The 107,692-nt window shown below is 39.3% G+C and overlaps 2 protein-coding genes across 18 annotated transcripts in view; both read left to right on the top strand.

The window, feature by feature from the left end:
• Window positions 1-318: 318 nt before the first annotated feature.
• Window positions 319-70,908, top strand: C2CD5 (C2 calcium dependent domain containing 5; the record flags this gene model as incomplete). Of its 16 annotated transcripts, XM_082044943.1 has the most annotated exons (29): window positions 319-448; window positions 620-730; window positions 4,866-4,952; window positions 13,825-13,996; window positions 16,276-16,371; window positions 16,933-17,088; window positions 18,357-18,555; window positions 20,044-20,253; window positions 21,144-21,295; window positions 24,125-24,319; window positions 26,728-26,813; window positions 32,487-32,595; window positions 44,686-44,800; window positions 47,292-47,480; window positions 49,067-49,258; window positions 50,397-50,583; window positions 51,610-51,774; window positions 52,090-52,230; window positions 55,230-55,293; window positions 58,610-58,671; window positions 59,813-59,911; window positions 60,313-60,402; window positions 61,172-61,259; window positions 62,322-62,408; window positions 63,801-63,851; window positions 64,868-64,969; window positions 65,809-65,999; window positions 68,657-68,803; window positions 69,468-69,599. In XM_082044943.1, the coding sequence occupies exons 2-29, from the start codon at window positions 641-643 to the stop codon at window positions 69,597-69,599; spliced, it is 3,654 nt and encodes a 1,217-aa protein (XP_081901069.1). In that variant the 5' UTR covers window positions 319-448; window positions 620-640. The 16 variants fall into 16 exon arrangements, with proteins under 16 accessions (XP_081901069.1, XP_081901074.1, XP_081901072.1 ...); XM_082044948.1 differs by lacking the exon at window positions 20,044-20,253 and having other exon boundaries at window positions 47,292-47,387; window positions 64,898-64,969; window positions 69,468-70,908; XM_082044946.1 differs by lacking the exon at window positions 20,044-20,253 and having other exon boundaries at window positions 47,292-47,387; window positions 69,468-70,908.
• Window positions 70,909-96,462: 25,554 nt separating this feature from the next.
• Window positions 96,463-107,692, top strand: part of ST8SIA1 (ST8 alpha-N-acetyl-neuraminide alpha-2,8-sialyltransferase 1) — a 147,826-nt gene continuing 136,596 nt past the window's right edge. The window contains exon 1 of one of the 2 annotated variants that reach the window (XM_082054867.1): window positions 96,463-96,984. In XM_082054867.1, the coding sequence (XP_081910993.1) occupies window positions 96,746-96,984 (239 nt within the window). In that variant the 5' untranslated portion in view covers window positions 96,463-96,745. Of the gene's footprint in view, window positions 96,988-107,692 lie in introns of both variants that reach the window. The other variant, XM_082054869.1, reaches the window with a different exon arrangement.

Raw genomic sequence — 107,692 nt, 5'->3', positions numbered from 1 at the left:
TGGCCAGCTGCCCCAGAACAGACACTCCGCAGCGGCCAGGGACGCTGAGCAGTCCAGCCTAACGACACCCAACTCCGTTCCCCGCAGACACAAGGCTGGATGGCGGCAGAGATGCGGTCGCGGTGCCGGCCCGGCTGCGAGGGGGCTGGAGACGGCTCCGCGCCGCTGCCCCGCACATCGATGACTCGGCGCTCAGGCACCTTGACATGTCCTGGAAGCGCTGCCGCAGCGCCAGCGCGGAACGCATCGAGGAGTCGGCGCTCGACTTCCAGCGCACTTTCCGTGCCCGCAGCGCCATCTTGGCGTAGGGGCGGGGCGATCCTGGCAAGAGGAAAGCTGCGCGGCCGGGCGCCCCGGGGCCTTGCCGCCGGCGGGAGGGGGCGGAAGCCGGAGCGAAGGCCTGCCCGCTCCCATCCTCGCTTCGTCAGCCGCGTGCGGTGGTGACCCGGTAAGTAACGCATGCGCCCAACTGCCGTTCCCTCCCCGCTGCGTTGCGGCGCCGGGCACGGGCAGGCAGCTGCGGACCGTTGCTTGCCGCGGCGCATGCGCGCTCGCTACCCCGCCACGCCCCTCCGCCGTGCCGCTCCATGGGACACGCGCTGTTGTTTTTTTCCTGCAGCCGGGGGGCAGCCGGGGTAAGATGCCGGGGAAGCTGAAGGTCAAGATTGTGGCAGGGCGCCATTTGCCGGTGATGGACCGCGCCAGTGACCTGACCGACGCCTTTGTGGAGGTTTGTGGGAAGGGAGGAGGAAGAGGAGGGCGAGGGTGGCCGCGCTGGCTCACGCGTGGGGCCCGCGCACCTGCCGCCGGGCCGGCGCGGCCGAGCCACCTGCCGGTCCCCGCCGCGGCGCCCCCGGGTGGGCGGGGCTGTGGGGGGCGCAGCTCCCGCGGGCGCGCAGGTCGCCCCCTGCTGGCCGGCGGCGCTGCGGTGGCAGGTGCCGCCGCGGAGGCTGCTCGGGGCGCTGCCGGCCTGTGTCCCCGCGGCAGCCCCGACCTGGCCGCCTCCGGGCTCGGCTTGAGCGCTGCCCTGTTGGCTGGAGGATGGGCCGGCCCCGGCCAGAGGGGGCTGCGGAAGCGGCAGGGAGCGCCTTGAGCCCGTGTCCGCGGGGCTGTGTCTAAAGCGGCTTCTGGTTTACACCTCGGTGTGATTTTTAGCCGACAGCCGTGTAGAATTTGAATGGTATTTTAGAAATATTCTGTGGGGTTGTTTTTTTTTCAGCCTTTCTTGGCTGAAGGTTGTTGATGAATGGTTCTTGGTGATACGGCAGCCGAATGGAATCCATTTCAGGGTTCCGTTTGACATGTTGTGAGTAGGATGGAGAAGCAGTAAAAGTACATTTAAGTCATTTGTATCTCTGAAGTGCAGAATTGTACAGGCTTTTCTTTTAAGGCAAATATTCATATTTCTACTTCACGTATTTGAAATAATAAAATATTTTCGAAGGGGATTTTTCTTGGACAAAAATATTGTTTACATGTTTAAATTAGTTTATTGCACCGAAAGTATGTAACCCCAACCTTCTTTACAATCGTATATTTAACAGGCAATATACAGGGCGTTTCCCAGGAAGACGTAGTAAAAAAAAGTCAACATGATCCTTCTGTTTTATGATTCATTATTTCTAGTAGGAATAAATAGGAAATTTCAGTAATGTTCTGTAGATTCAGAAATCATACTCTCAGAAAAAGCAAAGAGCTGTTTAAAAATGGAATGCTATGTGAATAAATGCTTACACCACAAATGGTAATTGAGGTTGGTGCAATACTGGAATTAAGGTAGGACGACATAGTGTCTTTCTAAGACTGTATAAATTGAAAAGTCTGGTGATATCAATATCAAAATAGATTTGGGGTAAATTTGATTTACGTTAGACACTAAGCATTGTCTAGTGGGTCAGTAAATTGGCAATAAAATGAAAACATATTTCTCACGTGCTTTTCAATGAAGCTGAAATAGGACACAGTTCTGTTTTATTCATGAGTGATAATCATTTAACTTAACATTTCAATGTTTGGTTTCACATGTTTCATCAGTCAGTTTTTAATTTACAAACATTTCTATTGTAATTTTAAATTTGACTAATAGGCAGCCTACAGCAATGTGATGTGTGCTACTAGGAGACACGGAAAACTGAAACAGGAAATATAGTTCTCTGAGTTTCGTTTGGCCTGTTTTTATGCTGCCTTGATGAGAAACAGCTCTCCTCTACTGGTGGTCACTTGTTCTCAGCCCTGCTCCATCTGTGCCAGCCCTACTGTCTGAATAGCTGTGTAGCAAAATAGATTTGGAAGTACATCTGGTTAAACACTAGCTTAGCTAAAAAGGAAAAGAAAGTTTTTCAGAAAGATCAATTTGCTTAGCTGGGTTAATGTGCAGTTTCATGAATGTCTTGTCACAAATAAGGTTAAAGAAATACATAGATGGGGCATTGGTGTTAGGATTGTTACTTAGACTGTGGGAACTACCCTTTCCACATGTGGAGTAGGCAAATCAGCAGCAGGTGAGATTTATGTTAAAATAAGATTCAAACAATTGTATTATTTTTCAGTGTAAGGTTGCTGAAAACCTTTACAAAACATTTTCACTTAAATAAAAATGAAAGGCTGAAGTAATGTTAAGGTACTAGCTGATTACAACCCTTTAATTTCCTTTTTAAATTTTCTAATATAAATCTAAAATTAGAAAAGAAAATGAGTAATACTTTAGGAGTAGTTATATTTATACAGTCCTAAAATTGCATTTGGGCCTTTGCAGGCAACCATGAGGCTGATGTCACCCCTGGTGAAAGTGAGTTTGACACCCTTGCTTTAGAGCTTCCACTTGACTCAGATTATGCATAACTTGGGTTTTGCCAGCATGTGCAATCTGATGCAAATCAGCACAGTTTCTTCTGTAATGGTGCTTCTACATTTCTACAGTGGACAGCAGTGTAGTGCTTGATTATCTCTACTAGCTTTAATGAACTAGCTTGACTACTGGAGAAGTTCAGTTATAGCTGCCTGGGGCTCCAAGGGAACTAATTTACTCCCTAGATAACATATAAAAATAGATTGGGTGGAGCTCTGCACTGCTGCTTCTTGGCAGCTTCTGGCATTTAATGTAGCTCAGTTGAAACAATTGTCAGTATCACCTTGTTATACTGCTTTGTGTGGTGAATACACATTCTAAGAGGCAGTGCTGTTAGTTTTCTGTATGCACATAGACCGCATCCGCGAGGTGATATTTTTTTTACACTAAGGTTGCTTAGTCCTGTGTTTTCATACCACTCTGGCTTTTATCTTTAAAGCTTACTTTGAAGTTATTTCTTTTCAAAAATAATTCAAGGAAATTCTGAATTAAAAAAAAAAAAAGAATTCAAAGAAATTTAGAAATTCAATAATTTCAAAAAGAATTGTTTATTGAATCAAATAGCTGGCCCCACTGTTCTTTAATTTGTTTCTTTGGTCATGTATGTTGTATAGAGTTCTGCTGACTGAGGCATGTACTTTTATATACACAGGGCTCAGTGTCAACTCATAGTCCAGTTCCACAGTGTTTTAGGCTTTTTACATTAACTGAGTTGAGTATACTTAAGTGAGTGCATAATTTATTTAGAGCTGGAGTATGCACCTATGCAAAATAATTGCCCTGTTACTGAAACGTATAAAGCATTTATTCAATGCTTTCTGGAGCGAAAGTGTTTCAAAAATTGCTATATAGTTTCAAAGGCAAAGTCTAAATTTAGTCTCCAAATCCATTTAGACTTTTAAAAAGAAAATTACTTCAAAATCCACAACTGTCTTTGCTTGCTGCATTTCCTTTATATCAGCACACTCATTATTTTCTTAAGAGTCTTGGATGAATTAAAAAACATAAGTCTGGGTATTTAGTAAGTATCTGATACTTGGTATGAGTTCAAGTACTAAGTATTTTGAGAGGCAACATTCAGAGAAATACAAGTGTTTGTAAATGGTTTGGAATGAAAGCTGCAGTGAAATAAAGGCTCTTGCATTGTGCAGCATAGTTTCTTGATGTCTGTGGCATCACAGAAATTCAGTTTCACTTTTTTAAAAAAACAAAAACACACCAACAAAGGGGTGTCCTGAAATAGACTCCTATGGAGATCAAATGGAGATTCCTGAAATAGGCTATTATGTGGTTGAAGGTTCATTAATCGGTAGAAATGTGGAGAATATTTAATCTTCAGTAACTGGAGGTTACAGGGGTATCTAGATGTACGTATATAGATATGTAGTCCCTCCAGCTTTTTTGCCTATAAGCTTTCTGGAATTTTCTATATTTTAAGAAAGGAATAGAAACTGATAGGTGCTTCCCCCTTGATGCTCTGAATTTACAGATATCTATCCAGCATATTAAGATTGCAGTTGATGGAGATGGTTTCATTTATTTTCTGGTGTGTATCTGGGGAGATTTCTTAAATTTAACAAATAAATTTACCAATGTTATAATTTTATTTCTATGTTTCTTTTATAAATTGTCATTAAGCTTATTTGGAAACCCTAGGGAGAACAGTAATAGGACATAAACTATCAGTATTTAGACAGAATATTTTTGCTTACGGTATTTCTAAACAGAAGGCAAAAAGAGTATACCAAGTAACTTTAAATAGCCAATATAAGTGATTTTTTTAACCTCTCAAGTGATTGAGGAGGAAAATAAACAATTTTAATAGTGGGAGAGATCTAATAGAAGTGTTGATACATTGAAAGTTACTGATATGTGTATATTCATTAAAAAGTCACTCTCACTGAAAAGTTGTTGATATTATTGAAATATGTACTTGAAATTATTTGCATGTGTAGATTTAATGATTTTCTAAATTTATTTATATTTATTATTAATAATTGAATGCTTATACTTTTAGGTAAAATTTGGAAATACAACATTTAAGACAGATGTGTATCCCAAATCACTTAATCCTCAGTGGAATTCCGAGTGGTTCAAATTTGAAGTAAGTACTAAGAGTTTGCCTGTATTCATATAGACACTCTGATTTAGATGCCCTTAATTAAATAATTTCATTTTAGGCAGAAAATGAGTTCTGCAGAGAGAAGAGTATTTTTGTTTAAATACACATGAAGCTTTTTGAGCAAACCTATCTACAGTTAGACCTCGTTTGCTAAAGGTGTCTCATTGGCTTTTTAGGACTGCTTGTAAAGTTAAAATCTTGCCAGAGTAGATCCAATTCAAATGTTACTCTTGGTAATACTAAAAAAGATGAGAGAGGTGAAAGTGGGGGGAAAATAGCATTATGGGTCAGGCTTTCAGATATCACTGTGGGTATGCTTGTATTTTTTTAAAGCGATAATTTTCAGTAAGGAAAGTTAATTGATATTTGAAATGTGACTTTGAGTTGCAAAAATAATGCACTTGACAAAAAAGAAAATGGGGAATTCCTATTGGAAAATTACAAAAGAAAGAGCACAGACAACAATTAGCGGACACTTGCTTTTGCCATTTCCTTATGTAATAATGAGGGCACTCAGCATTTTCCTGTAATTGCTTGTTGCTTTCCAGTATCTGATTCATTGATGTCCTTTGACATATAGACTAATTATTAAAACATTTGCATATATAGTACTGGTTCCTTTATAATGTTTTAAGATAATATCACAGTATAAACATGGTTGTAAACATACGTGCATATAGTGAGTGATGTAATAGCTGATGATGTTAGAAATATTTTAGAGCAAATATAAAATAGTAACGTTAGGTAGATTATTAATCAGCATGGAATGCTTGAGTCAGTCCATGTTGATTAAGAAAGTCATACTGTCGTGCTGAAATCAGTTTTGTTTTGTTTTATCTTTCAGTTCCTGGAGTAGTTTTTTTGAGGGAGGGGAAAGAGTTGATCTTTGTGGAAGGTTAATTCTGTTCATAGAGAAAGAGGTTTATTAACAATAACAGAAATCTCAAGATTTTATCTTTTTGCACGGAAAAAGAGATTTGGGAACGAAAAGAGCTAAACAGCAACACTGTGGGGAAAAAAAAAATCCACATTTTAAAGAGTGAGAAAACACTATTTGCTTAAGACATCATAATTATGTGTGTGTATGTGTAGTTCAGTCTTTCTGGAAGACTGCATGTTATAATTCTGCAAATGCTTAGATGAGTCATCCAGTTGCATTTAGCATACCTGTTTCTTGGTTTGTGATGTTCAACACAAAAAGTTGTGGAATGTCTGTCTATGTGTATGCTAAAAAATAGTTGCTGTATCTGCAGGTGGCTTATTGTGTTTACTTAGGAAAGCGCATGTCTGAAACTACTGGATTTTTAAGCGGGTTGTATAAAGTCTTGTAAGCCACTGACCAGTTTGGACGGGTGAGAGCACTGATAATCCTAAAATGCATTAGCAACAAGAGGAGGGCTAAGGAGAATCTCCATCCCCTGATGGATGTAGAGGGAAACATAGTGAAAGAGGATGAGGGAAAGGCTGAGGTACTAAATGCCTTCTTTGCCTCAGTCTTTAATAGTCTGAACAGTTGTGCTTCAGGTACCTACCCAGCCCCCTGAGCCAGAAGACAGGGATGGGGAGCAGAATGAAGCCCAAATGATTAAAGGGGAAATGGTTAGTGACCTGCTATACCACTTGGACACCCACAAGTCTGGGGGGCCAGATGGGATACACCCAAGGGTGCTGAGGGAGTTGATGGAGGTGATCACTGAGCCACTTTCCATTATCTACCAGCAATCTTGGCTAACTGGGAAGGTCCCGGTTGACTGGAAGTTGGCTAACATGATGCCCATCTACAGGAAGGGCCAGAAGGATGATCTGGGGAACTGCAGACCTGTCAATCTAACCTTGGTGCTGGGCAAGGTCACGGAGCAAATGATCTTGAATAACATCACACAGCACTTACAAGAGAACCATATGATCAGGCCCAGTCAACCTGGGTTTGTGAAAGGTAGATGCTGTTTGACCAGCCTGATTTCCTTCTATGACAAGGTGACCCAACTAGTAGATGAACCTCAGTAAGGCCTTTTACACCGTACCCCACAGCATTCTCCTGGAGAAGCTGTCAGCTCGTGGCCCGGGTGGGTGTACTCTGCAATGGATAAAGACCTGGCTGGATGGCCGGGCCCAAAGAGTTGTGGTGAACGGAACAAAATCCAGTTGGTGGCTGGTCACAAGTTTTGTTCCCCAGAGCTCAGTGTTGGGACCCTTTCTGTTTAATCTCTTCATCAGTGATCTGGATGAGGGGATTGAGTGCACCCTTAGTCAGTTTGCAGATGACACCAAATTGGCTGGGAGTGTTGATCTGCTGGGGGCTAGGAAGGCCATACAGAGGGATCTGGACTGGCTGCATCATTGGGCTGAGGCCAATTGTATGTGGTTTAACAAGACCAAGTGCCGGGTCCTGCACTTGAGTTGTAACAACAGGGAAGAGTGGCTGGAAAGCTGCCTGGTAGAAAGGAATCTGTGGGTGCTGATTGACAGCCAGCTGAACATGAGCCAGCAGTGTATCCAGACGCCTTGTATTGAGAATAGTGTGGCCAGCAGGACTAGGGAAGCGACTGTCCCCCTGTACTTGGTGCTGGTGAGGCCCCACCTTGAATCCTGTGTTCAGTTTTGGGCCCCTCACTACAGGAAAGACCTTGAAGTGCTGGAGAGAGTTGAGAGAAGGGCAACGAAGCTGGTGAGGCGCCTGGAACACAAGTCTGATGGGGAGCGGCTGAGGGAATTGGGGTTGTTTAGCCCAGAGAAAAGGAGGCTGAGGGGAGACCTTATGGCTGTCTACAACTACCTGAAAGGAGGTTGTAGCACGGAGGGTGTTGGTCTCTTCTCCCAAGTAGCAAGTGATAGGACAAGAGAAAATGGACTCAGGTTGTGCCAGGGGAGGTTTAGATTGGGTATTAGGAACAAAATCTAGACGGAAAGGGTTCTCAGGCACTGGGAAAAGCTGCCCAGGGAGGTGGTAGACTCACCATCCCTGGAGGTGTTTCAAAGGCATTTGGATGAGGTTCTTAGGGACATGGTTTAGTGCCAGAGTTAGGTTATGGTTGCACTCAATGACCTTGAGGGTCTCTTCCAACCAAAACAATTCTACGATTCTGTGATTCCATGACCTCTCTTGGTGGCCTCCCACAGGCTCCTCGTGTCGGGCTGGCGCAACAGCCCAAAGGACACCAGGCCCTCTGCTCCCCTCTCCCCTGGGGCTCGGAGCACAAGAGGTGGCACGTGGCCACGCTCTGGGGGCAGGGCCAAGGGATCCCCAGGGAAAAAGAGTCCACGCAACACTTGGCAGTCAGCAATTCCTTTATGGAGCGCCGGGAGACCGTGTGCAGGCGGCTGGGCCTCCTGTTCCCACCGGCGGGATCTCTGGATGCTTTGCTCCCTCTCAGCCACTGGTGAGCGCAGGGGGCTGTGGCTCTTGCAGGGTGTGAGGTCACTGGGGGGTCCCTGAGGAACCCCAACCCTCCTGGAACGTTCTTGCCACCGTCTCGTCAAGACCATCCCAGGCAAGGGATGAGAAGGGGCTAGAGCCCAGGGCTCATGAGGCGAGGTGGCGGGCAGTCCCTGTGCCCAAGGAGCAGCCTTTCTCTTGGGCAAGAACCGTGACAGGCGGGAGCGAGCCCCAGGAGAGGGGCCCTCAGAGCCAACCACCCTCCTCCTTCTCCCACATTCAGGCATCTTTCAGGACACAGGCCCCCGCACCCACACCTGCCACCTCTGACGTCACAATCACCACCATGGTGACCTCCTGCCTGTCACCAGCCACCTCACCGCCCTTTGTTCCAGCCCTATAAAAGCGGGGGCCCCTGCAGCTGGCCCACAGTGCGAGGCCCTCGGTCGCCAAGCATGCTTGGACGGAAGCGGAGGCTGAGCAACCAGGCGGCTGGCTGCCCACCTCAGGGTGGGGCGCCACACAGCCACATCCCCACACCACAGGGGAGCACGGCACCTCCCACCGGGAGCAGTGTCAGCCCTCGTGCCGCGAGCGCCATTGATCTTGATTCTCTGATCGATGGCATGCGGCGCTTGACCGTGGGCCCACCAGCGAACGGTGTGGAGCCCAAACGCGTCTGCCTGCCAGGCAGCAGCGGGAGCCCCCAGGCGGGTGGCTGCCCAGCATGGCGTGGGAAGCCACCGAGCCGCTCCCCGCTCCCGTGGAAGAGCAAGAAACGACCCCGGAGGAGGAAGCCGAGGCAGCAGAGGAGGAAGCAGAGGGGGAGGAACATCAGTGCGCATGCCACGACCGTGACAGACATTACCTCACTGATCTCCGGCATGCGGCGCATGGCTGTGGGACCACCGGTGACCGGCGGCGTGGAGCCCAAGCGTGTCTGCCTGCCAGGCAGCAGCCGGAGCAGCAAGGTGGATGGCTGCCCACCCTGGCGGAGGACACGCGAGAGACGGATTGTGCGATTGGGACCTCCCGGGAGCCTGAGGAAGGCAAAGCAGCAGAGGAGGCAGAGGAACATTCCCCCTCGCTCCATGAGAGCCATTGCCCACGCTCACATCAACGCCGCCGCGCAGCGAGCAGCCGTGGGCAGGCAGGGGAACAGCATGGGGCCGTGGTGTGTCTATCTGCTGCGACCCAGGTGTGACATCCCACCGAAGGACGACGTGGAGCCCATGGAGGTGGATCCGCCAGACTATGGCATGGGGCCACCGGCTGTTCAGCCACCACAAGACGCCGAGGAGCCCATGGAGGTGGATCCGCCTCAATAACCATCATCCATGGCGCTGGCTCCACCTGCCACAGGCATCGTCTGGCAGTTCCCCAGCCATCCCGCCTCCCGTGCATGACATGGCGGCAAACAGCACCGCAGGAGTTCCCGGTCGGTTCCCCACTCCCATCTTCCACACCTCCATAACCGGACAATAAAGGACATGAACAGAATAAAAATGCTTTGGTCCAAGCTTACTTGACACCTTGGTGACTGCATCTGTACTCCTGTGGCACCTCCTGGTCCCTGTCTTTGACTAGGAGGCCCTTTTTGGAAACTTTCCATTCCCAGGCCCACCTTCCTGCTCTGGTGCTGCCTTACATTCTGGGGGGCTTTTGAAGGCTGCAACATCAAGAATTGGATAACAGTTTTTTAAAGGGAGTCAAATGCTCCTAGAAATAGCGTTGAACCCTAGGAATTTCTGCATTCCAAGTTATCCATCTTACCTCCGTGCCAGTAGCTATCACTGTACCCTGGAGACCTAACTAGGTAGTGAGATGGTCCCACTCTTGCTTTTGCAGGGAGGTGTATTCGTACTGGTAGGACAGGTGATCATGCCCACATGATCAGGCTGCTGGACTCCCAGGGAATTTCAGGGCTTCTGGTTCCTGACAGATACCAGGGCACCATCCTGGAACTTTCTCTGGCACCTCAGGCTTTCTTCATGAAGCTTTTTGCTGCCTGACTGGATAGAGGCCACTTGAAAGACAGCAAACCCAATCTACATTTTCTTGGCGTTTGAGTGGTTCATGCCATTTCTACTGGTCACGACTTTCTAGAACACCATTTTGGTCAATGCCGGACTGAATACCGAGCCTCAGAGTTTGACCACTGCATGACGGAGGATCAAATACGTTGGAAGGTGCACAGTTCATCATTTGTAAATACCTTCCAAAGCCAGCGTGCTCAGAATGACTGTCCACCCTCCCCTACCCACACAAGTAGACACCCCTTCACTCTCCCATACTGTGAATTGACTTTGCTAAAACTCAGATGCCAGTTCTAGCAGATACTTGTGGATATGCCCAGCCAGAGAAGTCTGAGGAACTCTACCCACGTGAGTGGAAGTGCCATGGACTCGGGTTCAACAGGAGTATGACTTAGCTCCTTTGCTTGAGGACAAGCCATGAGAAGCTTTTGTCCTTCACCACCATACTAGCCAACAGAGCCAGGGTGCACCTCTGACTGAACCCACTCCCACCTGCAGGCCCCAAGGACCTGGAGCTGGGAGCAACAAGGCAGACATCCTGGTGGGGGTCTGTTACAGACCACCCAACCCGCATGAAGAGGCAGATGAAATATTTTGCGGATAGCTAGGACAAGTCTCCCGATCACTAGCCCTTGTGCTTATGGGCGAATTCAACCTACCAGGTGTCTGCTGAAAATACAAGACAGCAGAAAGGAAGCAGTCTAGGAGGCTCCTGCAGCACGTGGAAGACAACTTCCTGACACAGCCGGTGAGTGAGGCTACCAGGGAAGCAGCCCCGTTGGATCTGTGCTTTGTAACCGGAGAAGGACGCGTGGGCAGCATGTCGACTGGAAATCCCCCAGGGTATAGTGATCATGAAATGATTGAGTTTTGTGTCCTTGGAGAAGGCAGAAGGGTGGTCAGCAGAAGTGCCGCTTTGGACTTGCAAAGGGCAGCCTTTGACCTGTGTAGAAGGCCGGTTGGCAGAATCCCTTGGGAGGCAGTTCTGAGGGATAAAGGAGTCCAGGAAGGCTGGTCTCTCTTCAAGGTCATCTTAGGGGCATGGGAGCAGGCTGTCCCCATGTGCCAGAAGGCGGGCCAGCGGGGAAGAAGGCCGGCCTGGCTGAATAGAGAGCTGCAGCTGGAGTTTAGGAATAAAAGAGAATGTATAAACTTTGGAAGGAGGGGCAGGCTACTCAAGAGGAACACAAGAATTCTGTGAGGTTATGGATAGAGAAATTAGGAGGGCCAAAGACCAAGTAGAGCTGCACCTGGCCACCGCTGTGGAAGGCAACAAGAAATGTTTCTAGAAATAGATTCTCAAGAAGAGGAGGGCTAAGGAGAACCTCCATCCCCTGATGAATGTGTGGGGCAAAGGTAGTGACAGAAGTTGAGGAAAAGGCTGAGCTACTAAATGCCTTCTTTGCTTCAGCCTTTCATAGTCAGAAGAGTAGTATTGCAGATACTCAGCCCCCTGAGCCAGAAGACAGGCGTGGCGAGCAGAATGAAGCCTCACTTGGACACCCGCTAGTCTATGGGACCAGACGGGATACACCTAAGAGTGCTGAGGGAGCTGGCGGAAGGGATCACTTGGCCACTTTCCATTATCTCTCAGCAATCCTGGCTAACTGGGGAGGTCCTGGTTGACTGGAAGTTGGCAAACTTCACACCCGTCTCCAAGAAGGGCTGGAAGGAGGATCCAGGGAACTACAGACGTGTCAGTCTAACCTCAGTGCTGGGGAGGGTCACGGAGCAGATCATCCTGAGTGACATCAGACGGCACATACGAGAAAACCCAGTGATCAGGCCCAGTCAACACGGCTTTATGAAAGGCAGGTCCTGTTTGACCCACTTAATCTCACTGTCTGACAAGGTGACCCACCTAGTAGGTGAGGCAAAAGCTGTGGATCTTGTGTACTTAAGACTTCAGTAAGGCCTTTGACACCGTACCCCACAGCATTCTCCTGGAGAAGCTGTCAGCTCATGGCCTGGGTGGGTGTACTCTGCGATGGATAAAGACCTGGCTGGATGGCCGGGCCCAAAGAGTTGCGGTGAGTGGAGCCAAATCCAGTTGGCAGCCGGTCATGAGTGGTGTTTCCCAGGGCTCAGTATTGGGACCAGTTCTGTTTAATGTCTTTATCAATGACCTGGATGAGGGGGTTGAGTTCAGCCTCAGTAAGTTTGCAGATCATACCAACTTGGGTGGGAGTGTTGATCTGCTGGAGAATAGGAAGGCCATACAGAAGGATTTGGATCGTTGGGCTGAGGCCAATTATATGATGTTCCACAAGGTCAAGTGCCAGTTTCTGCACTTAGGTCACAACAACCCCAGGCAGCGCTACAGGCTCGGGGAAGAGTGGCTGGAAAGCTGCCTGGGGGAAAAGGATCTGAGGTTGTTGATTGACAGCCGGCTGTATATGAGCCAGCAGTGTGCCCAGGTCACCAAAAGGCCAACAGCGTCCTGGCTGATATCAGGAACAGTGTGGCCAGCAGGACTAGAGAAGCGATTGTGCCACTGTACTCAACACTGGTGAGGCCGCACCTCAAATTCTGTGTTCAGTTTTGGGCCCCTCATCATAAGAAGGACATTGAGGTACCAGAGAGAGTTCAGAGAAGGGCAACAAAGCTGGTGAGGAGCCTGGAGCACAAGTCTGATGAGGAGCAGCTGAGGGAACTGGGGCTGTTTAGCCTGGAGAAAAGGAGGCTGAGGGGAGACCTCATTGCTGTCTACAACTCCCTGAAATGAGGTTGTAGCATGGAGGACGTTGGTCTCTTCTCCCAAGCAGCAAGTGATAGTACAAGAGGAAATGGCCTCAGTTTGCACCAAGGGAGGTTCACATTGGATATTAGGAAAAAATTCTTCATGGGAAGGGTTGTCAGGCATTGGAACAGGCTGCCCAGGGAAGTGGTGGAGTCACCATCCGTGGAGGTGTTTGAAAGGCGTTTAGACAGGGTTCTTAGGAACCTGGTTTAGTGCTAGAGTTAGCTTAGGTTATGGTTGGACTCGATGATCCTGAGGGTCTTTTCCAGCTGAAATTATTCTATGACAATTGCAAAGTATAATAGTCTTCTGAGATGTTTTATCTTAAATTTTCTTTTTTTTTTTTTTTTTCTTTTCCTGGCAAGTATGTATTGTGGAGATGGGCAGATAATCTAGGGAATGTGACTTAAATCATGTGGAATTTTAAAATGCGTACTCACTGTAATCTTGCTTTTCTGGTTTTCTCCCAGTGATAACACTGGTTCCGTGATCCCACCAGTATGTGAAGGGTAAAATAAAAGCAAGTGAATGTGTTGTTTAGATACAAGAAATCAAAATTACTGATTTATCTGTGTCAGGTCACTGTATATAACTAAATCTCCTCTTTTTTGCATTTGTTTCCTAGCAGTGTTTCTCTGTGTTTCTTTTTTTTTGTTTTGTTTTGTTTAAATACTCAGATTCCACGTTAATATTTGTTTCTAGGTAGATGATGAAGAGCTACAAGATGAGCCTCTCCAGATCACAGTTCTTGATCATGATACCTACAGCGCTAATGATGCCATTGGCAAAGTGTACATAGATATTGATCCTTTGCTCTATAGCGAAGCAGCTACAGTCATTTCAGGATGGTTTCCAATTTATGATACCATTCATGGTAAGATTTGCTAATTCTTAAGTGAAAGAATTTGTTAGAAATGTAATCTGCTTCCTACAATCTTCATTTCTGTAATCTGTCTTCAGAAATTTGTAATAAGTTTAGCCTTGGGAGCTGGAAGGCTACTTTTCTGGCAGTTTTTTTCCTTATTCCTGGCATGAGAAACTTTCTGGTGTAGTAGCTCAGTATAGTGCAGCCCATAGAACTTGTGACAAGTGGAAAAAAATCTATGCATGGCATTTAAAGTAGTTACTGCAAAATTAAGATTAAAAAAAAAAAAAAAAGATCCAGACATGGTTTTCCAGTTACCACGTGTTTACTAAAAGAATATACTTCTCCTGAAGTCATTTGGGCTGTGCCTTGCTGGGATGTTGGATAAACTTCACTTGAGATGGAAGGACAGGACATGATATGTCTTCAAAATAAAGTACAGGATGAAATTCCTTTTCCCTGCAGGAAGTACCTTAATTGTTAGGTAGATTTCATCAGAATATCTTGAAGGTATGAGAAAATGAAGTTAATGGTATTTTTACCTTTGATTTTAATGAGACACAACTTTTGCCCCAGAAAGTCAAGGTCAGTTTACAGCAATTAGCTTGCTGCTTGAATACCTTATTGCAGAACATCTATGTGGTTGTCATTACCATGCTTGTTCATAATCCAGTATGAATTAAATAACCAAACTATGTTATTATAAAACCTAATTATAAATAATTGGAAATAATTAATGATATTTACTCGATCATCATCATAACTGATGCAACATATTTTTTTTACTTTTACTTTGAAGAGGTTTTTTTTAAAAACATTGCATGTAGTTTTCTTACTTATCCTTTTATTCTATTCATGTTTTCCTATCTTATATTTTCTTTTGAAGTTAAATTAGGTGAACACTTGTGTCATGATATGTACAAATTCTGCATCAGATAGAATTATATTTCTCTATAGTTTTCTAGATGTTAGTATTTCAAAGCTTGTTTTTCTAGTTAAGTAAAAATAGAATTGTGATATTTTCATACTTAAAGTGGTAGATTCTAATTATCTTGATCCTTGGCAAACAATAACCGATGCTTCCTTGAAAAAAATACAATATAATATTTGTAGTATTTTATTACAATTTTTTTTTGCATGTCAGCATGATTATTTGTGAAAGTACATGAACCTGAGGCCCTTCTTGTTATAGTAACTGAAGGCTTCTTTCTATTGGCATTTTGGAAGATAGATATAGGTGACTTTATTGCAGTAGTGTCAGAGTCGATCTACAAATCTAATGCTTTTTTTGTGTCATATACTTATGTAATAAAGGGTTCTGAAGACACTAGAGATCAGACTCATCAAGAAGTTTAGTCCTCAATATGTCAGAACCTATAATATGTGAAATGATTTCGCAGCTGGCTGGGGAAAAAGAAGAAAAAGCTCAGAAGAGGAAAGTAGAAAAATCAAAAAGGAATGGCTGTGTGTGGGGGAAATAGTCCATTATTAGTAAGGTTTAACTGTGTACAAAACCAAAGCTTTGTCTAAGAAGTCTGTAATACCTTACTTTTTGTATATTTCTTCTCATAGTCAAAGTATTGTACAAACATTTATGTACCACTTAGTGGTTATAGTGGTTATACATTTTCTCATTTCATTGGACTTCAGAGAGTAGCTCTACTGTGATTTGGAAACCATTTCAGGGAGAAAATGTAAAAGCTTTTTGGTGTTGGTCAGAGCTTTTTGATGTGGACAGAACTCCAGTTGGAAGGCATCTATACTGAAAGTTAGTGCTTCTGACCTTTTGTGCGAAGGGTATCTTGGGACAGTCATGGTACTTATATACTGATTCTATACCCTCCGTGCATCGATGGAGCGGGGCAAAGGATCAGAGAGAGCACTTGCTCACTGCAGCGGAGGTCACTTGCAGTATCATGAGGTTGACGACTTCTGTTTTCCCAATCCCGTCTTCTAAAGTCCTGTTCTGTGCAGCAGGTATTTGAGGACTGTTGCTTGCTTCAGCCTCAGAGGCGGTGCAGAACTAGAAACCTCCTCTGAGATGGTGCCTCTGCAGCAGACCTGAGAGGCCAGGAAATGTCTTCCTGCTCCTCTGGCCCAGGCTAGAACTGACATGTGAACTGCCTGTTGGATCAAATGGTTCTAGTAGGGTTATAGTACTTTCTTTGCAGAAAAACTAACTCATTGGTAATAGTGCATTAATTACTATTAACAGGCAATAATTAACAGGGCTAGTTTTGTATTCATTTCTCATAAAGCTTCTCATTTTTCATGTTTTTTATTGATAGGTATACGTGGGGAGATCAATGTGGTGGTGAAAGTAGATCTCTTCAATGATTTAAACAGATTTAGGCAGTCATCTTGTGGAGTCAAGTTTTTTTGCAGTAAGTAGAGGAAAAAAGTTTATTTGAACAGAAGACTTTTTCCTCCCTTCTTTTCTTTCTTTGCCTATTCTTTCAGTTTCCCTTCTTTTACCAGCTCATGGCATAAGCCCAGTGGAGATTACAGTAACACAGAAAATTGTTTAGCTTATTTTTCTTTTTTCATTTTTAATAGATTTTTATTGTTTGTATTTCAGAACAATGTAAATAACTGGTTTTTCTTCCCTTTTTCTTAAGTTGCATTTCAGTGCATGTGCATATGCACATTGTGCTAATTTGGGTGCATATCCTGTTAAAAAGGCACAAAGTGGAAAGTTTTTGTAACAGTACATGCTGTAACTGATACACTGTGTAGTTATCAATGTTCCAGGATCTCCCTGAACAAAACTGTTTGGGTATGTCGACATTTTAGTAGAAAATCGTGAGGATTTCTTTCTGGAATCATTCACATAATTTTCTCTGTGTAATTTTATGTTTTTCTTGAAATTCTTGGCTCATAGATTGATGCCTTACATATTTTATATAGATATATAGTGTTTTGTTTTGTTTTGTTTTTTTTAACAGCTACATCTATTCCTAAGTGTTACAGAGCAGTAATAATCCATGGGTTTGTGGAAGAACTTGTAGTTAATGAAGACCCAGAATACCAGTGGATAGACCGAATTCGTACACCAAGGGCATCGAATGAGGCTAGACAAAGACTTATTTCACTCATGTCAGGTATTAAACATGTAGGCTGTAATGCTTATTGCTGGTTTTAGAAATATTCATGATTTAAATAAGCAACTTGCTTAAAACAAGATTGTCTATGATTTTGGGTATTATGCTTATTTTTTCACTTCACAGTGTCTTCTGTTTCTGAAGGTTCTATTGTCCTGACTGATGGCCAGTTGGCCAGTATGACTGACTTTAAAAAGAAAAAAAAACATTCCTTCTTGGTGAGGCCATGCTGCTGTTGAATTTGTTGGTTGTTTTTAGCAAGATCAAAGAAACCTGTGGAACGTTCTTGAAGATGTTCTTAACTTATATGAGCAGTATTACTAGAATTTTGACACAAACAGTTAAAATAATGAACTACTCTGCCCTCTTTGAACTACTGTGAAATATGTGAACAAATATACACTGTCTTAGATACAACGTGTACTAATACTTATCTTACTCATCCCATCTTTTTAAAGTCAAGATTGGTTTGTTTGTTCTCAAGCATACTTCTCTATTGCCTTGCATGGATTCTGCAGGACACTTGCAGTTCCTTAAGAGATTTTCCACCTAGTATTACCAAGGCTATCTAGCTACATAGATCATAGATGTGTTGTTTTTTTTTTTTTTAAAACATGCTGCTAAGTATGCATCTATAGCAGACCATTGTCTTATAGCTACAGTCTTCCAGTCTTTGTATGCAGCTAATAGAGAAGAGGCAGTCTTTCGTTTGCACCAAGTAGCATATTTGTTATCTTGTTTTATTTGGTGTTACAGTTTGTAGATGAGGCTGCTGTATTAAGCACTATTAAAAAGAGCAAAAAGTATGAATTAGGTTGAATAAGTTTGTAAGTAAAAAAATTACAGATGCCTATCCACATGGATTTCAAAGGTGTTGCTTTGTTCAGAACTGTATGAAGGAGCATTTAGCAACTTATGTGTGTTCCAGCACATGTTTATCCATCTCTTTCTGTCTAAATAAGTAAAAAAAGGGGAAAAAAACCTAATGAAAATAAAACTCAGAGAAAAACATTTCTGAAATAACATGTTGTTTTGGCAATCAGAATAGATTTAGACAAAGAGGAAAAAAGCTGTGCAAATCACAAATATCACAGTATGTTATAGGAGGCAAGAGATTGTGACCGGTTGCTTGGCATAATTCTGTAAGATTGGATCTGTTACCTGTTTTACTGACTTGGGTGGCAATTCCAAAAGCAGAGGCCAAAGACCACGAAAGAGAATATGGAAAGTTCACTGCAATTATGAGCTCTTTGCATTTTGTTTTGTAGGTGAATTGCAAAGGAAGATTGGCTTGAAGGTACTTGAAATGAGAGGAAATGCTGTTGTTGGTTATTTGCAGTGCTTTGATTTGGAGGGAGAGTCTGGACTAGTAGTGCGAGCCATAGGAACAGTCTGCACGTTGGATAAATTAAGTAACACATCGGCATTTTTACCTGCATGTAACTCCCCATCCAAAGAAATGAAGGAGTAAGTATGAATTAATAGTGTGTAGGGAAACAAGTTTCATCTCTCTTCTTTTCATATTCATTCAGTTTTACATAACTAGTGTGATTTCTTTTTTTTCCCCAGATTTTTTTTTTTGATAGTTTTTTTTGTGTGCAAGTCAGTTTATATTCCACAATTTTGAAATGGTTTAGCTTGGATTACTTACATTATTTCTTTTGAAGCTGGAGTAGTAAACCTTAATATGACTTTTTTGAGTTTATACAGAAATAGTATGTGTTATTCTTGGGTTGTGATCCACCAGTTTTCTAACTAATAATTAGTTCTGTCTTGACTGTGTTTGTACACTGAGCATTTTTTTGAGGGCTTCTTATGATATACCTTCTGTTCAAGATATTTCAAGTTCAATACAATCAGGTTTGAGCATTTATGCTGAGCATATAAGAAAAGGTACATTTTGAATTCACACAGTACTGTCAGTGGTTTAGAGAATGACCCTGAAGAAGTCTCGTCTTTTCTTGTGTGCTTTGCTTTTTACTGTTGCAAAACAAGTAGTGCTATTGCAAAACAGGTACAGCTAAACAGAGTACTTGCAGAGAAACTTTTTATGATGAGAGATAGAATTTATTGATCTTTGTTATATCTACTGAAGCACCGAACTCAGTTTAAATGTATTTTTTTTATTGTGTGTACAGATTAATATAAAAATACTTGCAGTCTTCAAATTGTTACTACTTTGTTGCTTGAATAAATTTGCTGTTTTCTGTTTGGTAGAGTGATCTAATTTCTGGAAGAAAAAAAGCAGCATCAAAAAGTATACTGCTTATGCTATGTTTCTAGAGGTATCAATTTAATTAGCCTTTTTCATTAACTTGCACTGTTGTGTCATTAATAGCAATTAGGCTTTTTTGTCATGCAGGCATCAGTGTGCTTTGACTTCTCAAAATTACTTGTTTCTAGTTCAAATCATAACTTGTTTAACTTGTTTGAATTTTAAAAATTTTCCATCAAAAGAGCTTCTGGATACAATGCAGCATAAAATAACAGTGGTGATTAAAAAAAAAAAAAGGTGGACCTAGTAACTACCAACTTAAAAAGCATTCATAAATAAATCAGTAGCTTTCACTCTGGAGCAAAATGTGGAAATTCCATCCCTCAGTTAACCCATGTTTAGCTTGGGGGTGTATATTGCCAGAATCATTGTTTCTCAGTCCAAAATATAGGAATGTTTCTCAAAGCCAGCAAAATCAACTAATACTTCTTGTTCTTGGCTTTACTAACTTGATGCCCTGTTGCCAAAGAATCAATTAGGCATTCACAAGCTAGTGCTTAAGCTGTTCCTTTCTCTCTTTTTATTTCATCTGGACTCTTGCATGCTAGGAATTTCTGAGTCTGCTTAAAGTAAGAGATCTCCTCTAGCTAAACTTCCCTGAAATCATTTATAACATAACTTTGCAACCTGTTTGTATGTATTGTTTTCTTTTCTTCCACCTTGGCTGCAAATTCTCTCAGGTCTCCGCTGGTTCATCCGCCAAGCCATGGATGCCGCTCGACTCACAACAGCCCAATTCACACTGCTACTGGCTCACGACTTACTCAGAACTTCTCTGTGTCTGTTCCCACTCTCATCTACACTGGTACGAGACTGCTCAGACTCAAGAGCTGGGGAGAGGCAGGCCACAGGCACAGTGGTCACAAAGTGCAGGCAGGCAGGCAGTGTAGGCAGGTACCACCCATCTTTTCTCCCTCATTTTCTCATGGAGACACCTTCTGTTGTCAGTAAAGAACTCCTTTATGTGCAGCTGCTGAAACAAAGGCGATAGTTTCTTGAAAATGCATCGGAGTCTCTTCCACAAAGCCACACTCTTCATTTCTTTTGATGTGTACTTCCTAAGAAATTAAGTAAAAATAAGTTGGTGTATCTGGGGAACATTCACTATTTTACAATAATTGGAGGAAATAACATTTTGATTTGAGTTCATGATTGCTTTCAAGCACAACTCAGATATGGTATTTAGGTTTTAAAATGGTTATAGGAAGGGTATGTGCAATTTGTGGAAGAGATGGTTTTAGAGAGCAGGTAAGTCAATCTGTGCATAAGTGAACTGTTTGTCAATATAGATGTTCCCTTAAGATTCTCCTCTTTGCTCTGTTTTTAGCTGTGGCATGCTGCTGATGCTATAGGATAAGGAAACATTTTTTTTTTCCTTAAAATGCATATGTGTGTACATACATAAATGTATGAATATGTATAAACACAAATATAATTTGAAATCATTTTTTCTTTATTAAACTAACTCAAGGCATTGTGTTTTTGATCAGATTTTTAAGCCATAAACTCTTTTTCAGTTTTTTCTTTTGCATATTTTTTTTGGTGACATCTCATGCCTTTCATTTGGCTTAATTGTTTCATTGTAGATTATCAGCATCTATCTGCAGAATGCTGAATGGGTAAAACAGAATTTCTTTGCCTCTGGCCTCATCCCCAGTCTTGCACCTAAAGAATAGCTGCTGGCCCTGCCCCAATCCCATCCTGGTGTTTGGATCATGCTGCTGTCAGCCAGGTCCTTTGGCACAGGATTACTGAACATGTTTCCACCTTCTTCTGGCAGGATTCCCTTCAATGAAGATCCCAATCCCAATACTCATTCATCAGGACCCTCCACCCCTCTGAAAAACCAAACCTATTCCTTTTCACCTTTCAAGTCCTACAGTCGACAGTCCTCTTCTTCTGACACAGATTTGAGTTTGACACCCAAAACTGGTAAGGCGCTTCCACCCACTTTTCGTTTAATTTGTGTTTCTCTTTTTATATTTTCATTCAACCCCTTTTTGCTTTTTGGCATTGAGTTATCAAAATGATGTGGAATTGGAGACTTCAGGTAGCACACTTCGAGTTTGAAAGAGTTTCTGTAAGGTGAAAATTTAAATCCTGCCTATATTTCCACTATTCTGGATAACATTAAAATGACATTTGTAACGCAACTCTATTCAAGTCAAAATAGAACATCTCAGAGTGTTAAGGGAGTTCTAAGTAATTGCCTTTTTCTTATTTCCTCCATTTCATATTACAAATCATGGGAGAACATTTCCAACCACAGTGTATTAATGGCAGTATTACTAAAGCTGTGTAGTCTTCAGGCCTAACATGTTGTGCCACAAGTATATTGTACACATATCTCTGTGATTTTTAACTCCTTTTTGCAAGTGTGATACTAGAAATGTAGCAGCTGCTGTCTTTTTATTCTCCTTGGTATATGGAAATGGCTTTACATATGCAGTATGCATTCTGAAAGTAACTTACACTCCAGCCATCTTCAAAAAGCATTTTTCTTTCTCCATTGGTCTATCATAATTTCTTCAACTTCTTGTTTCCTCCCTCCTTATTTTTTAGTCTGTGGTTAGAATCATGTCAGTAACAATGTCAGCACAACTCAAAGAATTATTGCCTGTTTATTCTCAGTTATGTGACCAATGCACTGAGTTTTGCTACTGTAGGGCAAAATATTTTGCAGAATTGTTTATTATAAAAGTTTGATTGCTTTTTAAATGGTGTTTTAAATTGTGGTATTTGAAGCTCAGAACATTATTGTCTCCATCTAATCTAGACAATTTTTAAGCATATTAAAGTATTTGATTCAGCTTTACTGGGTAGCACACCTTTCAATAATTTTTGCAGGCAGATAAGCTAAATGTTGCATCCAAATGCAATTATATTAAGTATTTTACCCAGTTTATTCCCTTGGTATCTGTTAAAAAATGTTCCCAGTGAGGAGCTATCTTTCTTAGTACTATCTTCTCTGTCCTGTTTTTAGTCAAAGAAAAGCACACTTTTTTTGTTAGTCCTTTTGTGTACATAATGACTTTTGTTGATAACCTGTAGTGGTCTCCTGTTTAAAGGACCTACAAGTATAACTGGGTACTTATTATGTAGGAGAACCACAAATTCATGTGTTTGGCATTCCTGAATATTTGAAAACCTGTGGTAAGGATTTAAATGTAACATAGATGATCGTCTTTATCAAGGTTCTGGATTTATGAAGGTGGCAACTGACTGTGAATTTGTCAAGTTTTTAAAGCCACAACCTTGTTACCATTCCTGGCAACGTTATGTGGATGGATGGACCCTCTTGTCTTTAGTCAGTTCATTCAGAACTGAAAGTAGTTGGTACCTCTTAGGGATTTTTCAAATATATAAAGATACCTTTTAGCTATCTTTTTAGTATCAAAACCAACAGTGGGCATACTTTTGCTTGCTAGCACTGTCTTTGTAGCAGCTGTAACTCTACTGAAACTTGTTTTAAGAGGATTTGGTGGCTGCATTAAAAAATTTCCTATCTTGATGTCACATACTAGATTTGAATCTTATTAGCTTAAGAGCAAATGAGCTGTTTGTTTTATATTTTACCAAAAATTTGATGATGTGCAGAAGATACTTCCATAACATATTAAATTCAGTATGTTGTCATTAAACACTTCACTGTATATGTTTAGGCATCTGTTGTCATTTCCTAAGACTGTTATTAAGTTGGAATATTTCAATGTGAAAGTTGGTGGTGGTAGTTGAAAAAGAAAAAAAAGGCAAACGTCATGTGGCATATTAAACATTATCAAATTTGCTGTACACATTACTCAGATTGGCTGATAGGAAAAATGAAGTATTTGGTGATGTTTCCGCAGTATGTTATATTACCTCTATTTCTCAGTCAGGTAGCTAGTGTGTTCATTCACGTGTTTGAGGTGGAGACTAAACTGGAAAAAGAGTGCAGATACCACAATTTCACAATATGAATAACTAAATAGAAGAGATTGAAGCTTGGATATGCTTAAGTATCTAGTTTTCAATAGCTCCAAATCAGAATAATATTACCATAATGCCTTTTGTAAAGTACAGTTGTGATTGTGTTATCTATTCTAGTCTATATCTGGTCTAAATATGAAGAGAAATCATTCTGTGATGAAAAAGCTTGTTTTGGTTTGAAGTTAGACTTCTGTGAATAGTGATGTGTTTTATGCCACTGCAAACTAACAAAATATCAACTTGACAAAAAGCATGACATATTGCAATCAGGTAGTACATTTTGATGTGATATAGTATATGTTTGGAGGAAATTGAGAAGGTAGGAACTCCTTTTCTTTGTGGGAACTTAAAATTCTGCAAGATTTACAACTCTAAAATCATAAAAAAAATCCATGACTTCTCTGGAAAATATCTTTTTATACCTATATACCTATATATAACATATGTATATAAAACATAGATTAAGTATGTGAGAAGACTGTGTTATTTGGCCTTTACTCCATAGTATTTATTATCAAATTTTGTATAAAATTTAAAATACATATTAGATTAGCATGGCTTAAAAAAAAAAATTCAAAATAAAGTTAATCAGGTCATGATTTTGGAGAACATGTTTCTCATTGACATTGTGGAGTTGTGTTGTCATTCCATTTCTTTGTATGTTGAGAAATAATTTAGCAGTAAGGGCTGGTTCATTTGGAGAAAAAAATGCTTCATTTTGATTTCTTCCGTCTGTTTCTTTAGTCATCTTCTGAATCTACATCTCTTTGTCTCTATTACTTTCCTCCACAGCACCTTCCCCACAGGGACCTAGGATTTTCCTGTTTCCCAGCTCCCCTACACTCTCTTGTGATTCCCCACATCTTAAAAAGTCCTGTCTCCTCCTCTCGGGGTCTGCCCTTAACCCTCTACACTCTAGCCATGTCAGCCCAGTTGTTCTGAGGAAAAGTGTTTCTTTCACTGAAGAGCTGCTTCTGGCTGCTTCTGGTAGGATCAATCTATTATGGCCTTTTAAGCAAACTTTTAAGAAAATGTTGTTGTTATTTGATATGGGGGCATTTAACACACAGCCTTCTATAACCCTATGTTTTTGTTCAGTTAGCCTCTGAAAACTGCTGGCTACATGACTATTCATATCATCTCGTGCCTCTGCCCCAAAAGCTCAAAACAGCTTCAGAGCTTCTTATAGGATTTGAAACGTATGTAGTTCATGCTACAGAACTTTCTCCTTTTCCCTTGCAAAATTTTCTTTGGTAATTTAACTAAAATAATTTATTTTTTTTAATCCCTCTCATTCCCTTCACTTTGTTGTTCCTGTATTTTGCATGGAACAAGCACTTGCTCATTAATTCATTCATAATTTATTGAAATAATGGCTATCAAAAGGCTAGCAACTCTGCTCTTAAAATTAAGCTTTTAAAAAATTTTTAAAGCCCATACAAACTTTATTTTTACTGCCTCCTTTTCCATTTCACTGACATGCATTATTTTCATAGTGTAAATAGTTGATACTACTACTTTTTTCTGTAGAAACTATTTTTGATCAGTTTGTATTTTTTTTTAGTTTGTTTTATGTCCTGTATTTATGCTATGTTTGTCTGTATTAAATATTGTATAGTCCCTGACAATGATGTCTAGAATCAATGTCAAATAGTAAAAGCAATTTAATCTTGTTTAATGGGACTATATACATACTAATATTTTTGTTTCCTTATCCAAGAACAGCTAAAAATATTTGTTAAAAATATAGTATTTTATATATAATTATATGGTAATGATAGCTTAGTAATGTTTTGAAAATGTTAGGAATGAATTAACATACATTATTAAGTCTGGTATTATTTCCACATCTCCTAGTCTTCAGCTAAAACAAAAACCAGTACTTTGATATATATGTACAATCTCATTCATGTTTATTAGATGCTTGATCAGAGGAAGAATGAAACTAGCAAGGAGATCTTATATTAAAGTAGTTACAAATTCTGTAAAAGAAAACCTTGGCTTCATTCATAACTGTTTGCACTGTGGTATTTGTATTTCATGCTCTTGACACATTTTTTTGTTCTTTATCCCGTGATTTTCTATACAACTTAGGTGTTTATTTTTGCTTTGTCAAGTTAGCACTGATGGTTTTAGATACAAGAAATACCAATTATAGTATGTTTTTAGGCATGAAATATTACCAAGAAAATCTGATTCACCAGCATTGTGTTTACTTTAGGAAAAACACAATCTTGGTATGTGTTTATTTTTTACTTTTGTGATTTATAACCGTAGAGCAAATAACTTACTGTCATACATATAACCTGCATCTTGACACACTCAGTTAAGAGTACAGTTCCTTTAAAACAGAGAATTCAATAGCAAATATATTTTTGTATCTAATAAACTTTCCATCTCTTCAGAAAAGCTCCTGTACTGGGAGGTAGGAGTGGGAGCAAGATATATGAAAGAAGGAAAGAGATAATTACCCATATTATGCAAAATTGGAATTTATTTCTTTTCATTTACAAATAATCTGCAGGTTATGTGTGTGGAAATAGAGTAATCAAGTAAGTCTGGCAATTTTAAATGCTGAGCAGTAGTCCTTAGCTTATTTGAATGAATCAGATGAGTGAATATTTCATTGCATAGATATTAAAGAAAATAAAAACAATTGGTCTTTGTTTTCAGAGTTTATATTTCCAGTCAGAGGATGTGCCTTGCCTATGCAATTTTGGGTTTGGTCCCAATTATGCATTATATAGCCACTGCTGTGGTTATGTGTACCATCTCCTCCTAGTGGTTAGGAAAGCTGATTTAATCACTCTGAAACTCTCAGAAAGCCAGATTTTTATTACTTTAAAAAAATGATAGTAGACAGAGATATTTGACTGTAGAGCCATCTAGCAGAGAGGCATCATTCAACAGGATGGAATTAATGATGACTTTGCAGCCCTTTTTGATAAGGGGCGAAAATGTGATTATGTAGAAACTTCCTGTGAACAGCAGAAAAGGTAGATCTATCTTGAAATCATCAGCAAAACTCCCAATAGTAACAGGAAAACAAAAATGGGAGTTGGAAGTTATAGGCAATAATTGCAAGCCCAGATCTTTGTCTTTGTATTTTGACTTTTTTTTTTAATTCAGGTTAACAGCAGAAAAAGATCTCGGATCGGGAGGTTTTGTCCAAATGCTAAAAAAAACACTGCTAGTCATGTGAAAACCAAACCCCAAAACACCATGTGTGTGTCCCCCAAATTAAACTGTGATGCTCAGCATTTTCTTCTGAAAATTAAAATGATGGGGATAATTTGACAGTTTTCAATCATTATTTTATATAAGTTTAAATCAAAGTTTGATTACAAATTATAATATATGTTTCTTTGAATGTCATTTGTACTGATACTCTTCAGGAATGGGCAGTGGGAGTGCTGGAAAAGAAGGGGGGCCATTTAAAACTCTTTTAAGACAACAGACTCAGTCAGCTCTGGAACAAAGGGTAAGGCATTTTATATCTATATTTCTGATCTACTAAAGTGAAAATTTAGCTTGTAATAAGTTAAATGTTTCCTGTTACTGTCTGTTTAAAAATATGCGTAATTTTAAGATCTGAAAACTTATGGCAAATGTTGAATGTTTAATAACCCGTTTATACACAAATTATTTAAATTTTAATATATTACTAAATCATTAAGAAAAGTGGAGCAACAACCGCAATGTGCACAGCACTCAAGTGATTACAGTTGGTGTTATAAGAAACATATAGTAAAAATTGCTGCTATTTAGTCTCTCTAAGTCACAGATGCATGTAGAAGTTTAATACTTTACCATCATGTATTTAGTTAAGTTTTTACGGAAGCCACACACAGAAACATTGGAATAGCTTTAAAAAGGTGAAAATCCCATTTATCATTGCAAAAACTTTCGGTTTTGAAAAAGTGTTGGTGCATAATTTAGGCTTCATTCTACTACATGAAATGGTGTGCATGTAGCCTTGAAAAATAGTGACTGAAACCTAAACCACTTCCCAAGCAATAAAAGGGTTTCATGAATTTACAGCTTTTTGAAGAACCTCTGTAGGACTAAAAATGCCATCTGTTGTTATGCTGAATAGACTGTATAATAAAAATGGTGGTTTTAATTATTTGTTTAAATTTTGGAAATGAGCCTTTGCAACTTTTTTTTTCAATAGATCATATACTGTTTTTGTGAAAATGTTGTTAGGGAGATGTCTTGAAGGAACAAATGTGAATGTTTCCTATTCAGAAATAAATTCCAGTTTAATTATAATATCTGAATCTGAAGTACTCACATAGAACCATATATGTTTATTGAAAATAAAATCAGCTACATCTGTGAAATATAAGTGAATAGCTCCTATTTTGAGTAAGTGGATGATTCTCTTCTCATTTTTTGTGTTATCCATTGCTAAGGGAGGATCGCCTCATAGGTTCTGTAGAAGGCGGGTATGTTCCAAAACATTGTGTGACTCTTTTTTCAGCCCATTTTTCTTGTGTTGAGGATTTCTAAACAATTATTTGAATTTTTTTTTTTTTGTGAGGTTTTGCACATTTCTTTGTAAACTTGTTTATGCAGGTTTTTAACAATATTTGTTGTTATTCTTAAGAACATTTATCAGAGTGACCTATTTTTGCTTAATATTTTGCATGTTGGTACATTTCAGTTAAAATTTTAATTTCTCTTTAAGTACAAATTCACGGCTTTTTGCTTTTAATGTTTTAGTTTGAAAAAAATGCTTTAAAATGAGCCTTTTCTCTGTTTATGTTTGGTTTTGCTAGCATTTCAGACATTTCATGGCTGATCTGTCATTTCCTTAGGAAGGTTTTTAAAACAATTAAAAATTTAAATTAAGAGCACTTATATATGTAGAGCTTGAATTATTTGCACGTTGTTTTGATAAGGCCTGTATATTGTCTAGTGGAAAAAATATGTAAAATGGGAGACATGTTGAGGCTGTTATTGATGATGTAGAAAAGCATGCAGACTGTTAATTGATACAAAAATTATGTTCCTACTGTCTTTTTGAAAATCTATTGTTGGATGTGTTTTGGTATGGTTACCTCTTATGTTTACCTTAAGGTTGAGTTACTTAACTAGAATGAATAACACAGGTTATTTTGTCTGTTTTAGTGTTTCACACAGAAATAGTGCACTCTAGTTACTTTTCTGGATTAGTTAGGGTAGCACTTATTTGGGAAAACAAAGAATAAATTCAAACATGTATTTCCACATGTATTAGATATATCATAAGTTCTTTTGAGTCTTAGTTCAGTTTATTTGGGTATATGGTAAATTACCTAAGATATAAAGATATAAAGCCAGTTAATTTAACTGGATGTCTCCACAGCTGCTTTTTTTTTAATTAAATGTGGTTTTAATGTGTTACTTATATACCCTAAATGCAAACCAGAACAGATATTGTTGGAAGGGTAATATTACTCCATTTCTTCCAGGGAAAATACACCAGCTGTGGAAAACTCACATACGTGTTATGTTGTATATTAATATATTTTTAGCAATTCCCAGGATGCCTGTTGATAACAAGTGTAGCTATAGCACAGCTATGTTTGTCTATATTTTTATCTATAAATGTATACACTATATTTCCATCAGTGGGAAAATTTGAGCTTACTTTACTCATAAAAACTTAGCCTATGTTTTGTAGCAATGGCCAAATGCTGCTCTGGATGGTATTTTGTATCTCTGTTGACCTCAACTTGGACATATGCTGTCTTATTCGTCCACATTTGCATTCTGCAAGTGCTTGAGAGATCTTTACTGCTGCCTTTTCAAAATGGAGATCTGTTGATCTTCATCTCTGAAGAGCACTGCTAGATACCTGTTGTGTTAGAGTGCAGTTCTCTCTGATTCTTTTGGCTGAAATGCTGATTTCAGCAGCTTTTTTTTTTCCCAGCAACTTCTTGTTACTATCCAGCCCATCCCCTCAGTTCAGTCGAAGAAAAATTCTAAGATTGTTTGGCCATTTCGTGAGATGGCACAGTAAATGTGCTTAGAGTACAAATAATTCAACCAAGAAATTAACAGTATGTTAACACGGACCAGTTTCCCACTGTGGTTCAGCCCCAAAAGCTCTATGAACATACCTGAGTATTGTGAGCATTGTCTGAAGGAGTGGTACAACGATGGGAATGAGTGAATGGCTGGAAGAGAATCTTGAGAACTGCTTCAGCTGGCACTAACACCAAATGATATGTGTGTGTAGCCTTGTTCCATGTGCTTTTGCATTCTTTTGTGTGTCTTTGTATGAAATGTAGTTAAAAAAGAGGAATACTAGCAATACATGTATGCATAGACAAAATAATTTTAAAGCATTGTATTAAATGAATATTTATGAGGATTTTATTGTAACCTTATCAGACTTCCCCAAATGCCAACTGTAAAATCTCTGTAGTTGCAGGGCTTTAAACCAGTGACAGTTCTTTCATGGTCTCTGCAGTCAGTGACTGTGAGTTGGTATTTGTAAAATGATTGACCATTTTCAGTTGTAGCTTAGAAACTTAAAGATTATTAGAAACTTTAAGATCGTCGTGGCTTCTAACACATGGGAATATTCTCTCCTTGCATCACCTTGATGTAAGGATAGTCCTTTGCAAATTACAGTAGCAGAGGAGGTGTATAATGTGGAAACACTCCCATCTGTTTTCCATGGAGTAAGTATCGCTTTATGGTTTTGAAGTATGAGAGCATACCACATGTAATTGAGGCTGGAACTTGTATTTGAGTAACATAATATTTAAAACTCCAAAACATCTAAATGAGCTTAAAAAATAGAAAGGCGGGGAGGGGGTGTCGAACATCATAGAAACTGATGGAATTCCATCTGCGTGAGAGTGAATGAGGTGTTGCTAATGGAGTAAAAGCACGTCAGAAAGGTTCAGTGAGTCAGCCAGATGTGTCTGTGGCTGAAATTAACTGATAGGACATAGTGTGTATGGTATGGTAGTATAGACTTACGAGTGTCAATATATTGTTTGAGATAAAACCATGTTATTACTGCAAAGTTTTATTCCTGGTTTGAAGTGCAGGCCATCAGGTAAGCTGGAAGTCTGAACATGTTAAAATTACTTGCAATACTTAGCCTTATGAAAATGAACAAAAAATGAAAGCAATTTCTGAATCTCCATATAGATTAAAAAGCATCAGATTTGCTTATGTTTTAGAGCACGGAGTATCATTCACTTTGTTCACTACATACTGCTTTAGCACAATGTAAGTGTTGAGTATATATGTATGTATAAAATATAAATGTAGTATAGGCTTAATGGAATGTAATGTAGATAGACTTTCATTGATTTTGATAGTTCTGGGAAAGCTAATTATTTTTAATATTATCAATGTGGGTAACTATATTCAAGGGACAGAGCAAGCATGTATGTTATATATTTAGGTACAAGTTATGCAGAATGAGTATTATGGAATTATACAGGGACAAATATTAGTATACTTGTGAATCACTAAACAGTTGACATAACAGAGCCACAGTGAAAGAGGTTTCTAACAAAGTGTTGATGTACTGCATTTTTTCCATTTTGCAGCTTGAAAGACGTACAGAAAAGGCATTCAGACCGTATTGTAGTCAGAGGTTTCTGACTTCGGATAAATTGCAAAGCACTTTGTGATCTTTTAGATCTTTTAGAACCTTCTAGGGGAATCTTTCCTGTAGTCCTCTCTAGAGATCCATCAGTGTTCCTGCACACAGATTAGCCAAGCAGGTTTGCAGAGTCCTATGGTGAAATCTTCCTACTTTTTAATTGCATGTGCATAAGGCACAACTTCTGGACTTTTGTGGGTTTTGGGGCTTTTTTTTTTTTCAGTCCTGTTTGTTGATCCTATAATTGCTGATTTCGAAGTTTTTCTCTTAATTTCGAAAGTCTAAGCCAAATGAAAATTTAGAAAACTTGAAGTTTGTAGGACCTTTAAAAGTTGTACAAGTTCTAATGACTAGAGCAGGAAGAAGTCTGAAGTATTAATTTTAAAATCAACATTGGGCTTTAGTTTAAGAGGACTTTTCATGCCATGTATTGCTGGAAGAACTGTGATCCTCATTTAATCTGCATCATATATACTGTTAAGATAGAAGCTCAGTTGAACTGTACTGTTGCAAGTGCTTTAAATATGTGAGAAAGGAATCTATACTATACTTTCTCTCATATAAAATTATGGTGTTTATTTTAAACATTTAGCCAGTCATCATGACTATACAAACCATTATTGCATGATTTTTCTTTTTTTTCTCTATGCATTTACTATTGATGAACATAAATCTATTACCTTTCCCCCATAAATGTGCTGTTACATGTTTATTAGACATTCCATGGAACGTCTGTAGAAAATAAAAACTTTCAGTTTTGGGCTCACCTCCTTTAAATATGACTGTTTTGCTTTATCACTTGTGTAATGAAAAATACTGTTACCTTGCCTCTTGTATGGACTGCATTTTTGAGTAGCTGCTGAAACTTAATAATTCTTCATTTTGATTATGAATTGGTAAAAACTAATTTATGCAAATGATTTGGAAGTAAATTTCCCTAGTTTAAGAACTTAAAGTTGTATATTGAAGACTGATGCTTTATCCTAGAAGATGGATATTTACTTGTTACATTTAGAGCTTGTGACACTAGCAGAACAGTCTGATAATATTTTTTAGGTATGTTTTCCTGTTATAAGACATTTGTCATTCTTGCAAGACTGCAGTTTGTTTTACCCTGTGCTTGAGGATCAAACTGCAGTCAGTTGTAATAATAAGAACTAAAAAATGGAGAAAAATGTTACTTTATTTGTATTAGCTAATGAAAGTAGAATTATGTTGTTTAGCTGCCATCCTAAAAGTGGACCAGTAGAGGCTTTGTTAAAACAAATATGTCAGGTTTTGATTATTTATTAATATTGTGCTGAGATACAACTCTATGGGGGAAAAGTATTCTTACATTGTATAATACTTCTGCTTATATTATACGGTGGGTATATGAAGACGTATGGTTATGAGTGCTTAGTAAGCCTGCAGGATGCGTTTGGCCTAATGTAGTTGCTTTGCTTGTATTTCAGGGAAGTTATCAATTCACTGCATGTTTGTTGGCAATCAGCAGTGGTTGGTAAGCAGTCATTTGATGTTTGTTTTTAATCATAACAGGAATTTCCATTTTTTACCTTGACGACCTTTCCACCAGGCTTTCTTGTCCACGTTGGTGGTGTTGTCAGTGCACGGTCCGTGAAGCTCCTGGATCGCATTCACAATCCTGGTATGTTAACACAAGAACAACTTCCTTGCCCAAGTCCTGTTGTAATGATCATGTACTTCTAATCTTTATGACTTGATAACGTATCAGTATTTGAATAGGTAAAAATCTATTCTAACAGTGTATATTAAAAGCAATATTTTTTCAGACAATCATTTAAGCTTGACAAGTAGTAGTCATTCAGTGGGTATGTTTTTAGTGAGAAACTTTTCAGCAAGTTAATGAAATAAAGTACTGTGAATGCAGTAACTCTGCACTAAAAGCTCTCTTTGAATTTTGAGGGGTTAATTATTTTTTTACTACTTTTTAATATTAAAACGTGATGCAAGTTTTCCATTCAAACAAAAATGAGATGAAATACTTGAACCTAACTATGAATGTTTTTTAATTTTCAGCTCATTGAAATCCTTAAAGACTAATGACTACAATTTAGCTCAGTACATATTCTTAACCTCTACCTTTGCAGCTTGCTTTGTCTTCTTAAAAACATGTACTCAGCTGGACCTTAAGAATTTGATTTGGTATTTACCTGGGAACCCCAGTACTGGAACATGTGTATTTTGCATGTCCTAGTTCTGACATCACAATTAGGTGACCTTTGACTCTTAAGACTTTGTTGTTAATATTCACTGAGAGAAGCGGAAGAATACTCTGTAAAAAGTTGGCGTTAACAGCCCACTTAAAAATGCAGACAGAGGAGAATAAAAAATAGCACCTGTAGTGGTTTTATGTGCACTAGTCAGGAGTAATAAAACAAAGTTTGTGCAAATGCATCTTTAAAAGCAATTAAAAATATATATATATTTTTACTTTTTTCTTTCTTCTTCCTGTGGGCCAAGGCAAGTAATTCTGCAAGCAGATAGATTGTTGTTGATCTAAAGATTCAGTAAACTAACAACATAAGGTAACATCCGAGACTTAATTTGAATTAAAAAAATCCCTTAAAGTAGGGGGTTTTAAAGCATATGAGTATACGGTATCATTTTTTTTTTTTTCATATTTCTAAAATTTATTTACGCAGTGGAGAAAAGATTTCAGAGAAATGTTGAAGTATAATTTATATGTGAGTCCTCCTTTTCTTTGCCACAAAGTTGTCTTAGGCTTCTCTATTTTCAATGGATTTCTGATACAGGTCACGTATGTATAAAATATGTGTGATAAATTTATTTAAGAAAAAGAAAAAATCAATTTTGCTCAGAAGGTCTAAAAACTAATTTCTTGCATTATGCACTCCTTTATTTTTACCAACTGACTGAAAGCAGTATAAGAAATAAGAGAAGATAGAGACGCGTATTTGCACAACTAAATTGGCCTTTGCAGTCTTTTTGTGGGACATATAGATTGCTCCTGACAAGTGACTGTAAGATGCATGAGACTTTGAACTCAGTATATTGCAAAACAATGAGGAAAAAAATGGGGGGGGGGGGGGGAACTGAAGGCACATAGATATGGGAGGGAAAGTGAAAAAGTAGAAAAAGAATTTCTGATATAGTGATGATCATACTAAGCATTTGAGTCAAATAAGTCTGTAAAATACTAAAGGAAAGAAAGAAACTGTCCAACGAGTAAACAGGAATGTGAAAGAGGAAAGAACATTTGAAGGTGGATTGAGAACTTGAGAATAAGATGATAATTGCTATATACTGTACACTTTGATCACGCCTAGTGCTAGATTGCTATAGCATGCTCCTTTTTTCCCTTTCTATTTCAGCCTCTTATTAACTCTGCTGTCTGTGTCTTTCCAGTTCCTGTGGAGTGGTGTTGTCAATTGTGTTCTTGTTGGTAGTTTTTTTTTCACTATTCTGCTCCTATAACTGATCTACTAATTTGCTGTTTTGAACTCAGCCTTTGTCGGAATTATGGGTAACACAAGATCATACAAACTGCTAGACTGGAATAGTTTCAATTCAGGTATTTTACTAGTCATTCAGTACTACATATGCTGACAGAAATTATGGCAGCTCAGTGAAGTTATTAGAAATGCTGTAGGATATTTAGGTTAATGCCACAAATTGAAATCTGTTTAATCATCAAAAATGCCTAAATGTCTTGTTTTAATGTTGTTAAAGGCTTTCTTTAAAATTGCAAAATGTTGTTTCAGTATAAAATAGTATTGCTAAGAATAATTTAATATCAATCTGGAAAGAGGAATGTTCAGATGATTATTTTGTAGTAGTTTTCAGCTCAGTGTCCATGAAGCAAGTAATTTAGGGAAAGATAATGGATTCTTATTTATACAGTTGGAATCATATCAGGTGTGAATTTTTTTTGTTGTTGGTTGGTTTGATTTGGGGAGGGCCGTCGCTTAGTTTTGGTTTGGCTTTGCATGAGCTTGCACTTTTTTCAAAGGTGACTGTACTTCTGTTAATTTCAGGAAATTGATGAATGTGTATGTTCTAAATAATAGATACAAAAATTGTCCGAGAGAACGGAATATAGATGAAGAGGACTATCTCTTTAAAGAGAAGAATAGCATTTAGTCTGGGATTTGTTTTATAAATCTTGTATTGTAAGGTGCAATCAACTTGCAGGACTTACAGCATAATTACTTGAACTTTTTAATCACTTTAACACCTAACTTGAAAAAAGCCCCAATATTCTATTTTTAATGCAGTTTTAGGGATCAAAGTGTGTAACTTCTTTGTGTAGCTGCAGAGAGAATGGATGAGTTGATGATGCAGTCTACATAAAAGCCGTATAGGGGAAGAGATAAAGCTTGAATATGTCTTGGTTCTGTAACGGAATTCTTTTCTTTCACAGAAATATAAACATACAGTGAATGTGCAAATTACATTTCATACTGTTGTCTGGGTGTAGTGTGGGGTACTTGTAAGAACACAGTAGAAAATGTCAATGTTTTTGCTAGTATCTGATGTGGCTATCATTCAGAATTAGTTGGAAAACGTTTAAGCTTGACCTTTTGCCTTTTTTGGGAGAATTTCCAAGTTGACTTCTTGTACGTCAGTGTGTGTTGATAATGGGAGATTAAGGCAGTTGTCAGAGGCTTTTCTGAACAGAGTGAGGGTGTCATGTTTTTCAGTAATATTTTACTGTACTTTGCTGCAACGTTTCCAGAGGACTGAATATTCCTAAGTGTTTTTATGGTTAATATGAATAGTGTTTGAATATTCTTTTTTGGAGCAGATGCACCCTTGTATTAATGAAATAATTTTCTTTGGGACTGTGCATTATTTTTCTGTTGGAGAGTTCTGTGTAGCTATTTATGTAACTGACCAAAGGGTGGTCACTGTGAGGTAGTATAGAATAGTATTGGTATGTTCTGTTAAAGATTCATTAATTAACAAACTTGGTATTTAAAATCTTTGTTTTAGAATTCTTTGCCTAATAGTAAGTAGTGCCGTTCAATTTATTCATGTTGATATAAGCCTCCCTGAAGTTGGGCTTACGGTTTGACAGCCATCATAGACTTTTCTGTGCACAAATGCTCCAGTAAAGCTGTTGCTTGCTTATTGCACGACTACAGTTTGGTTTCTAATTCATAGTACGTAAGAGAGAGGACCTTGGTCGTATGGAAAATTGTTGTTATTGCACTTAACTCTTCCTAATTTCAAAATAAGGGGCTTGCCGAAAACTATTACCTTAAAACAATATCTTTAATGGGTTACAAAGAGTTTTCTCAGACTTGTGATGTGTCACACTGTGGTTGCAAAGATGTAGTCATAGCACTTCTTGCCTGGCTCAAAATAACTTATGGTTAGAAGAAAACTAGAAGTTTCTGTTTGAAAGGACATTGTCCTAACTACTGCATAATTACAGGTAAACATGTTCACCTAAAGAAGGTACGGACAAAAATGTAGGAAGATGGGAGATAACACAAGTTCTAACTGACCGTAACAGGATTTTAGAAATAACTCTGGTTACGTGTTAATGGTTAAGATTGTTATCTGAGCTGAATTAGGTGCAAGAGATTTTTCTTCTAAGTCCTGACTGAAGTTCCTCAGTATGCCATGTTTCTTATAAAGAAATACCATTGTTATTTTTTTTCTCTGATGCAGTTTGCACTTTGGATTCTGTTAAACTGTGCATTTTGTACTAATACTTTCAGTGTTTTTGTAAGTTTTGAGTTTTGGTCTCTATTAATGTGGTCTCATTGAGATCCTGAATTCACTCTGGAAGACACTGTAGGAAGGGCTCATTGGATCTAGAAGTTCAGAGAGGTTTCTCTGACTAGTTTGTCTTAAACCAAAATAAACAGTTGTGAGTGTACAAAAATAATGAATGCAGAGGTTCTGTGGATGTAATAAGTAAAAGCCTGAGGAGCGCAAACAATGACTAGGAAATAGAAGGGCCAGTATAATTTTGTGCCAAATAATGCCATCCCGTTTCTGCAATTGTGCAGTGAGGTAGGGAGTCTGTGTGACAGCAAGAAAGCAGCAGTCTTGTCTGTGAACATCCATGTTTGTTGAGAGAAGAATTTTTTTGTTTAAAATTCTGTATGTTTTTCTTTCAAGGACTGTGTTAGATAAATTAGTAGTATCATTGCTGGTTTTAAGGTCCCAGCCAGTTTTTCTTGTTTAAAGCTTTAAATAGTACTTCTAGTTCGTTTTGTGATACTAGTTATAAAATAGATAAAATGTGGTTTAAGAAGACCTGTCTTGTTACAGCATAGTGTCTCCAGGCTTGGGTAATAGCCCCTTTGTAACTGTCATTTAAAGATGTCCTTTGAAGATTGCTCATGTTTTAAAATAAGTTGCATTTATTGCGCCAAGATGACAAAGCAACAGAGAGATACAAGGTAGAATAAGTAGTTTCTTTATTACCCAGCAGCTCTTCAAAGTGTCAGACCTTGCCCTTGTTACTGTAATAGGATCAATTAAACCAGATTCCTGGATCTTCTTTAGTGTCCCATTCATCTTATGATCAGAGGAACCTTATGCGCAGCTGGGAGGACTTCACTGTTATTGGGTGAATGACTGATTGAAATAATAACTAAAAGCTGGAGTAACAGTTACATATTTAGGCCTGGCACACTTATTTTCCAGAGACAAAATAATTTTTTATATTTAATATTTTGTTATGGCTGGGCAGTACTTTTGAGCTTTTATAATTCTAAGGAAGTTGGTGAAGTGTAAATCTTTATTTTAAGTGTTATCTTAATAGTTTAATTTTAGGTTTAATTTTTAATATATAAATACTCTGAACATTTTTTTGTCTTCAAATGCTGTATTTTTTGATTTTATTACAGTTTTTAAAAATTTTGTTTAAGTCGTATCACATAGTGGTTCCTTTAGCTAGAAATTAAATTGTTACTGCAGTTGTGGTATTATTGCAGGATTATTTTTTTTTTTAGATGAAACTGTTTTGCAGCTTGTGGTGTTCCTATGAGATCTTCAGCTACAATTAAAAGCAAAAATTCTAGGATGTATTACTGTTACAGCTGTGTAGTTAATGCTTGGTGGTATTTGCAGCAGATTTTGTTGAACTAGTTTATCAAAAGTTATTGCCTCAAAGATCACTTTTAATATTTAGAAAAGGATAAATTATACTGTAGCCCGTCAAAGTGATTCTTGCATGTTTATTCCTGAGATCAATTACATATATAACTTGCAATGTGTGACTGAATTATTTTATGTCACAGATGTTATGTCATAGTTGACTGTGAAATACTTGTGTTCAGAAATGTCAGTCATAGGGCTTACAAGATGCTAATCTTTAGGTATCTGAACATTTAAACTGTTCAAGGAATATTTACTTGAGGAACAAATGCAGGGAGACCTCTCAGGGCTTGCTGTCAGTGATGTTGAGAATATCATGTTGTTCAGGAATATATGGCTGAGATGACTCATTGTGAGTTAAGGTAGGAGTCCAAAAGCCCAACTTTGAAGTAGGATTTTTATAATTTCCTTTTAGGGGTGATATAGGTAAAAAACATGTCCAGATCCACTGTAGAATTCCTTAATGGAAGTATAATTCCATGTGTTTCTGTCTAAATTACAAATACATGCACCCATATCAGAGATACAGAAGCTATGGAGATTCTGTTAATTCTGTTTCATACTTAAAGTAACTTATTTTTTTTTTTCTTTTTTTCTTTTGCAAGAAAAAAAACAGAGTATTCTCTAGCCTCCTAGGAGTGATAGAGGTTTGTTAGGTTGCTTTTTTGTGTGTGTTTGTTTGTTTTCCATGGAATTCAGAATATAAGAAAGAATACAGGAGTTTTGATGGGAGTGTTATGAATAGGAACACTTTGCTGCTTCTCCATCTTGGGCTATATCTTGATATTAAAGCTAATGCTCCTCAATAGTGAGCTGCCACTAAGAGGAATGATGCCGCTTTTCTGTATGATTTCTGCTGTGTGCTCTTGCAGTCATCTGGTGGTCATATAGTGATTTGGCCTGACTGAGCCAATAGAAAACTAGCCCTGCAAATGAATGGGTTTGTGTTCAGTCAGTCAGCTGAAATAGCTCATCCTGTACGTGAATGAAAGCTGGATACAGTTTTAATCCTAAATGTTCTTAAAAGTGTTTCTTCTGTAATTGAAGAATTTCTTCAACATCCAAACTTAAACCTGCCTTGTTGCACATTCAGCAGTTTGGGCTTGAGGAGTGAGGTACATGCTCTGACCTCGTCCAGCAGAAAAGCACAAATTCAATATTATTCTCCAGGCTGAATGTTTTGTTTAAGCTTTTTAGGAGTAAGTGTACCTGTTCTATTCGGTGATGTGGTTGCACTGTTTTCTGCTGGTTTAGTGTATCTTAGTTTTCATTTGATAAATCCCAGTAATTTACTTCATTTCATTTTCATATATTTTAGTCTTTAAGATGAATGTAGGGAGTAATTTTTTAAAAGGATGGAGTGGCTTTGGAAATTTTTTGAGAGTTTTAGGTTAGTCTGTTCTAGATTTACTTACTTGCTACCCAAGTTTTGTATTTAAACTTTATAGACAAGATGATTTGGCTTTTTGTGCACTTATTTAATTGTTAAATATTTTAGAAACATGATAGGAAATTTCAATGTTGATGGGATAGCCAGAGCAGATTAAATTAAGGTCCAGGGAAGGGTGCTTGTAAACCTAAGAAAGGTGTCTCTTTAAAAGAAAAAAAAAACAAACCACACCCCACACATGAAAAAAGCAACAACAAAACCAACTACCAAAAATCCCTCACTTTTATCTGTAGAAGCTGTTGAATAGGTTGCAATGAAGAAGACAGAAGAATAAGGAGATAAGGAAGGTGTGGATAATGGCTCTGCCTAGTGACAGCCTCAAAGATAGCATTTGAAAGAATATTATTGGTGTCTCCATTGCCCTTTTTGAGACAACGGAACAATGAGTCACTTGGAGACTGTGAAAACTTTATAGGATGATTGTCCTCCTCATTTCAGAATGTTACATTATAAATGTAAATATTTCCTGAATTATACAATATTAAAATAGCTTGGACCATATAGTTCCTACTTAAAAGTAGTTGTCTCAGGGTGTCTAGGGATTCAGCTTAAAAAAAGTACCTCTTGAGTATGATCTGTGTAATCAAGAGACCATTTGTCTTTTTCTCCTGTTTTTAAAAATCTATATAGACCTATAATAATGCAGATTCTGGCTAAATCTTGAAAGGCCGTGCACAGGTGAACCTCTATAAATAACTTTGGAAAGGTGTTGCTTCTTATGAATCAGAAAGTATTGATAGTGTCTAGGATTCTTTTCAGATGGAAGATTTGGACAGGGCATTTTCCTATCAATAATAATACAGCCTCAGGGAAGCCAGCCTCTCATTTTGAAGGAAAGAGATAGGTGAACTAATGGTGGATAGCACTGACTCAAATACGTTTAGGACACAAAATAAATGCAGTGCTGTTTGTATTTTCTAAAGCTGTTTAATAATTTTGGAAATTTTTGGTTGGAGGAGGTTTAAGTTGGCACAATTTTTACAGAATACTGTACTGTTGACAACTTCTGTTTCTCAAGTCTTCAGCTCTAGAAAGAGTGTCCTTTGCTTCCACTTTGTTATAAATATCGTGCCAGTTTTGAAACATTTATAAAAGTAGGTTTAATATTCAGTCTTTGGTTTCCAGTAAAGACACACAAATATAGTAGCAGTATAATTTTTGCAGACTTCTTTGCTTAAAATTGTAGATAAACCTTGCTATAAACTACTTGGTAGATTTGCTAGAAAAGCTTGTGACTGAGTGCTCTGTATGCTTGCCTTTTTGCTTCCACCTAGAATCCAGGGCCATTACTTTCTGTAACCATTTCAGTGAGCTGCCATAGTTTTCAGTCTGTACTGTCACCTGATCCAAGCATGCGCCAAAATACCCACTGTTTCTGGCTACTGTCTGCTGAATCTGCTTTGCAAACCCTTAGTTCTTAAGCTTTTGCCTTAGCAAAAAACCAACAACAGACACTCTTATGGAGTGTACTGGACACATGCCATCCTGCTTCCTTAACTCCTCTGATTGTTTATGTAAATCCTTAGCTTTACTAAACTTGTAAATGCTACAATGGCATCCCCATGTGAAATTGTGTGGCTCATGTGTCAAAAAAGGCTGCTTGTGAAAATATTTGTCAGAAGAATACGAATGCTACACATTGCACTGCATTCAGTGTTTTGTATCAATTTATTATTGCAATGTCATGGTGTTTGATTTTAATTGTAGACAATCATTTTGTGTTTTAGTATGCAAAGGTAAGTTCATGTAAACTGTGAATGTACAGTATTTTTATATAAACATACTGATTTGTACTTTTGGCCTCTCTCTGGAAGAAAAAATACTTGATTAAATGTCTTAAACAGAGGACACAATCTTCTTTACAGACACTTGTTTATGCATGGCTCGTATAGAAATTTTTGAACTTGTGCAATAAGATTTTGTTGGATTTTTTTTAAGATATTGGGCCTGATCCTGTTAACACTGAAAATGATGGCTGGAAAATTGTTCTTATCTCTAATAAGAATGAAAATGATCCATTATATTACTGTAGTTAATAGCTTTGTTAATTCTGATGTTGAACAGAGCAAAGGGTTGATTGTTGCTTTAGCAAGACATAGTGCTGAGTAACCTCACGATAATATGTTCTTTCCATTATGATAAAGCGTTCTCATAGATAAGTTAGGTAAGAAAGTTGTGTTAACTCTCTTAGGAACTTGTTCCTAAACTTCAGTTTAAACTATACATTTTCATGGAGGAAAGGTTTGCACAGAGTTTGGGACCCGTCACTATTTCTACCTTTTCTGTTCCCCTTATGCATATCTCTTCCTTTTCAGCATTTCATTCTGTTTCAGTTTTCACTGTGACAACATACCTTTTCAGTGTCATATTCTTGTTTGTAATCTTACTCTTTATTCCCCAGAGCTTTCCCTGTTCACCCTCAGTCACTTCACCTGTTGCTCACTTTCAACTCTGTTATGATTTCTCATTTTCTTGCACTTTTAGTCGTAGAAAGGTCATTGATGAAAAGTAGGAGTTTTTGCCCAAATGATCCCTAAAGGTGTGAAAAATGATGATTTAGTAAAACTGGCTTTTTTTTGTCCTTGTTTATGCCTAGGAAAAGGTTACTTCTCCTTTGCAGGTGTTAACTTGTGTGGCTGTTCAGTCAGAGTTTATAGCTAGCTGCCTGCGATCAAGTCGAATTGAGCAAGAATTGTTCTGTGTAGTCAGTGAACCACTTTTCCTACTACTTAAACTTTTTTGTTTGAGAGAGAAACACACATTGATAAGCAATCTTGTCTGTGAGTGGATGGGCAAAGAGGAATTGCTCCCAGGATCCACGTCTCTTCCACCACGAAGAGTTAGTGATAACATTTACGGAATGTGCTTGTGGTCTCACATCTCCCGTACAGCCCTCCATTTTGCCTTAAAATGGATTTCCAAAGTTGCTCTGTTCCCCTAACACTACTGCCATTAACTGGTGGCAGCAACCGCAGCCTCTGCTCAGACGTGTACACGCAAAAGAGAAGACATTTTACTTCCCAGTTTCCTTTGTGTACCACTGATGGTTCTCATAGCTGAGCTTGGAATCTCCAACCCTATGGTGTGATGGGTTATTTCTGCATGATTCATAGCTTTTGAAAGCTGAAAAGTGTGAGACCATGCTAGCAGGTGCTCCAGTCTTCTGAGTCAGGGTCACCATATATCATCTTGAGCATTTGATTTTCCCGGTCAGTGCAAGTGTTTCAGCAGTGCTTTTACATTAAGAGACAGTGAAGTGCAGCGCCATGAGATTCTACTAGTAATGCATTGAAACATGCTGAAGCTGAAGTCGGATATAATGCAACATGATTGATAATAGTTCATTAAAATCCTTAGTCTCTTTTGCTTCTTAATGTGTATATTTTTGTCTTGATTTTGGAGAACTTCCCTAAGAACTATCACTGTAGGGTTTTGTTTTTTTTTCCTGTTCAGAGGTTGGGTAAACTTTAGTCTGGACACCCAAGGCTGTTAGTCAGCAACAATGCTATGAGTTACAAAAGCATTAACATCTAGAGTTAGGTACAGTTGAATGTACATACCTCTGTGCTCTTTTTTTTTTATATTTAGAAAATGATCGTTACTTTATTTCAGAAAGGAAAAAGCCTAGTTCTAAATTAAAAGTTGAGGTAAATTCATAAATGAATGCATCTTGTTGTACAATATTTTTGTTTCAGTAAATTTCAAAATATGTGTATATCTGCATCTTTCATTTTTGTTTGTCATGTTATCAGAGAACCTAGTGTATGATACGGGGCTATCATACACTACATTTATAAATATTCCTGATAGTACAAAATTGATTCCCAGTGAATCTCAAGTTTTGACATGGTTATTTTAAATTATGATTCAGCAAGGAGATCTCAGTGGCTAGAAGTATCTGTGCAAAGTTCAAAGGGTGAAGGTTCTTCACGCAGAGGGTGGTGGAGCACTGGAACAGGCTCCCTGGGGAGGTGTCACGGCCCCAAGCCTGACAGTGTTCAAGAGGAGGCTGGCCAAGGCCCTCAGACACATGGTATGAACTGTGGGGTTGTCACATGCAGGGACAGGAGTTGGACTCGGTGATCCTTGTTGGGTCCCTTCCAACTCAGGACATCCTGTGATAACAGGCACTCACACAATTTTGCTGAAAATAATTATTTGTTTTTTCCCCTTATTTTATGTATCCACAATTAATGTAGTTTTAAATTAAATTCATTGATACAGGTAAGCGATTTTGAAAGGAGAAACAGTTGACAAACTCTAATTGTAAACTATAATACTCATTGACTTCATCTGTAAAAAGCTTGTGAGACAAGAGCTTTAGTTCCGGGAAACTAATTGCTGAACATTTAAAATAAATGGATTGCACAAACTTATTCTAGTAGCATTCTTTTTTGCATTTTTAATGTAGTATTCAAGAAAAGTGGGCAAGGTACATTTTATCATATAACCTCCAAGACTATAAAGGTAATTAGAATCCTTGGGGGGGGGGGGAAGATGGGGAAGCAAAAAGGTGTGGCTGCTGAGGTACTGAAGCAAAAAAGTATCGACAGATATATAGTCAACATAGATCTTCTATGATGTTGTTACTGTAGAAGTAGTTTCGAATACCTATGGTTTCTCAAAGTTAGCAGTGCTGAAGTAAGAACTACAGAGCTGTGTATATGATGAATGATAGAGTCTTGAACAAATATTTTAAAAATCTGGTTACCAGAACTGTTTGCAGTAGGAAAAACTGTTGAGTTTATTTCAAAGATGTCAAGTATATACAAAAGTAAAATATTACTTTATTACTGCAAAAACTGTTTCGTTACTAGGTTTTCAATATTACAGAGTAATTGTGATGCTTTGTTTCAAGTTACACGCTGCTCTTGTGGTGTTGGACACTGACTGTATGGTCTTCAAGTGGGTAGAAACTGGAACATCTACAGTATGTTGGTGTTATTTGTCACATGGACAACAGCAAGAATGCAGTAATTTGTCAGAACCTGTTTGCATGGTGATAAACAAGAAAATTAACCAAAAAGCCCCATAGTGTTTGCCTGAAGTGTGATAGCTAGGAAATAAAAAATGTCTAGATACAGCAAAACACCTGAATATGAAAAATTTGACTTATCAGATTAATTGCATGAAGCTTGATGTTGACATGGTGCAGAATAGTGAACTGATTTATACTTTGTCTTTCAGATGAACCAGAGACACGAGATGCATGGTGGGCAGAAATCAGACAAGAAATAAAATCCCATGCCAAGGCATTGGGTTGTCATGCTGTAGTGGGCTACAGTGAATCAACTAGCATTTGGTAAATCATGATGATGATTTCATTTTCAAAATGACACAGAAAATTTATTTCATCGTCCGTGGATTAAAAATTATGAACTATTTCAACACAGTTGTTGGTACTGTCTAGTATACCTACTTCGGAGGGTTTGTTAAAGTTACTTTCTAATTTCAATATTCTGCTGCTTTTTAAAAAAAAAAATGTTTTGGTTTGGGTTTTGATAGGGTTTTAAGCTTTTTTCTAATTAACAATTTAAAAAAATTCAAACTTACATATTTGCTTTTGTAATAACACTATTAATTTATTTATGAAATTTTCTAAAGCTAATCTACCTAAATAGTTAAGACTGTTCCTAAAAGTATATGTATTGCAGTTTCATTATTGGGTAACAGCTGGCAGACCAGTACTTAAATGGTAAACTTCAAACTTAAAGCACGATTCTTTACTAGAAATGTATTAATTTTCAATTAAAGGAGAATATGTGGCCTGATAGATATAGAATACTTTAGGTGCAAATGTTCTATATTACTTTCTGTAAAATGCATGTAATTATTTTTATCCTTCAGTAGTAGTGTTTAAATTAAATTGGAGCTCTGCACTGGTCTTGAGGTTGAGTTCCCCAGCCCTGCATCCTATTCAGGCCAAAACTCCAGTGTCTTACTGTATTCCATGGGGCTAAGAAAATTCCAATCTATCTTGACTAAGAAAATTTCAGTGTATTTTGGTGGCCTAATAACAAACTTTGTGAAAGCCTCAGAGACTGGGAAAAGTAATTTGGATTAATCTAACTACTTGTCCTTGCCCAGGAAAGGTTCTCTCTTTCTAGCTCCAGAAAGTAATCTATGAAGAGCTCCTCCTGTGACCAAGTGTGTCTGACTGGTAGCGAAGAGAAAAGTACTCTGGCTCCTTACTGTCTTTGTGTAGCTTTAGCAAAGTGACTGAAGCAAACTCAGACATCTAAATTTATTTTCTGTCAAGTTGATTTTGCCCAAATACTTTAAAGAAAAAGCACTAAGGGTTTGCTTTTTTTAAAGAGAGAAGTGAGAAGTGAGAAAAAGAAGTTACATTTTACTTTGCAATTGATTAAGGAGAAGAAAGTAATACAGAGTTATACGGTGCTTTCATGAGTACACTCTACATGTTGGCAAAGTAGTAAGATAACTGGAAGTGATCAGTCTGAAAGCCACAGCACGGATTACTTCACATGTTGCTCCTTGACATTTATTGCTTCACTAAAGGTTAACACCAGATATATTGAACTTTCGCAAAACTTGAAAACAATTTTTGGAAGTCGAGTGCTTGTGCTAGGGGAGTAGGAAAACAAGAACTTACTTTACGGACAAGGCATAGTTTATGTTCCTTAGGCTGTCTTGTCTGATTATGTTTTGTCTTGCTTGGTGTACTAAAGATCATATTTACCTCAGAATTGCAATGTGGAAGTTTGCAGTCCTGAGGGCTTAACTTACACTAAAAATGGAAAATTTATTCTTTTGACTGTTAGTCTCCTTGTAAAAAGCATGAATATTTGGGGTTTTTTTTCCTGCCTTAACTGTGTGGAAAGATTGTACAGATTGTAGAAAGGCAGTCAGTTATTGGGTTATTTCACACTTTCATTTTTCTTTGGGAATTTAATGTGGTAGTATTTGATCACTGATAAAATAGTTTATTAGAGTTGCCATGCTTACTTATCAGTTCAGCTGTATTCCATGCAAAACTCTTAAGTACTGGTCTACCAGACGGGTTATATATGAAAAAATTATTCTGGAGACGTAGCATATTAAAAAGGCATGTGTGTCATTCTAGAAAATGTGGGAAAGCTTTTCTCTGTATTTTTTTCCAGTTTAGTATTTTAAGTACTGAATGTTAGAGATTTGTTTCTTATTTAACAGTTTCAGAAATATTAAGAGCTCTGTGATCATAGTTTGCACTTCTGGGAGCTTTAACTTCACTAAATCATGAATATGGTCAGTTACTTTACATGTACCATTATTGTAGTTGTTCATAGTAAAATTCTACTGTTCTGCTACTTTTATATCCTCCAAGACGCATCCTTGTCAGTGTTGTGTTGTAACTTCATTTTGAGAGTGAATGTTTATAAGGTGATGAGGCTCTCAACTTCCATTTTTCTTTGGTAAACAATTACACCTTGTTTTTTTTAATGTTTCTTTGCTTGTGTTGGTTGGCTTGATTTCTTTGCATTATTAACCCTAGTGCTGAAAACCATATGTAAACGTGGTTAGCCTTTGTGATGTTATAGCATATTATTTGTAACACGGAGCAGAGCTCTTTAGTCTTTCTATTCAATCCTTCTGCATCTACTTACACAATGGTTTAAAACCAGAAGAAGATTGTTTGTGAGATTTAATGGATAAAATTGCACAAATGCACAAAATCAGTAGTTATATTGAATTAATTAAGACTTTTGTACCAGCCTTTTAATGTAATAGTTTTAAGGAAAAGTAGCACCAAGTAGCAGGAATTCACTTTGTTGTAATTCTTTTCTCTCTTATAGTGAAGAGGTCTGTATTTTGTCCGCGTCTGGCACAGCAGCTGTACTGAACCCTAGGTTTCTTCAGGATGGCACCGTGGAAGGCTGTTTGGAACAAAGGTTGTCTTGGCAGCCTGGCTTCTTTTCCATAGGGTCAGAGAAGGGAGAGGTTGATTTTTTTCCTCAGAGCCAAGATAGTTCTTCTCTATTAGGGTAGGTTACAGTGTTACAGTGCAGGATGCGGGACCAACCACTTTACTGCTTTTCACTAACAACAACAACAACAGAAGTAATGGAACTCTGCACCAAATTAGATATTCTGTTTTTATTTCTAACAGTCTGAATAAGGTAACACATTTGACTACTAACCACAGATCATAACTCAGTTTTTTTCTTTGCCACTCTTCAGGTATCTTTCTGAACTTTATATCGTGCTATAAAAACGATAGGTGTATGATAAATTACGTAAGCCAAAAACTGCTGTGGCTGTAATGTGTGTATAAGAGCTGCATGGTAGATGAAATAGCTTGGTTGTAAAAAAAAGATTGTGCCAGGTATTTACTAAAGATGTATGTTTTAGTTGAAGATTGTAAACAAAATCATGAAACTGAAGGAAAAACATGAAGTTTCCCTTTCTTTCTGCTCTTGCAAATGAAATTTGAAGAATCACTATTCCCAAACAATTATTCTTGGGAAAAAATAATTAGCTTAACTAACGTATATTGGTAATTTATTATGTGTTCACCAGGATACTCAAAATATTTCAAGGGATTATTGTAGTTGTAACTAAGGCTATTTATTACACCTTGGCACTTGAGTTACTTTTTCCATAATAACCCTGCCAACATAGTATTATTTATTATTATTTTACTTGGTTAGCAGGAGACAATTATCTTCTTGTGTAGATAGACTTTTGAAAACTGTAGCTAGAACAAAAATATTTGTTTCCATATTCACTATATGATGGAGAGAAAGAAATGTTCATAATGTGAAGAAAATTGCACTTTATGAAGGTGTGTATTTTAATGCTACTAAGAGTCTTGGCATAGATAAACAGACAAAGCCCATGTTTGAGACAAAATATATTTGCCAAAGTCTATGCTAACTAATGTTCCAAGTCTGTCAGATTTGCTTAAGCATTTCTTCAAAATTCACTGAGAAGAATTGTTTATGTGAAACAGAATAAATTTGCAGTGATGCAGTTTGCCTATGCTCTCCTTGTTCATATCTTTATAGTGGGCATTCCAGGGTATTAGTGTGACTAAGTGTTCTAAGTAAATAACAAGTTTTACCTAATGCCTTATCTTAGGAAATAATCTTCTTACAATGTTTATATATATTTTGCTGCTTCTCAGTAGGATGGTTGGTGTGTTGCTTACATTGATTAGTATACATTTTTGGACACAATCCATGTAAAAGAGTCTTTTCATTGTGTTTGGTACAGCAAATTCTCCATACAACTGTTGTACCATGGACTAGTTAAGAAATCGTAGTTCCTAAAGCAAGATGTTTTAGGTTTATATAAGCTGTTAGTCATTGTATGTACTTTTTCTTAATCCCTGCATAACAAGTTTAAATGAAAGTTTTATTTATAGTATTTTAGCTACTAGTGTGCAGCCTGACTTTATTCTTCTAATGCATAAAATGTAATACTTGTCACATTGGTGTAATGGAGCAGAGTATAGCTGCAGTGTATGATTTAAGTAGGTCTCTGTAGCTGTTTATACACATGTGCACATATTGATCATTGTTAATAAGATGCAGATGTTTTAAGTATGTTCTCCATCATGTATTTTTAGGATTGAAGAAGCTTCACCACCAGGTTGTGGATTTTGCCATATACCATATGATGAATTGAACATGCCATTCCCTGCTCACCTCACTTATTGTTACAACTGCAGGAAGCAAAAAGTTCCTGATGTCCTTTTCACCACAATTGATCTTCCTGTAGAGGCAATAGTTATTGGGAAGGGATGTCTTATTCAAGCCAGGTATCTATCAAAATGTTTTCTTAGTAAAGTTTTGGAGATCTTTGAAAAAATTCCTGTTGCTATTAAAATCCAGTATGTCATTAAACCTTAAATTTTTATGTTTAAATGCTAGGAGTTAATGACAAGTGTATTGGGGTACAGGAGGAGAAGGACATGCTATTCCTCCACCTGTGTTATGTGTCGTATCAGTTGATGTAATTTATTGTGCTTGTACATTAAGTGTTTAAGAGGGTTGTTGCAGCAGAAATAGATGTTTGCATTTGATGTCTTACTAGAAGAAAAGCTGAAAATACAAATTTTTGGATGAGATAGTCTCAAGGAGTTCTTTTAAAGAACTGGCGTTTTATTTTACAGTTGCAGCAATCTAGAAGAATACACCTCATGAGTTCTGAGGCTCAACCGAAAAGGGCTGCAGTAACTGTCCCTTGAAATAATCTGTTTTTACGGAGGAGTGTTTAACAAATGCCAGACAATCTGCAGTAGCAAAGTTGTGTTTGTCTTCAGCATTTGCTTTGACAAAAGTGAGCAGGGCAAGTTTTTAGCAGTTGCTGCTGTATGACAGGAGTGTTAATACTTTTAGCCAAACATCTAATAGATGGTTATCTGGGATCTGTAGAAAATGTGTTTATATTGCATAGTTATTCAGTGCTGTCAGGCTATTATGACAGAAAACCCCATGTGATGCATGTTGTTTCTGTCTGGTAACAGTGCTGAAGCATGTTTTAAGAAAGGAGACATGATTTCATTCAGTGGTTTACAAAAATACAGTATTTGTAATTTTGTATTCTTCTTTGATAGGGAATATTATTGAATGTTGCTGAAGGCTATGTATTGTTCTGGTTTATAATTTTACTTTTTATGTTATCTGTTTTTATTGTTAATATAAATATACAGTTTCCAATTAAAAATGAAAATCTAATCTTATTTATTGAGACTCAATACCTCAGTCTGCGTTGATCTTCCTGATGAGAATTTAGTATTTCACAGGATTTTAAAATACGTTAAAAAGAAACTGATTATATTAGCTTATGCAGTGTGTGTGGGGGGGAAATCAAAATACCCTGTGATCTATCTTGACGTTCAACAGTCCATTAAAACTGTTTATCAGCTGATGTCATGTGCTGTTTCATATTGTCAGGTTATGCCGTCTAAAAAAGAAAGCTCAAGCTGAAGCAAATGCGACATCTATCAGTAATCTTTTGCCATTTATGGAATATGAAGTGCACACTCAACTGATGAATAAACTTAAGCTGAGAGGAATGAATGCTCTGTTTGGGTTGAGAATTCAGATCACTGTGGGTGAAAATATGCTAATGGGGTTGGCAGTAAGTACAGTTTTAATCTTGCGGTTCTTTTGCTTTCTTACAGTATTTTCTCAGGACACAAAGATGTATGAGTGTTGTGGAATTCAGAGTAACTAGAGACACTAAAATGTCATTTTAAGAATTAAGTGAAGTGTAGGAAGGGAATGAGATGTCTAATTCTTTGGCAAATCAGGGCAGACTGTCTGTCAGCACCAGAAAAAGAAGACTCAAATCTCTTGAAATTCTGTTAGAGGACAAGATTATTAAAAAGGGAATGAGAGGAAAATAAACATCAAATGGTTTAATGGCATAAGTTTTAGAAAAGTGACTGTGTTCTTTAAAGGTCTTGCCAAAGATATCCCTGTTCCTTAAGTTGCAATACCTTTCTATTACAATAATGTCAATTAAGTCCTCAATAAACCTTTTGGTTAGTTGCCAATGAAAGGACATTCTGTTGCCTCTTCGATGGCACTGAAGAAATAAATGATAGATTGGAAGTGTCTTAGAGATAGGCAAGAAGTATCCATTACCAATATTTTCTAACCTAATTCTGTCATATGGGGTTAGAATAGTGAAGTATGCTGCTTCTTTCTGCTTCGGTGTAAGAGGATGCTTGTGTAATGTTGACTGACTTGCGTGTTCTTTTGTCTGAAATGATGATCTGTTTTCTGTAAATAGAAATGGGATTGTCACAACTTCAGTGATACTGTAAATGGTTTGGCCGCATTTTAAATGCTTGAAACCATCACTTGCCTAGGCAAAATATACTAAGGTAGAGGTTTTAATTCATACTTTGGAACTGTTAGGTAAGTTAAGAGCTCCACCATGGAAAAGACCCCGGAGAGAGAGAGTGTTTATTAAAAAGAGTAGTGGGTTTTTTTCATAAGTGAAAGGAGAGAGATCCATTTATTATGGAAAGAGATCATGCTGTCATGTGCATGGTACAATGCTGTCTGTTAGAGCATAAGCATTGTGGAAAATTTCATATGAAAATATTGGATGTACGTGCTTATGTAATTATCATTTTTCTTAATGCCTTTTTTAAAGTCTGCAACAGGTGTGTATCTGGCAGCTTTGCCAACACCTGGTGGTATTCAGATTGCTGGGAAGACTCCGAATGATGGCACTTATGAGCAACATATATCTCATATGCAAAAGAAAATAAATGATACGATTGCAAAAAACAAGGAGCTTTATGAGATTAATCCTCCAGTAAGTAAACTTCTATATTCTTAAAAATGAAGCATTCTGAGTCAGGCAGATATACACCATGTTTTATTGACTGAATAATTCAGAACATAAGTTGGTTTTTAATAGATAGATTCTTTTCATTGTTTTTTGGGAACCTACTGGAGTTTTCAGATCTCTTAAGCCACATATCCAAATCAGTTTGTACTTATTTAGATTTATTTCTCATTAAAATCATTTTGAGAATGTTAACAAGTCTAACATTTGGAACAAATTGCTTATAATTGAAATTATTTCTAAGTTACCTAGAAAAACTGTTATTTTTTGTATCCTTCTTAGGAGCTACCTGAAGAAATCATTGGGTCTCCCATTCCAGAGCCAAGACAACGTTCCAGGTTGTTAAGATCTCAGTCAGAAAGCTCTGATGAAGTTACAGAGCTAGATCTTTCACATGGGAAGAAGGATGCTTTTGTCTTGGAGGTGATGTTTTCTGTACTCATTTTCATACTTTTTCTGAAATATATGTAAAAAAATTGAGAAAAGTTTTCTTACTCATGCCCAAAGACAGTTCTTGAATTGTATATAAATGTTTCCACTTTGTATCAATAGAAAATGTTAAGTATCGGATTTTGCATTGTCTCTCTCTTATTCTCTTTGCTTCAAGCATAGCTGTATTATGCTAGGGACAATATCTGAAAAGATCACTGTGCTATTTGTCGAGCATGTAGCAATATCTAGAATAACAATTGAGGACTGTAGGAAATGCCCGTCTGCCTATTTCAAGCAGCAGTTCCAAAACTTAGATATATTTTTTTATTAACATTGAGGTTCTGTGTTGTCACACTTTACACTTAGGAAAGAAAAATCTAGTATACTCTTCCCATTTCAAGACTCCTATAGTTGAATAATTAGTTACCAGTTTCCAGAACTGGTAGTAGTCCAAGCATTCAAAAAAACCTGTGTCAAGAGAGCATGTGAAAGCCTTGCTTTCCTCAGTTCAGCTGCTACTTTTTAGAGTTAAAGAATTTAAAACTTCAGAGAATACCTTCAAATTCTTTCTACAGCTACAACTAGAGACAACACCTATAGATAAAGAAAATAGATTTCTTTAACCTCTCTATTCACTAAAATTCAAAGATGTGATTTTAACATTGTACAATTTTGAAGGAGCCAAGTACTAACGAAGGCTAGAGTTTTGATCATCTTCTTGTAGATACAGGTATCTACAAGATTCTAATCTAAGAAAAAGAAAACAATTGAATTAAATTACAGCCTGTAGTTGCAGGCTAAGGTACATTAAAGGCTTTCCTTTATGTTAATCTTCACAAATCACTATCTTCATAAAAAATAATCTGCAAGAAGGGGTCATAGATAGGGAGAATGAGAGAGGGCTGTAACAGCAGTTAATTTGAAAACAGAGATAAAGACAGTGAAAAAATAACATGTTGGGAGAGGCTGGTATAATAAATTGAGATTGGTTGATGCTTCTGTGCTTCAAGTAAATTTTTGCTCTCCAGTGCATTATAGGCATACCAGGATCAGCTTTCACAGTAAAAAGAAATGAGGACAGTTTTCATCAAGTATTTTTTGTAAGCTGGTCTTAACAGGCTTATGGTTTTGTTTTAGTATCATCATCTCTGTACGCTGACAGGATTGGAATTGTACCCTCAAAACAAAAGTTAGGATAGATGTTCTCTGAGGCACTGTATTGAAATGAATGAGCCAATCAGAAAATACTTGGATAAATGCAAAAAGGGTCGAATGCTTTTGCGAAAAACAGAAGAATGTGTAAGGCAGAAAAACCCTGAAGCTGAACAAAAAATGCAAGAAAAACCCCCAAAAACACTTAAAAAACCCAAAACAGACCAGTCCTCCCCCCAGCAACAAAACAAACACACAGACCCCAAAAAAACCCACCAAGCAACAACAAAGACACAAACCAAAACACACAATCCAAAGACTGTTAAATGGCAGGACACCCTTTGGACAAATTATGAAAAACACTGGAAAAACATAAGCCCAGTTTCTATTTCACTTCTAAAGGCTGTCTAATAGAAGAGAGAAAGCAATCATAAAAGCTTGGCATACTTCTTCTGTCCAGTTGCCTCATAAAGAGGCTTGATGTGTTATAAGCGAAGCTCAGCTGTTTAAAGACTGCATTGTATATTGCAAACAGAGTTCAGCTATTTTTTTTTTACAGTTTTGAAGTATTCTTCTACTTTATTTATTAACTGCAGTATATGCACTTGGGAGGATAGGAGGAGATCTCCATGTGGAAGGGAAAAATATAAGTACACTGTAGTGTATTATAGAGTACATTATAAATGGTGCTAAAGAGAAAAATAAGATCTGATGTTTTAAGGACCATCATTTACTAGCTTACATTATGTGAATATGTTGGCCCTAAAATATGCTCCCCTGTGTTTCAGTAGTTCGGCCTTTATTTATAGAAAAAAGGACCTTTCATACGTGAAACTGCTTACTACTGTCTTTGTTAAGAAACTGAATATCAGAAACAGTATTCCAGGAGTTTTAGTGAAGCTCCTGACTCTGACTTTTTGAGAGTAAAATCATTGCTCACTGCAAATATGTAAGAAAAAGTGGTAGAAAATTCTTTGTGATGAGGAAATGCTAGGAGATGCTGAGAAGGCAATTATGAGAGGTAAGGCTGGCTGTATTTTTTGGAAGGGAAAAAAAAAAAGACTCCTCTTACTAGGAGAAGGAGAAACAATACCTATCAGAGAACACTTGAATACTGGAGTTAAAATATAAACAATTTCCAAAATACTTGTTAAGAAAATGTTGGAAGTGAGAGGTAAACTTGGATCTCTTGCAGATCAATAAGGTAGAATAAACCTAAAGACACATGACACACAAATATTTACAGAAAGTAGTATGGCAGACATGTTCTCAGACTGATCTAAAATAAAAAATGCCTTTAAAGATTGGACGGAGTAGAGGTTATTTGGATAGGAAAACTAATAATCCAGGAATTTACCTTGTCCTATTTGATTTTTTCTGTTGTTCCTACTAAGTGAGGTTTTTAAAATCCAGAAAAGATTTTTGTGTGCCATTGGAATAGGCAGAGAATGATCACATGAGTGTAATACAGACCTTATGAGAGCTCTAGTAACCAAAGGTCCTTAGCTGGAAGAAGTTGTAAGTTGTGGGGAACCTCGTTCAGCATTTTAAACTGTTCTAAAAATTCTCTGTCTATCATTCTTAATCTACCGTAGTTTCTGTGCACTCTGTGCTTATTGGATCATTTTTAATACAATTTAATTAAGGGAACTATTTTTCAAGTGTTAAGCATGTCATAGGCTGCTAGTTAGGATTCAGATGTCTAGTTGATGGAATCCTTTTTTAAAATTGTAACTTACCTGCCAGATGTAGATCTCTTGATGACAAAGTTTTTACCTCTTTCTGAGACTTCTGACTGGAACAGCAACATGATTTTTATCAATTATTCCTTTCTCCAGATTGATGATACAGATGCAATGGAAGATGTACATTCTTTACTGACAGATGCTCCCCCACCTTCTGGTATAGTTAAAAATGTATTTTTTCTTATTTACAAAATGACAAAATAGAACTGGTTTTATTAAAAGGAAAAAAAAGTTCAAGAGTAACCGTGAAAATATACCTGAAATGTTTAGCTTGTTAGATATACTTGTGAAAAGTCACTAAGCCTTTTACAGGGATTGTTGCTTATTGAAAACTGAAGTAAACACAGTATTTGAGTGGCGTTTGGTTCACTGATGTGTGCTCTTGTTGCAAATTTGTTGTTACTTCATGTGGGTATAACAATTGGATCTTTTCTACTAGTGTACCAGCTTCTGAAGCTTTTTAGACTGAATGGCTAATTTGTAGGTTTCAGGACAATGAAAGTAGATATATAGAGAACAGAATGACCTTTAAGTATTTGTACCCATATAATGTGACATATTGGTGTTGTAATCCAAGAATGTTATTTAAAGTGGGCAATTTGCCCTTCCAGCACTCTTGCTTATGAAGTGCGTTTGTATTTTCTTTGCTTTGTGATTATACCATACTGTCACTTAAAACCTTTGTGTTCACTGAATTTGTAGTCTTTGCTGTTTAAAAAAAAAGCAAAGTCTGAAATGATTTGGAATTCTTAAATCACTCACAATATTTTTACCCAAGTCAGTATTGGTCATTTTCTGTAGAAGGCAGTAAAGTCAAATAATAGAAATAGAGTAGTTTCTGATTTCTTAGGAGTTTTTTATAGATGTATTTTTTAAAATGTTGCAACTTGAGAACTAAAACTGCTTAAAGTGAATAATGTTCAAAATTCAGTCGTGCGACTTGAAATCAATCTCTTTTTACTTCACAGTGTGAATATGAATGCTGGGGTTGCATTGCTGGCAATAGAACTTTGTGAGGTGTCTATTTAGTTGTCTGTATTTAAAAATCATTTAGGAATCCAATAGAGGAGGAGGTGTACCAAATCACTCAACGTTTGCTTGCTGATAGGGATCAGGCAAGATTGCATGTTCCATTAATGTAAGAATGAGGCAGGGGGAAATCCCACAGAATAACATGCCAACAGTTATTATATTAATAGTTCAACAACATCCAGAAAGAAAAGTACTGTCTTTGTAAACAACAGCCTTTGACGGACTTTCCTGTGCATTTGGCTGTTGTTTTTTTGAGCCCATGTGCGTCTTCAGTGTTCATAGAATTTTGCATCAGCATCTGTACCCACGTAAGAGTCACTTTCTTATGCTTGGTTGGTATCAGCACTTTTTCCTTTTTCTTATATTGGGAAGAACAGTGAATCATTGCTTCGTATCAGTCTTCTTTAGGATACTGGTGATTGTATAGGTATCTGTCATATCCTCCTTCATAGAACTCGTGGATGTGGATAAGAGGCTAACGTAGTTGTCCATTATGTGGATGTTGCTCTGTACATTTGATTGTCCTTGTTCTCCCTCTGTTACCTTTGAGTTTCCCTGTGTTCCTTCTGAGCACGTATCTGCTCCCTTCCCTACAATTGGTATCAATGTTTATCATTCTGAGTACTGTTGAGCTCAGAACTGTCCTTGTAATAATTATCTATTATTACCACTGAATTGTTTATACCTCATCGATTAACAATTGCTAGGACCTGCTGCAGTTAATTTACTACCCTAAAATAAGGCCATCAGCAGTGACCTTCTTTCATCCTCTTTTGCAGATAAGTTATGCAAATGCTTGAAGCATACAATCCTGAGTTACGGATGTCTCCACTTTGAAAATTTTGCATTTATTTTGACTCTCTCTTTCCAGTCTTACAATAATTGTATTTCCTGCAGTGGTATTCCATTCTGCCCTTCAGCATATTAGTTTCTTAAAGAGTCCTTTTGATGTCTGAAGTAGACTTATCAGCCTTTTGTCTACATGCTTGTTGGCAGCTTGTGAGCCATGACTGTTATTTAGAAAGGTGGTATCAGCTCCTTTGCAGTGTCTTCTTCTTCCATCTGCCCGTGAACCACATACAACCCATTAATATAGATATCTGTACTAGGCAAATCAGTAGGTCTCAGTCCCTAAAAGCACCTCACTATCTGAAGATTAAAAAATCCTCTCCTCTGATAGTGGGGCAATTTTAAATTAAGAGTTCAATGTTGATTAGGCAGCTATTTAATCTTTTACCTTTCCTGTTGTTTACAGGAATGCTTATTTTTCAGTTGCCTATTTGTTCAATATCTCCTTCAAACGCTTTTGTTTAAGACAGGTTCTCTGATGGAAAACAAGGGTTTTTTCACTATTGTGGAAAGCTCCACTATCATGGTCAACACTCATGTAAAAAAAAAAAAAAGCATGTTTTTCACTCTTGTGTTGTCATGTCTGTGTATTCTTTCTGTATCTTATTTGACTCTTCAATGAGATTTCTGCTTTTGGTGTTCCAAAAGAAAAACCTATTAATATTTATACCTTCCACAAGCTGCTACACAATTTATTTTCTAGCTTATTTCGTGTATTTACATAGGCCCTACCAGATTTTTCATTTTTGTGCTCATTTAGCTATATCTTTACATTTTCAACATTGCCTATTTGCTGCTTATAACTTTTCTTACCCTGCTGTTTAGTCTTTATACTTTTTTTAGTATTTTCAGGTCTCTGTTAGTAATTGCTACATATTTGCACTCAGTCTCTAGGTAGTAACTTTAAAGCATCTGTATGCTGTCTGTCAAAGGTTAGCTTTTTAGCTTTTCCCATATCACCTTTTTAATAGGTTTCCTCATTCGTATGTAGTTTGTCTGTTAGAAGCTAGACAGAGCAGTAGTGGATTTTGGGTGTTTGCCCTTCCTACAATTTCTTTGAATGCTTCTTCATGCTCAGGACCAACTAGTCAGGAGTTTTTTGGTTTGTGGGGTTCCACAAGGAGAGGTTCCGTGGAGCAGTCAGGGAGCCTCTTATCAATCAGTTTTGGCATCAGATGACATGAGTTACCCTGTCTCCATGGGGAGCAACTGTCACTGTTGCATTTCATGCCATTGTAGCCTCTCTGATGTTCCACAACATTATACCATTTCTGGCCTTGCTTTTCGGCGGTTCAAGAAATATTCAGCATAAGAATTCTGTACTGAATTAGTGGTTTAGAAGTGGTGAGTTCCATCTTTTCTATCAATTTTTTCACTGCAGTATGGATAACAGAAAGCATGCACTGCTTTTGTATGTTATATTGTATTCTTCAAATACTACATTTGGTTTTTGAATGTTGGTCTTATTCAATATTCAAAAACACAGGAGGGAGAATACTTGCAAAACATCAAGTAAAGTCACTTCAGTTCATTTAAAAGTATTTTTATATTTCAGTGTGCAACATAAATTTCCCCAAATATTTTCTTTGCAGGTTTTTACAGTTGCAACACGGAAATTATGCCTGGTATAAATAACTGGACACCAGAAATTCAAGTAAGCTTATTCAGAGTAAATTAAAACTTTTTTTTCCCAAATTGTGTTGAAATATGATGTAGTAATTTAAATATATATTAGAGATCACTAATTTTTAAAGATAAATTAGGAGGATAATCTTGTATTATAAATAAATGTAGTATTTTTGGTAAGAAAAATAGGATATGAGAACATGTTTCTTTGTGGGGCTTTTTTGGTGTGTTTTTTTGTTTTGTTTTAATGTTATTAATGTTACAGAGAACTTGGTACAAAAATACAAATATTAGAAAAACATTACAGTAAATATGAACTTTAAGGTTTGGGTCATTTTTGAGAACTTGGCTAGATTTTACAGCCTCTTAAAAGAAGTAAATTGCTGACTGTTACTTAGTGTGAGATTCTGAATATGATAACATTAATAGGTTAAGATAAATAAGAATTAGATAAAGCCAGTCCAGTGAGTAGAGAAAAATTCCATTTGTAATTAAATTTAAACATTTTGGTCATGTTTATCCAACACAATTCAGTCTCATAGGGTGAGAGATAAAACAGAGGTATTATATTTAAATGAGCTTTCACAGCTAATCAGCACAGTGCAAGACTGTGCTTTGGCAGAGGCACAGCTCAAACCTGAAAACAATATGACTCTACCAGCTGCATGCTCTCAGGTTGGTAGGATTGCATGTGTACCTATATATGACATTCTGTTATTGTCTACATTATTGTGAACAACATATAGTTTTTAACAGCAGTTAACAAAATAAATGTCCCTGCTCATTGCAGGGGGGTTGAACTAGATGACCTTTGAAGGTCCCTTCCAACCCAACCTCTTCTGTGATTATATGAAAATACATAGCAGGTAGAATGACTCCTTTATGAAGCAAGTAAAAAGGACATAGAGTATTTAATATCTCGCTTAATCACTTTTTTCATACATTCATATGCATTAGTTCACAGAAAATTTGCCTTTTGTTTGTAAAATTTCATGAACAATAAGCACTTCATGTACCATTGCTATAGTTTTTTCCTTTCTATCTTTCTCTCTCTTCCTTTCCCACCCTATACCGTATTAGGCATCATTTGCCTTTATGAATTAGTTTTGGTTTTAATATAACATGCAGGCATCTGTTGGAAAATAAATAAGCGTGTGTTTCTATTTCAGATGTTCACAGCAGTAAGAGTATCCAGATTAAGCAACATTAACCTAACAAATCAAACACTTAATAAAAACTTTAATGATCTCTGTGAGAATCTCTTGAAGGTAAGAATCTTATTTCAAACATTTTTTTGAATTGTTCAAAGAGAAGCAAAGTAAAATCAGGCTGTGCTGAAAATAACATTTTCTTCATAATTACTTTTCAGAATGAGACTACAGAGTGTCTGTAATTAGTTCATAAGCTGCTCTAGAGATAGATTCAGCTGCCTTAATGTATTAAGGATTTCCAAAGCTTTTTGAATCTGAATGCATCCTGGTGTACTCGAGAAACAGAAATTAAAAGGCTGCATTCTATCCTGACTTTTCCACACTTCTAATTCTTCTGCAATAAAAAAATTAATATGATTTAGATGTTTTCTACTATGAAAAGTTTTGATCTTTAATTTCTCTGAAATAAACGCTACTTTTTTTTGGAGTTAACACAAATTATGTCTTGTCTTCAACAGAGCTTGTATTTTAAACTACGATCTATGGTTCCCTGCTGCCTTTGTCATGTGAATTTTACAGTTGCTTTACCGGAGGATGAATTAGTCCAGGTAAATGAACTGCTTCTTTTGACTTCCAGCGGATAGGCATGCCACTGTTGGCCTTTAATAAATATTTGCTACTCAAAGTAAACTAGGCTAGGATTTGATTTACTAGTATTTCTGATTAATTTTGAAGTAAAAGTTAAGGCCATAATGTTTGCTCAAGAAAAAAAAATGACCTATTATCAGTTTTGATAATCATGGAACTATGTGGCTTCTCATGAACACAGTGCATCTTAATAGTGTGTATCTTTTTATTTATGTACACGTCCTGACTAAATATCCATTAAAAATTGTTACCACATACACTACAAGAATATGGCACACTAGTTTCCTAAATATGCTGTCATTAAAATAGTCTAATTTTTTTCTTGCCATTTCAAGATGATTCAGTATACTTCATTATTTTTAAAGAAAGTGTTTTATTGAGAAAGCATAGCACCGTTCTTGTGATCAATTAAACATCTCTTTCTTTATCTTAAAAATACAAGGATAGTGAGTTTTTATGTTTCTTTTTTATGTCACTTCACCGATGAAGAAGGAAAGAACTGATGAACAAAATCATAAACCTTGGACAAACACTGTCAGATATATGTTCTAACAGTGGATCTTAGTATTGCCTTTTATGCTGCGCTGTGAAGGGTTTTTAGTATATGTACTTAAATTATTTTTTCCTTATTATTTTTCTATCTAAAAAGCTTGCTTGTTTGCAAAATTATTTTTGCAGATTACATGAGAGATTAGATTACCTAATATGCCATATATTTCTGATTTGCAGATTGCAGTCACAGCTGTTGCAATTACATTTGACAAAAACCAAACATTACAAGCCAACAAAGCCCCTACAGAAAAATCACAGCAAAGAGGTAAATGTTGTGAGGCATGTAAAGATAAGAGATAATATTTTTCTTTCATTTTTTCCACCTAATACCTAATGAGTCACCTTTTTCATTTCAGTTACATATGCAGATTTCTATGGGAAAGTTCTAGAAAATCGTAAAGTCATAACATAGAGGGTTTTAGAGTTAATATATGTGAACTCCAGCAGGATCATTTAACTAGTGTTAGGTATTTTCTTGTAAGTAAAAAACAAACTTACAGTAACATGAAAAAAGTTTGGGTATTTCTTTATTCTATGTATTACCTTTCTTTGAATATTTTTCTCTAAAGAATTCGTGGGACAGCTGACAATATTTCCATTGTATTGTGAAACATGGTGTGTGTCATTAGAGAATACTTGTTCTTTATAAGTAGCAAATTTCATCCTTACTTCAAGAAGGCAGCAAAAAAATTATTCATAATATTTTAAAAATACTCAAAAACCCCTTAAGTAGATCAGTAATATTTTTGGAGGTCAGTAAAGCATATAGCACTGTGGAGGTAATAGAAGAGAATGCTGCAATCTGCGTGTATCATCTTGCTAATGAAGTACCATCTTATGCTAGAAATGTATGTATGCAATCTGGATGTGGGAATGTAGACAGAGCTTTGAAGATACTGCATTCTGAAGAATGGAATTAGGTAGAAGAACAGAGCTATATGTTTCTAAAACATTATTTATACCATCTTAAATAGTAACAGTAAATTGTTTTCTTCTATGTGAAATAAATCGTGTTAGTTTTTACTGTAATGTAAAGCTAACTTGGTTCCAGCTGCAGAATCAAATCTAAAACACATGACTTGAACTTAATATTTTTTCCCTGAAAATACTAAATCAGATCCTGATCGATGGAACACAGGTTCTGTTCAATTTTGGAGCTGGATTTAGTGTCAGACATATAACTGTTCCTGCAGAACTGCATCACTATGTGCATATGCTGAAAAAAATTGTTGCAGTCAGGCCTAAGTTGAATCTGCAGTGTTTCTTACTGCCCGCAAATCTTGTTTTGGGGGTTAATTATCAACTGGGTATTTTCTCTTTGTTGAAGCATCTACAGACAATGAAGAACAGTTACAATTTCCATTGGAACTTTGCCCTGATCCCCTTGCTTCTCAACCATCCTTACCAGCGAAAGGTCAGTTGAATGGAAGAATGCTGAACTATTGTGTTTTACCGATTTTGAGTCCTGCTCTTCCATTGTTGCAGTAGTTTTAAAATATCTGTACTTTCACGTGCTTTAAATATTCTTTGCTACCTAAGCATAATGGCTTTCTTCACTCTTAAAGTCAATTTTTTTGAGAGTCATGTAAAATTGGCTGGCTAATTGTTCTGTATGTATTCTTTTTAAGATTTTTTTGTAGTTCTTCTATCTTTGCATTTAGAGTATTTTAAAATGCTGCAAACCACTAGGTGTTGGGTGTCATTTGACTTAAAGAATTACAAATTACTTCATAATTAGGCTTGCTTCATACTGCTTTGCTTCTGTAAAAGGCCCACATAAAATAACTCCATTTATTGTCAGCCTCAAATAGTTAAGCTAATAGTTTTCATGGTGGGAAATATTTAATTAGCAAATACTGATTGTTCAGCTGAGCAAAACTGCATGCAATTTATTTTTAAGTGAAAGGAGCCTAAACTTGCATAATAAACTATTTGTACAGTGCAGCACTTTTTAGCTGTTAAACAGCTCCTTGATTTTATCCGAGATAGACCTGCATTTCAAGAATCATTGTCATAATTCTTTTATGACTGCAATAAAAATTAGGTCATCATCCATTGAAATCAGCTTCCTTTTTTCCCCATTCCATATGTTGTATAAAGGAGAGTGTCTGCCGCATGTACTTGTATTTTCAGAGGTCAGTTTAATTTCAACAATAATCTTCTTATTGCTTTTTTTTTTTTTTTTGCTTTTTATGCATTTTTGTGTGCTTAACTTCTAATTGGTCACATTATGATACTGTTAAACTTTCATTTCCAAAAAGAGGAGCTATCCAGAAATTTCTGACTGATGTCTTCTTCAGTGTTACTGGAGTGTGCTACTTGTATAATGGGCACTGACCAGTAGAGGGTAGCTTGTTCACGTGTATCGCTTTTCCTGATGTTCTTTACATTCCATATTGTACTGTACATCACTTCGGAGGCTTTCACGTAAATAATTATTTGATCTGTCATTTCTTCACAAGTAGACTCAAGGTTTCATTGTAGTTACATTTACTTAGCAGCTAATTTAATATATTATATTTTTTTAACATACTTTTCTGTAAGGTTGTTATTTTAAAAAATATTTGTATTCAACCTTATACTGTAATGACCTTCAGTAAATGTTATAATTCGCAAGACAGATTTAACAAAGTTAATTATTTATACCTATTTATTATGTGTGCTCAACGTATATAGTATAGTATATATAAAAGATTATTTTTCTCATCTTTAACTCTAAAATTTTTTTAATAAAAGAAAGCTGTTGTCTTGTACTACATGACTCTGCTCATATATTATCTGAATGGAATTCATTTTATCTTATTAGAAGTCCTGGAGGGTGCAACTTCCCACACAGGTATTCCTGCTGCTCAGAGAGGTGAGTTTACTTAATTTAGCCATATGCCAGAACAGAAAGAGCATTCTTGGGATATTGGTATACTCTTTTTGGATGTGTCTTAATCCAGGAAGTGTTTACTAGTTAACTGAGAATGCATGCTCTGGTGTGGCTTAACTATATCATAATATTTTGATGTGGTTTTTTTTTAATTACAGAAATCAGATTCTTAATAATAACAGTGTCTGTCAGATGTATTGATACCTCTTTATCTGACAGAAAATTAGTTCCCTGAGAGAGAGAGCTTTTTTGCTTGTCTTATTTTGAAGTTAGCATGTCTTCCTCCGTTTCTTCAGGGTAATGAAGAAACAATGTTTGCAAAACTTTTTTTTTTTTAAAGATATGCAAACACCCCTGCAACTAATACCAAAAGTCATAGCAGAAACAACTCTACTTGTCATTGTAATGATAATAGGGGAAGGGGGTACTGGAGAGGGGACATTGGGGGAAGGAGGACAGTGTTTTGTAAGGAAAATTCATTTGTGTTTAAAACTGAGGTGTTGTTTCAGCATGTGACTCTTGTCCTCATTACCAAAGCTTTTCTTCAGTCTGTAGGTTAGATATTGATAAAGATAGTTAGGAAGATTAAGTCTAGATCAGCAGTTCATCATGAGGAAAAGAATAGCAATGAAAATTAAAACCAGGTTTAAAGAAACTTAAAGAAACCAGAACTTAATACGTAAAAGGAGATTTTAAAAAAATCTAGCATAAGTCGTTAATGACTGTATATGCATGTTTTTTCATGATGAAGTCCCAGTCAGGCAATTGATTCACAGCTGGGACATGACCAGAAATCGGTACACTGTCCAAAGAAACAAAGTGGACTTGTCCAAACCTATACTGTAACTTTTCTTTTAAATGGACCTGGAAAGGGATGTTTGTTCTCTCTCAGACACAGAGAATTGCTTCCTCAAAAGGAGCATTGAGATGAGCAAGAGACATCATCCATATTTTTTTTCTTTGTTTTTTTTCTTTTGTTTTTCTGTCTGTGTTTTCAGCAACGTCAATTGATTACAGTTCCTTTGCAGACAGATGCAACAGCTGGATAGAGCTCATTAAACTGAAAGCTCAGACCATAAGGCGCGGATCAATTAAGACAAGTAGGCGGCTGTTTCTACCACGTTATGATAATCTGAGACATATCTCTGATTTCCCAGTGGTGAATAGTGGAGTTTCCTGCCCAGCAATAATATTGCAGATCCCATGTAGAATGAATACCTGAGCGTGAAAACTGCCGACATTGTTCATAACTTTGTAAGCTACTTTAGGGTTTATGAACCAGTATCATAAAAAGCAAAATACAGTATTTCTGTTCACTTAGTAAAAATTAGTTGTCCATAAATGTGTACGCCTACTAATTATGTAACATACACTGCATGGATGTAGGTGTATGTATGATCTTGGAAAATTTTTGGTGAGAAACAGGAAGCAATCACCAAGGTGACAGTCAAGGCAATGGTCACTAAATTAGCAAGTGGTGAGTTATTTTTCAGTAGTGCTTTGGCCACAGGTCTGACTATCTTGCTTTAAATAGCAGAGATTAATATCTGTTTTAATGGAAAATGCTGCACTGGGGAAACACAACAACTTTCACACTTTCTGTAATTTGTTCCTCCAGCAGAATACATATTTCAAAATGTTGGCACTTTTTTCTTTACCTTCACTTTATAACTGATTGTCGTATGTGCAACTACTCGCCTCAATGTTTTCCTTTGCAGGAATGCCACTCTTCCAAATAAATTCCATTTCAGCTTTTTGTCTCCTTTTGCATGCATTGCATGATAATTTCCTTTCTCACATGGTATGGCTGAGCATCACAGGCAGCTGAATGTTGTCACCAAGCTATTTGGAAACCATAAAGAAGAGGTTTTGTGTTTTGAGAAACGGTAATCGATCTCACTTGATAGTTACTTTCTCTTCTTTTTTCCCATCTTTTTAGCTGCTTCACTTGATAAAACAAGTCCATTGGCTGAGGGATACTTACGGCACCGTTCTGTTCCATCATGCACCAATTCTACTGTCTCAGTTGTTAAGATGACACCTCTTTCTTTTCTACCTGGGGCAAAAATAACCAAATATCTTGGGATAATCAACATGTTTTTTATACGAGAAACCACTTCTTTGCGTGAGGTGAGCTTTATATCAGGGATTAGCACTTCTTGTTTATTTATTATAATCAGAGGTAAATATCTGAAGAGGTTTGAGTTGAGGTATGGCACAGCAAGTGAATGGAGCTTTTGTAGCTTGAAGGTGGTACTGAATGGAGAGTAAGTCGCGTTGCACTGCTCTTGTTATAGAGCATTTAGAGCTGCCTTGTGTTTTGTGATGTTCGGAAGGGGCTACTTAACCATTGCCATTGTTGTTGGACTTGGATATAACACTAAATCAGTGAGTTCTTAAACAGAACTATTTGGAAGAAATAGGTCTTTGACCAGCAGTGTGAGTTGGGATCCTTTGAGTCCAAAACTGAGATCAATTTAAGTGAAAACAACAACAAAAAAACATCAATTCTTCTTTCTTTTAGCAAGCTCAATGATTAATTTTCACTTTGTATTTGCTGATGGTTAATATTACATTTTGTGCATTCTCAGTAACACAGCTATGTGTGATGAATGTCTAAAAAGAATGTCGTAGGGTATATAATCACACAAGCAGCTTAGAGATTGTAGCTACCGATACTTAAACACTGGTTGCTAGTCTAGATCTGGACAACAGGTACTCTTCTGAGCATGCAAAAAATCCAAGAAATACTCATTATACTTTTCATGTTCTTTTGGGAAGTAGCTGCATCCTTCTGCTACAATTTCTGGCCACAGAAGTGCACCTCTTGCCAGGTTTGTTAATGCTGAGGAGTATGGTGTTTGTTCCTAATTACACATTGGTAAAATTACAGAGCAGATTTTTATAAAAATGATCAGCAACATGAGTTGCGATCTCTCTAGAGAAACTTTGATTGGACAAACTTCTTTTTTGGATCTAGCAAGTTACAGCCCCTTTTAACTTAAGAAACCTATGTAAGAAGGGCAATGTTTTCAACAGGATGTATATGGTAGGATCAGGGAAGTGGTTACGTGAGATTGCTGTACTAACTGCAGCTTCTGTAGATACAAATAGCTGATAAGCAAGCTTTGGTAGTGGTGGTAGCAGATCTCAGGGCAGTGAACTTAAATCTATTTCGGCTGTGTAGGCTGAGTCACAAACTAGTTTTAATCCGAGTTGCACAGTATTGCCCTGACGCACCAACAGTCAAAACAGAATAGTCATTGTATCAAACTCAAGCAATGTGTTCCAGGTTCTACAGAAAAAATAATTAGCAGCATTTTTGTTTGTATTGCTTTATATTTTGCTTATGGTAGTTTACAGAATATCGAGGCCTTACGAATCCTTTCATAAGCTGAAGTTTATATCAGATGCTGTGCTTTAAAACTTAATGATAATTTTAAGTTAAATTTATCCATTGCTCTTAGGTTTTGTTGTTTACAGGTAGATACTTAAAATCTTTTGTTATCTGTTGTGATCAAATTTTGTGTTAGGTTTATAATATTACAGGTTTTTTTCCCCATAAGTTGCTGTGACTGTTAAAACACTTGGACAAAAATCAAAATTTCACAAGGAATTACAAACTTGTATTGAAATTTTGATTTCTGGCTGCAGTTCATTCATGGGTTATGCTTGGAGCAGTGAAATTATACTTGCCCTTTTGTTAATTTTCATCCAAGATATGTTTTCTAATGTCTTTATGAGTGTGTTTAGGGTGTATTATACTTTTTCTGGTAGATATGAGTGCAGTCAGTATTTGCTGAAGTTCACCTTAGCTAGCCTCTTCTTCTACCTGCCTCTCTCATGTTCTCCAGTGGCACACACACATATGGGAAGTCTAGTGGTCCTGCCTTTCACTTTCATTTTGAAATTTTACAGACATTTTGAACCAGTAGTGAGCTCTGTTTCATCAGTTGCTTTCCTCAGTTTCTGTGGATTATTTTTTGTGTAGGTTGCCTGGTTTATGTGTATTTTTTTCCCCTAATGTAGTAGCTCACATTCTTTCTTAAACATTGTGTAGAAAAAAACCCTGTACTTCTTTGTTTCCCTTTTCCTTTCACAGCAATTTAAATGATTCAGTTTGGCACCAAAGAAGTAAAAATCCCCTATAAGCACCATCAAGTCAAAAAACTTAACAAAATGGGATGGCTAGAAGTTCTGGGCTTCAAGGGGAAAAAAAAGCTTGAATAGCTGGTGTCAAGTCTCTGCTCTGTCAAAATATCTTGTATTTTGAGGGATCATTTATTTAGTGAACATTGAGAACTCATGACAGTTGTTAGCATACGTGAACTGCCGGTGACCAAAGGTAACGGCCACTACTTACCAGTAATTTCCAAGAAGACTAAATCTCTTCTGATCCTCAGTAGAAATTATTCTTTATCTGCCTCCCAGTTTTCAAAAAAATGGGTAGTATCCTTCCAGATGAAAGAAAAACCTATTATTCAACTGTCAGTGAAGTATTACATGTTCCTGCAGAGGTCTAGGAATGTCTGAAAAGTATGATTATATGTAATATACTGACTGCAAAGAATACCAGTCACAAATGAATAACTTACTTGTGAAGCTTTTACTCAAACAGTAAGTTCCATTGGTCTGATTTTCAACTGTGACCCATTAAACAGTAAATAGCTTTTAAGTTTTGTACAATATACTATTTAGGATTCACTGAAATATTCAGCTGGTGAAAATGTAAAAAAAGTATTCAGCATCTCCCTAACACAAAATGTATTTTTTAATTTCCATTTTAGGAGGGTGGTGTCAGTGGTTTTCTCCATGCATTTATTGCTGAAGTATTTGCAATGGTGAGAGCTCATGTTGCAGCTTTAGGGGGGAATGCCGTTGTCTCATACATAATGAAGCAGTGTGTTTTCATGGAGAATCCAAACAAAAATCAGGTAAATAATTATATGAAATAGCAATGCTATTGTGACCAGTATGACACAAATACACATGTATTTAAAAAACAAGGAACGCTGTAGAGCCATGTTTGCATAACACTTGTGGATCTCTCATAATCATGTCTGTTTAAAGAAGCCAAGAGTGTTCTTGAACACCTGAGTTAGCACGAAATTAGCTTCCTAAATCCCCAAATGGGTCTAAGTTCACTAGAATGGAGTAAATTGCAGGAAACAGCTGTACTTAGCTTTTCCGATGTTGCAGTGTTAGGATTTTCATCATTTTCACGTGGAGTTGCTGATATAAAATGCTTCATTTTGGACATGAAGCGACAAAACTTCATTAGTAAGGGCAACAACTGAATGTGGTTGTTCTGGTACATTAAATATGTTCAAAACAGTAGTGAAAAAGGAAGTACAGCTACACAGATACTTCATTTGTGATGGTCTTATGAGAATCTGTCTATGTGTTTGATGGCACACAAGTGAGTGGATATAGAAGGAAATGTGGTAGGGATTGCCTCACTAATATATTCTAATAATTTGTCCTTCTCTGATCTCTGACTTTTCTATTGTCTGTGTAGTTACATCTAGCAGATGTCAGTGAACATAGAATACGTAATTCTGTAATGTTTGGTAACTGTGCGTTGGCCTTTTTTTTCAGGCCCAGTGTTTAATAAATGTGAGTGGTGATGCAGTCATCTTTGTACGTGAATCTGAGCTAGAAATGTTACCAGTACAACCTTCCACGGTTGTTTCTCAGCCCACAAGTTCTGGAGGAGATGTCACAACGTGAAGACAAAAAAGCGAAATAATCTCTGCCAAATATGAAGATTGTTTAAAATGTGGGAATGTTCAGGTTTGCATCTTCAAAATCAGTGTCTCTGATAACATTAATAGCCAAAATCCAAGACAATCACTATACTTTGTCCTTCAGTTTTATGTAATATAGTCAGGGCAGCATATTGGCAAGTATGTTCTGATTCTTTTGTTATAATTACAGGCCCCTTTCAAACCTAGACAGAAGGTGAAGCACTGAGACGAAAATGTGGATTAAAATAGTTGGCATCACATGGAACTGTGAAATTAAACAAAAATTCTGTTGCAATTGCAGCTATTTAAGATAACCATCTCTGGGTTTGCATATTGTATTAGCTGATTCTCGGCTCAGTTTAAAAAATAAAAGAGGGATCAGGGTGGGTGGAAGGTAACTGAGAAGCCTGTATTAGCAACATTTGCTAAAAAGGAGCAATGGATTGGTGCTCAGGCTAATAAAATATGAGGTGAAGTCTGAATTTTTCTTGGATCCTGGAGTGTGAAGAGGAAGAAGCAGCATCAAAAAGTCACAATTCTAATTTCTCCGCACTAAAAATATTTTACAACTGTTTGTAAACTGATTATTTTTTTTTAATTATTACCATACAGTATATGTTTTGGGTGGGTGTTTTGTGTTTTTTTTGGTTCATTTTTATTTTTTAAAAGTTGCTAGACCATGATGCTCTCTTCCTAGTCATCCCTGTGGCTCAAAAAAAGAAAAGTTCCAAAGTGTTAGGTGCTATGATACACTGTCACTTCCATATTGACAGAACGTCCCTTTTTTATACAAAATTCTGTGACAGAACTGTCCTGAAGCTTGTTTTCCTAACTTCTGATCTCTTGCAAGGATGACATAAACAGTCCTCCAAGTTAGTTACACAGAGGTTTGCTCCAGCCTCCTTTCCGTTTAACAAGTTGGAAATGCCTGGCAAATTGGAGATTGATGTATGTTTGTGATGCTGATTTCTGCAAGTTAGCTTTTGGTTTTTTTTCCAGTACAGTAGCTGGGAAATGAGGGTACTGCAAAGAAAGGAAATTTGTGATTTCCAGTAAATATCTGAAAGGCAGTGATATTTTAATGTAAAAAATGCAAATTTTGATCTGAAGATGCATTCTGACTTAATTCTGACATTACCATACATGGAACTTGAACAAACATGTAAACTTGAATGTAAATAGTCTGCTTAGTGTTGAAATTAAGCAATGGCATGATTATTTGTTAAAACTAATTATTTTATTGTAAATGAGCATGAAGATCATTCTTGCACAATAAATTTCTGTATAAAATTTATTGCCTTTTTATATGTGTAATAGTTAAATGTGTATGCTGGATGCATATTAAAGATATTCTGCCCCCATTCTCCTCAGAGGACTGTTTTTAATGTAGAATGTTACAACCTGGTTATTTAAAATTTGGAGTTAATTATCTTAAAAGTGTTTGAATTGGGTGCTTACCAGAACACTTTACTCATACAGTTAATTGTACTTCTAAGTTCTGTAGCTGTTGCAACTGAAACTGCCATAAATTAAGTCACCTTGTAAATAGTTGTAGCTTTCTCGGTTGCTTTGCAAGGCAAATCTTGTTCCCTTTAAAGCTGATGGCAGAATATTAATAACTTCAGAAGGTCTTGGATCTGGCACAAGAAGTTGTTTTCAGCATAAGTATTAAGCATGGAAATATTCTCTGAAGTAGGACATTTAAATAGCTGCTCTTGCTTTTTTCTGTGTGTGTAGTGGGGGTTTTTGATAGCTTCTATGGAAGTATCAATGCCATCTTTTCATTTCTAGCTGCTTAAATGGTCACAGTTTCTTCTAGTGTATTTCATTAGACGTAGAGGAAGAACTTTCCTATCTAGACATTCTAGTTCCTCTTTAATTGTTATTCCAGAAATGACAAACATGATTTTTAGCTGTTACTAATTGGGATTTAGCTTTTCGTAATGTGTCTAGCTGTATAAATTTAACCTGTAGGAAGCTGGACACTTAAATTGCTTTGATTGTTATTTTCTTCTTTACAGTGTAAAAAAAAAAAAGGGTTTGTGCAAATCCACTGTCATTTGGAACATCAGACCTCATACATTTCTCAGAGGCAAAAAAGGATTGTACAAATGTAAGACGAACTTCAAGAAATTATTAAAGTATAAAAGGAAAGGAAAAGTAAAACATGAGTTAAAAATTTAAGTAATTAGTGCCCAAAACACCTTTGAGGAGCTGTGTGCCCACAACTTAAGTTGATTGATGTGCCTTGCTGAGTTCAGAGTGGCTGCAAATGGTACAAAGGTACGTCGTGCGTTAATGACTGTTACCCCTTTAGTCATGACATAATAACGTAGTATTGATTGAGGGAGAATCATTGAAGCTTCTGCTGAAATGGGAGCAGTTAATGCAAGATACCCTGTGCTCTGCTCTGTGATGGGTTGACCCTGGTTGGACACCAGGTGCCCACCAAAGCTGCTATATTACTCTCCTCCTCAGCTAGATAGATAGAGGAGAGAAAATATGACCAAAGACTCATGGATCAAGATAAGGACAGGGAGAGATCACTCACTGGTTACCATCATGGGCAAAACAAACTCAACTCGGGGAAATTAATCTATTACCAGTCATATCAGAGTAGGATAATGAGAAATAGAACCATATCCTAAGAATACCTTACCCCCACCCCTCCCTTCTTCCCAGGTTCAGCTTCACTCCCGATTTTCTCTACATCCTTCGCCCCAGCAGCACAGGGGGACATGGAATAGTGGTTGTGGTTAGTTCATCATGTGTTGTCTCTTCTGCTCCTTCCTCCTCTGCTCCAGTGTGGAGTCCCTTCCACAGGAGACAGTCCCCCATGAACTTCTCCAACATGAGTCCTTCCCATGGGCTGCAGTTCTTCATGAACTGCTCCAGCGTGAGTCCCTTCCACAGGGTGCAGTCTTTCAGGAACAGACTGCGCTAGCATGGGGTCCTTTCTAGGCTGCAGGTGGAACACTGCTCCACCATGGACCTCCATGAGCTGCAGGGGTCAGCCGACCTCACCATGATCTGCACCAAAGGCTGCAGGGGAATATTTGCTCCGGCGCCTGGAGTGTCTCTCCCCTCCTCCTTCTCTGACCTTGGTGTCTGCAGAGTTGTTTCACATACTCTTACTCCTCTCTCCTGCTGCAATTGCTGTTGTGCAGTTTTTTCCCCCCATGTTAACTATGTTATTACAGAGGTGCTACCACCATTGCTGACGGGCTCAGCCTTGGCCAGCAGCAGGTCCATCTTGGAGGCAGGTGACACTGGCTCTGTCGGGCATGGGAGAAGCTTCTAGCAGCTTCTCACAGAGAAGCTCTCACTCCTGTAGCCCCGCCCCCACTACCAAAACCTTGCCACACAAACCAAATACATACTCACATGGGACTTATGAATGAAGGGGAGACAAAGAGTACCATTTGAGATACTTGTGGCTCAAACAAACATTGCTTTGCCAGTAATTTACTCTGACAATAGCTGTTTGGGTGTAGGACCTAGTGCAACTTGTTTGTGCTGGTTTTGGCTGGGATAGAGTTAATTTTCTTGGTGCCGTGTTTTGGATTTGGGAGCAAAACAACCTTGTTAACGTAGGGATGTTTTAGCTATTACTGAACAGTGCTCGTACAGTCTCAAGACTTTCTGTTTCTCACACTGCCGCTTCCCCAGGGAGTACGCTGAGGGTGGACAAGAGGCTGGGAGGGGCCGCAGCTGCGACAGCTGACTCAATTTGACCAAACGGATAGCCCACACCATACAATGCCATTCTCAGCATGTGGTTGCTCAGGGAATGGCATTGGTTGGTTGGTGGCGAGGAAACGCTTTTTGCATTGCTTATTTTTCTTTGTTTTGTTGTTTTTCTCTTATTAAGCTGTCTGTCTGAACCTACGAGATTTCTCGCATGATTTTCTGATTCTCTTCCCTGTCCTGCTGGGAGGGAAGGAGTGAGCAAGCAGCTGTGTGATTGATGTCTGGCTGCCCACCAGGATTAACCTATAGTGTTGGTTGCTTTTTCTTGACTTGAGGAGTCCAAATGACAGAGGATGGAGAGAGTGAAAGTAGCCCTGCTCCTGTCTGCAGCCCTCAGAAGAGCCTTTAAGCTTGGGTTTGAAACCTTCACATCAATATTGTGAACCAAATGAGTGGTTATCACCCTTCATTAGAAAGGAGTGGTGGCATCTGCTGTAATAGATCACTTCTCTCTCCTTCAGCAAACAGCAGTATGCCGAGGAAGTGCATCTGCCTGTGATGCTGCTGCTTGTTGATTGTTTCCACAGCTTTCTCTCACCATTGCTATTTTAAGAGATGCATAGTGCTTGCTAAGTCAGACAACTTGAAGGTGAGCAGGAATTAACTTGGAAGGAGATGTTGGCTTCGTGTTGGAGTCCCAGCCAGCTGGATGATCTAGGGATGGATCTCCTGGAATAACATTCCACTTGTTTTTCACTCCTTCCTATCTTTTTTCACCTAGGAGCTTGCTTTCAGAACTGGTTGACAAGTCCTCAGCTTGTGATTTTTTTTTCCTTGTTAACTTTCTAGTTGCTGAAGGCGCTCTGATACGCACATGTGAAAAAGTGCTAAGTGACAGAAGATGTCCTCTTGTGTGAAGATGTGTGGCTTTTTCTTTCCTCCTTCTCCCACCCCCAAAGTGGAATCAAATGTTTTTTCTTGGTGTTTTGTTGAAACTAGATTTTCCTTGGAAATGAAACCTGAGGGGCTGGTTCACTTTTGTCAGACTGAAAGACAGCCCTGCATCTGTCTCACTAGCAACTTACTGAGGGACAGATAGGCAAAAATAGAAGCAAGAAAGATGCAGGGAGTTACAAATGGTTGTGACGAGTGAGATGTCAGTGACTGTGAAGCTTTTGGAGAGCTCTCAGTTCCCTTTTGGTGTTCAGATGAGGATATAGATGAAAACTTTGATGACTGATCTGAGCGAATAACAGAGTTTTTTTGGCAAGCATGTTATGAACAGTTGTTCTGCTGCAGCATCTGCAGATCTTTTGTTGAGCCTTGGGTTGTGTGGCAAGAAAATGTTTCTTGCCTTGCAGTATTTGTAGTTTTGGTAGATAGGAGAAAGCTCAGTTTTGACTACTCTACAAAGCAGAAACAAAGCAAAAAAGGATGAAGTGACTTGCCCTTTCTGCAACAGAATGGCTGGCTTGGTATGAGAGCAAGCCAGGCTGCTGGTCCTCATCAGTACAAAGGACCCCCTCAGGTAACACTTTTAATTGGTATACCTCGAGTGTTTCACAAAATCGGTTGGTATCATTTCTCCACTTCACAGCTGAAGTAACTGTGATGAAGAGGTGTGAAGCAACATAGCAAGGTCATGCTGGGAGCTGGTGAGAGAAGCAGGTCTCGCTCCAGGCATCAAAATGCTTGTGAGTATGGTGTGACACATGAGAATGGGCTGAAGATGGATTTCTGTGGTGTTGGGTCTGTTGTCATTGTAGCTATGTGAGGAACGCATTGCCTGAAAAATGGACCTTAGTTTGCGCCAGCAGAGCTGGAAATTACTGTGTATATCAGTCACTGAGCAAATTGCTGAGTGGAAGCTGGAGTCTTAAATTGTTGATTTCATTTCCGGAAACGGGAGTCACTTTTCAATTGACTTGCAGGTTTTTAGCATAAACATGCACATTGACATTAAATGATGCGTGTTTATTTTTGTTGCAAAAGCATTTCCGTTAATGTGTACAGAAAGATCTCCTTAAATTGTAGGGAGGAGAGAAGCTAGGGTGATTCCAATTTTGGTTTTATTTTCTGAACATCAGATGCCTATAACACTTCAATCAAGGAGAGCCTTTGCCTGGAAACCTGTTGCGGTTGAGACAGAAAACGACATAGACCAGGTTCTTAAGTACAAACAGCAGTCTCCATTTATTGCCACAAATGCTTTTTTACATAGTCTTTACTAGCTCACATGTTTTTTGCTATTGGTTACAGGGTGCAATAGTAACATCTCATTGGCTAATTTTGCTAATATCAGTGTTACTCTTTTACTCCCTTCTCTCTCACGAGTACACCTTAATATCTCCAGATACTCCTTTACTCCAAACATTTTTACAGGTAGACCTTAATATCTTCAAGGCCAATCTCTGTTCCCATACCCTCCATCAGGGAATCCACAGACCCACTGTAGTCCCACACAGAAACCTTCTGAGATTTTGGACATATCAGAGTAATTACAACGTTGTGAGCGGAATATTCACCCCTGAAGAGCTCTTAAATTTTGGGGGAGCACAACTGAGCTTGTTAAGCTTTGAAGAGATGCTGTTATCTCCTGGCATGCACTCTGAAAGCCAGAGGAATAAGTGAAAACATGGGCAGCAACCCTTCCTCTCCCTGCCTTCCCTCTCTGCCCAAGCTGTCTGTGCCCTCTCCCCAGCCAGCACCTTCCCTTCCTGCGACCCTGAGCAGCCCTGGGCTGCTCTTCCCCTTCCTTCTGTCCCTGTCCCATCTCTGGAGGGTTTGGTTAACCACAGGTCACCAGCAGTGCGTGCGCTTACTCTGCTTTCGCCCTGCACAGAGGAGAGGGAGCCACTGTGTTTAAGTTCAGAAACTGGAGAATCTGTTCACACTTCTTGCAGAGCTGCATGGCAGAGCTGTAATTCAGTTTTCAAGCTTTTAATGAAATTGTTCATCTGTTTATACTTTGGCCTCAGTCCAAGGGTTGGTGCTGTTTGTGTGAGTGGAAATGGCTGAGAGAAGGTGAAATGGAAGAGTTGCTTGTTATTAAATTGTTATGATCTCTGTACAGCATACTTCATTACCAAATCAGTCTGTCAATTGAAGCTCTCAGTGCAGGGTGATCAGAGTACACTGGTCCAGAGGGATTTCTTGTTCATGTCAGAAACCTGCAAACAGGCTTTTAAATTGTCACTTTGATTTTATATACATATATATATACCAACTGTTGAACTTACCCAGAGGCCACATGAAGAGAATGAAATTTGGCATTGTCAGAGCACTATTTCCTGAAGGTGAAATGCTTTTGTGTTTCTATTTGCTGGTTGTCACAAGTAGCAGAACACATCTGTGGGTCAGCTAGCAGCCTAGGAAGGGTTTGGTGTCTCCAGGCTATTTCCCTGTTGCCACTGGAGAAGAAGAGGGGCTGAGGTAAAGAAGGGCAAGGCAAAAGATGCAATAGATAAAAGAAGGTTATGTAGGCAGGAGAAACAAGCAAAGAGCACAAAATAAATTTTGGTGTCTACCAACAAAAAATGACAGGAAGGAGAATAACTGATTGGAGAAGCAGATGAATAATAACTCCCCAACCAAGATAAACAAGAAATACTGAAAATAAAATAATGTGTTGTTTCAGTAATCACTATCATAATGTCTTGCTCTCATCTGAAACCTTTAATCAGTAGGGCTTGAACCACTTTGCAAAGACCTAGATCATTGTCCAGACTGACTCACAAGACTCAGACTCTTGTATCCTGCTTTGTAAGTAACTGTGTTTTACTAAACTAAAAGACAGGGCTGATGGCCTGAGGTGTCCCCACTGCACGTCTATGCCTGAGATTCATGGTCTCATCAAGTTAAACATCATTGAGCAGTGTCTAGTTCTTTGCCTTTTTATCTTGGAGATGGTCAATGTCAAATGTAATCACACTTTTATTCCTCTTACTTGAAGGAGAATAGCTGTATATTTGCATTCAGCTGAACAGCTGCGTCTAAAGAAAACGCCTTATCTGATGTAAATTGAGGCATTGTTTCTAGGCCTTGTTTCTGGAAGTCAATGAACAAATCTTTCAGTGTGCTTGTCTGATATGCATATATTTTGTGTGTACATGTACATATGTTTCCACCTTAAAGGCAGAATGTTGTTTACACAGTTTTTCATGCCTCTGTACACACTGGTTTTTGGCTCTACCTGCCATGGCAGTTCTAGCCTCTGCCTAGAAAAGGTGCGATGTGATGAGACAACTGTTCTTCATGTACACATGTATGTAAGATCCAGGTAGGAAAGCTCCTTCTTTCCTTTTACACCTGCAAGATGCAAGAAGTATTCTGACAGGGTGAAACCACACTGTTGGAAGTCAAGGAAGTGAGCCAGGAGACGTGCGTGGTTAAACAGGGAACTGCTGGGTAAGCTCAGGTGGAAGAGCAGAGTTTACAGATCATGGAAGGAGGGGCTGGCCTATTGGGAAGAACATAAGGCTGTTGTCAGAGGGTGTAGGGAGGCAACCAGGAAAGCTAAGGCCTCCTTAGAATTAAACCTGGCGAGAGGGGTCAAGGACCACAGAAAGAGCTTTTTCAAATACATGGCAGGTAAAACTAACACCAGAGGCAATGTGGGCCCCCTAATGAATGAGGTGGGTGCCCTGGTGACAGAAGATACAGAGAAGGCAGAGTTACTGAATGCCTTCTTTGTCTCTGTCTACTCTGCCGGAGGCTCTTCTGAGGAGCCCTGTACCGTTGAGGCCCCAGAGGAAGGCAGGACAATCGAGGAGGTTGCCTCGGTTGATGAGGACTGGGTTAGGGAGCAATTAGGCAATCTGGACATCCCATAAATCCATGGGTCCAGATGGGGTGCACCCATGGGTGCTAAGGAAGCTGGCTGAGGTCATTGCTGGACCACTCTCCATCATCTTTGCTATGTCGTGGGAAACTTGAGAGGTGCCTGAGGACTGGAGGAAAGCAAATGTCACTCCAGTCTTCAAAAAGGGCAAGAAGGAGGACCCAGGTAACTATAGACCGGTCAGCCTCGCCTCTATCCCTGGGAAAGTGATGGAACAACTTATCGTTGATGTCATCTCAAGGCATATCAAGGATAAGAGGGTCATTAGGGGCAGTCAGCATGGCTTCACCAAGGGAAAGTTGTGCCTGACCAACCTCATAGACTTTTACGAAGACATAACGAGGTGGATAGATGACGACAGAGCAGTAGATGTGGTCTACCTTAACTTCAGTAAGGCATTTGGCACAGTCTCCCACAGCATCCTTGATACTAAACCAAGGGAGTGCGATCTGGACAATCGGGTAGTGAGGTGGACTGTGAACTAGCCGAGGAAAAGAAGCCAGAGAGTTGTGGTCAATGGGGCAGAGTCCAGTTGGAGGCCTGTATCTAGTGGAGTCCCTCAAGGGTCAGTACTGGGGCTGGTATTATTCAATATATTCATCAATGACTTGGATGAGGGAATAGAGTGTACTATCAGCAAGTTTGCTGATGACACCAAGCTGGGAGAAGTAGCTGACACGCCGGAAGGCTGTGCTGCCATCCAGCGAGACCTGGACAGGCTGGAGAGTTGGGCAGAGAAAAATTTAATGAAATATAACAAGGGCAAGTGTAGAGTCTTATATCTGGGTAGGAACAACCCCAGGTTCCAGTATAAGTTGGGGAATGACCTATTAGAGGGCAGCGTAAGGGAAAGGGACCTGGGGGTCCTGGTGGACAGCAGGATGACCATGAGCCAGTTCTGTGCCCTTGTAGCCAAAAAGGCCAAAGGCATCCTGGGGCGTATTAGAAGGGGGCTGGTTAGTAGATCGCGAGAGGTTCTTCTTCCCCTCTGCCCTGGTGAGACCTTCCTCTACTCTGCCCTGGTGAGACCACATCTGGAATATTGTGTCCAGTTCTGGGCCCCTCAGTTCAAGAAGAACAGGAAACTGCTGGAGAGAGTCCAGCACAGGGCAACGAAGATGATGAAGGGAGCGGAGCATCTCCCTTATGAGGAAAGGCTGAGGGAGCTGGGTCTCTTTAGCTTGGAAAAGAGGAGACTGAGGGATGACCTTATTGATGTTTACAAATATATAAAGGGTGAGTGTCATGAGGATGGACAACCAATGGTAGGACAGGGGTTAATGGGTTTAAACTGGAACACAAGAGGTTCCACTTAAATTTGAGAAGAAACTTCTTCACAGTGAGGGTGCCAGAGCACTGGAACAGGCTGCCCAGGGGGGTTGTGGAGTCTCCTTCTTTGTATACATTCAAAATCCGCCTGGACACATTCCTCTGTAACCTCCTCTGGGTGTTCCTGCTCCAGCAGGAGGATTGGACTAGATGAGCTTTTGAGGTCCCTTCCAATCCCTAACGTTCTGTAATTCTGTGTTGTTTCCAGCAAGAAATCTCTATTAGAGGCACGACACAACTACATTTAGGTGGTAAGGATACCTATGGAAAATAATCCACACATTACAGACAGAACGTGAGTGAACAATGTTATACTGTTGATGAGAAGGAAGATGCCACAGGGGAAAGTACAAGGAGAAGACATCTGAAATACTGCTGCTGCTTTGCTCACCACTCAGTTTTTGAGTGCTGCTCTTCAAGAAAGGTGTGGGCTGAACAGAGAGCTCAGAAGTTCATAAAACATGATCTGCAAAGAAAAGTGGATTCAGCTGACATGACTCAAAAAGAGAACTGGCTAACAATCTTCAATGGCTGTTTACTATATCCACAGCAGATAGCAGAGGAAATAATGGGCTTGAAGTGGAGCACTAAAGTGTCACGCTACAAGCACAGGCACGGGTTTGCAGTTGTGAGGAGCAGAAAACACTGATGCCTTCTCAGAGGCGGTTAGCATTGTGCCAAATGCCTTAGAGAACCAACTAGATGAGAGTCTTTCAGGACTCTCATGTGTGCCTCTGAGCAGCAGATGGATTGGATGGTCTCCCAAGATCCTACTCACTCCTAGGACTTCATGCTCTGTAGATTTACATGTATTCAGTTTTGAACTGAGAAAAAAATCCTTCTTCCCAAGTACTCAGGTCTGGCTCGAGCTGCTCCTCCTAGGCTGTGTTCTGGTGACTTTCTGATGGGAAGAATGGACTTAATTATATGAGGAGAAACAGACATCACTTTTTTCTACAATTTTGCAGTCACCTTGCCTACAAATAAACTGACATTGTTTTAAAAATGTAATTAGAGTGGTATGAAACCCAGTGTAGTTGTTCTTTTCCCTGGAAGAAAGGTCTATTATGATTTGTCTGAACTCACTACAGAGTTAAGACTTAGAAAAATACCACTAGCCCCCTCTGAAATAAAAGGGTTTTGTACTACAGCAATTAAATCACTGTCCAAATCACTGACATTAAATTTGAATGTGGAAATAGCCTGGATGGAAGTCTGCTCAGATCTCAGTGATAAGATTTTTTGAAAATACATGTGCGCAAATATAACTTGCTATTCTGCAATAAAACAATTACATTGTCTCATTTAATTTAATGAACCACAAAGTTGTTTTTTCATGCAATTAAAAAGATGTATGGGACAAGCAGCTGATCTCTCAAGCACCCTGGCTTTATTTGACAGGAAACAATTTGAAACTTTTCAAAGCAGTTGCCCAAGCCATTAGGAGGTCTTATGACAGAAGCTTTGAGTGGTAAATGACTCAGTGGCTTAATCATAGATTTGTTTGATACCAAGCCAGTCTGTGAAAAATGTGTGTTAGTATTTCTCTGCAGCTCATTCTGTTAAAAACTTACATGGCCAATCATTCCTGCATACCTGCTGTAAGGTAAGCCCCGTGCAGAATGTGTGTTTCTTTTTAAGTGATGACACTCCATTGCTATTGTGATGTTTGCTTCCTTGGAAGTCTTCAGGTGAGGTTTTTTTACAGTATTTAACAGCGACATTCAAGCATAGTCAATGAAACATCAGTATGAGAACTATGGCACAATGCAGACATTTTAAGGAAAAATAGGAGACCTTCATACCATGGTGGAACATAAGAACATTAAGGTTTGGGCAAAGTGGATATCACAGATGGGCAAATACAAAGGAATTCATATATACTATTTCTAGCATAGCTCTGCGCAAGGAAGTATTGGGTTCCTGGTTTCCGTGGTTCCAGTACAAGACTGCGAGTTTCACTGTGTCATTCCCTCAGCCCTGCGCCAGATGGTGGGGATTGTCTGCTGCAGGTGTCTTGGCAGTTCAGAAGGGGTTTATTTTGTTTAGAAGTTTGTTCAGAAGAAATGTTGTCATGTTTTTCTGTAGAAGCTTCGAGGAAATCAGAGTAAATATTTCATCAGAAATCACAGGAAGGTTAAAAGTCCATATTTAAAAAGGAGAACAGTTTGAGCATCGCTTTTCCTTCGCGGAGCAATTGTCCATGGAACATAACCACGTGGGAGCAATTTTTCTACTGTCTCATGATTCTACTTGAGGAGGAAAAAGACCCGTACACTCCAATGACAACCAAAGATATTTTTGGCTGGCTAGACACAGATTTAATTCATGTGATTTGCTTGAATGGTATAATTATGTTATTAATTTTCATCATGTTGCCTAAATACAAATGCAAGTGACAGAATCAGAAGACTGATTTGGCAGCCAATGAAATACCGTTAACACACAGGAAATATCTCAGACTAAAGTAATTTACAGATTATGAGGATGAGTAGGAGTGAAGCAGCAAGAGAAAAGGAAACATCATCTATGAATGTGACAGGAAATAAAATTAAATACAAACTTTACTTCTAGTGCATTTTAACATCGATGCTTACTTTTCCCCCAAGAAGATCTCATATTTTGTTAGCCCTGACTCCCTTAATGATGGGGAGTTCAAATATTTCTCACCATTCTCCAGCATAATGTCCAAAAAAATTCCTCAGTTGCTCAGAAGTCCTGCTGTTGTAGGTAAGTGGGTGCTGAAGACACCTGAAGGCTCAGAACAGTCTTAAGACCTATGAGTTAGTGAAAAGAATGCAGAGTCATGCAATGGATGGATGGAAGCCTGGATGGCTGGAATAAAGAGGGAAAATACTCAAGTGCTGATACAAATTCTAATAGTAGTGAGATCTTAGAAGTAAATTTTCAAGGACCCAAGAACACAGAAGATTGGAGAAATAGCATTTGTAGGATTGAGGAAACTTCTGAAAATGTCATTCTTAGTCTTAGATCGATGAGGCACTGAAATATTCATGAAACCTATTTTCTTATTTAGCTTTCCAGTTTATCGATGGCTAACAAATCTATATGTTTTACTTCTGGATGCATATAAGTGTAACATGTGCAAACATAACTGAGCATGTGCAAATGCTATTGCTGTTGCAGTGGGAATTCTTACCTAAAGATGCAAAAACATTCATCTGACTTCATGGGTTTTTAACTGTTAAAAAAAACCTAGCTAACATTTGAAGATTACACAGTAATCCTGTCAAGAGGCACAACTGGATGGCTTGCCGAGAAACTGGGACAAAACATGCTGCTCATGAAAACCGGATTATAAAACTTAAGGAAGACATTGCAAAGTAAATGCTGGTCTGCTAGACAGGTAACAAAGAAACCAATAAAATAGTGAGTCATGGATACGATGCTCGTTATTTTATTTTTGAAATGTCTAAACATATGTTTGGGTTAATACCTATCATCTTAGAAAAGTGAGATAATGGAATAGGTTAGTATGCCATTTGACAGTGCGTGAGTGCTCCTAAAGGAGCAAGAGGAATGTTCCTAAATGAATAGAACCAGCTGAACCTTGTTAGTGGACAAGTTGTAAACATAGAAAAAAATTGATTTCTCACTGTATTCTTCAATGTGAGCAGTCAGGAGAAAGAAAATCTTCAGAGAATCCAACAGATTGAAAATTAATTTAAATTCAACAAGTTCCTCAATTTTCAGTTTCTTCATGAAATTCGGTAATACACTTGCTAGAATTTGGCCTACCAAATCCTTGTTTCATTAGAGGAGTTGATGGGCAGTAAGTTCAGAAATGTCTTGCTGAGTTTTTCTGGGTTTAATGTACTCTTCCTACGGTTTTATAATGATATTTTAGAGCTACTATGAATCATTTGAGTTGTGAGTAATTAACCCCTCTGGAAATCTGACTCCTAAGGATGTCTCATGTTGAATTACCATAAAATGAGTCACTGAAATTAGAAACTTTGGGAGTATTTTGAGTTGGTCACCCCAAAATTTGGAGTTGCTGTTTGAGCAGATAATGTCTTGGAACCCAAGACCCAACCTATCTGCTTCTGTCATCTGTCTCATGAAGAAAAATAAACAATACTTGAATTAATCTAGATGAGCGTGGCACTCAAGGCAGAATAGCAAAAGCTATATTTAAATCCTAGGACTGACATTTTGGCAGACTGTAGCCCTTATCAGCACTCCAAATTTAGCAATCACAAAGACTCTAACCCAAATGAATAGAGCAGCCTTTTTTACATCAGTTCTGTGCTGATGTAAAACATCATTACTTGAAGTTGTACTTAGCTGTTCTTATGCTGATTCTATGATTCATTTCCTTTTCGACCTCCAATAACTTATCTTTGTAAAGCTACAAACACAGGCAAACAATACTCCCAGTTTTCCATCTGAGGAATTATCTGCTTATTCAGCATTTATGGATTTTGAAAATGTGCAGAAGAAAAAAAAAATGCAGACTTTGCAAGATGCTTGACATCTATAATTATTGTAACTACCAAACATAGCAAGTTATTTGTTCCAATAACAGGTCTCAGCAGCAATAACGTGTATGTATCTCCTCCAGGTTTCAGCTGTGGGAAGTATTTTGACAGTTGGATCCACAGTATGTAACTACATGTGGGCAGATTTGTGTTTTCTTTTTGCTGCTGAAGAGAGGCTTTCGAGTTTGCCACAAATCACGAACACACAAGCACATTTTCCTACTAAAAATCCTTTTTTACGTTCTCCTTCTCTTCATATAGAAGGAGGTGGTCGGTATCCAGATTTGCACTTAGTAGTAACACCCTCTGGAAATGCTTCCTCTGCTCTTAGTGGCACACCACAATGCCAAATGCAACTTAGAATCATGGAATCATAGAGTCATAGAATAGTTTGGGTTGGAAGGGACCTTCAAAGCTTATCTAGTCCAACTTCCCTGCAATGTGCAGGGACATCTTCAACTAGATCAGGTTGCTCGGAGCCCTGTTCAGCCTGGTCTGGAATGTCTCCAGGGATGGGGCATCTACCACCTCTCTGGGCAACCTGGGCCAGTGTTTCATCACCCTCAGTGTAAAAGATTTCTTCCTCATGTCTAGCTTCTATCTCCCCTCTTTTAGTTTAAAACCATTACTTCTTGTCCTGTCGTAACAGGCCCTGCTAAAAAGTCTGTCCTTATCTTTCTTATAGACCCCTTTCAAATACTGAAAGGGGCAATAAGGTCTTGTCACGGAGGCACCCCAAGGTTAGTTTAAGGGACAACAGGGTCCAAAACAACTTTTATTAAACCGGTGAGAAACAGGGTTTTAGCACTCCAAAAGTGACTTAAATACAGGTTCGGATATCAGTTGAGGAAAATTATTAAGGGGCAGCAACTAATACAACAGGCGGTCCACAGAGTGCATGCACATGGCTTCAACAAAACAATGCTGGAGCTGTCCCTGAGTCCCGGAGAAGTACACACTTGCCTAAACACGGTGTGGGATTATTTTAAAATAGATACACGTACTCGTAGTGAGTACGGAAAGTTAGTACACTCGCGATTGTGCGAGGGTAAATTTATAATACACTCACAATCCTGCGAGGGTTAATTTACTTACACATGCAAATGTGCACGGAATATTACACGTGCTTATGTGGAAGCACGGGAGGAAAATAACACTCACGATTGTGCGAGGAAATAATTTATACACGTGCTCGTATTGAGCACGCAAAGTTACACGTGCAAATGTGCACAGAAAGTACAGGTGCTTGTATTAAGCACGGAAAGTACGCGTGCAAATGTGCATGGAAAGTTACACGTGCATATGTGCACGAAAAGTATAAATATACTTGCAATCCTGCGAGAAGTTTTACTCACACCCGTGGCGGCAAGGCAAGCGGAGTCTCCATCCCAGGGGGGCTCTCGGCGGCAGCATCTTGCTCGTGCTCTGAGAGACCCACGACAATGGGCAGAGTCTTGACAAGAATCCCGTTTTTATATTGGCTGATCAGATCTGACTGTAGGCATTCTAGAAGCTTCTCTGCACCCCCACCCTGGCTGTGGGTGCCCCTGAAGCCTCCAAACATCCCCCACACTGGCCGTGGGTGCCCAGCGGCTCAGTGGCGCCTCGGCACTCCCTTCTCCTAATGGCCCTGGCCAGGGTGCTCTGGGGCCAAACAAAAGAAGCTGTTAGCCTCAAGTAGCAGAGAGAGAGGGAGATGTGCCTACTCCTTCCATACTGAAGGAGGGAGGGGGAGAGAGGGGGGTTTGCATTCTGCCACAGGTCTCCCTGGAGCCTTCTCTTCTCCAGACTGAATAACCCCAGCTCTCTCAGCCTGTCCTCAAAGCAAAGCTGTTCCAGCACTCTGATCATCTCGGTGGCCTCCTCTGGACTTTCTCCTCTTTGTGACTTAATGACAGCTGGGACTGTAAGAGAAAACTCTCCTCTAAGCCTCCAGCCAGTGCACAGACTGCACACACCTTCCATGGCTTGGACCCATTTGGAGACCAGCAGCTGAGGCCCTGAGCTTGTCTCGGGCCTTTCTAAGGGCAGGTTTCATCCATTTCTGGCATTAGCTGCTATAAATTGCAACCACTGGAATGGGAAGAGCACCCTAGCAACTGATAATGTTGTAATAAAACCTCTCTGACATACTTTTCCTCTCTTGTTTGGAAATGGAAGGTAGGTGATGATTGCACTGACATCCAGCTCAGGAGCATCAAAATCACCACCAAATAACCACTACAGGAGTTGGGAGAGCTCCTCTTTGTACTTATGACCTAGAAACAGAAGCAAAATCTAAAGCCAGTTCAAACCCAGAAGCTGGAGGAAAGTATCCAGGGAATTCAGCTTCAGCTTGGGGAAATCCACCCTCCATCTTGCAAACCACCAATGCTTATTTGTTTTGAGACTCAGTTTACTTGGAGTCACAGGGTCCTTCACTTTTATACTCTTCAGAGTACAGGCAGCTACTACTTAATGTTTTAGTTTTCATTTCCTTCTCTGAAAAGGCACAATTCTGGAAAGAGAGATCCTTCTTTTTGTTCGCTGTTTGTGGTTTTGCTAACTATAAATAATAGCTTTCACTGCAATTTAGAGCTTCCTGGTGTCCTGGCATCAGAAAGCTTAGTGGTTTCATGCAGTTTGATTAAGTGACCTACATTTCATAGCTTTTCCAGACACTGCTGGGTTGTGAATCTCATGAGTATAGACTTCCCCATGGTGGTTTAGCAATTGTGTCTGCCCTGCTGCAATGAGGAGAGTGAAGAAGAGGGAAAAGTTCATTTAACTCTGTCGGTCAACTTTATCTTTCTGCTGTAGTTTTCTAAGCTACTCATGCTAAGTATCAATATGCAGCCCTTACAGGTACTCAGGTCTCTTCCTTTTTGTACCTCAGGTTGAGTCAATGGAAAGAGCCACTCTGAATTAATTTGTGGAAAAGATTTCACGTGGCACTTCACAATGCACTTTTTTCAAATATTTTTCAGGGATGTGAGGTCTGTTTGAATCTTTAAGTCCACAAAAGACATTGTACTATGCAGGTAAGGACTTTGTTTATTTTAATAATTGATTTTTGAATACACTCAAGAATGCGTTACCTGAATTGCTTGGCATTCAGACTGCGTTTTTTACATGCCAACCTATATTTTGGCCCTTCCAGTTCAGCAGAGATCATGTTAATGATGGTACAATTTCACTTGTCATCTTGATGTAAGAGAACACATTAACACATGACTGCTTAATTGAATGTCAAAGGTTTTGTTCTTTGCTTCATTTCTGGTACACAGACAATTTTCTGGTATCCTCTCTCAGCCCCCAGAATTATTCTTTGTGCAACAATGTTAAAATATAAATGATACTGTTTCATGCTGCACTTCCCACAAAGTGAAAAGGTAAGTTGAAAGGTATGTTGTGTCTGAAAAAAAGAAAATAAAGCTTTGTTGATATTTATGTTCCCAGCCAGCTAACGTTATCTATTAGACTCTACACCACCCTCTGGTTCCATTAATGACTTGTGAAAGTTGCCTTCTAGATGACAGGCATCACACTGTGACATTTTGTAAGACAAAGTAATCCACCTCCTGTGTTTCTTCTCAAGAGAGAAAACTGGTATTTCTTTGGCTTCCAAATGTTTTGCAGGACTAACCTCAACACAGAGTGAAAGCATGGCCCTTTGATTGTTTTCGAAGGGAATCATATTTGAATAAGTCACTTTAGAAAAATAAGTGCAGTGAAGCTCCAAATCTAAAGATGTCTCTGTGTCCAGAATCCATGTTACCTGGGCAGCAGGTAAGCCAAGTACAGCTGAAGTGCTGCAGAGGAACGTGCAGGTTGCACTAGTGACAGTTCCCAAGCCCTTTATCACTTGAGCTTTTAGTAATGACATTGCCGTCCACTTTGGGCGATCCTGCAGACCTCTACGTGAAGCTGCCTTCCCTTGGAAACCTTGTTAAGTCACAGGATACCTGTTTTCCTTCACTAGCACCTTGTATTGTCACTTAGCACAAAAAAATAATACTTAATTTTTTACAGGTTTTATCTCTGTCCTTTGGTGGACAATCTCTGTGCTGAGCCTCGCTCTCATCTTCCTTATCACTTGTGAACAAACAATAAATTTTCATTATTCTTTGCCCATTAACCAAAGTTTACATTGTCTGTCTGGGTCTCTATGAAGTGATGCTTTGTAACTTCAGAAGCCTTAAAAAATATATAACTATAATAATTTTGAGCACTTCACTAATATTAGCTGTCGGTGCACCCCAGAGTTTAAATTACAGTTGAATTTCTCTATGATGTGTGTCACTAGGCTTGAAGAAGCCTCTTTTACAAATCTAGCTCAGACATCAGTCAAATCTTTACAGGTCTCTGTCTCTATTTCCACTGTTAAATGGGGCGAAGGGTGATGGTAACTTTCTTCTGGAAAAAAAAAATACAACCAAACTTCTGAGACCTACTTAAAAATGCTATAGGGGTTCTCGTTCCTGTGTATAAATGTTACCATATGCATCTTGCTACTGTACATAAGTATGTTGCAATTAATATATTTGGAAAAAGTACTCTGAGGCCAGCATGTAAATTTTACCCTAAATAAATGGGCTAATGGAAGACGTGGCCAATGGAAACCTGACACACAACCCGAACTCTGCACAGAACTCAGAAATTTCTGCACTGGTTCTGCACCTGAAGCCTCATCTAGCCAGGCTGTTTCATTTCCTGTCACGGAAGCCTTGCTTTTGCTTTAAGTCAGGTTTCCATTTCTACTGTGGGTGCTGGATCAGGTTTTACCCATGATCCTGCACCCTTCAGATCAAAATGTCATGCTCGGGGTCCAAGTGCTCTCCAGAGGAGGCCACGAACAGCCAGAGTGGTTGTGAGGCTGCCTCTTAGATGCTCATCTGTCTAGGCTTTGAGGGTTGCAGCCATCCTTCCTGAAACTTCTCTTTAAACATGTTTCTGCATCATCTTTTCTGCTTCATGCATTTCTCCATCACCTTTTTCAGGGTGGACAGCTGAATAAATCACATCATCTAGTTCTACTGTTAATTCTCAGCTAGTCTCAAAGCAGTGGGGACTTCTGATGCCTCACACAAATTCATGTTTCTCCTTAATAAGAGCTAAGGATCATTTGTCACAGGAAGCAAAGATACAGCGGCAACATCAACAAGCTTCTTCCTCTCCTCTGCTTTTCTTCCCTACGCTTCATCCAGTCTAGAGGGATTACTTCTTGTGAGACTAAATTTATTATGTTCCCCTCTGTATCAGACATGACCTTCTCACAAACAGGCATTCTTAAACAATGCTAAATTATGAATGATGGCTTCCTGAAAGCGAAATCTCAGATCCAAATTTCAGCAAATGTCAGACATGAGGTCAGAGTCTGTTTGAATCCCCATGCAAAGGAACTCTGCTACAAGGGAAATGCCTGCTTGTTTAAGAGACGTGCTTGAAGTCTGTGTGCCTGTGTATGTGCATGATCCATTGTTACTTTTATACCCAATTTTTTTCCTTTTTAAATGGTGCATAATAAAATAGGACCCCTCCAACCGCAATATTTTTGACATGACGGTTCTAATACTCAATTGATACTAATCCAGCAAATCCCTTACTCTTCTGAGTAGTCCTTCTCCTTGTGAGTAAATCCCTTAACTTCAGCTTGCTCCTGTTAGTAAGGATATTTCACAGAGGTGCACAAGGGTTCAGGTTCACTGTAGCATGTTCACAGGTGGTTTTCCCTATGGGAGAATTCAGAGAGGCTGGCAAACCCATCTATTTCCAGTAATGTATGTTCATGTGTGCATTATACATTTTTTTTCTCTAGAGCTTTATAGCTATTCTTTGTTATTGATTTCTCAGTTTGGAGGAAATATACCTTCTAATCAGACCTTCTTCTAGGCTCTTATGCTTTTCAGCAATAACTGTTGCGATAGTCTGAGCTGGAAACAGATTTCTTTCCCTCTGCTACAACAGGCCAGACCTATTGGACCCAGTTATGCTGAAGGTCAAACCCTTTAGGAACTGCAATAAACTTACTGTGGTTTATGGATGCATCTAGCTCTATTGGATAAAACTATGCCAGTTGCCTGAGTATCTGTATTATGGGTATGAGAGGAAGATCTGGATGTGCCCTGTGAATAGGTATGTATTAATTTTGAAAGGGAACTTCTTATTCCTGGCAGGAATTTCACCCAGAATTTCACTGTGCTTCCTTATCTTCACAGTACTGGTGCTCCTGCCCATCCATGTCTTTCATAGGCACTTTTACATATATTAAAACATGCTAAGGATGTATCCTGAAGCCAGCACCATAGAAGAGAAGTCTGGTATTTCTGTCTTTCCTAGAGATGCTGTAATGATCTACAGCAGTGATGGCAAAGTTGTCAAAAATTGCCTGTGCTCCTCCATTTTATGAGAAAAACTTCTTTCCATGCAAAACCAAAATGCAAAGTGCCTGTGGCTAATGGCTTGATAAGTTCCATCTTACTTACTCCTGCATGTTTTCACTTGTTCTTGTTCCACCTTGTTACCAGCTAACATCACTATTCGCACAAAAAGATGTTTTGAAAGTCCTTTCAACACTGCTTATAAAGGAGCTTCTCTGTTCTAGAGAATGAACTCTGTCTTTCATCAGTAAGATTCTTTTCTCCCATTTTATGCTTCTTGTGCATTCTGACTCCTCTCTGCAGCTGAAAGGATGACTGTAGATGTTGTCACAGTAATGATATTATCACAGCATGACAACTGAGGGAAAAAAATGTGGCAAAATTTGTAATACTTTTCCGAAGGCTGATACAGCCAGGTAAAAATAGATTAGCTTTTGGACACCAGGCTTTTACAGGAATATTAATTCAATATTGTAGTTACAATTCTCCCCCTCCAATAGGATTATATAAAACTGTCTGTCATATCAGGGACTTAAAATGCTTTATCAGTGAAAATACACATTTGTTGGTGGTTTTAACAGAGCTGCAAAGTAAATCCTGATAGGGAGAAACATTATGGGAATTTGCTAACAGGTCTTTGTTTGGGCAACTGTGCACCCATTCATAAAAGCATTCACACTGTTTGTGTTAGTCTTATGGGGTGAGATTCAGATGCCAGTTTTTCAAACTGTGTCAATGGGAAGAATGCATAGAAATCAGCCTGTTCAAAGGCGACACCACACAAAAGCTGACCTAAAATAATAGCTCAGGCAGGCAATGATTTTTGAACATTTTGCTGTTGTACATTCGGTCAAAACACATTCCAAAGGAGTACTGATTATTTATAGTGGTGGGGAACAAGGGCTGCCATTCGACTCTAAACAGCAATTGGGTTTTTTTTTTCAGCTCCCTTCTCCTTTAGAAAACAAATCCATCCTTCACATGCGCTCTATTAATGGAGGATGAAATACTTGCAGAACTGAGGGCACAGCATAAAGCAAGGTATTTTGGTTAGGTGGTAAGCGAGTGCATTTGGAAGATAACAGATTTACCTTGTATAGGCCATGATAGCATCTTCACCAACTGAAAGGATGTCGTAGCCTGAAAGCTGATTCCAATGCAACTCCTCTGATAAATTTTGTGGAGTGGAAAGTGAATGGGATGCTGAAGTGGAAGGGAAAAGCCCTGTTATTTTGGAAGTGAGAGGGCTTGAAAGGGAGCAAAAGCACAGTAGCAAAGGATGCATGTAGGAGTACAGGATTCTCTAAATGAAAGCAGGCAAAAACTGGAGTTTTGGAAGGATGCAGCTCAGATCACTGAATCATAGCATGTCCTGAGTTGGGAGGGACCCACAAGGATCATTGAGTCCAACTCCTGTCCCTGCATAGGACAACCCCACAGGTCACACCATGTGTCTGAGGGTGTTGTCCAGTCTCTTCTTGAACACTGTCAGGCTTGGGGCTGTGACACCTCCCTGGGGAGCCTGTTCCAGTGCTCCACCACCCTCTGGGGGAAGAACCTTTTCCCAATGTTCAACCTAAACCTCCCCTGGCACATCTTCCTGCCATTCCAGGTCTTCCTGTGCTTTTTGAGTTGGGGGTAAGGGAAAGAGGAGGTGCTACTTTTTAACCCTTGGAAGAGGTCTTCACCCTGCTGTCCCCAGCAGAGCTTCCTGAGCCCCAGCGGTGGCAGGAAGGAGCAGAGCACAGCACAGACCATGGGAGATGGGCCAGGACAGTGGGGCAGGACCACAGGGGAGGGGCCAGGCAGGAAGGGTGAGGCCCCAGGGCTCAGTATTTGGGCCAGTTCTGTTTCATCTCTTCATCAATGATCTGGATGATGGGATTGAGTGCACCCTCAGTAAGTTTGCAGATGACAGCAAGTTGGGTGGGTGTGTTGATCTGCCTGAGGGTAGGAGAGCTCTACAGAGGGATCTGCAGTGTGCCCAGGTGGCCAACAGCATCCTGGCATGCATCAAGAATAGTGTGACCAGCAGGACTGGGGAAGTGATCATTCCCATGTACTCAGCACTGGTGAGGCTGCACCTTGAATCCTGTGTTCAGTTTTGGGCAACGAAGCTGGTGAGGAGCCTGGAGCACAAGTCTGATGAGGAGCAGCTGAGGGAACTGGGGCTGTTTAGCCTGGAGAAAAGGAGGCTGAGGGGAGACCTCATTGCTGTATACAACTTACAACTACCTGAAAGGACATTGTAGCATGTAGGGTGTTGGTCTCTTCTGCCAAGTAACAAATGACAGTATGAGAGGAAACAGCCTCAAGTTGTGCCAGGGAAGGTTCAGATTGGATATTAGGAAAAAATTCTTCACTGAAAGGGTTGTCAGGCATTGGAACAGGCTGCCCAGGGAAGTGGTGGAGTCACCATCCCTGGATGTGTTTAGAAGCTGTGTAGATGAGGTTCCTGGGGACATGGTTTAGAGGTACACTTGGCAGTGTTGAGCTAGCAGTTGGACTTCATGATCTTAAACGTCTTTTCCAACCAAAATGATTCTATGATACTATATTATGCTGTGTTCTTGCTCATTGCTTTTCTCTGTGCTGCTTTTTAAAGGCACCTGTCTTTTTTTTCTTCCTCTTCTCTCTTCCCCTGTTTTTTTTTTTTTTTTTTTTTTTTTTTTTAATCCTCTGTATAAGGGCTGCATATGAACTATGCAACTATGATCAGAATAGCTAGCCTTTCTGGCTGGGGATCTTACTTGGGACCAAAGTCATGGAGGTGAGGTCAAATCTCACCACTCAATTCTCATTAAAATGGAGTATGACAGAGAAGAATCATACCTGAATTTCAATTTTCTGCTTCGATTTGAAGACATGGATTGTTTATCAATAAATGTCTACATCTTCTCAGTGATTGCAAATTGTCATTGGAGTACTTAGGAGTATTTGCTTGTAAGCAAGGTTCATGTTTGGCAGTTTATTCTTACCTTCCATTTATTCTACACATGAAACTGTTGTCCTCAGTGGAAAGCATCAGTGCGCTTCTCTTCGGGGCTCACTGACAGATAGAAAGGACAGAAACTGACAACGCTGCCTAGAAACAAGTTTGACTGTAGAGCTTGTTCTGGTGTATGTGTAACGTCCACCTGTACGAGAGCAGAATGAGACCAGGCATTTTCAGTTCCCCATCACAAGGCAGTGGCGACACAACAAGCTCTGCCTCATCTCTGTCTTGATCCACCCATCTCCTTGTGGGTGGCAGGTAGGACACAGTGGTGGAGTTACTACCATGGCAGTGGACAGACCGTGGATGTTGGAAATTCAGTGAACAGACATGCTGACATTTATTCAGTAAAAGGAAGAGACAAGGCTTAGAAATATCTCTGAGGGTCACAAATAAAAGATATCACAAAATCGTGTGTCTTGCTTGAGAGTAAAAGACTTTTTAATAAAAGAAATAATCTCTCTCTATGTTGCTTTGGTAGGGATTGTGTTACTAAAGAAATTAACAAATAAGTGTATCAGTTTTATTTGAACTTGCTCAATCACAAGCAGTTTGGACAGTGAAAGAGTAGCAGTCATTCCTACTTTCTCTTGTTCTTTTCCACTTTCTGGTTTCCCAAGCAACATCAAACCTCTGGTTTGTCTCTCTTCTCAGCTAAAGATGAGCAAAGAGGCAGAAATTTTTTGGGGATACAGTTTTGCACACTTCAATCATGTTTTCTTTTTTTTTTTTTTTTTTTTTTTTACTTTTTATGAGTTCAGCTAACTATGTTTTGAATTAGTCTCCAGAGACTGAAAGGTTCTGTTTGTTTTGAATAGAGGTGACTGAATAGGTTTTGGTTTATTTTACTGTTGGTAGATAGCTTCCTTACCAAAATGAAAATATTTATCCTGCTCAAAATATTTTGATTTTGTCAGAGGCTGGCTGAAATGCCTTGCTCAATTTTTTTAATCATTTTGTCCAGAGAAAACAGCTCTAATGCTCTACACAGCTCTAGCGTATCAGATATGAATGAAAACAATATTTTGTATGCAATTACAAGCTTCTGGCATTTTTGTGTTCATTAGACATCATCACGTTAATATTATTTTTCTCAGTGTATATTTCTACACAGCACCACACTATGAAAGAGTTTTTCCCCCTCTCAAGCACTGACAATGCCTTGAGAGTTCCAAGTTTATTTTTTACTGAAAAATAAGTGGTATCTAGGATCTCTAGCTGAAAATGCTGTATAAAGAGCCAGTTAATATTTACGATTATTTTATTGCTACCTTATGGTCAGGACATACTAAACTAACTGTGTCAAACTTTCTTATTGCTTTCCTTCCTTCACCTACAATTTTTTCAAAGCTTCCTTCAATTGTTAGTCCAGGGGAAGGTTCTGGACATTTGCAGAAAAAGCTGTGGAATTTGGGGTTGTCAATTTTCAAACACAAAAGTTGTTTGACTGAATCTCTAATTGCTATGGTGAGAATTTTAACCTATAGATTTTTCTTTTGCCGCCCTTTGCTAGGTACCTAACGGCAGCCTTTCCTCACTGTGTTTCTCACTGTTTTAGCAGATGAGCTCAGTAATACTTCCCTCCCCATCACCTGGCATGGTCAACACCTCTCTGCAAGATGTGCTGTGCTGACTTACCTTGAGTCAGGCAGAGGCTAATTGTTGATTTGCAAGGCTGTCCATGTCTCCTTGCAACCTTGTGTTTCCCAAGTTTAAAGCTCTCAAAGCTGTCCCTCAGTTACCACTCAGCCGTGAAAGTGCCCAAAGTAGCCAAGTCTCTGCGTGCTCCCGAAAGTCAGAAAGCAGCTGGCTGCTAACTCATCCACAACTCTTCCTAGGGTTATGTGGGAGTCCCCACTGTTTCTCAATGGGTCTAATAGGTGAGTCCAGAAATGGTGAACACAAAGTGATGGTACCAGCCTGGGCTGAATTTGCTTTTTGTGTAACAGCCAGGGTCTAGAGGCTGGGCTCTGAAACCAGGGTCTACCTCCAAGGTCATTGCTGACAATGGTGAACATGTCTCCCATGTTTCGGCCTACCTGATTACTGCAGAGAGGTGCTTTTTAGTGCTGGAGTCACTCTGTTGGCATGAAATGATCACACTCTCTCTGCTGATTTAGGAGGGCTGAGGGCCATGCATGCAGCAGCCTCATCCTGTGAGGCAGGAGGTGGGTTCCCAGTGGAAAACCCGAGCTGCCACAGGTGTGCAAGGCTGTCCCTGCTGCTTCTTGGCTTGTGGGCAGCCTTTCTGCCCACTCTTCCCCACACACATTGGGTATTTCAGCAACAACCACAGCCGCACTGGGGTGACCCAGCAACTGCCTGTGTCCTACCTGAGGGTACAATCTCCGGTGTGTTTTCTTCCAAGACCCAACCAGACGAGTCGGTACACACTGACATACAGCTGCTGCTTTGGTAACTGTGCTGCTGGATGCAGCATGCTTTTCTTTAAGATTTACCATACCATCCGGCTTGATAAATTATTAAAAAAAAGCCTTTGTAGGATGTACTTTGACCAGATGAGCATGGTGATCCCGGCTCCCAGGCTCCTGGCCTGAACACAGGGCTGATCGCGGCGGACCCGCTAGGTGCGAAGGGTTCCCCCACGCCTCGCAGGGTCATGCGGAGTGGGGACAGTGCGGAGTGGGGACAGTGCTGAGTGGGAGGACGGGCGGGGGCGGGGTCGCCGCCGCCGCCACCGCCCCTGGCCCGGGGACGATGTCCGCCAGGGCGCGCTGGAGAGCGGCGTGGCCGCCGCCGGGGACGAGGCTGCCTGGGGAGACAGCGAGGGGCTGGGGGGGTAGCTCGGGGGTGGCTGCTGGCGGCGCTGCCCGCAGGGGCGAGCTCGGGCGGGGACGTTCCTCCTTCTCTCCGCTCCGGCTCGACCGGTGCCCGCGGGGGAAGCGGGAGAGGCGGGGGCGCGGGGCCGCACCGGCGGAGCGGAGCCCCGCAGCAGCCGGCCCTGCGGCCGCCGTTCCCCTCCCTTCCCCGGCAGCTGGGGGGGCGGGCGGCGGGGGCTGAGGCACCCCGCGGCCCGGGGCGGGGTGGAAATTTACTGGGGCCGTCCGCAGCGCGGCGACGAGAGCGAGCGAGCGAGCGAGGGGGCTCGGCGGGAGGCGGAGGGAGGGCGGGGAGCGGCGGAGCATCGTCTGGCGGGGAAAGCGAGGGACCAAATGACTGTGAGGAAGGGCGGCAGCCGCCACCGCCGAGTGAGGAGCCAGCTGCGGCGCAGCGGCGGCAGCAGCCCCGGCAGGAGACCCGACGCCCGCGGGGGCCGGCTGCCTCCCGGCCGGCTGGGCGGCGATGGCGGCGGGCGGCGGACGGCGGGCTTAGGGCCGCCGGGCTCAGGGCGCGGGCGGCGGCGGGGCTGAAGCGGGGGTCCCCCGCCCGCGGGCGCCGCATGGTGCGGGCCTGATGCCGGAGCGTGGCCCGGCGCCGCGGCAGCGCTGCGGGAGGAGAATGGCGGGGCTGGCGTGGAAGTGGCCGCGCACCCGCCTGCCCGTGGGGGCCAGTGCCCTGGGAGTTTTCGTCCTCTGCTGGCTCTACATCTTCCCCGTCTACCGGCTGCCCGACGAGAAGGAGATCGTGCAGGGAGTGCTGCTGCAGCAGGGCAAGGCGTGGAGGAGGAACCAGACTGCGGTCACCCTGTTCAGGTAGCGCCGTGCGCGGTCCAAGGGCAGCCGGGGACGGGCAGGCGCACGAAGCAGCGGGCAGCCGGGCGCCTTCCTCACCCCGCCAAGCCCCGAACTTTATTTTTCCTTACCCAACCCTTTGTTTTCTCCCAGCGGGCGAGGGGCAGGTAGGGCCCCTCTTGCCCAGCAAAACTTTTTTGGGGTGGCTGTATTTGCTGCGGAGAGGAGAAGGGGCTCGGCGCGGGGGACTGAGGCTTATTTCTCCTTGCAGGGCAATAAGCCCATCTTGGATGCCTTTCCTAGGAGGGCTGAGATTTCTGAGGCTTGCTGTGTTGCCTGCACAATAGGATGCTTCTCGCTGGCTGGGTAACAGCTGCACCGGCAGCCCCTCTGGCTGCTAACAAAGCCAGGGGCTCGGAGCCTCCCTTCGCTTATTGATCGTGACTACCTGCCTGCTGCCACAGACAGCTGAGCTTGTGGATCTCCTTGGCATGCGTAGGGGAAGGTATGCATGGATGCTTATTCGTGTCAGCATCCTTGCTCCGAGGAACACTTTGAAAGCTCCGCGCTGGTCCTTGACTCCCTGCGGTTTATTATAGAAACCACGTGAAAAGGCACCTTTTTTCTCTTCTGTTCTTTTGGCGTGACTGGGAAATGGCGGTAATCCTTGAAGCCCTTTTCACCTTCCCCAGCTGCGCAGGAGAGGAGGAATATTGCAGTCAGGGTGCCACATCTGATAGCGGTGGAGAACCAGGTCCCTGCAGCAGGGAGGACTTTTTGAATGACCCTGGCTTAGAAGTGTCTGCAGTGGAGATTTGCATCCCCTTGAAAATTTCTCACATGTCTGGGTAAAATACGGACAACTGGAAGAGAGGCCGATTTCCCTCCCATTCCTGTAGGGAAACTAGGTTTTCTCCCTGTCCTCTAAGCAGCAAATGAAAGATCAGAGTGAGTTTGTAATCAAACTGTTTGCGAAAAGACCCTCTTTCTTCAGTAAATGCTAGAATGAATCAGATCCAAATTCCAAGGACTTTTTTTTTTTTAAAAAAAATTATTTTTTAAAGTGATGTACAACTTTATTTGATTTTTTTTTCAAGATTTTCTAAGTGCAACTCAACTTGCATTTGCCAGGAACTAGAGCCAGCATGTGATTGCTTAATATCGTGTCTGCTGGGATAACAGAAACTTTACAGTTCTTCAAAAGCACATTCTTCATTTAGTGTCTGAAGCTTGCAGGAAATAGAAGCAATGAGAGGTGATAAGTGAGCGTATGTTAATAACTCGTTCGGTAGGCCTGGAAGAAGTCCTCCCTCTAATACAGAGCTAGCAATGACATACAGATGCAGGATCTTTTTCCTAAAACACTAACTAATATTAGAAACTAGGTTGATCTCAGATACTGTTTCATCTTAATCCTGTTGTGCCACAGATTTCCATTCTTGGGCTAGATGAATCCAGATTTTTAAAAAATTACTCTGATAGGTAATGTAGGAAAGAGTTTGATGTGTTTTCATGTTTGTAAATCTAATGTTGCTTTAAGATTGATAATACTGCTGCAGCTTCAGTTTAAAAAACAGATTTTAGACCATTTCCACCACATGGTTTAGTAACAAAAACTCTGCATGGCTCGTCAACTATTCCACTTGCCCATATGTTTTTCCACTCCCCAAGCATAGTGATTATCTCAGAGATGCTATTGCAGAGAATCTCTTGCAATAAAAGGAGCTATTGTTTCTTGTCTATGTCTCTTGATGAGCTGGTGCAGTGCTAAATACAATGAGCTTTAAATCAATCTGCTTCAAGAAATAAAGTGTTTTAGAGGAAATGCACACTGAAGCTATGTAGTGAGTATACCATAACGTTCAAGTAATTGTGACATAGAGCTCTGTTTTTGCTATGTAAATTTGCTTCTCTTAATATTGGTAGAAGGTTATGAAATTAAAGTTAGGTAAGCTGCTGTATGTTGTGAAGTGATGAACAGAAACAATGTCTCACTCTTTGCTATGGTCCTGCTGTCTGTGCAAGAGGACTGTAAAAGCTCCGAGTTTTAGTTTCTACTGGAAACTGCCTATACATGTGAGTCTTTGTTTTAACTGTGAAGGAGGTATAGAGCTTCACAGAAATTTCATGTGCAGGTTTTGAACTAATATGGCTTTCCATAATATCCTAATATTGAGTGGCTTTTAATATGTTATTGATATATTATTAGTTAAGAATGACATTAATTGCCATTCTCCCTAGCCCTCCTGCCACATTCTGATTACAAAAAAATTTTGGTTCTACTCAGTTTTGAAGAGTATATTTTAATTTATATGTGCTAAAAATCTATATGAGAAAGTGCAAACTAGCATATTACTGCTTTGTATAATACTGTGGCATTTGTGGTACTATACAGGTGTTAGAATAGCCAGGTTTTTGCTAGGCAGAGAAAACATCTGATGGTTTTGTATCCTTCTCCTCCAATAAACTCATTGGGCTCCCGTTGTTGAACTAGATTATTGTCCCTAAGTAATTAACTTGATCAAAACATACTTTTCAAACCTCAGAAGTGCTATTCCCCCTTTGCCTTCTGTACCCGGATCAAAGACAACTTCAGTAAGTAATTTAGCATGGTCAACGAAAATGTCTGGAGGTAACTCGGGTTGAACCATGGCAGTCGAGTGCCAATAACTCCTCAGTTTCCACTGCTCCTTCCTCCTCCTCTCTGTACAGCCAGAAACCTTGTGTAAAGATCTGAGCCATGTAAACTCTTGCTTATGCAAGAACCCAGGATGTCCTGGTGCTTGTGGGATGGTGTGCAGGAGGGTTTTGTGTTTGAATATGGGTTTGCAGAATGAGTTTTCATATATAAATACCTGTGTAAACAGCCATGGATTGCTACCTTTGAGGTATGTGTTGCCTTACTGCAGCTGCAAGTAAGGACAGTTTGTGGGAGCAATGAAATGAGCAGGACTAAGCCTTTGACTCCAGTGTGAGTCTGTTTAAAGCGTGCTCTCAGCCTTGACTCTGCGCACACGACTTCTGTGAGTAATCCTGGTGTGATGAGTGCGCTGAGTCCCGCTGCCAGCAGCGCCGTGGGTGTCTGTGCAAGAGCTGCCTGTGTTCTTAGATGGAAGGATAGATCCTGAAAAGCCTGAAGATACAACTGAGGCTATTAGAAGAGCTCTTGGTCCAAATCCTTTCCTCAGTTGAACGTAGCTTCCTTTAAAGCCCTCAAATTCTGGGCAATTGGGGTTGAGCACAGCCTACTAGCAAGGTATTGCTGTTTGCATCCTTTAAATTTCAAGACATCTGTGGCTGAGGGTAGTCAAGCTCTCTGCTGTGGAAACATCTCTCTGACGAATGCTGAATAATAAATAGTCTGCCAGTCAGATGGTAAACTGCTTGATCTTGAACTATAAAGTGGTCAGAATAAGAATGAGACTGTCATTACAGTCACTAATGGCTAACGTGTCTAATTTACCTACAATATAAGAGCTTCTCATCCTCTGAGGTGGTTAATGTTATTGCGTCCTAATTGTTTTTACAGATTGCCTTTTTTTTTTTTTTTAAGGACTTAGTGCTGCTTAAATTATTTGAGCAAAAGTGTTGTTAATTGCTGTTTGTTATTAGTGAAGTAAATGACATACAATAATACCTTTATGATTATTTTACTTAAAATGATTGTAGTTGATTAAAGGTAGAGCTGAATCTTTTCATCTGCCTTACAGGCCCCACAGAACCACAAATTCCAAGTGTTGTATGTTTATCTGACACTTCTGCGTCATTTGCTGTCCAGGGTGGACCTCCTCTGTGTAGTGAGCACACTTGTGGGGGGCTGTGGGCTTTTGACTGTCGGGACTCCCACTGAAAGGGTTTGATGGTGATTAGGGATTTCGGTTAGAGGTTCTTCAGGAAGAGTTGGGACAATCTCATCTGCAAGGCAACAGAAAGGCTACTACCCTTGAGATTCTGATTGTGTTCCTGCTTCTGCTGCAGCAGTTTTGTATGATGCTGGAAGGTCAGCCCGGGTTTATTCTGGGGGTGGCTTGGTTGAGCTGGTGGCAGATATCTCCTGTGAACTCACTGTGATCCTTCTCCAGTCCAAAGCATCTGCTACAATGTGGCTCTGCTCCCCAGTACTGTCCCCTTTGTCCCTAGAGCCAGACAGGCCATGCTTACCTTGACAGCTGGCTTCTCCACTCTATTTTCATCAGGTTTGGCTTCTTGTCAGTTTTCCAGGGACAGAGCGGAGAAGCTACTGGCCTGAAATCAAACAACAGGGTCAGCAGCTGAATGGGACAGAATAACCAGATGTGGTGGACTCTTGTGCTTGCAGTGTGGATGTGGACAGACTGTGTGAAGCCTCTTCTGCTGTTGGCTTTCATGCACCTTGCAAAAACAGTGCTCTGTTGCCACTGTACACTGCGCTGGAGGGGTTCTTCCCACTGTAACCTCCTCTGCCAGCTGCTCTCTGCCAGCTGTTAATGTCTGTATCTAGAGTGCAATCACAACAGGCGCTGAAGAACATCCCCTTGTGCAAATCATTTTTCATTCTAGATTGTGTTAACACAGAACTAGAAATCCAGGTCACTTCTCTGTTTGGGTAAGACAAATGCAATTGCCAAGTCAGCGAGTTTCTTTAGTTCAGATGGCTTTTTTTTTCCCCCCTCCCTTTTGATTTGAGCATTGTGAATTACCTGAGTGTTGCATTCCTTACCAGGGTATTTCAAGGGAAGTCAGAGATGAAACTTCACATTGCTTAGGCTGACTAGATAAGAGTTTTGCCCTGCTTGAACAGATTTATCAGTTACTGAATTATTTCTACTTTTTTCACTGAGATGTGTGAAGAATGGAGTTAGGATTAGACCTGGGAGATGCTGGATTAGATTAGTTCTATCTCCATGGCCCGTGAAGCCCTGTCCTGAAACCATCAGATATGCTCAAATGTTGTGTGTTGGCAGTGGCCAAACCTAGCTCATTTTGTTCTCCTGAGTAGGTGTTAGTACTGCCTGAGTGTGTTTTTAAAACACTTGTTAACATTTTGAATGACTTTTTTCAATTGTATTTGCTGCATTGGTGATAATTGATAATTTGTAATTAGTTTCCTGGTGTCTCCAGGTAATATGGGAAGTTGTTTTGGTGAAAAAGTACAATTTGAAGAGTGAGTTAAAGGCGAGAGGAAAGAAAAGTTCTTATTCTATTTTATTATTTGGAGACTGCAATGAAGAAATCAAGCTGCAGAGATATATGGCTCCATATCTTCAAGGTCAATAGTTGTCTTTGGATACCTAAATTACATGAAAACAATGAGAATTAGTTATCTGAGTTAGCTCATGGAGTCTTTGCAGATGAGGTATGTGGAGACAAGATAGGAATTGACTTAAATTCCTGAGTTCCAGCTCATGGTATCCTCTTTCCTTGCCCTGAAGTTGCATTTACTTACAGACATTGGTTCTACCTTCCTCACAAAACAGACAGTTGAGATGTCCATTTCTAGTATCTGCTCTTGCAAACTTTTGGATTGCTGCTTTACTTTGAATTTGTAAAAACTCCGGTGCTGCCAGTATTTATGGGAGGGTGTAGACAACTCCATGAGGCTCTTTTCCTGTTAGACTGGGAGCATCTGAAGGCCCAGAGCCAGGCACTGGGGAACAGGAGGAGCAGAGACTTCACTGGAATTTAGGTTAACCTGACATGGGCCCCTAGAATCTGGCATGTACATACACAGGCACTGCTGAATGTATGTATTTTCACATCTGTGCTTTCCCTTCCTCTGCCTTATAGTGGGTGGAATCAGCACTGAATCATCCATACAATATAGTGACTGGTGATTTATTCTTTTACAAGTAATTTTCATCTTTAGCCAGGAGTGTTGCTCCCATTTGATGTGTGTTCAATGACATATATAAAAAGACCTATTTTTTAGGCTAGTTCCTACTAGGTAAATGCATGGAAAATGAATTGTCTTTCCTCCTTTAGAATTTATCCTCCCACAGTGAGGATGAACCTCACTGAACTGAGGAGGCTGGTTGGACTGTAGTTTTCTGTTGCTCCTGTTTTCTAAGCATAAAAAAACACTTAATTTTAAATTTGTATATATATATAATCTTTTTCCATATGCTGCATGTGGTTCCCAAAATGCAAGAAAATTGCTCCTAATCTTAAATTATTTTAGCATAGCTGCATGTAGTTAAAATCACACTGAAGCACATTAATCCATATTATGTAGTATTTGCAAACCTCAGTGGAGATTCAAGTTTTATTGTGTCACAGTTTTTACATCTAGAAGACTAGAAACAATTCTTCTCTGAGATCTTCAAATCTAAACTGATTAGATAAACAGAGGGTGGGGTGGGACCATGATAGTGATAAGTTGCTTAACTCTAGCAAAGTCTTTGTCAAGTAGCTATTATGGAAGCAGTGAGCTTCTTGAAGAAGCTGTGCCTGTTGTCTTGACCTTAGCAGTATTTGACGTTTTTAACAAGGTGAATTACACTGTGGAGAACATCCTGGCTTTAACCAGAATTCTGGAGGTCACTTCCTCACTGCTCCGTTCAGGAAAAAGGTGAAGGCTGTGTAATTAGATTTTTATAATACATTTTCTGGACAGCAGAGTGGTGATTTTTGTTGTTGTATTAAATCAACAGATTGAATTATTTCAGCTTCTCCTATTCCATCTGCCCGGAAAATGCCCTCCTGAACTTCTTGGTTTAGAGAGTCGCTTTTCAAGTAGAGATGTGGGTAAAATGAGGCTTTTAAAGCTGCTCGAAACAGATGAATAGACGTGGTTAACTTTTTTGTCTTCCATGTTTGCTGTGAGCATAATTTAGTTTCTAAACATTTTATTTCTCGTACTCCTTTTTTTTTTTTTTTTTTTTTTTCTTTCCACGTCTTTTGCAGTCTATTCCCATTCTTAAGTTGATTGATGTCCTCCTCAGCTTTCAGGGGACCCCCAGATTCTTTGGATGGCTCCTTTTGTAATTATCCAATCAGCATCCATAGCAGTGATGTAAAGAACTTCTGTGGAATTATTTACTCCTTTATCTTCCTCCCCTACTGAGTTGCCAGTCACCTTCTTCAGAGTCCTCCAGCTCTCACTGATGCTCAGGGCATCTCTTGTTTTCCATCCTTTACATGCTAGTTGTTGGCTATCAGGCTTTCCAGGTAAACTGCAGACTTTGCCTTAATATAGTAGCAAGATTAAGTCACTACTTATCAGGTCTCCTCTGCTCTGAGGATGCGCAACCATCCTGAATTTAAAAGCTGCTAAGTAGCTCACCTACATTTTAAGGAGTGCTAGGAAAAAAGATCAGCTATTTTGCTTCCTTTCTTGTGTGAAAACTTGCGCTCCTTATTTCTGGAATGCCTGGAGTGGCCATCACTGCAATAGGGGAGTTTATATTTCCTGTCAAAGATAAAAGACAAACAAACAATATTATTTTTTTTTTCCTCCACTGAGGAGATTTTAATGTTTTCTTGTGTACTCTGTCTTGGCTGAATGTCAGCTCTGGTAATACGATTCTGTATACCACAGTGTTTGAAGTTCCTATCATATAAGATGTTCTACTCGCACTGTTGGTCCTGCTGTGCGGTAGGTCCCAGAGCAGGGCAACGGAGTATCTGCTGCTATAGGTAGTACTCAGAAGTGCCAGAAGAGTTTAGACCCAGTGCAAAAGGAGCTCAAATATGCAATGAGGAGGTGATGCTGAATCCAAGGCTCACTGATGCCTACCTCGATCAAAGTTGGTAGGACTTAGGCTTAAAAGCAAATGGGATGAAGACTTCCAGATTACTCAGCTATGTTTTAGAGTGTCAGGGTAGACTTGATTCCTCAGGTACTTCCATACAGCAAAGGAGATAGAGTTATAAAGGAAGTTAAGGAAATGGTGTCTCCATGACATGGTTATCTCTTGTAATTGAACTTCAGGTATAGGTTATCACTGAAGTCAGTGGGGAATCTTGTGGATAATTACCAGTCTCTACAAAATTATAATTTACATGGTGCCATAAGCTTGCAGAGAGACGTCCCATGCTCTGAAAGATTTTCAGTCCAAGAACGTGTGTGTTGAGACTTATCCCAGCTATGCAGATAAGGAATCTGATTAATGGACTGGGTTTTCCCTCTCTTAGTACAATTTTTAATGTGAAGAAATACCTGGGCTCTTTACTAGTGACATGCTGCTTGAATGTTCTCTGGAAGAATGATCCAAATACTTGTGCTGAGGGTTTGGTGGATTCTGGTCCTTGCTACTGGTACCTGAAGGTACCAGCTTACTACTTGTAAAGTACTTAAAGCTTTTGTGTAAATTTCTGTCTTCTTTCTGTGGCTTCCGCTGAAGCATCGATCTATTTAAAATGGAACAGAATAACTCTTTATTCCGTATGTAGTATTCACTTGAGAAATTAATTCCTGTTCCTGGATAGTAACTTACATTTTTTACTTTGCTTTCCCTAATGAGTGGCAATGTTAGCAATGCTTGCATGGTCTTGTCTTTTTTCTGCATGTCAATAAACTTGTAATTATTGATAGGTAAACATTTTCATTCTTAGATTTGTCACAAATCCTCACCAGTATTTAAATGATGGTATGTTACAATTAATAATAGGTTGTATGCTCTGCTTGGCTTGATACTTAAGAACCTGCATGTGGAATCAAGCATGTGCATTTGTAAAGAAGGATGCAGGAAAGGATTAGCCAGAGCCTAAGGTTAATAAAGAAGGCAAAGAATGTATCTTCAGCTACCGATGAAACTCATATTATCTACTTTTGACCACACTTTTTATTCTTTGGGCTAAATGACTGCTTGCTTTAACCATTGTCCTCCTTTAGCTGTTTCTCTTTGTTCCCTTTTCTTTCCATTTATCTTCTGTTGAAGTCCCATCTGGGCAGAAAAAATATAGCTATTGTCAAGCCTATTGCTGTTTGCTGCCATTGCTCTGCTCAGCTGCGTGGTACATGCATTTTCCTCCCCTCAGATCTGTCTTGAGTCTTTGGTCTGTGTCATCTCTTACTTACTGAGCAATGCTACTGATCAGCAGCAGCACATGCCTCCGCTTCATGCTGTCACGTTGTATTTGCTGGCAGCCCCCAAGCGGTGGTGTTCCCGAATGCTTCCTGTAGTGCCTCACAGCCCTACAGCATTGCCCTGTGTCTCAGAGTCCACTCACCCCACAATGCAGGGGTGTGTTGGAGTGAATAAAGGACTCAGCATTCCGATTCAATGTGAATCACGCAAAGCCATTTATTACAGAAACAAACCTCCTTATATATGCAACTATTCTCTGATCACACGTCCACGCTCCAAGCATGCATTCGCTAATTGGATATCATCTATGTTCACAAGCTGTCCACGCGCTGGAGTCTCACTGCTGATAGGTCCGTTGATTTGCCCCACGTTGGGGCCTCGTTATTACAAAGTTGCTTCTTTCTCACAGCCGGTCCTGTTTACTGCCTCTGAGTTGTCCTTGAAATTCCTGGCTGGTTCAGTAACAAGTCTCCATCTAACAGTAACCCCTCCACAATTCCCCCTTTTTGTTCTTGAACCAGCCAGGCCCCATTTACAGCGTGCTGAATCGTCTTTGAAATACACTGCAATATACAGCACATGATTAATACAATAACTACAGTTACATATAATGCAATTAAGCCTTATTTAATAAGATCAAACAACTACTTACTTATTCCAAAACTTATAAGCTATATGTCAAACCTTAATTTTACTATGGCAATCTTATTAATGTACTGTTCTAGGTTGTCTAAAGCAGTTATTAATAGATTCAGAATAATCAAACAAGTTAATACAGCACAACCATAATCCTAATGTTAAAAGTAGAACATTTATAACTGCGTGATTTTGTAGAATATCATGTCTAATACCATCAACATCTATTATTAGTATTTCAAGACTTAAATTAACCTCTTTAAAAGAACAATAGCTTAACTTTGATATGTCTCCTAAAGCTTTACCAGATGCTATACTAGAGAAAAAGAATACAGTAGATGCTATGGTAAGGATGTCCCATACCTTTACCTCAGTTCTATCTAAATATAATATTACCCTTTTGGTTAATTCTACTGTTTGTTCAAATTGTCATTCTCTACAGAAGGTACGCTATCTACTTGCTAATGGCTTCTATATCACCAGATCCATAAGCATCTATAACACTGAATTAGGATCCATCGTTTACATCTGAAACAGTCCTCACAACTTACCTCCCTCCTGTCCACCTGCATTCATTGAATCTTTGTTGTCTTTATTCAGCCATGGCTTGACCCATTTCGCGGGAATCCACTTCAATCCTTGGCCTGTAATGACACAAACATAACCTTTTCCCCGGGTTATCAATTGATGTGGCCTTTTCCATTTACCATTAACTAGTGATCTGACCATAACTAATGTAGGTTCTTTCTGATTTAGCATGGTTTTGGGTCATACTTGCAAAGTGTTTCATCACATACAATGCTTTTGACAATTGTTTTTGCGGTGTTTCCCCTACTTCTCCCTGCCCCCCCCCCCTTTTTTTTTTCTTTTTAAAAAAAGTTCAGAATTAGATACGTGCATTGGATATTGACTACGTACTCAAAATCACAAATCAAATTTAGAGGTTCCTCCTTAAAAAGCTCTAAGTAATGTAAAGCTGCGCCAAGTTCTGCTAATTGGGTTGAACCTTCAATAATTTTTACAGAATGATGCCAATTGTTATCTTCACACCAAACCACTTCAGCTTTATGAGACTTCCCAGAACC

This window comes from Streptopelia decaocto (assembly GCF_964273445.1).
Source record: "Streptopelia decaocto genome assembly, chromosome: 1".
NCBI lineage: Eukaryota > Metazoa > Chordata > Aves > Columbiformes > Columbidae > Streptopelia > Streptopelia decaocto.
This window is presented reverse-complemented; position numbering and strand designations above follow the sequence as displayed.